This window comes from Ceratotherium simum, chromosome 8 (assembly GCF_057802395.1).
Source record: "Ceratotherium simum simum isolate JZ-2026a chromosome 8, ASM5780239v1, whole genome shotgun sequence".
NCBI classification, from domain to species: Eukaryota; Metazoa; Chordata; class Mammalia; order Perissodactyla; family Rhinocerotidae; genus Ceratotherium; species Ceratotherium simum.
This window is the reverse complement of record NC_141907.1, coordinates 61,789,693-61,898,710: the sequence shown is the minus strand read 5'-3', so window position 1 is coordinate 61,898,710 and position 109,018 is coordinate 61,789,693. Positions and strand designations below refer to the sequence as shown.

Sequence of the window (109,018 nt, the reverse complement as noted above, 5' to 3'; positions counted from 1 at the left end):
GTGCTTTCTTATTCACAGCCTCCACCTTTCCCTACTGCCTTATACCCAGGCTGCTTCACTCAGTTACTTTACCCACCAGGTCCCTGTTCGCATTGAGTAGTTAGGGCATGAAGATGAGATGGGAGAGAGAAATGGACATATAGGAAGAATGAGACCAGTCCCTGGATAATCTAATACATCCCGCCATAGCCAAAGTCAGGACTTGGACCTGAGCAGTTTAATGGCAGGCCTCTCCTTAGCCTAATGCATCACACTGCCTTAGTCTGATATTTCTATATCACTGCTGTCTTTCTCTGAAGCCTCTTCCACCCCTGGGCTCCTGTCATCTATAATGGCTCATTACACCAAATCCACTCCTTGCTGCACTCATCCTTACAGGCACAAAGCATTTTTAAGAGATTCCAGCTTGATCCCTATTCTTTTCTTGTGAGTCCTAGAAACTTCTTGTTTGCTGTGTGTGCATGTGTGTGTTTCAAGGGTTTAATCCAGCTCTGCTGTGAAGATCTAGATGAAAGGACACAAAAAATGAGTTTCCAAAAAGTTGCTCTTTGTGATTAATAAATCCTTCTTAAATAGCTAAGTGTTAAGGGTGTTGAAATTACATATAACCTTGAGATTTGATGACCCATTCAGCATGACCTACTAGCAAGTAACTCTCCATAGTATTAAATATCTTTACAAAGTTTATTTTCTACACATTTACAACTAATGCAAACATCCAAGCACTTCATAAAATCGAATCTGATAACCAATATTTTTGCTTAAGCACAGTCATATGACTCAAAATGGGGACTGTGCGGCAGCTAGCTCAAGCCTCATGGAATGTTAGAGCTGGCAGATACCCTGAAAGAGTCCACCTTCCTCACTTTTCAATGAGGAAACTGAGTTCTGAGAGGTGAACAAGGTAACCAGGCTAGAGGGAGGGCTTCCTACTGCCCCACATGGTCTCTCAGAGCTCTTACACTGACCTCTCTGCATTTTCTTAATTTCACAAAAAATTTTTGCTTGACCTAGAAAATAAAACTGAAAACATTTTTTTTCTAAACATTTACTGTTTTCACAGTCACTAGTACATGATACATGACTATTTCCCTCTTTAAAAATTGCAAAAGAGTATTGGACATCTATCCAAAAGAAATGAAAACTTACATTCACACAAAAACCTGTACACAAATATTCACAGCAGCTTTATACATAACAGCCCAAAACTAGAAAGAACCTGAATGTCTTTCAACAGATGAATGGATAGACAAATTGTGGTCATCCATACATGGAATACCACTAAGCTATAAAAAAATGAACAAACTATTGATACACACAACATCTTGGATGGATCTCAATTGTTTCATGCTGAGTGAAAAACAGCCAATCTCAAAAGGTTGTATACTGTATTATTCTCTTTATCTAACATTCTCGAAAGAACAAAATTATGGAAGTAGAGAACAAATTAGTAGTTGCCAAGCAGAGGTGAGGAAAGGAGTGACAATTTAGGGATAGCAAAAAGCGGTTACTTTGCAGTGATGAAACACTTATGTATCTTGATGTATACATGTGACAAAATTTTACAGAACTTCATACTGTGAAAATTAATAAAGGGAAACCTCATTTAAAATGGAGTTGGGAAGCCCTGTAGGGAGAGCTGTCATGCACACACCATTGGCTGCAGCTTACTTTACAATTTGGGGAAGGAATGCACCTAGGCACTTTACTACTCCAGCAGGAGGAAGAAAGATTTTCTCCTTGCCCAGCAACAGCCCAGCCAACGAGAAGCCATCTCCACCCCAAACTCTTACTTTCCTCCAATGAATTTTTGTTCAAAACAGCCCCTCCCAACCCCCCCTTCTTCTCTATAAAAGCAAGCTCCCCTCCCTTAGTCTCTGGATTTGCCTGTGGTCCGCCATAGCTTGCATTTAACAAATTGCAATTCCTCTGTCTACTCTCGAATAAACTCATTTTGCTGGTAGGATAACTGGCTATTTTATTTTAAAGTTGACAACACACACACCCATACACACACACCCTCAAATGCAAGTAAGAACTGGTGAAATCCAAGTAACGTCTATAGTCTAATTAATATATTATGCCAATGTTGATTTCCTGCTTTGGTAATATGTTATAGTTACGTAAGATATAGCATTAGAAGTAGCTAGGGGAAGAGTACATGGGACCTCTGCACTATTTTTGCAACTTCTTGGGAATCTATAATTATTTTAAAACAAAAGGTTTGAAAATGGAGGGGGAAAAGATTCTCAAAGAGTTCACAACTGCTAACATGTATACAGTGCATATATATGCCAGTAACTGCTTTACATGTGCTATGTTGGTTAATCCTCACAACGATCCTATAAAGCTGATTCTTTTTTTTTCTTGTCCCCGTTTGACAGTTAAGAAAACTGAACCCAGAAGGAGCAACTAACTTGCCCAAGGTCCTAGGCAAACAAGAGGAGAATGGTCGTTCAACTCCAGCCTGTCTGATTCTAGACTCCGGAGTCGTAACCACCACATCGTGCTGCCTCCAAGAGAGCCGAATTCCATTCTCATAAATAGCTCAAGGAATCAGCAAAGGCAAAAAGCCTCAGGTTCCTGCCCCGTGGCAGTGACACCAACGTTCAAAATGCAGCAGACTGCCCAGTACCGGAGGCACTCACTCAAACACGGGCTCAGCCTGGCCACAGTCACCAGCTGGGTGGCCAAACGCTCCAGGTGCAGCAGACCCCTCCCACTGGATGCAGGGATCCAGTTGGCTAACACGGAAACGGATGGGTCGAGGCTAACCCAGACTCCACAGAGGACTCTGTGGCCATCAGTTTCCCATCTGGAATAGGTATATCAATCTACATCCCCTAGGGGGTTGTGAGGATAACAGAAAAAAAGTGTCCTTCGCGATGAGGAGCCTCAGCGTTGGTTCTTTTACATGATAATCATTTATATGCCGCGGACCTTGAGGAGGAAAGGTAGGTGGGCCCTCCAGCCAGGCCCTGCGTGGCCGTCAGCCACCCCCACGCCCGCAGGCCCAGCGAGCACCGGGTCCAGGCGCCCCCACGCGGCACCCGCGGGATGCGCCCTCGCCCCGGCGCTACGCGCTTACCAGGGCCTGCGGTTCATGCCCACCGGCGCCCGGTCCAGTGCCGCTGGTCGCACGAGCCGCCTGTGGTCAGCCATGGCGCCCCCGGCTCCCCAGCCCCACCTTGGGTGGTGTGTGTTCCCGGCCGCTGGGGTCGCTAGGAGACCGCGTAGCTGTGAGCTGCCTAGACTTGCCCCGGGCGCGGAGCAGCCCAGGCGCCCCCCGCGCAGCCCGGCTTTTCCCGGGGAACACGCAGCCCGGGGAGCCCCTGCGCCGCCCAACCCGGCCGCGCCCTAGCCTTCTCCGACCCCCGGGGCGGTGGACCGTGGCCGCGGAAGCGCGAAGGATCAGGTTCTTGGTTTAATTACGTTTCAATCTGTTGGGAAGGCGTGTTCATCTTGCCGCTGAAATTTACAGTAGGCTGGACCACGGTTTTTTTGCTCACCACTATTTCAAAAAACGTTGAAGGAAGGAAACGAAGAAGGCAGCTGGAGAGAGAGCAAGACAGGGGCGGAAAGGGAGGGAAAGGAATAGACTGATTTCTAATGGTGAGAAGGCCTTTTAGCAGGGAGTGTTTTCCTGGAGGTCTTGGAACTCCCTGGGCCACGCCGCCTCTGTAAATCGAGGGCTGCTCGTGATATCTATCTAGTCACCCGCTGATGTCCAGAGTCCCTTCTAGCTCTTCTGTTATTTGATTCTTTTGCCTCCGCTCACTTCAGCAGTGAAATGACCATCGGGTTGGCCCTGGTATGCAGATGCCCACGTAAATATGGATTGCATGAGGATGTGTTTTGGTTTTGCTAAGTTCTCTTGCTACTTCTGAGTGTTCCTGATTGAAATATTAAGCATTGCTTCCGGAGGAAACAGCAGCCAAGCATTCTCCTGTCCCAAAATTACTGCAAGTAGGTACATTGTGTCCGTTACGGTGGAATAATTTTCGTAGTCATTTAAAGATGAGCCTTCTCATCTTCAAACTCTCTGGGAATAAATTAGCTTCACCTTTGGAAATCTATTAAATATCCGGAAAGCATTAAAGGTGCCCTGACTGGTACTGGTTCCAGCATCTTCACTTGCTGTGTGTGTTAGCCACCTTTCCTGCGCACTGTGGAGAGCCCTGGAGTCCCACTGCCTGAGATGAGTCCTGGCTCTGCCACTTCATAATTATGCACCACTGGGCACAGTTACTTAAACTTTTTTTTAGTTTCATTGATTTCTTAGTCTGAAAATGGGGGAAATAATAATATCTGCCTATAGGGTTACTGGGGCATTCGATGAGATAATGAATATAAAGCACTTAACACAGTGCTGGCAGTTCAGAATCCCTCAATTACTGCTGAGAATTATTATTATCTCAGTATGAGTGATAGCTATGAAGTGTGATAGTAATATTTGCTCTGCCTACTTCACAGACTTGTTATAGGAGTCAGTTAATGGAGAAAGCTATGAATGTAATCATTGTAAGGAGGCTCAGTTGTTTTTATTATCTTTTATCTTATTATCTATATCTGACAATATCTTTGATATTTGTTTGGTTGCAAATTCAAGCTTTTATTACTTTGATAAAATATGATTTTTCCGTAAGACAGAGGGTAAGGATCCTGTACATCTTGGTTCTAGTACTGTGCCTGGCACACCACACAATAGGTACTCATTCAACAAATAGTGTCTCTTATGGCCATGCTGGGCACTGGGGATGCAATGGAGAATAAAACTGACTTGGTCCTTGTCATCCTGGTACTTAGTTTCTAGTGTTTACTGTATGAATTAATAAGAAACCACCAAGTTTCATGACTTTTGCATCCTGACAAGTTGATATTGCTCCATGTAGTAATTTTGACTCTATATCTGGTAGGAGATAACTAACATTCTTGTTGTTTCACCACATTTCATACCTTAATTATAGTCATTACTCAGGGAATCTCGCATTCATTCTCTCTCTCTTTCTCTTTTGCAACACAAAGGTAAAATGTGTTACATACAGTAATCTACTGAGTAGCTGTTATTTGAGAGTGAGGATGATGCTGTTACCGGTGTTTGTTCTCACCCTATTGCCTGGTAGTGTGACCATTTCATTTCAAAATAGAATTACTCAAATATACCCATAACAGGGTTGCGAAACACTATTACTGCATCTTTCCCACTCAAGGACTAATTACTGTCTCTGTAGCATTTTACTACATAGTCAGCAAAACTTAGTTCATGGTACTTTCCAGAAAAAAAAGCATTTGAACAACAAAAACAACAGAATTTTAAGATGAGAAATTATAAAGTGGTGTTGGATTGGTAGAAACCCTTGGCATCTGGACAAAGTGTTACAATCATCCCTGCAGGAGTACATTAAAGCTAGAGAACCATACCCTCAGCCCAGTCCTCACAGAATTTCTACAGATAAATTCACAATGGACGTGAGCTCACCAACAAAAATAATGAAATCCATGAGGAAACAAGGCACAATGACTAAGAAACAGCAGAAACAACAAAGAACAGAATCAGATCTTCAGAGACTTTATGTGTTGGAATGTTAAGATACAGAATATAAATAAATATGATTAGTTATGTATAAGTATATATATGTTTATGTACATAAAATAAGCATGTTTAATGTGTTTAGGAAATAATAGGGGGACTTGGAAATATGAGCAAAGTACAAGAAACTATTTTTTAAAGATAGATTTGAAAAAGAACAAAATAGAACTTATAGAAATGAAAACTATAATCATTGCAGTTTAAAACTCTGTGGATTGGTTAAACAATAGATTAGACCAACTCAAGAGAGACTTAGTAAACTAGAGATAGCTTTGAATAAATGCCCAGAGTACAGCACATAGAGGTAAAGAAAATAGGGAAGAGAAGAGATATGACGATATGGGGGAAAGACTGAGCAAGTCTAGTATACATTTTTTTTTTTAAGTAAAGAAAAGGGTGGAATTTAATTTTTATTTACAGGACCCTGCAAGATATGAAATTCCACATAGAAATAAGAAATCCTTTGAGAGGAGAAGCTTCATACAGTATGTATAGTTTGGAACTCTCCAAGAGGAGTTTCATTGTAAAAAGTGCTACAATAACAAACCACATTTAAAGAGTTCTTAGTAGAGAAACAGTAAGACAAGTTTATATCAAACATAGTATACAAGAAACAACTTTATGCCTCAGCTGTACAATCTACAAGTTCAAGGTCCCAGTAATGCCATCCTGAACTTGGAGTGTATAACCTTCAGAGGTCATTTTTGGCACTACATTTTGATCTTTCTCTTCCTCTACAGAGAAATATTTCTCAATCAGCTTAATGAAGCTTTGTACACAGACTCATTTTCATGGTTTTGTAGGGCCTCAGTTTTGTCCACGCCTCCAAATTCTTCAATCATTATACTAAGTTTCTCAGTTTCACTTAGTTTCTCAGCAGCTTGAAAGATATTTGAAATGGCATCCAGAATAACCAGAATAATTTTGGTTATCGTTCACAGTTAAGAGTTTCATCAATGGTTCTATTATGCCACAATTAACAAAGTATACAGTCTGTTCAACTGTTCCACCACTTATATAGCTGATCACAGCCCGTACAGCTTTCTTTTTTGTCTTAAAGTCTGCCTTAAAGAAAACGCCAAAGAGAAATAGGACTAATCCGTGATTCACAACTTGCTGTATCTGGTCCTGGCGGCCAGCTGTGATGTTCGACATTGTCCACATAGGTTCCCTTCAAATATTAGTTTCAGGGTTTGTTAGCAGGCTGGGAAGGACAGCAAGTGCTCCCACATCTATTACAACCCGAATCTGTTCATCTGTCCCAGTGACAATATTTCCTGTGGCTCTTAGTGCAGGAGTCACAATTGGCAATTCAGTAGCTCCTAGAAGCTTCATAAATTGGGGCACAACTCCTGTTTTCATGATCATTTCAATCCATTCATTTGGACCATCAATAAGGTAGGAAATGGCCCAGGAGGTATCTGCTAATACTTTTGGATCGTTGTGATGCAGGAGACCAACTAAAGTAGGAAGAATTTGCTCAATCACATCTAACGGGGGTGCAGGATTCTTGCTGTGTCAAAGTTGTGAAAATGTCTAGGTAAGATTACGTAAGTAACCATATGCTAAAGATGACATCTCAGGAACTGTAGCAAGAGCCAACAGCGGGTCAACTGCACCACGTTTGATAACCAAGTCTCAGAAAACAGAACCATCACCTGCAAACCTAGAGTCCATGCAGCTCGTTCACTGATGTGAGCATGGGGAGATGCCAACAGAGAAATGAATGTGGGGGTAGCACCTCCATCTACCTCAGCCTTGGTCTGTTATGATGTCCTGGAAGCAACGTTAGTGAGGGCCCAAGCAGATTGAAACTGAATGGGACTACAGTCAGTTCTGCCCAAGAAGGAAACAAATTTTGGAATCAAACCAGTCCAGATTATGTCATCTATGAGGGGTTGTTTTTCGCTGGGAAGCAGTTTCCTAGCAGCTTGAATAGCTTGGAGCTGGCTTTCCAAATTGTTACTATTTATGCCTTTGACAATGTCATCAACAGACCAATTTATATTGCCCTGGTTATTGTTGTTTTCTTGCAGTGGAGAAGTAGTGTCATCAGGAAATAAGTTTATATTTCTCTTTTTTAACATCTGATCATCCTTCTTAGCTTTCCTCAGCTCCACATTATCTTCTATTTGGTACTGCTTCATTTCTGTACTATCTTTCTCCTTGTTCTTGAATCTGTTAAGACAGGCAGCTGGTGAATTAGTGTTCTCGTTGTGGGCATGGTTATGAGACAAAGGGAGAAAGCTACACAGCTGGCTCACACTTCCACAGGAGGCGGTGCTGGCTCACAGGCTGCAGGTCAGCTGCCCTCGAAACATCCACCACAGCCCAGCTCAAAGATGGTGTCCTGACATGCTTCTCATCGGATTTCCATAAGAAGATGGTAGAGAGAATGGGAGAGAGGCAATATTTTAAAAGATAATGGCTGAGAATTTTCCAGACTTGATTAAAGATACAAATCATCAATTTCAGGAGGAACAATGGACCCCAAGTAAGATAAATAAGAATAAAATCTCACTTAGCATTTCACCATGAATACAAAAAATGAATAGCTGACGTTAAAAGTAGCCAGATAGAAAAGGTAGATTACTTAAAAAGAAAAAAAATAGACTAAAAGTTAACTTCTAAAGCAATGATAGAAGGCAAAGACAGTAAAATAATCAAGGTTTGAGTGCAAACAACTGTCAATTTAAAACTGTATACTTAGCAAAACTATCTTTCAATAATATGGCTCAAAAACATTTTCAGACAAACAAAAACTGGCAGAATTTATCATCAACAGACCATAACTAAAGAAAATTCTAAAGCTTGCACTTCACATAAAAGGTAAATAATCCCAAAATGAACATTAAGAAGTGAGATGGAATGTTGAACAAAAAAATATATAAATATGTAGGCATTCTTTTAAAAAATTGGTTGTATAAAATAATAATAAAGTCTAATTAGTGAAGATCAACAAAAAGAATTTATCTGAAATACTGAATTATTTTGTTTGAGAAGAGGATAAATATATTAATTAAATAAATATAAAGAAAGATGTACCAGGCAGATAGTAACCAACAGAAATCTTTTGGTTAAGATATTAACCAACCAAAGAAAAAATAGATAAATTGGACTTCATAAATATTACAAACTATTGTGTATCAAAGGACACTATTAATATGTAACAATATTAATATCAGACAGAGTAGACTTTAAGGCAAAAAAGATCATTAGAGATATATAAAGATTATTAAAAGTATCATTACGCAAAATGATAAAAGATTCAATTCACACACACATACATACACACTAGATAGAGATATACAATTCTAAACTTAATAATGTAGGTTAAAATATAAAAAGGAAAATTGATAGACCTACAAAGAGAGATTGATTAATACACTATCCTAATGGGAACATTTTAGTACAACTCTCAGTCGTAAATCAAACAGACCAAAAAAATCTGTGAGAACAAAGGATTTAAGGCTAATGGATATATGTGGAACTTTGCATCTCACAATAACAGAAAACACATTCTTCTCAAGAACATCTGAAATGTTATATTTGCAAGTTCATAAACAAGTTTTAATACATCTCTGAGTTGGTATCATTTAACCCATATTCTCTGATCATAATGCAATTGAGTTAAATACCAATAATATAATCATATTTAAAAGCATTTATTTGAAAATAAAACACAAATAATTCATGGATCACGGAAGATATCAGAATGAAAATTAAAAAATAAATGTAAAAATATCAAAAAGTGTGGGATACAGCTACAATGATACTTCAAATGAAATAACCTTAAATTATTAAACTAAAAAATAAGAAAGGTTAAGACCTAAATAAATGGAAAAACATCTTGTGTTCACGGATTAGAAGACTTAATATTAAGATGATAATACTACTCAAAGTGATGTATTGAGTCAACGTAATTCTTATCAAAATCCCAGTGGTGCTTTTTGCAGAAATGGAAAAACTCATCTTAAAATTCATATGGAATTTTGGGTTAAGGGACCCAGAATAGCCAAAACAATCTTGAAAAAGGAGAACAAAGTTGGAGGACTCACATTTCCTTATTTTGAAATTTACTACAAAGCTACAATGATCAAAACCATCTATATAGACCAATGGAATAGAATTGAGAGCCCAGAAATAAACCCTAACACCTGTGGTCAATCAGTTTTTGACAAGGGTGCCAGGACCATTCAATGAGGAAAGAATAGTCTCTTCAATAAATGTTGCAGAGAAGACTGGATAGCCAAATGCAAAAGAATGAAGTTGGACTCTTACCTTATACCATGTACAAAAATCAACTCAAAAATGGAGTAAAGACTAAAATTTAAGAACTAAAACTATAAAACTCTCAGAAGAAAACATAGGGGCAAATCTGTATAACCTTGAATTTGGCAATGGTTTCTTAAATATGGTGCTAAAAGCAGAGGCAACAAAAGAAAAAATAGATAAACTGGACTTCATAAAAATTATTACAGACTATTGTGCGTCAAAGGACACTATCAAGAGATGAAAAGACAACTTGCAGAATGGGAGAAAATATTTGCAAATCATATATCTGATAAGAGTATAATATCCAGAACATATTAAGAAAAAAAATCCTACCACTCAACAACAAAAAGACAAAAAACCCAATTAAAAAATAGGGAAATGACTTGAATAGACATTTCTCCAAAGAAGATATACAGATGGCCAGTAGGCACATTAAAAGATGCTCAACATCATTAGTCATTAGTGAAATACAAATCAAAAGCACAATGAGATACTACTTCACACCAGCTAGGATGGCTAGAATAATGATAAATAAATAAATACAGAAAATAACAGAGGTCAGCAGTGATGTGGAGAATTGGAACCCCTGTGCATTGTTGTGGGAATGTAAAATGGTGCAGCTGCTGGGGAGGTTGGGCAGTCCTCAAAAAGCTAAACAGACTTACCATGTGACCCAGCAACTCCACTCTTAGGTATATGCCCAAAAGAATTGGAAACAGAGACTCAGATATTTGTACACCAATGTTCATAGCAGCATTATTCACAATAACCAAAATGTGGAAGCAACCCAATGTCCATCAACAGATAGATGGATAAACAAAATGTGATATACACATACAATGGAATATTATTCGTCCATAAAAGGAATGAAATTCTGATTCATGCTGCAACATGGATGATCCTTGAAAATATTATGTTAAGTGAAATAAGCGAAATGCAAAAGGACAAATATCGTATGACTCCATTTATACGAAATATTTAGAATTGGCAAATTCATTGAGACAGAAAGTAAGTTGGAGGTTACTAGGGATTTGACGAGGAGGAGGAATAGGGGGTTATTGCTTAACGGGTACAGAGTTTCCATTTGGGGTGATGAAAAATTTTGGAAATAGATAGTGGTGATGGTTGCATAACATTGTGAATGTAATTAATGCCACTGAATTGTACACTTAAAAATGGTTAAAATGGCAACTTTTATCTTATATGTATTTCATCACAATTTTTTTAAGTTGTATAAAAAAAGGAACAAGAAAAGTTGAAAATTACTGAGCTAAGTATCCAACTTAACAAATTGGAAAGTAGTCAAACCCCAAAGGAAGGATATTTTTCATGTTGAGGAAACGAAGCTAGACTCAAAAGCGTATATATTCTGCTTTCATTTACACAAAGTTTTAAAACAGGGAAAATTAATTTATAGTGAGAGATGTCAGAATTGTGGTTACTTGGGGGTAAATGATGGAAAGGAGGCATGAGGGAGCCAGCTGGATGGCTGGAGATGTTCTATATCTTGATCTGAGTGGTGGATACACGGGTGCACATATGTAAAAATTCAATAAGCTGTACACTTCAGACTTGTGCACTTTACTGTGTACATTATACACTAATAGAAAAGTAGAAAACATATGGAACATATTCCATCAGGAAAATAATCCTGGAGAATTCGCTCCCCCATCATCACACATAGAAACGAGGGTCCTGGGGAGTCACAGGATACCCAAAAGTCAGCAGACGTTCCCCTATCCTTTTGTGATACTCCTCCAGGGGAAGGATATTTAAAATATTTAACAACCAGTAAGACATGCGCAAGAACCAATCAGGAAAATGACTAGCCAAATTGCAGCAGGAAGGTCCTGGAGCCCCCTGACCATGCCAGGTGTATCCCTTTAATGGCTGATTTCGGAGGGGGGAAGTAGTTTCAAGGAAGTAGCTGGGGCAGGCAGGGCACAGCAGTCACTCGGGATTGCTCAGAGCAGAGGCTATTTACCAAGCAACACCATGTTTTGACAACAATTATGGTCTTAAACTGTGCTTGCTGGCTGAATATCAACTCTGTCCCTCACCCATAGCATCTCCCTAGAGATTTCCCTCCACAATGCCACAAGTGACTTCTTGAAAACTTCCATCAGTGTAGTCTCCCTAGAGATTTCCCTCCAAAATGCCACAGTGGCTTCTTAAAAACTTCCATGAGTGTAGTCTGCAAGCCAAAATAATAACTTAATAATGAAGGGTGAGGCGTGACACCAATAATCAACAGGAACATTTGTCACTAGGTAAGTAGCATTGAGCATAATGCCAGCTAGGGTCTTACAAATAAAACTGATGAAGTTGCTGCTCCAAGAGGTTATAGTCCAATGGATGGATGGGTCCCTGAGATCCAGCAGGCTGTTAGATCTGAGGAGATGCCTGAGGCATCTGCAATAGGCTCGACATATTCAAAGGAAGATGGGGGAGATCGCTCTATTGCTACTTTTTGGAGAATGGTAGACCATAAAGAGTGGGGGGCTGGCCCGGTGGCGCAAGCGGTTAAGTGTGCGCTCCGCTGTGGCGGCCCAGGGTTCCCCGGTTTGGATCCCGGGCATGCACCGATGCACCTCTTGTCAAGCCATGCTGTGGCGGCGTCTCATATAAAGTAGAGGAAGATGGGCATTGATGTTAGCCCAGGGCCAGTCTTCGTCAGCAAAAAGAGGAGGATTGGCAGATGTTAGCTCAGGGCAGATCTTCCTCACAAAAAAAAAAAAAAAAAAGAGTGGATGGGATGTGGAGATATGCTGCTGGTAGGAGTGTAGCTGGTGCAGTTACTATGCAGAGAAATCCAGCAGGACTTGATCGAAACAAGTATCCGGTATGTCTACAACTGTCTGCCCTCTGATTTCTTCCTCACCTGTCCCTGCTTTGCTCCAGCACCTGCAAGCTGCGTTTGGGGGTGGGTTCAGGTAGCAGAAGGCACTGATAGGAGACTGGGGGTGGGGGAGGGGGAAAGTCAGGGTATCTCTCTCTCCCTCTCTCTCCAAGAGGGTGTCTATATTTCTCCCTTCTCTTTCAGTCCCACCAGGCAGTCCCGATACAATTTCAGCTTCCATCAGGCTCCCGCTCCTGTTACAAGTGATTCCCGCAGTAATTGCTATTGCTAATCTCTCAGTTACCTGATATGCCGTTTGGCTCTCAGCTCTTCCATCAGCTCTATAACCTACTCTCTGCATTAAAATCCCTCAGTTTTACACACTTAGAGTGGCTTTTGTTTTACTGGTAGGACCCTGACTGATACAAGTTACTTATGACCCAGCATTTCCACGGCCGGGTATAGGAATCCAGGGGAATTCTCACCCATAAGGGAAGATGTATGAGGATGTTTGTGGCAGCATTATTAGTAATATTGGTAAGTTGAGGGCAATGTGCATGTCTCTTTCTGTGATGTTCATGGATAAAAATGGATGGCTAACTAGGCATCAGTTAAAAGCAACAGTATAGATATGTACTCAGCAACATGGTGAGACTTTTTAAAATGTAGTGCTGAGTGAAGAAAGAAACAGAATGAGATTTTTGCTACAATATGATTTATATAAATTAAAAATGCATGCATACCAAACAAAAATATACATTTTATAAGAACCCATACACGGAGAAGGATATACTTCAAACACTTAGGAATGATTGCCTATGAAAAGGGCAGAGGAATAGAAGTGGAAAATGGGTATGAAAAGGAATGCATGAATGAATGAAGAAAAGAGAGCCTTGCATAGCCAATTGGCTCTCTCTTCTTTAATTCATGGCACATGAATTAAATCCATGGAGTGCCATGAATTGAAGAATAAAATTAACCAATGTGCTGTATCTGAAGTTGAAAAAGAAAATTGCCTGAAAAATAGTTACTAGGTGGCACTGAAACATAATTTGAGAGCACATTGTGGATTGTGGAATGCTGACACAACACCTGCCCCGTTAGTTTGCAGTAATAAGAACAAAAACATGGGACAGATGGTGAGGCAAGGAGCCAGAGCTAGCAGCAAGTACTGGATAAAGCAGGGATGTTGTGGAAATTCCGCTGCAATTTTTTGTGAGTCTAGTTTAAAGAAGATTCTGGGTCTCAGGATTTTCTTGTCAGTTGCCCTCAGACATGAGCAGAGATTGTAATTTGGAGTCTCACAACTGAATAAGTGAGACCAAAAAATCCCGCTTCATGCTTTCAAGGGTCAACTATAGTCTCAAAGGATGAGCTGCTTTCTCAGGTGCGAGTCAGATTATGGTCAATATATCACTAAAAAATTAGAAACAAGAAACATTTTGGAGTGTGTTAGGGAGAACTTGAATTCTCACCAGTGTAATTAAATTAAAATATGACAGAAATAGAAAAGAAGCACTTAACTGTGGCAGCAGGTTTTACTTTCCCTTACTTTAACTTTTAGATTTGGTATGATTTTCTTGGTCCAAAATCATTCAAGTTCTGGAAGATTCTTTGTGTAAGAGGTTGCAAGAATACTTTGAAAAATGATCATATGTAGAGCCCCAATATAATCAATATCAATTAAAAACCATATTGTATCTGTTATCCATTAAGCTTCAAGTGAGCATTGCTCTTCTCATTTTACAAATGGAGACATTAAAGTGTGTTTTGTTCATTAATTCTGGTGTTACTCCAAACATAATTAACTCCCTCTCAGGAATTAACATATTTGATGGTGTTTATTTGGGCTTTTTCACAACTGAATGTAGTGATGTTAAAGAAACATTTGTTGGAGAGGATGTGGAGAAAAGGGAACCCTCATACACTGCTGGTGGGAATGCAAACTAGTGCAGCCACTATGGAAAACAGTATGGAGATTTCTCAAAAAAATTAAAAATAGAAATACCATATGATCAAGCTATTCCACTACTGGGTATTTATCCAAAGAACATGAAATCAATCATTCAAAGAGATCTGTGCATCCCTGTGTTCATCGCAGCATTATTCACAATAGCCAAGGTGTGGAAGCAACCCAAGTGTCCATCAACAGATGAATGGATAAAGAGGATGTGGTATATATATACCATGGAATACTCCCCAGCCATACAAAATTGTGCCATTTGCGACAACATGGATGGGCCTTGATGGCATTACGCTAAGCAAAATAAGTCAGACAGAGAAAGACAAATATGGTATGATTTCACTCATATGTGGAAGATAAACAAACACATAGATAAGGAGAACAGGTTAGTGCTTACCACAGGGGTAGGGAGAGGGCAAAAGGGGTAAAGGGGTACCTAGGTATGATGACAGATAAAAACTGGACTGTTCGTGGTGAACACAATGTAGTCTATACAGAAACGGAAATAGAGTGATGTACAGCTGAAATTTACACAATGTTGAAAGCCAATATGACCTCAATAAAATAATTTTTTCAAAAAAAGAAAGAAACATTTGTTAAGTTGACCTGAATCTTTGTTTCCATAGATTGTGAAGCCAAATAAGCAATTCAAATAAAACAATAATGCTTTATTGACTTATTAGGCTCATGTCTAATGACATGAGGAGATTAAGATAATCACTCAAGCTCATGCAAACAATTAGTAGGGGAACCACGTGCTAACCCAGAGCTCTACACTTGAGTCATCCAGAAAAATGTTGACTCATAAACCAAGCTGAAGAGGCAATGTAATACAGTGGCCAAGACCAACCTGAGTTTGAATCACAGCCCCGCCACTTAATGATGCTGAGCAAGTCACCTGCAGTCTCTACACCTCCTCGGTTTCTTCTTTAGTAAAATAGACCTAATAATAGTCTGTTATAAGGCTGTTAGGGGGATACGGTATGGAGATAATCTAAAGTTGTTCTCTGCAATAGAAATATAATGCAAGCCCCAAATGTGAGCCATATACATAACTTTAAAATTTTTAGTAGTCATATTTTAAAAAGTAAAAAGAAACAGATAAAATTAATTTTAATAATATATTGTATTTAACCCAATATATCAAAAGTATTATGGTCTTAACACGTAATCAACATAAAAATATTAATGAGATTTTTACGTTCTTCTTTTTCATACTAAGTCTGAAATGTAAACATATTTCAGTTTGGCCTCGCCACCTTTCTTTTTTTTTTTTCTTTTTTTAATTTTTTGTTTATTGCAGTAACATTGGTTTATAACATTGTAAAACTTTCAGGTGTACATCATTGTACTTCCATTTCTGCATGGACTACATCATGTTCACCACCAAAATACTAATTACAACCCATCACCACACACATGTACCGAATTATCCCTTTCACCCTCCTCCCTCCCCCCTTCCCCTCTGATAACCACCAATCCAATCTCTGTCCCTATGTGTTTGTTTATTGTTGTTATTATCTACTACTTAATGAAGGAAATCATACGGTATTTGACCTTCTCCCTCTGACTTATTTCACTTTGCATTGTACCCTCAATGTCCATCCATGATGTCACAAATGGCTGGATTTCGTCGTTTCTTATGGCTGAGTAGTATTCCATTGTGTATATATACCACAGCTTCTTTATCCATTCGTCCCTTGATGGGCACTTAGGTTGCTTCCAAGTCTTGGCTATTGTGAATAACGCTGCAATGAACACAGGGGTGCATGTACCTTTGCAAATTGGTGTTTTCAGGTTCTTTGGATAAATACCCAACAGTGGAATAGCTGGATCATATGGTAGTTCTATCGTTGATTTTTTGAGGAATCTCCATACTGTTTTCCATAGCGGCTGCACCAGTTTGCACTCCCACCAGCAGTGTATGAGAGTTCCCTTCTCTCCACATCCTCTCCAACACATGTTGTTTCCTGTCTTGTTAATTATAGCCATTCTGACGGGCGTGAGGTGATATCTCATTGTAGTTTTGATTTGCATTTCCCTGATAGTTAGTGATTTTGAACATCTTTTCATGTGTCTGTTGGCCATCTGTATATCTTCTTTGGAGAAATGTCTGTTCAGGTCTTTTGCCCATTTTTTAATTGGGTTGGTAGTTTTTTTGTTGTTGAGATGCATGAGTTCTTTATATATTTTGGAGATTAAGCCCTTATCGGATGTATGGTTTGCAAATATCTTCTCCCAATTGTTAGGTTGTCTTTTCGTTTTGTTGATGGTTTCCTTTGCTGTGCAGAAGCTTTTTAGTTTGATGTAGTCCCATTTGTTTATTTTTTCTATTGTTTCTCTTGCCCAGTCAGATGTGGTGTTTGAAAAGATGTTGCTAAGACCGATGTCGAAGAGTGTACTGCCTATGTTTTCTTCTAGAAGTTTCACAGTTTCAGGTCTTACATTCAAGTCTTTAATCCATTTGGAGTTAATTTTTGTGTATGGTGTAAGGTAAGGATCTACTTTCATTTTTTTGCATATGGCTATCCAGTTTTCCCAACACCATCTGTTGAAGAGACTTTCTTTTCCCCATTGTATGTTCTTGGCTCCTTTGTCAAAGATTAGCTGTCCATAGATGTGTGGGTTTATTTCTGGGCTTTCGATTCTATTCCATTGATCTGTGTGTCTGCTTTTGTGCCAGTACCATGCTGTTTTGGTTACTATAGCTTTGTAGTATATTTTGAAATCAGGGAGTGTGATACCTCCAGCTTTGTTCTTTCTTCTCAGGATTCCTTTAGCTATTCGGGGTCTTTTGTTGTTCCATATAAATTTTAGGATTCTTTGTTCTATTTCTGTGAAAAATGTTGTTGGAACTTTGATAGGGATTGCATTGAATCTATATATGGCTTTAGGAAGTATGGACATCTTAACTATGTTAATTCTTCCAATCCAAGAGCACGGAATATCTTTCCATTTCTTTGTGTCTTCTTCAATTTCTTTCAGAAATGTTTTATAGTTTTCAGTGTACAGATCTTTCACCTCTTTGGTTAAGTTTATTCCTAGGTATTTTATTCTTTTTGTTGCAATTGTAAATGGGATGGTATTCTTAATTTCTCTTTCTGCTACTTCGTTGTTAGTGTACAGAAATGCAACTGATTTTTGTATGTTGATTTTGTATCCCACAACTTTACCATATTCGTTTATTACTTCTAAAAGTTTTCTGGTGGATTCTTTAGGGTTTTCTATATATAAAATCATGTCATCTGCAAATAGTGATAGTTTCACTTCTTCCTTTCCAATTTGGATCCCTTTTATTTCTTTCTCTTGCCTGATTGCTCTGGCTAGGACTTCCAATACTATGTTAAATAGGAGTGGTGACAGTGGGCATCCTTGTCTGGTTCCTGTTCTTAGAGGGATAGCTTTCAGTTTTTCACCATTGAGGATGATATTAGCTGTGGGTTTCTCATATATGGTCTTTATTATGTTGAGGTACTTTCCTTCTATACCCATTTTATTCAGAGTTTTTATCATAAATGGATGCTGGATCTTGTCAAATGCTTTCTCTGCATCTATTGAGATGATCATGTGATTTTTGTTCTTCGTTTTATTAATGTGGTGTATTACGTTGATTGATTTGCGAATGTTAAACCATCCCTGCATACCTGGAATAAATCCCACTTGATCATGGTGTATAATCTTTTTAACGTATTGTTGTATGCGATTTGCTAGTATTTTGTTGAGGATTTTCATCGATGTTCATCAGTGATATTGGCCTGTAATTTTCTTTTTTGTGTTGTCCTTGTCTGGTTTTGGTATCAGGGTAATGTCAGCTTAGTAGAATGAGTTAGGAGCTTCCCCCTCCTCAATTTTTGGAAGAGTTTGAGAAGGATAGGTATTAAGTCTTCTTTGAATGTTTGGTAGAATTCACCAGGGAAGCCGTCTGGTCCTGGACTTTTATTTTTGGGGAGGTTTGTGATTACTGTTTCAATCTCCTTACTGGTGATTGGTCTATTCAAATTCTCTACTTCTTCTTGATCCAGTTTTGGAAGGTTGTATGATTCTAAGAATTTATCCATTTCTTCCAGATTGTCGAATTGGTTGGCATATAGCTTTTCATAGTATTCTCTTATAATCTTTTGTATTTCTGAGGTGTCTGTTGTAACCTCTCCTCTTTCATTTCTGATTTTACTTATTTGTGCCTTCTCTCTTTTTTTCTTGGTGAGTCTAGCTAAAGGTTTGTCTATTTTGTTGATCTTTTCAAAGAACCAGCTCTTGGTTTTATTAATTTTTTCTATTGTTTTTTTCGTCTCTATTTCATTAATTTCTGCTCTGATTTTTATTATTTCCCTTCTTCTACTGATTTTGGGCTTTGTTTGTTCCGCTTTTTCTAGTTCCTTTAGGTGCATTGTTAGATTGTTTATTTGAGATTTTTCTTGTTTGTTGAGATAGGCCTGTATTGCTATAAACTTCCCTCTTAGAACCGATTTGCTGTATCCCATAAATTCTGGCATGTCATATTTTCATTTTCATTTGTCTCCAGGTATTTTTTGATTTCTTCTTTGATTTCTTCGTTAACCCAGTCGTTGTTCAGTAGCATTTTGTTTAATCTCCATGTATTTGTGGCTTTTCTGATTTTCTTCCTGTAGTTGATTTCTAGTTTCATACCGTTGTGGTCAGAAAAGATGCTTGGTATTATTTCAATCTTCTTAAATTTATGGAGACTTGTTTTGTGGCCTAATATGTGATCAATCCTGGAGAATGTTCCATGTGCATTTGAAAAGAACGTGTATTCTTCGGTTTTTGGATGGAATGCTCTGTATATATCTACTAGGTCCATCTATTCTAGTGTGTCATTTAAGGCCAATGTCTCCTTATTGATCTTCTGTTTGGATGATCTATCCATTGGTGTAAGTGGAGTGTTAAAGTCCCCTACTATTATTGTGTTACTGTCTATTTCTGTTTTTATGTCTGTTAATAATTGCTTTATATATTTAGGTGCACCTACATTGGTTGCGTAGATATTTACAAGTGTTATATCCTCTTGTTGGATTGTTCCCTTGATCATTATGTAATGCCCTTCTTTGTCTCTTTTTACAGTTTTTGTTTTAAAGTCTATTTTGTCTGATATGAGTACCGCTACCCCAGCTTTCTTTTCATTGCCATTTGCGTGGAGTATCTTTTTCCATCCCTTCACTTTCAGTTTGTGAGTGTCTTTAGGTCTGAAGTGTGTCTCTTGTATGGAGCATATATATGGGTCTTGTTTTTTTATCCAGTCAGCCACCCTATGCCTTTTAATTGGAGCATTTAGTCCATTGACGTTTAAAGTAGCTATTGATAAGTATGTACTTACTGCCATTTTTTAACTTTTTTTTTTCTCAGTGTTTTAGTAGTCCTTCTCTGTTCCTTACTTCTTCTATACAGAATTGATGGTCACTTTAGTTTCACCTCTGTCTGAAAGCTGTACTCTTTAACTCCCCTCCTCCCTCCTTTTATGTTTTTGATATCATATCTAACCTCTTTTTTGTGCATTTGTATCCATTACGTTCTAATCATGGAAATAGATGATTTTTCCTATTTGTGGTCTTCTCTTTTCCCCTTAAATCAGTCCCTTTAACATTTCTTGTAACACTGGTTTCTTGGTGACAAACTCCTTTAATTTTTGCTTATCTGGGAAAATTTTGATCTCTCCTTCCATTTTGAATGATAACCTTGCTGGGTAGAGTATTCTTGGCTGTAAGTTTTTTCCTTTTAGCACTTTAAATATATCGTGCCATTCTCTTCTAGCCTGTAAGGTTTCTGCTGAGAAGTCAGCTGATAACCTTATGGGGTTTCCTTTGTGTGTAACTTGACATTCTCTTGCGGCTTTTAGGATTCTCTCTTTATCTTTAATTCTGGACATTTTGATTATGATGTGTCTTGGTGTGGGCCTCTTTAGGTTTATCTTGTTTGGGGCTCTCTGTGCCTCCTGTACCTGGATGTCTGTTTCCTTCCTTAGGTTAGGGAAGTTTTCATCTATTATTTCTTGAAATAGATTCTCTGCCCCCTTGTCTCGCTCTTCTCCTTCCGGGACACCTATAACATGGATGTTAGTGCGCTTGATGTTGTCCCAGAGGTCCCTTAGACTGTCCTCACTCTTTTTAATTCTTTTCTCTTTTACCTGTTCACCTTGGGTAATTTCTTCTAGTCTTTCTTCCAGCTCACAGATCCGTTCTTCTGTATCCTCTACTCTGCTTTTGAGTCCCTCTAATGAATTTTTCATTTCCAGTATTGTATTCTTCATTTCTGATTGGTTCTCTTTTATATCTTCCATTTCTTTGTTGACATTCTCACTGAGTTCATCTATTCTTCTCCCCAGATCAGTGAGCATCCTTAACACTCTTAGTTTGAACTCTCTGTCGGGTAGGTTGCTCATTTCTGTTTCACTTAGTTCCTTTTCTGGGGTTTTGTCCTGTTCCCTTACTTGGAATGTATTCTTTTGCCTCCTCATTTTGCCTCTTTCCCTGTGCTTGTGTCTACGTATTAGGTAGGTCAGCTACGTCTCCTGCTCTTGGATAGGTGACCTTATGTAAGTGATGCCTTAGGAGGCTTCCAGTGTGCTTCCCTCAGTTCTCAATGTTCCAGGGGTGGCCCCTATGTGGGCTACGTGTGTCCTTCTCTTGTGGCCTGTTAGCTCTCCCTATAGGCGCCCAGGGAGGCTGAGTTATGCTCCTGGCCAGCTGTTGTAATGCTCAGCTGCTTGTAGTTGTTGTGGGCCCTTCAGTCTCTTTATCAGGTGTGGGGAGCCCCAGCACAGTTGGCTGTAAGTTCTAATACCACACTTGTGTTGCAGTATTTCTTTTAAGTGAGTAGACCCCCACCGTGGCAGGTTGTTAGGCTCAGGGCCTTACAATTGCTGTAAACCTCTAGCCTATTAGGTCTCTTGTCAGCTCTCTGAGGATTGCAGCTGGGTGGGGCTGGCCTCAGGCACAGGAGCACCCAATTGTTTCAGGCTTTGGAAGGTGGGGCAAACCCCCTATGTGGGTCTTTGAGAAGCACAAGTCTTCTGCAGCTGACAAGCCCTGTTGCCCACAGGTCCACACACACAGTCAACACAGTCCTGTCCCGTGTGAGCACCCCGACCTCCCCAAGCGGACCCAGTCTCTCCACGGCGGGAGCCCCACACACTCCGCCACCACCCCACACTCTCCACCCGCTCCTTGTGCACACCCTGCCCCGCTCAAGTCAGCTCATTTGCCAGGCTGCAGAGAATCCAGTCACCAATCTATGCAGGACCACACGTTGCCTGAGGGCTTGTTGTTGGGTGGGGCCAGTCTCTAGGGTGGGCTGCCTGCCCTGGCTGAGCTGGATTAAATCGGTGCTCTAGCGGGTGGAGCAGACCCTGGGCTAGCAGGTCTCAGGGAGAACTCCAATGGCGTCTGTGTCAGCACGCTCACACCAGGCCACAACAATGGCCGCCGCCAATGTCCCAATCCCTGGAGAGGTCTCACCCCTCACCGAGGTGCACTCAGGGCCTATTAGGTGAGTCTCTTGTCACCGAAGCACTGTGCACCTTTCTTTCTGGTGATTTTAGGATGCTTTCTGGAACGGGTGAGTTTGTGCGCGGGCCCTTTAAGAGCCAGTTTTAGTTTCTTTGTGAACCGGGTTTTCTGGGGGTGCTACCCAATGCTTTAGTAGCAGGCAAAGTCAGATATTATGCCACTGGTGTCGATTGTGCTGGGTCCACAAAATGCCCACAGCGGGGGTGCTCCCGGCTCAGTGCCCCGCGCCTCCAGGGAGGGTGCGTACCTGTGAGCTGCTCCCGGCGGCCGTGAAGCTGGCGGCTTGTGAGGGCCTCGCCACCTTTCAAGTGCTCATTAGCCACGTGTGGCTGGTGGCTACCATACTGGACAAGACTAACACAAAGGAAGTACTCAAGGAATATTGGCTCAAAAACATTCCTGGGGTTTATCCATAGGTTGGTTGAATTCCTTACTCTGTTATAAGCATAGAAAATATTTGCTAGCAGCACAGGGTTGGAATCACATACAGGTCACATACTTTCTCCATTTCAGTTGTTCTTGTGCTGTTTACTCCAGGGAATAAGGTGCTGCCCTTTTTTCCTTCTGACATGAGTGGAGGGTTATTAGCCCTAGAGCTGTTCAGATGAGGGACTTTCCCTGAGAACCAAGATGAAGAGTGTAGCCTCCATAAAGCATTTCACAGGATTTTTGTCCCAGTGAACAAATTGCATTAGGCTGAATAGATATTTAATGTGCTCTTATTACCACTGGAGTATACCTGGAGTGAAAATTTTATTATGAAATGTTATCTCTTTGACTTGACATGAGTAAGCACCCTTGTTCTCTCCTTCCCATCACATCCCTCCCTGATTCCTTGGGAACATGGCCCTAAATAGGTGCAATAGATTCATCTGAATTGCCTCTTTTTTTTTTTTTAATAATTTTATTTATTCATTTTTCCCCCTCAAAGCCCCAGTAGATAGTTGTATGTCATAGCTGCACATCCTTCTAGTTGCTGTATGTGGGACGCGGCCTTAGCATGGCCGGAGAAGCGGTGTGTCGGTGCGCGCCTAGGATCCGAACCTGGGCTGCCAGCAGCGCAGCACGCGCACTTAACCGCTAAGCCACGGAGCCGGCCCTGAGTTGCCTCTTTTAATTCTGCTGCTTGTGGCCTCATAGTTGCCTTTACCTGCCGAATTCTTGATGATCAGTGGGCTGAGCTAGGAACCCTGCCTTCTGCAGGTGGCCATGCAGATAAGTGCGAGATGAGGAGCCAGCCCCCCCAGGGCCCTGGCAAGATCCTTCAGCCAACTGTCCAACTGTCTTGGAAGGACTGCTCTCAGATTTGTAGAGTGGTAGAAACAGGTTTCCTGAGCTAGAGCAAAATCTGACGGGAAATTGCAGGTAAAGAAAACTCTGTCCCTAGTCCCTGAAGGCTGAGCCAGGCTTGGAAACACAGCCTAACTGAAGGTGACCTGGAGACATTCAGCCTGACCTGGGTCAACCCTGATACAGAAGAATATTTAGAGTCTTGGCAAGCACTGACCTAATAATGCTATAACCTTCCTTAAAACCTTCCACAGCTCCCCAATAGATACAGAATAAGTTCTGACTCCCCCAGCTGGCATTCAAAGCCTCCCAAATCTGACCTGCTCACATATTTCCCTTATTTCCCACTCCTTCTCCTCTCCAATTATATTATTCTACTTTCTATTCTTTCCTTCCATACTCTTTCTTTCTTAATTTTGTTCGTGTTGTACCCTTTGCCTAAAAATCCCTTACTAGTGGGTCTCCACCACTACCTTTGAAGTCCCAGCTCTAATCCCACATCTTCCCAGAGGTGGAATCTTTTCTTCCCCCTTTTACCTTCAATAGAGCTCCCTTCATGGTCTTCCTTCTATTAAGTGTCAAGCATTTAGCATTTTTAATGGACATTATAGATGCCTCTTCAGTAATCATTCTAGCCCTTCTTCATTGTGTAGCAGTCACTCATTTGGGCAGAATGACTGCACCCAGCTCTCATGATTAGTATAAACCACCATAATCACATTCCACCCATGACTGGTTCGGGTATGGACAGTAACCCAGCCCAAGTCAATCAGTGTATGGCATTCCCTAGGGATCTGGTGCAGATTGGTCCAGTGTCCAATGCAAGTTCAATGGCTGGGGGAAAAGAAGACTTTTCTCATGCTCTCAATGATATTTATCATTATAGTTTACAATTAATTTTTTTATTCACCAAAAATATTTGAGCTGGTTAACGTTACCACTGAATTTGAGCCATTGAAAAGCAAGAAATCATCTACCATCCTTCCTAGCTCCTAGCATGGTAGCTTACAAGGAGCTCTATAAATGCTGGTTGAATTTATGTTCAGTCTCTGTGGACTTGGAGGACACACATCAAGCTCATCCACAGGCCCAGACTCCTGAGTTTGCCCTTAGAATTGTTGTACTTTACTTTCTATGATACTGACAATATATGGAACAGATGGACATCTAAAGGACTGAAATTGACCCTGAGTCATACAGGTCAATTTTTTGCTGTTCTTTGCTGTTCTTCGTACCAAGTCCAGCCAACTTTTACCTAAATGTGGACTCCAGCAGGGTGCGGCAGTTTCTAACCTACGTTTATCACACATCACCTTTGATCATCTCATTACATAAAATAAATATAACTTGAAAAGTTCCAACTTGGTCAAGGTCATAAGACATCTCAATCACTACAGAAACATAGGAACTTAGATCATTGTGCTTACACTGGAGTGAATCATTTAATGTCTGTTTGTTTTCATCATTTTCCTTTAAAATTCTTGTGATAACTATAAAGTGACTTAAACCTGAATAGCCAGCCTGACAGGTTTCTGTTGGTTGGGGACATTAATTAAAATGTTCTTTAGTCTCTCCAAATCACTTCATATATGTACAAAATTCAGACTGATTATTCCTCTTTGTTTTGGTGTCAGAGCTTATAGAAGAGTGCTGAGAGCAGGAACACTGGCACCAGACTGCCTAGATCTGAATCCTGGCTCTACTGTTTACCAGCTCTCTACTAGTAATAGTCTACTACCCATAACTAACCTCAGGAAAGTCATCCAACCTCTCTATGCCTTAGTGTCCTCCTCTGTAAAAATGAGAATTATAACAGCACTTACCTCATTGAGTTTTGTGAGGAGTAAATGAGTTATAACATGGAAGAGGCTCAGAACAGTGCCTAGCACGTACTTAAGTTCCCAGCGAATATTAGGGCTATAACTCAGAGGATTTCTGAAATGGGGAATCTGGAATTAGTCAAGAATTTCAGTGATCTGTGCATCTGGAGATTCCCAGGCCAGCTTTGCAAAACAGCAAGACATGGTAATAAGGTGGTAATATGAAGATGAAAATCAGGAAAACCACTTTCTTTTCTCTCAACAGGTTGACAATCTCTCTTGAGCCCTTAACTGGGAATCCGTACCTGTGCCTAGTTACCAGCCTCATGACCTCGGGCAAGTTATTTTATCTCTCTGAGATTCCCCCTGTTTTTTTCAAATGTAAAATGGGGATATAATCCCTACCTCACAGGATTGCTGTAAAGGAAGGAAAATACAGAGTGTGCCTCCCACTGTCCCTGGCACACGACAGAGGCTTCCCTCTTCCTAATGCCCACCTTGATTTTATCAAGGATAGACAGCTTGAAATTACGTTTTTTTTGGTGAGGAAGATTGGCCCTGAGCTAACATCTGTGCCCATCTTCCTCTATTTCGTATGTGGGACGCCACCACAGCATGACTTGACAAGCGGTGCATAGGCCTGTGCCTGGAATCCGAACCCGCAAACTCCAGGCTGCTGAAGTGGAGCGTGCAAACTTAACCACTACACCACCAGACCAGCCCCTTGAAATTATGTTTTAAGAACTATTTCCCTAAAATGAAATTTATTTTAATTTAATTTGACTATTTAAATCAGCCACAAGACAACTTTAAAGTAAGACTAAAATAGTCCCCAAAATGAAATAATGATGGGGCATGATTTTAAACTATTCATTTAAACAAATTCCAGGGGGCGCCCCGTGGCTTAGTGGTTAAGTGCGCGTGCTCCACTGCTGGCAGCCCGGATTCGGATCCTGGGTGCGCACCGACGAACCGCTTCTCCGGCCATGCTGAGGCCGCGTCCCACATACAGCAACTAGAAGGATGTGCAACTATGACATACAGCTATCTACTGGGGCTTTGGGGGAAAAAAATAAATAATAAAATAAAATTAAAAAAATAAAAAATAAAAATAAACGAATTCCAGTAGACCATTGTATATAAATGAAAACTACACATACATACACAGAATGATTTTAACTATTGTTTAATCAACTTTATAATTTAGCATTTTAAAAGAAAGTTCCTAAGTTATTTCATTGTGTAGATACTTGGCACTTCTATGTGTCAACTTTTTAGAGTGGTACAAAAACAATTTGTCTTATCTGAGTGAGGCTTCTTGCCTTTTGTAAAGTTCAACATGAGAACACCAGCAAGTTTTGTCCCTCCTTGTAAACCTAATTCTGTCCTATACAGAATACTTAAGAACGGTAATAACATTTATTGAATACTTACATAGTGCCTGACACTTACATAGTGCCAGGCACTTTATATGCTTCATCTCATTTAATCCTTAAAACATCTTCATGAGGTAAGTACTATTTATAATTCCCACTTTACAGATGAAGAAACTGAGACACAGAGAGGTTAAGTAATTTGCCTAAGGTCACACAGCTACTAAATGATGGAAGCAGGATTCAAACACAAATGGGCCTGAGAGTCCACTAGTAATGTTGAACTCTATCTGAGCCCTGTGCTCCCTCTGACCCTTATGTGTTCCAGCTAGACTCAAAGGACCATCCTGCCTATCGGAGATAAGACATGTCTTCACAGTTCCTCAAGACTTTCTTCTTTACCTGCCTCTACAAAACCCCAGAACCTCTTTCTTTGAGATGTTCATTCCTCCTTAATGAGCATCTTTGCCATTGCAATAGCCTGAATAAAATCATCTCCTTAATTGTCCAGTGAGTTTTGTCTTCACCCCCACAAACTTACCCACCAAGGACAAGGTCCCCAACACCTGAGAAAATAAAATCGAATTCCAAGAACCCTAAACTGTTGTCAGGTGATGTCTTTTTTGGTAGAGTGGCCCCCACAGATTTCATCCATCCTCTCGTAGTCGTTTCTGAAATTTTTACCAACAGGGAGAGAAGGCAGATCCCTGAGAATATGTGAGGTAAGGTCAGTTCACAGAAAAGTAAGACTGCTAAAGCTGACAGCTGCGGCTAAAAGAGAGAGCTAAAACAGATTTGAGGTTTTGAAAACAGAACTCCTTTCCCCAAATCAATCAACCCCCCACCCTCCCAACCCCCTTCCCTCTCTCTCTATTTCAAATCTCACCAAATGCAAAGATTTCAATAGAAAGCTTTGGCAAAACTCCCAGTCAGCATTTACGAGTATGTGCTGCGGACCACTGAACTACTTTCTAGGATACAGAAACAAGGAAACCCCGTGTCTTGCTCTCATAGAGCTCATACAGATACAGAGCTCAGATCTAGTTGTATTCCACCCTAAGGCTCTCTGTACAGGATTGCTTCTTGAAAGCACATTGGATAAGGACAGCTGTATATGGAATACTCTAGAACAACGAATAATACACGGACAGAGATGACCGTGACAAAAAATTTCATCCCACCTTAACTAGAACCCCTAAATTCTTCCCACCTTAGTCAAAGGTTTGAAATTCAACTTTCAACAAATATTAAGAATCTACTACGTTCCGGGAACTCTTCCAGGCACTGCAGAAATAATCTCATGATCGAATCTTGCTATGCCTCGGTTTCTCCATTTTTATGGTGTCAAGAGTAAGGGATACATATTACACAAAAAAGAGTTCTATATCCTCTTCTGCATGACACTTGCTTTCAATTTCTAAGAGAGAACTCTTGAGGACATACAGTGAAGATCTCCATCTTGTTTCTATAAGTCCACCATATCTGTATTGTTGGTATCCAAGATTTTACTTTTTTTCCCTTAAGATCTAGAGAATAACTTTTTTTCTAATATTACCATAAATGGTAAACAAAGCAAATTATTTTCACAGAGTCCTTGGGATAATTTTTTTTTTTTTTTTTTTACATCTATTGCCAATCCTGCTCTTTTTGCTGAGGAAGATTGGCCCTGGGCTAACATCTGTGCCCATCTTCCTCTACTTTATATGTGGATAGCCTCCCACAGCATGGCTTGATAAGCGGTGCGTAGGATCCAAACCCGTGAATCTTGGGCTGCTGAATCGGAGTGCACAAACTTAACTACTATGCCACCAGGCTGGCCCCAGCCTTGGGGCCATTTTAATAAAACTTTTAGTTAAAATAAATTTGGGAAATGTCTAGAAGAAGGGAGCAAAAATTGGTAAGATCATTAATTGGAGTACTTAGGTCATCAAGAATAATTATCTAGGTTTCTGCTGTTGTCTCTCCTTTATTACAAAAATTATGGCTCATTTACAGGACACATGGCATTTCTTAGCAAGGGTTTTAGCTTCACTCAGCGTTTTTATAGTTGTGATAGTTGTCATCATGCTTTAAAGTCTTACTTAAATTAATGAGTTATTTTTCTCAGAAGCTATGCTGCTTCTTCTTAAGAGGCAATTATTGGTAGAAGACAGCTGAGATGGCCAGGAAGTGCAGACCCCTCTGGCAAGCACACCTCAGGCATGCAGGTCCGCAGGTTCTCTCCATCTCTGCCCCGCCCAGACCGACCTGTTTGTACCATCTGCTTTCTCCCAGCTCACCTGCTGTTCCTTCCCTTGGATTCTACTGCTGCCTCTAAGGCTACTTTGTCAAACTAGCCTCCGGGCAGGGCGGGTAGCTTCACAGTGTACTGGGGGAGGAGTGATGTTCATTGTAAGGGTAAATACAAATGGAGAAAAAATGAATTTTCCCTGGTGCAATAATGAAAGAGACTCCTCCCCTGCTTTTCTTAGAACATTGACTTTAGAAAACTCTCCGCCTCTTTGAGATGTATGTAAATCTTTTTCAAAGCTAAATAAGTCTCTTACCACCTTTAAAACCCAGGAATGTCTTTCTCAAGGACCTGGGAGCCATCTCTTTGATATATCATCATCAAGAAGGATAGCATCCCTCTACCCCAGTTTCTGTGGGGAAATAGGAGCAGGTCCCTGGCTCCAAGTTGTAAAACTACCTCCTGTCCTAGAGATACAAGAAGTTTTACTTTTCCTTTAGATAAAGGCACTTGCTAAGATGGCCACCCAATTAGCAAGCGAATTTAGGATGAACGATATGTGACAAACGGTGCTGTCAGGTCCTCTTACTTGAGGACTAGTTATGGTTCATCTTGGGAGCATGTATGGAATAGGTTGTTTCTGCCTGGATATATAAGAGGGTGAGATTTTTTCTGTCTTTGCCATCTCTTAAGCAGATTTTCTGTGCTGCACATCACCTTCTGGTTCAATGCTTATTCAATAATAAAACTGTTTTCTTTCTCTTCTCCTTTTGTGGAGAGGCTTCCTGGGTCAGCAGGAGATTTTGTTTTTAGTTACATTCTCCCAACATCAACAGAACCTGGAAGACAGGGCATGACTGAGTTATACACCTCTCAGGGACAGGGCCAGTTGTTCAAAGATCAGGCCTGAATGTTCTAGGAAATACTAATCATCAGCTGTGAGAGAGACCCTGGGAATGGGCAGTGGACCAGGGACACAGTTCTGCTTGTGGGGCCCGGGGTGGGAGTGGAGAGTGCAAATACCAGTTCTGAGGTCCATTGGAAGAAGGTTCTAAAAAAGCACGACCATGACCCAGCCCTGAAGGATTCTGGTCTGGCCTGCTGTCCTCCTCACACTTTAATATGCACATGGATTATTGGTGGTTCTGGTTCAAATGCAAATTTTGGTTCACTTGGTCCAGATTGGGGCCTGAGATTCTCTGTTTCTAACAAGCTCTTCCAGGTGGTCCTGATGCTGCCTGTGCTGAGATCACACTTTGAGTAGAAAGAGATTAGAGGAAGAGAGTGAGTCTTTCAACATTAGCAAGAAAAGGATGGGTTTATGCTGTAGACCCCCTGGAGGATCTGGTGATTGCACAGGTTTTGAGAGGCCCCTCCAGGACACACCCAGATTAGAGGGCAGGGGGAAAGGAAAAACTATGGAGATGGTCAGAGAGACGATCCCCAGAGGTCCACAAGGTGGATGCTGTTTGGAAGGACTGGGGACTGAATTTAAAAAGTAATATTTTGTACCATCTAATGTTAAAATTTTATTTCAAGTAAAGGATGGGGCCTGCACAGCCTGCTGAAGTTCTATGTAGAACTCTGGCCTTATATTTGCCTGGGACGCTCATTCTTTTTTTTTTAAACTACTTTATTGAGGTACGATTGATGTACAAATACCTGTACATCTTTAATATATACAACTTGATCAGTTTGGAGATAAGTATACACACACGATTACCATGATCTGTGCCATAAACATATCCATTCTCTCCAAAAGTTTCCTCCTACCTTCATTATTTTGTATGTGTGTGATGAGAACACTTAACATAAGATCTACCCCCTTAGCAAATGTTTAAGAATACAATACAGCATTGTTAACTATAGGCTCTGTGCTGTACAGTAGATCTCTAGGACTTATTCATCTTGCATAACTGAAACTTTGTACCCTTTGGCTTATACCTCCCTGTTTCCACTTCCCCACAGCTCCTGGCAACCACCATTCTACTCTCTGCTTCTGAGTTTGACAATTTTAGATTCCTCGTATAAGTGGTATCAAGTAGTATTTGTCCTTTTGTGAGTGGCTTATTTTACTTAGCGTATGCTCTCTAGGTCCATTCATGTTGTCTCAGATGTCATGATTTCCTTTTTTTTAAGGCTGAATAATCTTATACCCATTGTGTATATAGGTACCACATTTTCGTTATCTATTCAGCCATTGATGATTATTTAGAATACATGTCATGGCTATTGTGAGTAATGCTGCAATGAACACAGGAGTGCAGATCTCTTCAAGATCTTGACTTCAATTCTTTTGGATAAATACCCAGAAGTGGAAATCCTGGATCATATGGTAGTTCCATTTTTAGTTTTTTGGAGAAACTCTGTACTGTCTTCCATAGTGGCTACACCAATTTACATTCTCACCAACAGTGCATAAGGGTTCCCTTTTCTCCATTTCCTCACCAACATTTGTCATTTTTTGTTTTTTGATAATAGCCGAGGACCCTCATTCTTAAACGCACAAGTTCTTTTTTAGGTTTGATGAATAAAGGAAAAGCAATAGGATATATTAGAGTATATGAGGTTTAAAACTAATTTGGCCTGAACTTGTTTTTCCAGAAAGGCCTGATGTGGCCTGTTGAGCATGCATTGTACATCTGCTTTAAACATTTACAATGTCCTGTAGCCAAGAATGACGCCCTTAAAGATAGAGATGTTGCCACTCCATATCAGCATTTCTTTAAGGATAAGCATATCTTCCCAGAAACTACAGATTAATTACCAACATGCTGACCACCACCTTGCTGTGCTGACCTTGTGACCATGGCCTGTTGTGCTAGCAAAGCATCTCGTGACAGCGGTAAAAGAGATAGTCCTGTCATATGTGATGTATGCTCTTTGTTCCAAGATGGTAGATAACTACTCTGCACACCCCACTTCATCAGAGAGCTTCCTTCCTCGATGGAAAAGTTCTCTCGGGCTATAGTCCTCAAACGGGCTCATAATAAACTCACCCCAATTTTGATTTATAGATTGATTATGGATTATTTGCGTTGACAGGTTTCACACAAATATATTAGTATGCCAGGTAGATCCCTTCAGGGTTGTCATCTATTGTTAAAAAATTTTGAGACTAGGGGCTGCCCCAGTGGTGTAGTGGTTAAGTTTGCATGCTCTGCTTCAGTGGCCTGGGGTTTGTGGGTTCAGATCCTGGGCACGGACCTACACACTGCTCATCAAGCCATGCTGTGGCAGTGTCCCGCATACAAAATAGAGGAAGATGGGCACAGATGTTAGTTCAGGGACAACCTTCTCACAAAAGAAAAAAAAAGTTTGGGAGTAATTCCACAATGTTACCCAGCTTAGGTTAAGGAATAGGCTTTACTTGTGAAAATGAAAACTCATAACACCAAGGTCAAGGCTGCTGGATAGTGTGTGGGTTCTGTTCTAGAGGAGAAAGCTTCTCCCCAGCCCCCAAACCCCGGCATAGTGGATCTCCCTTCCCGTAGGACAAGTGTGAGAAAGTGGCCTTGTTTGTAAGGGAATAAACAGATTGCTTGGTGCCAGGCAGTCTGGATTTGGGATGTTGACTTTTTTTCCCCTGGGAAAGATTCCCTCTGAGCAAACATCTATTGCCAATCTTCCTCTCTTTCCCATTTTTTTTCTCCCCAAAACCCCAGTACGTAGTTGTATTTTCTAGTTGTAAGTCCTTCTAGTTCTTCCATGTGAGCCACCGTCACAGCATGGCTACTGACAGACGAGTGGTGTGGTTCTGTGCCCAGGAACTGAACCCAGGCCACCAAAGCAGGGTGCACCAAACTTTAACTGCTAGGCCATCAGGGCTGGCTCAGGACGCTGACTCTTTATAGGAGTTGATTAGGAATGCCAGCTGCCCTGCACCTGGGAACTCTGGGGCCTGTGGGATATACAGCCCCCCCTAGGGAAGCAAGGAAGGCTGAGAGGAAGCTGCCAGTCCTATGGGAAGCTGAATGTGGGTGCTGTCTCTGCTGAGAGGATGAGGGAGCCCCTGGGGTCCCAGATGACCCCTGGTGAACACCCAGAGCCATTCTTGGACAATCCTGCTTCTTATATAACAGAGAATGTACCTATGACTGGTTATCCCTTTTATTTTCTCCCTGGGGAAAAAGGTACTAGAACTTTCTAGAATTCTCTTACCATCACTGAATTTTCAAAAGATCATATTCTAAGAGTGAATATCACTCAAATCAGAAACAGTATATGAGAAATAAAAAAATCTTTGCAAGTATTTGATTTCTACACATCCCCTTCTTATAATCTTCCATCTTCTTATAAAATTCCTCTGTAATTTATATTTTTTATTGAAGTAAAAATTACATAACACAAAACTAAGCATTTTAAAGTGCACGATTCAGTGGCATTAGTATAATCACATTGTCGTACAACCACCATCTCTATCTAGTTCCAAAACTTTTCATCACCCCAAAAGAAAACCCCATACCCATTAAGCAGTTACTCTTTATTCTCTCCTACTCCCATTCCTGGCAACCAACAATCTGTTTTCTGTCTCTAAGGATTTACTTATTCTGGATATTTCACATAAATGGAGTCATACAATATGTGACTTTTTGTGTCTGTCTTCTTTCACTTACCACACTATTTATAAGATTCATCCACGCCATAGCATGTATCAGTACTTCACTCCTTTCTATGGCTGAATGATATTCCATTGCACGTATCTACCACATTGTGTTTATCTATTCATTGGCTGAAGGACATTTGGGTTGTTTCCAGCTTGGGCTACTGTGAATAGTATTGCTATGAACATTTGTGCACAAATATTTGTTTGAGTACCTGTTTTCAATTCTTTTGGGTATGTACCTAGAAGCGGAATTTCTAGAACTTATGGTAAGTCTATGTTTAACTTTTTGCAGAACCACGATGGTATCTTTGTCTCCTCTGTTTTAATTAGAAATGCAAGAAAACAGTGCTGCTCAAGATAGCTGGTGATGCAGTTAAAGCAATCACCAGTCACGAATATTCTGAAACATTCTTCAGTTGAGGCTAAAAACAGATAGTGTTTGTTGGTTATCAGAGAACTGGAAATGTTTCTAAACCAGCAGCTGTAAAGTTAACAGAATAACAATCATCAGTGAAGTTGGATCCATACAGGAGGCTTCTGGGTAATAGTCTCAAAGAGGTTCAGGGGATGCGGCCAGTGTGGTGGGCACTAGGTTAGAGTTCTTACCCTTTCCATAGTCTAATACCTTAATCGCCGCCCCCCCAACCCTTACAGCGGTCCCCCAACTCCCATCACCAGCCAAATACTTCCTCCCCACCACTCAGGGCTGCCATGGACTGCCCTGACCCTCAGGCAGTCTCCTCTTCACTCCCCATTGCCCCTTTCTCCCCCTCAGAGATAAATACTGAGTAAATGTGACTAACTCATTTGAAACAACTTTACCCCTGGAATAAATCATTAAAGAATAACTGTAAACTCTTGCATTGTTTATTTAGCTCTGATTTCATAACCTGCAGGAATCAGATAGCCCTGATATTTCAATATGCTGGCTTTGTCACACTGATTTAAATGGCTGTCTAAACACACAGCCCAAGCTTCATTTGCTTCTAGAAAATACCATCAAATCACCTCAAGTGAGAACAGATTAGAATACTTTTCACTTCAGAGCATACATTAGAAATTGTATTTTTAGCCACCTTGAGGCTGAAGGGAAGCTGAAACTCGTTCCTGCTTGCCATTCTCGTCCAACATCAAGTCCAGGCAGGCAGAAGGTATTCTCTCTCTCACACAATGAATGCCAACCCCACTGCCCCTCCTGGTTGCCATGTCACTGAGAATGTTGGTACTGCCACAGCTTTCCCATCAATTTTTACTGCTTTTCCTTTGCTCTCAGAAAACACAAGGCTACACATCCCAAGCAGTGGTTACCTGGCTAAGAGCCCAGCTTAAGTGTCTGAGGGACTTGGGTTTCAGTACTAGCTTTGCTTCTTACTGGCCATGTGACTTTGAACTGCTTTGTCAACCTCTCTGTGCCTCAGTTTCCTCATACTATAGAGTATCTACTTCACATGGCATTGTGAGGGTTAAATGAAGTAATGCAAGTCCAATGTCTAGCACCATGCTTGGCACATGTGCAAGCAGCAGATAACATTGTTGCCCACTGTTTCTTTTCTCCTCTGCCTCCCTGCAACGCCTATATTCTACCAGTTAGAAGAGATTATGCTGTGGCTTCAGGGGAAGGAAGGGAACAAGGCAAATAGGTTGTCTCTTCCTAGTTGTTGGGTTTCAAAAGCTCTGCATCTTTAGAGGAACAAAAATTTGAAGAAGGGGATTCTTATTTTCCCACAACCCCAAGCGGAAGAAAACCAAAACCAAATTCAAACAAACTAGGAAAGATTCCCCTCGCTTAGAGTACAAAGATGATAACGGGGAAGCCATAGGGTTTCTTGGTTGGAGGAGGCAGCAGACAGGGCCATGGACAGCTTCACAGGTTCCCTCCGCTCTGGCATGCTGTGAGTGAGATATCATGCAGTCCATGGAAAAGAAGCTCTAACCCTGGGAGCTGTAACTTGTCTCATAAAGAAGTCCTGTAAATGTCAGAAGTTTGGGGTGATGGATAAGGAAAGATGAGAAGAGTACAGAAATTCTTTCTTAAGGATCCTGCATTGCTCGGGGATAAGGGTGCTCCACAAATATTGAGAAATAACTAATATCAAATCACTAGGGTGTGACGGTACATTTTACAGATCACCTTCAAATAATAGTAAGAAAGCCAAGAGTTTTAGAAACCTTTTATAGCTGGGCCTATCACAAAGTAAGCAAGGCCTAGGGCTACTCTATTCTTTTTAGGCTCTTGGAATACTAAAATAATTATAAATAGCAAAACATGGTGTTTTAGTTATCCATCATGGTGTAAGAAACCACCCCAAAGCTTAGTAGGTTAATACACAGCCAGGCATCTGCTCTCAATCCCGCAATTTGGGCAGGGCTCACAGGGACAGCTCATCATCTCTGTTCTATGTGGCATACGGCTGTCCTCGCCTGGGAGGTTGGATGGGCTGTGGCATCCTGATGGCCTCTCATCCCCCAGTGGTCTAATCCGAGCTTCTAATATGGCAGCTGGATCCCAAGAAGGTAAAGGAAGGAGCTGCCAGGCCCCTTAAGACCTAGACCTAGAACTAGCCACTATCGGTTCCATCACATTCTATTGGTCGAGGCAGGGCACAAGGCCAGCCCAGGTTTAAGGGGAGAGGAATAAACTCCACCTTGGATTTCAGGAGCCAGGAACCTACAAAGAAAGGAAGAGTTGTTGACAGTGACATTTGGAGATTATCTCCCATAAAGGGTTGTAAAAATTGTGGTGTATTTTAAATGTTTACATTTAACACATTAACACTTTTAACAAAAAAGTACACACCGACTATATGATTAACTTCCTTTGAGGATAATATCAATATTCTAAATCTAGGGTGGGGCCCAAAGAGCCCTTCTTGCTTCCCCCTGACTTAGAGGCTGTGGCCCTGGAGCCAGTCTTAGAGCCTGTGAAGGAAGTTCTTCTCTTTCTGAGTCCTGAATGATTGTGTAATTTGCAACAGGCACCAACAGTCATTCATTCCTAAGTGCACTTGTTCTTCTCAAGTTCTTGTTCTTCTGATTTTAGGTATAGAGAGGTGACTGGGAAAATTCCTGATTGTCTCCCTGCCAGGGCGTCAGTCTCCCGATCTAACCAGTAGCAGCTCCTACACTGGTTGACCCTCTTGAGCGGGACAGGGGGTTATCCTTCTGTGTACCTACCATGTAGCAGCCACGCCCTGTGTGTAGAGGTGGAGTTTCACCTATAGGTGAGTTGGTTCTACGGCACACAAACAGACTTAATAATGCCAATTAGCAGTGGAGGTGACAAGTCCTATAGATTGGAAATGAGGAGGAGGTCCCACGGGGCTTTGGGAAGCTTGTATGAGAATTCTGGGGCTTTGGGACAACAGGGGCAAAGTCCCTGTCAGTAGCTGCCATGGGATGGAGAAGAAGATGGAACTGAGCAGAAAGACAACCAGGCCAGGTGCTCCAAAGTTGTGTCAGCTCTTTATGATATGACCGAAATTACTGTGGGAGCCCAGACCGCTATTTTGGGAACATGAGGTCTTTTTTTTCTTTTAAAGCTGTTTATGTTTTCTGTAATTAGGTCCCTTTTGTTTTCTCTTTGTGTTTAGTACATTTTTAAAATGCTAGTCTGGTCAGCTGTGCTAAGAGGAACCAAGAAAGAGGTTTTTGTCCAGTCGGACCAGAGTTTTAAAGGAGAATCAGCTTACCAACCGCCTGACATAGTGGAAACAACAGAGTGGTCTTGCCCAAGTGAGAGCCTCAAAGGGAAGGTAAACTGAGGGCAACTGACTTGGAAACCCTTGTTCATAAACTCCCCACACCGAGATGAGTTTAGCAAGTCTGAATCCATCTCTCCATCTCCATAGTCTGTTACTCCCCTAGTGGCCCAGACAAGAGGCAAAAATGGACCTCAGTGAACAAGAAGGAAGAGAGCACTGGGATCGGTGGCCCAGGGCTGGAGTGGGCAGGTAACTATGGAGTTAGAGTTCTCTCAAGAACAGAGCCAGGGCCAGCCCCAGTGGCCTAGTGGTTAAGTTCAGAGTGCTCTGCTTTGGCACCTGGGTTCAGTTCCCAGGCATTGACCTACACCACTCGCCTGTCGGTGGCCATGCTGTGGCGGTGGCCCACATACAAAAAGAGGAAGAGTGGCAACAGATGTTAGCTCAGGGAGAATCTTCCTCAGCAAAAAAAAAAAAAAAAGAAAAAAAAAAAGAAATGGAGCCAGCAAACAGAAAATCTAGTCTCAGATTTTCTGGTCTCAGATTAAAAACAGATGGGGGGAAGGGAGACCAATTTGAGCATGGACCACTGGGTGTCAGCCAGGCAGGTTGCCAAATCTTTTTTTTAGTTAACAAAGGAGAGGACACACACAAACTGCAGAGGACCCTAACCAATGCCTAGGACGGGGACAAGAGAGTAAGTGGGCTAGTGCGGCCCCTTAAGCAAATTGGGACACAGGGCAGAGCTAAGGTAGCCAGCTGGAATCTAAGGCAGAGATGAAGGCAGAGCGGACCATGACCACGGCAGGACTCGGGGTAGGGGAAGGCTGCCGGTTGTGGGCACGTAAGGACCGGGGACCACCCAGGTACCGTGGCCACGAGGCTTGGAGGAGTTGCATCATTCCAGATCCTACCCAGGCCTGGTTTCTGGGGCTGCTGCCCAAAGACTTGCGGTAGCTGCAGCTGGGTAGAGCTGGGAGTGGGCAGCCACTATCACTGCTGATGTCCCAGGCTCAGTCCTGCCCTCACCATTTGCTCCAGTTAGCTAAAGCTGAGTAACACACTATACCAAAACTGGGTGGCTTAGGGACGACAGGAATCCTTTATGCTGCATTTCAGGCCGGGGAAGGCAGGGACCACTCTGCTGCATAGGTCTGGGCCCATGACTCAAATGGCTGGGGACAGCAGGGCGTCGGCAGGGCATCTCTCTTCCTGCAGGCTCAGGACATCACCCTGCCGTCTCTCCCATGTTCTCTCCAGCATGCAGGTCTCAGGGTAGCTGGACTTGGTGAAGCCTCAGGCCTCCAAGAGCAACAACTGGAGGTCCAGCAGAAGTTGCAAGGCGTTTATGATCTTGTTTCAGAAGTTCCAGTGTATGGTGATTTCCACCATATTCTATTGGTTTAACAAATCACTAAATCCATCAGCCCAAATTCAAAGAGAAAAGTTATAGACCCCACCTCTCAGTAGAAGAAGTGTCAAAGAATTTGCCACAATTTTTTTTTAACTTTTAATTTTTGAAATTTTTTTTGTGTGAGGAAGATCGGCCCTGAGCCAACATCTGCCAATCCTCCTCTTTCTGCTGAGGAAGAGTGGCCCTGGGCTAACATCCGTGCCCATCCTCCTCCAGTCTATATGGGACACTGCCACAGCATGGCCCGACAAGCGGTGCACTGTTGCACGCCCGGGATCCGAACCGGTGAACCCCAGGCCACAGCAGTGGAGCACGCGCACCCAACCGCTTGCGCCACCCGGCCGGCCCGCCACCATTTTTTTTTAACTGATGTTTTAATAGTTTATAACATTGTGAAATTTTGGGTTGTACATTTTTGTTTGTCCATCACCATATACATGTCTCCCTTCACCCCTTGTGCCCACCCCCCACCCCCACTGCCCCTGGTAACCACAATACAGTTTTCTCTGTCCATGTGTTGGTTTATATTCCACATATGAGTGAGACCATATGATGTTTGTCTTTCTCTTTCTAGCTTATTTCACTTAACATAATACCCTCCAGGTCCATCCATGTTGTTGCAAATGGGATGATTTTGTCTTTTTTATGGCTGAGTAGTATTCCATTGTATATGTATACCACATCTTCTTGATCCAATCATCAGTTGAGGGACACTTGGGTTGCTTCCACTTCTTGGCTATAGTGAATAATGCTGCAATGAACATAGGGGTGCATAAGCCTCTTTGGATTGTTGATTTCCGGTTTGTTGGATAGATTCCCAGTAGTGGGATAGCTGGATCATAGGGTATTTCTATTTTTAATTTTTTGAGGAATCTCCATTCTGTTTTCCATAGAGTCTGTACCAGTTTGCATTCCCACCAGCTGTGTATGAGGGTTCCCGTTTCTGCACATCCTCTCCAACATTTGTTGTTTTTTGTCTTGGTGATTATAGCCATTCTAACGGGCATGAGGTGATATCTTAGTGTTGTTTTGATTTGCATTTCCCTGATGATTAGTGATGTTGAACATCTTTTCATGTGCCTATTGGCCATCTGTATATCTTCTTTGGAGAAGTGTCTGTTCATTTCCTCTGCCCATTTTTTGACTGGGTTGTTTGTTTTTTTGGTTGTTCAGTTGTGTGAGTTCTTTATATATTATGGAGATTAACCCCTTGTCAGATATATGTTTTACAAATATTTTCTCCCGGCTGGTGGGTTGTCTATTCATTTTGATTCTGGTTTCATTTGTCTTGTAGAAGCTCTTTAATCTGATAAAGTCCCACTTGCTTATTTTTTCTTTAGTTTCCCTAGACTGGGTAGGCATAGCATCAGAAAAGATTCCTTTATGACCAATGTCAAACTGTGTGTTGCCTATATTTTTTTCTATGAGTTTTATAGTTTCAGGTCTCACCTTCAGGTCTTTGATCCATTTTGAGTCAATTTTTGTGAATGGCGATAGCAGATGGTCCACTTTCATTCTTTTGCATGTAGCTGTCCAGTTTTCCCAACACCATTTATTGAAGAGACTTTCCTTCCTCCATTGTATGTTCTTAGCTCCTTTGTTGAAAATTAGCTGTCCGTATATGTGTGGTTTTATTTCTGGGCTTTCAATTCTGTTCCATTGATCTGTGTGTCTGTTTTTGTACCAGTACCATGCTGTTTTGATTACTACTGCTTTGTAGTATGTTTTGAAGTCAGAGATTGTGATGCCTCCAGTTTTGTTGTTTTTTTTTAGGATTGCTTAAGCTATTCGCAGTCTTTTGTTGCCCCATATAAATTTTAGTATTCTTTTTTCTATTTCCGTGAAGAATGTCCTTGGGATTCTGATTGGGATTGCATTGAATCTGTAGATTGCTTTAGGTAATATAGACATTTTAACTAGGTTTATTCTTCCAATCCATGGGACGTCTTTCCATTTCTTTATGTCATCATCAATTTCTTTCAATAATGTCTTGTAGTTTTCATTGTATAGGTCTTTCATCTCCTTGGTAAGATTTGTTCCTAGATATTTTATTCTTTTCGATGCAATTGTAAATGGTATTATCTTTTTGAGCTCTTTTTCTGTTAGTTCGTTATTAGCATACAGAAATGCAACTGATTTTGTACCCTGCGACTTTGCTGTAGTTGTTCATTATTTCTAATAGTTTTCCAATGGATTCTTTAGGGTTTTCTACATATAAAATCATGTCATCTGCAAATAGTGAGAGTTTCACTTCTTCGTTGCCTATTTGGATTCCTTTTATTCCTTTTTCTTGCCTAATTGCTCTGGCCAAAACCTCCAGTACTATGTTGAATAAGAGTGGTGAGAGTGGGCAGACTTGTCTTGTTCCTGTTCTCGGAGGAGTGGCTTTCAGTCTTTCCCTGTTGAGTATGATGTTGGCTGTGGGTTTGTCACAAATAAGCTTTATTATGTTGAGGTATTTTCCTTCTATACCCATTTTGTTGAGAGTTTTTATCATAAATGGATGTTATATCTTGTCAAATGCCTTCTCTGCATCTGTTGAGATGACCATGTGGTTTTTATTCTTTGTTTTGTTGATGTGGTGTATCACGTTGATTGATTTGTGGATGTTGAACCATCCCTGCGTCCCTGGTATAAATCCCACTTGATCATGGTGTATGATCTTTTTAATGTATTGCTGTACTCGCTTTGCCAATATTTTGTTGAGGATTTTTGCATCTATGTTCGTCAGCAATATTTGCCTGTAATTTTCCTTCTTTGTATTGTCTTTGTCTGGCTTTGGTATCAGGGTGATGTTGGCCTCATAGAATGAGTTAGGAAGTGTTCCATCTTCCTCTATTTTTTGGAATAGTTTGAGAAGGATGGCTATTAAATCTTCTTTGAATGTTTGGTAAAATTCACTGGAGAAGCCATCTGGTCCTGGACTTTTATTTTTTGGGAGGTTTTTGATTACTATTTCAATCTCTTTACTTGTGATTGGTCTATTCAGATTCTCCATTCCTTCTTGGTTCAGTTTTGCGAGGTTGTATGAGTTTAAGAATTTATCCATTTCTTCTAGATTGTCCAATTTGTTGGCATATAATTTCTCATAGTATTCTCTTATAATCCTTTGTATTTCCGTGGTATCCATTGTAATTTCTCCTCTTTCATTTCTAATTTTATTTATTTGAGCGTTTTCTCTTTTTTTCTTAGTAAGCCTGGCTAAGGGTTTGTTAATTTTGTTTATCTTCTCAAAGAACCAACTCTTTGTTTCATTAATCCTTTCTACTGTTTTTTTGGTCTCAATTTCACTTATTTCTGCTCTGATTTTTATTATTTCTCTCCTTCTGCTGACTTTGGGCTTTGTTTGTTCTTCCTTTTCTAGTTCTGTTAGGTGTAATTTAAGGTTGCTTATTTGGGCTTTTCCTTGTTTGTTAAGGTGGGCTTGTATTGCTATGAATTTCCCTCTCAGGACCGCTTTTGCTGCATCCCATATGATTTGGTATGGCATATTTTCATTTTGTTTGTTTCCAGATATTTTTTGATTTCTCCTTTAGTTTCATCAATGATCCATTGGTTGTTCAGTAGCATGTTGTTTAATCTCCACAACTTTGTGGCTTTCTCAGTTTTTTTCTCCTAGTTGATTTCCGGTTTCATAGCACTATGGTCTGAAAAGATGCTTGTTATGATTTCAATCTTCTTAAATTTATTGAGGCTTGCTTTGCTTCCCAACATATGGTCTATCCTTGAGAATGTTCCATGCGCGCTTGAGAAGAATGTGTAGTCAGCTATTTTTGGATGGAGTGCTCTGTATATGTCTACTAGGTCCATCTCGTCCAGTTTTTCATTTAAGTCGACTGTTTCTTTATTGACTTTTTGTCTGGATAATCTATCCATTGGTGTAAGTGGGGTATTAAGATCCCCTACTATTATTGTGTTGTTGTTAATATCTCCTTTTAGGTTTGTTAATAGTTGCTTTATGTACTTTGGTGCTCCTATGTTGGGTGCATATATATTTATAATTGATATGTCTTCTTGGTAGAGTGTCCCTTTTATCATTATATATTTCTCTTCTTTGTCTCTCTTAACCTCTTTTATGTTGAAGTCTACTTTGTCTGATATGAGTATGGCAACACCTGCTTTCTTTTGTTTGCCATTAGCTTGGAGTATTTTATTCTATCCTTTCACTCTGAGCCTGCGCTTGTCTTTAGAGCTGAGATGTGTTTCCTGGAGGCAGCATATTGTTGGGTCCTGCTTTTTAATCCATGCTGCCACTCTGTATCTTTTGATTGGAGAGTTCAATCCATTTACATTTGGGGTAATTATTGATATATGAGGGCTTGATGTTGCTGTTTTGTCACTTATTTTACAGTTCTTTTGCATTTCCTTTGTTTCTTGTCCCATTTGTTTCAGACTGCCAATTCAGTTTGGTTGTTCTGTCTTATGACTCTTCCAGTTTTCTCTTTGTTTATCATATGTGGTTTTGTTTTGATTATTTGTTTAGTGGTTACCTTGAGGTTTGTATAAAAAATCTTGTGTTTGAGATAGTCCATTATCTGATGGCCTTTTATTTCCTTAAACTAAGGCAAATCAATCTCTTTCCTCTTCCCCTTCTAAGTCATTCTTGTTACAACTTATTCTATCTTGTGTTGTGGGTGTGTTTACAGTGATGAGGTTATATTTATTTTTGATGATTTCCTTCCTTTGATCTTTGATTTTGGTATTTAAGTGGTTGCTAACCTATTCTGGTAAAGATCTACTATTTTTCTGATCTTGTCTACCTATTATTCTCCTTGCTCCAAGCTTTGTATTCCCTTTCTCTTCTTTTTTTCAGGCCTGAGGGCCTTCTTGAGTATTTCCTGTAGTAGGGGTCTCATGGCCATGAACTCTCTTAGCTTTTGTTTATCTGGGAAAATTACTATTTCTCCATCATATTTGAAGGATATTTTTGCTGGATAGAGTATTCTTGGCTGAAAGTTTTTGTCTTTCAGTATTTTGAATATATCATTCCAGTCTCTTCTAGCCTGTAAAGTTTCTGTTGAGAAATCCGCTGAGAGCCTGATGGGACTTCCTTTGTACATTATTTTTTGTTTTTGTCTAGCTGCCCTTAATATTGTTTCTTCGTCATTGACTTTAGCCAGCCTTACCACTATATGCCGTGGAGTGGGTCTTTGCCTGTTGACGTATTTAGGCAACCTATTGGCTTCACTTACTGGTATTTCCTGCTCCCTCCCCAGATTTGGGAAGTTCTCAGCTATTATTTCCTTGAATAGGCTCTCTGTTCCTTTTTCCTTCTCTTCTCCCTCAGGAATACCTATAATTCTTATGTTATATTTCCTAATAGAGTCAGATATTTCTCGGAGACTTTCTTCATTTCTTTTTAGTCTTAGTTCTCTCTCCTCCTCCATCTGGAGCATATCTGTATTCCTATCCTCTATAATGCTAATTCTTTCCTCCATAATGTCAGCTCTGTTCTTTAAAGATTCCACTCCTTTATCTCCTCCATTGTGTTCTTCATCTCCATCAGTACTGACTGGTTTTTCTTTATGATTTCAATCTCTTTTGTGAGGAAACTCCTTATCTCATTGAATTGTTTCTCTGTGTCATCTTGTATTTCATTGAGTTTTTTTATGATAGCTATTTTGAAATCTCTGTCATTTAGGTTATGGATTTCTGTGCCTTCAGGGTTGGTTTCTGGGTGCTTGTCATTTTCCTTCTGGTCTGGTGATTTCATGTACCTTTGCATCGTGGTTCCTGTATTCGCTTTGTTTTTCCTCATCCTGGAAGTATCTGGTTGCAGTTTTCACCTGCCGCCACCGTGTGGTGGTTAAAAGCTGTGTAATCTGAGCCCCCTGTGCTCTGCCCCGGCTGCTCGCTGGGATCAGTTGGGCTGCTCTGCCTGGTCTGGTCGGCTGAGCTGCAGTGTTGGGCATGTGGGGTGGGGGGTGGGGAGCTCTGTCTTTTGCCCACTGGGTCCCTGGCGTGGGGGGTTTCTCGCTCGCCCCTCCATTATCTGCTCTCCTGGAGTGCTCAGATGTTGATGGCACCCCTGCAGCAGTTCTGAGTCCTCTGTGTGGGAGTTTCCCACTGGCTGAGAGAGCCTGAAGAGCTACGGTTTCCCTGCAGAGGGCTGCCCCTCCCTCTCTGGGAGCCGCGGGGACCCGGATTGCTGATCTGATGGGGAGGGAGAGGAGTTCTCCTTACCTCTCCCCACTTCCTCCAGGGGCCCCAGCACGTCCACTCTCAGATGTGTGGCAGTGTGGATCTTTCCGATCTTCCTTTTTGCTGTCTAGGAGTCCATTGTTGGTCTGTGACTGTCCCTTTTGTTGTATCTTATCGGGGGAAGAGTTTACGGGAAAGCTCATTCCGCCATGATGCTGATGTCACTCTGCCACCATTTTTAATACATCACAGCATCTCACCAAGTCCTTACCAAAGTCTCCCAGCTGAACTCCCTGTCCCCAGATTCTCACTGATGGCAGCTGGGAGGCAGCAATGCACAGGGTAGAAAAAGTGAGGGCTTTAGAGGTCATCAGGCCTGCATTCTGGTCCAGGCGGGATCCACTATCAGCAACTGGGTGAACTTGTTAGGTTACTTACCTCTCGGATTCATGGTTTCCTTGTGTATAACATGGCAATACTACTACTATAGTGGCCAAGAAAATGAACTTCTCAGATCTTCTAGTGCAGAGCATAACTGACCAATGGCCCTGTCCCAGCTGCTGGAGCTCTGAAATCTATCCTCTGATATTCATCCCCAGCTTGGTGCAGAAGCCAGGTCCTAGGGCTGCTCCTGGTCCATGACTAAGCATAAGAGGCCTATTCCAAGGAGATGCTGGACTCCTGAGACAGGCCAATTTGGCTCAAGGACCTCCTACAGCCTTGCTGAACTTTCTTAGTGCTGCATCCTTCCACCTAACCTTTCTTGCTTGACTCTCTCCTTCACAGAGATCATACCTGCATCCCAGGTCCAGCTCCCTGTCCATATTCCCTCATAAATTTCTTGCACAGTGCTCCTGTCTGGCACTGCTTTGGGGAGACTGGGACAGCCATCTACTCACAAGGCTGTTGTGGGTATTAAATAAGTGGGTACGTGTAAGCACCTAGCCAAGGCCTAGCATATAGTTGACACTCATTCGACTAATATTTATTGAGTCCCTGCTCTATGCCAGCTCTAGCCTGGGTGCCTGGGACATAACAGTGAGCAAAGCGGATGGGAACAACGTCAGGGTCACCTGCTTGAAGCTTCTCGCTGACTCCCACTGCTGAGGGATAAAGTCTCAACTCTTCCAGGGGATACAAAGAGCCCTTCCAAGTCTGACCCCAAGGGGCCTCAACACCTCCTAACCCACACTCTGCACCCCTGAACCTACAGTCAAAAGGAACTCCCTTCTTCCCTCTTACAATCTTGCTCTTTCACCCCAAGTGTCTTACCACACCTTTTTCTTCTTCTCGAAATGCCTCCTCCCTGCCTTGTACACACCCCCAAAATGACAAACTTACACATCCTCCAAGACCCAGGTCAATTATGGGGTCCTAGGTCACCCGGGCAGAATCTGCTGGTTGGCACAGATCTCAGCCCGCACCTCGTGAAAGCACTTATTTACACTGCGCTGTAATTGCTGTCACAGTGTCCCTGCCAACTTGTGAGCCCGTCTAGAGCAGCGGCAATGTCGTGTTCATCCTGACTCCCCAGCTCGGCACTTGGTAGGCCCGCAGTACGTTTCTGCGGGGTGAGTAAGTGAATGAGCCAAGGAGGACGGGCGATTTTCCGGGGTAACGGGGGAGCCTGCGGCGAGGGGGCGGGGGCGCGGCTGGGCCTGGCCCGGCTCAGGGAGCCGAAGCACTGGGGGACCGCCGGGAGCGGCCGCGGCTCGCGCGGACCGAATCGCGACCGCCGCTCCGGGGCACATGACTGCGGAGCCGGCCCCCGCCCCGCCCGCTCCCCCGCGCAGCTGCTGGCTGCTGCCTCCCGGGGCTGCGGCGAGCCCGGCCGGCGGGCGTCACGGCCCTGCGCGCTCCCTCTCTCCCTCCCGAGCTGCGCCAGGCGGGCGCCGCGGCTGCCCCGGCAGGGAAACCGAAACCAAAGCGGCTCGTTCCACTCCTCAGCCGGCCAGCCGGGCGCCCCGCGGGCCCCGCTCGTCCAGCCGCCGAGCCGGCAGCCGCGCGCACCGCCCGGGCCGCGCCGCGGACGCCAGGAGCTGGGCGCGGGCGCCGGAGGATCCCGGCTCTTCCGGCCGGCGCTGCGGCGGCGGCCCCGCCCTCTCGCCTGTTGGGTCGCCGGCCCGGCCCGTGAACGGCGCGCAGAATGGGCAGGTGCTGCTTCTACACGGTGGGGACGCTGTCCCTGCTCCTGCTGGTGTCCAGCGTCACGCTGCTGGTGTCCCGGGTCTTCCAGAAGGCCGTGGACCAGAAGATCGAGAAGGTGAGGCGGGGCGTGTGTGTGTGTGTGTGTGTGTGTGTGTGTGTGTGTGTCTTCGAGAAGGTGAGGCGGGGCGGTGTGTGTGTGTGTGTGTGTGTGTGTGTGTGTGTGTGTCTTTCCTCGCGCGCGCCCGCGCGTGCCGGGGGCGCTTGCAGCCCACCCTCCCCCTGCTGAACCTTGTGCGGGGAAGGTCTGCTCCCGGCGAACTCTCCCCACCAGAGCCCTCCTTTCTTCCTTGTCTTCTTGGGGTTGGTCGGGAAGGGTTAAAGAAGGATGGAGAGCAATGGAAATGACTGTCCTCTTTATAATAACAAATAAGACTGTGGATCTAGACTTTTTAAAAAGGCTTTCACTTATATTTTATCATTTGCATCTCCCCCCTCCCAGGCCCAATCTCTGTTGGGCCCAAACTCGTTTCCCTCCCACTTCATGAAGAAACAAAACTAAGTGAAAGACACCACAGAGGAGGCAGGTTTGTTGGCTGCTTGCTGAGGCCTTTGGAGTGGTGTGGGGCTCGGGGTGAGAAGTGGGTGTGTGATCTATTGTGTGCTTGCCTTCCTGGGCCGGGCAGGGCAAGGCAAGGCGGTTGGTAGCTCTCTTAGGCCTTGGGGCTGGGTGACATTTCAATCCGTCAAAGTCTGTGCTTACCCGGCCCCACCCCCTAACCCCCCACTTAGCAGCTTGGTATCTTGTACCAACAGTCTGGTTGCTTTGTCTCACTACCGATTCTTGCTCTTCTCAAACAGCCATTCGCTTCAGGCGAAGATACATTTAGATTCTTAAAAGACTCTGAATCTGTCTCTTCCCCCAGATGGGTGAGTTAGAGAGCTGGTCATTTCAGAGACTTCTCCATTGTTGACTTCACCAGTGGTCGTTTCTTCTGCCCTTTCACCCACACCCACCAATCCGTGTGGAAAGAGGAACAAAAGAGAGTTACTGGGATCACTTTTTCCTTTAAAAAAGAAAATCACTGGAGCAGCCTTCCGTTAGCACCCGTAACCGCGTGCTTAGTTTCTCCCCCTGGCTTGCGCTTGCTGTTGGCCGGGTAAACAAGCCCCGGCCTGGTCCAGCTGGATCACTGCACTTCCGGTTAGTAAAGTTGTCTCGTTCCCGGTCGCAGCACATATCCCTTTAATAGAGGTTTCCAAAAGCCATCAATTACGTGAAATCTGGCAGCTAAAGGCAACTTAAAACAAAACAAAACAAAAAATAGTCATGGCAAAGCATAATATAATTTTTTAAAAGTTCACATTGCCAAGGGAAGATGAAGCCGACTGCCGGAGCCTCTCAAAGACTGTTGTTTTCCCTGAGCACTCATGTTTAAGGAAAAGACTAAACTGAACCTTCTCCACTCCTGTCTACCTGCAAATCCATGGCGAGATTGTTTAAGGATGTAAACTCTTGACTAGAGTTCAGCAATCCAATTATGCTCCATATGTGACTTTTCTTGTGTGGCTTTGAAAGACTGTTTCAGGAGAGCGCTGTGAGATGAGTGATCTTTCCAGTTGCCTCAGCTCTCACCAGCCCTCAGATGCCCTGTGAGCCTCCATTTCAAGGGGGGCAGGGGGGTGGCTGTAGGGCAGCTTGGCTGGGGCTTGAGTTTGCGTTGATATTTAGTGATTGGCTTCCATGTGGTTTTCTCCAGGAGAAATGGACTCTGACTAATAAATTATAGTACAGGGGAGGTGGACTTTCAGAATTGCCCAGTCCCATTAAGGAACACTGCACCATGTGGTGTATGAAACTCAATGACAGGGCTAGTTTCAGTGGACAGGTGGGAGTATTGTGAGTCAACCAGAGGTCACACATGCCATCATTATCATTCAGATCTCCTGGATCACCTGTAGGGAGGTAGCCTGGGATAGTGGGACAGAGTGAGGACTTTGCAGGTCAACACTCCTGGGCGTGAGTCCTGGCCCCACCATGTACTAGCTGGGTGACCTTGGGCCAGGCACTTCACCTTTCTTGATTCTCAGTTTCTCCATCTATAAATGGGGATAATAACGACTCATGGAAATAGAGAGGTTATAAGAATTATTAGGGAAAATGGGTGTAATTTTCATGGGATATAGTTAGTGTTTTGTAAATGATAACAGTTTTATTTTTGTTAGAAGCCACATAAGCAAAGAAAAAATACATAAGATTTAAAGTCAGACACACTATGTTCAAATTCTAGCTTTGCCATTTACAAGCTTTTTGACTCCAGGCAAGCTACTTAACTTCTCTGAGCCTCAGTGTTATTACTTGGAAAAGAGAGGATGTTAGCTATCTTGGGCACAGCACTGCATTTACCATGAAGCTCACAACGCTGAAGTTTTGGGCTCTTCACTTGCACAGGCCCTTCCAAGACCCTGTACCTAATTCTGTATCCAAAATTTTCTTTTTCTTAGGAAGGGCTTCCTTGCATTGTGTAAGCTTCACACAAAACCGGGATCTGCCTCTGTGTGTGTTACTGTGAGACTGAGTGAGGTGGTCTGTGTAAAGCCCTCAGCACAATCTCAGGCCTGGAACAGGAGATCAATTTTGGCCACCATCCTTATTTCCATTAGTATTATCATGGAACAATTCACTCATACCTTGACTTTAATATAGTTGTAATATAATCCACTCTGATACTCCCAGTTCTTAGTTTTCTCATTTGAAGATTGTTCATGCCCTGGCTTGTCTCCATTAAAAAGAGAAGAAAGAAAAGGGATGACATTCACGTGAGTAGCTTTGGCTAGTTCTGAGAAGCTTAGTAACATAATTCCTATCAGAAGAATTTGCCTCAGGTGATAATTGTCCTTGAGCCCTGCAGTGAACAGAGGTGACTGAAGGGAGATTTTAATTCTGTCCAGTGAATGGCGTAGAAGGAACCAAGACAATTTGGTTCCATTCTTGGCTTCACTGGTTAGTGCCTTGTTTGGGGCACTATGATTCACTATGGGTCCTGTGATTGTTTCTGCTTCAATTTTCTCGATTTCAAAAGAAGCCCAGTAATGCCTCCCCCTTGTCTGTCCATACCCTTTTCCTGAGGGATATTCTGAGCATTAACCAGGCCTTCTCTGTCAAGTGTTTGGACCTCCCTGAAGACAGAGCTTTGCAGAAACCCAGCACTCTCTTTTCCTCCAGAGAGCCTGGAAGGGCAGGATTGTATGTTACATTTCATTTGGTAACCCCGCTAGTTGTCCTGGTACCAAGCACAGTGCCTGTGCATGGAGGTACATGATAAATGCCTGTGGCCTCACTTTGTTTGTTTTAGTTGAAAGAACAGTGTCCTGAGAATCAGCAGAGCTTGGTTAAAATTCCCTTTTCTGTCACTAACAAATACTTGGATTAAGTTGAACAAGCCAGGTGGCAAATTATTGAACCCCTTGAAACCTTAGTTTCCTCATTCTGAAAACGGGGGTCGTAAGAATCCCTACCTTAGGGTTGTTGCAAGAGTGAAATAAAATGATTGATGTAAAGCATCTGGCACAGTCCTTTCCACAATGCCTGAATGTGGACGTTTGTTATTGTTTCTGGCTATTCTTTTCTCAGCTAGAAATTGAAGCTTATACAATAGATAAGTTTCCTTCCAGCTCCTGGTTTCTGAGATTCTATGAGACAGGCATGTGACCTTTGCTTGAGAGCAAATGTGCAGCTCAGGATATTAAATTTGCACTTAGACTTGAACATCTCCCAGAAATGGGGACGCAGAGCGGGCCAAGGTCAGGGCTGGCTAGTTAGGAGATGGGCTGGCAAGGGAACCAGTGAGAGGGAAGGAGACTGTTCACATTCTTCCTTTTCAAGGCCAAGGAAGGCCGATAGCATTAGGTCTCAGGAGTGGGAAGAGCAGGGCAAATAGACTTGCCCTTTGCCGGAACCTAAGGCTCTGGGCAAGCGAGTACCAGCTGGCCAAGTTTGGAGCTGTTCTATGGATGCCTCAAGAAATAAAATCTAGTCAGTGACAATTTAACCAAATCACAGTGATTGGTGAATATGTGGGGGTCTTCTTCTTTAAAGTCAAATTGATAAAACATCTTCATTGTTGTTTATGTAAAGACAGTCAACTCTATATAATCTTAAAGGGCTCCTTGCATATCTACCTCATTTCCTGAGTTGCTTCTTTTCGGAGTTATGAAGACATAAAGTCTTAGAATAAGAAAAAAAACCTTAGGCATCACTTAGTCTGTTATTTTACAGTCAGAGAAACTGAGACTATCTCAGTTTTAAAATGGATGATGGTGGGTATGAAATCGCCTTTATATTTCTATGACACGAGAAACATAGTGACTTATGAAGGCAAATGGAGAGGTAGGGGTAGGGTTAGCCGTGCAAGCTGGGTCTCCTAATTCATGGGTTTCCCATCCTGAGGGTACCCATACGTCCCATTGCCTGTGACAGTCCTGGTTTATTTATACCTGTTGTCCTGGCATAATTGCTAGCACCCTCTTTTCTTTTCAAAGATTGCTGGTTTGGAAAATAAATTCTGTCCTCACATACCGTGCTGTCCTGCACTTCTTGGCATTAAACAGGAACAATGCTCTCTAAGGAGCTGAGGCCCACTCAAGCTAGCTCAGGAAAGAGGATTTTTTTCTTTTTGTAAAGCTGGAAGAGGAAGCTTATAGAAATCTGAGGGCAAGAACCACAGCACAGTGAGGCCGCGTGAGAGTACAGTAGAAACTGGGAAGTCAGCAGGACCCAGGCACTCTCTGTCTCCTGCTCCCTCCTCTGCTTTCCCTGCCAGCCAGCTTTCTCTCTTTACTCCTTGGGCTCAGGCTGTTGACTCATCTGGGGCTTCCTCAGCCCCAACCCAGTGTGACCCTCCAGCTGCTGAGCCTCCCAGGAACATGCTTCATCTCTTAGTCTCTCCTTTCCAAATTTGTCCCAGAGCAATGTCATTGGCTCGGCACAAGCAGAAATTGTAGATCTATAAACAGAGGCAGTATCCTTGCAAGATTTTCTAACTCCTAAGCAAAAGTATCCAACTCCTCCCTGGCTTTTAGAAATGTGATCTTGTAATACCAAAATCATATTATGTTTCTTTCAACATCTTATTCATGGTGACCATGAGTGCATTCATTTGTTTTTCTTCTCTCCTGGACTCTCATTTTACCCCTCCAAAATTCATGCAACTGGGCTACTACTGTCCCCTTTCTTGTGATAAACAAAATAAGGCACCTTTATATCCCTAAAGGATTGCATGAACTGGTCTTCCTGGCCTTCCCAGCCTCATAGCACAACAGAATCTCTATGCTCGAGTCCTGTCATCTCCTGTCAGTGCATTTTTCTCATTTTGCTTCCTCCTACCAGGGTCTTTGCATGTGTTGCTCCATCTCCCTGGAATGCTTTTTCTGTTTTCTTCCTCTGGTTACTTCCTACCCCTCCTCCAGATCCAGCCATATCACCCCTTCCTCAGGGAAGTCACCCCCAACTTCTCTCTGGATAATCGTTTTCTACATGTGCATAGTAATGTGTATCACTCCTTCCTGTCACTTACAGCACTTGAAAATTTATAGTCATTTGTATGATTGTTTGATTAAAATCTATCTCTTTCTCCTGTCCATAAGCTGCAAGAGGAGAGGGACCCTGTTTCACTTTTCAAAATCATGTTATGTTTCTTTCAACATCTTACTAATTCATGGTGACCATGAGTGCATTCATTATTAATGGCTAAGACAAGGGAGTAAACCAGTAGTTCTCAGTGTCATCCCTAGACTCCAGGAACTGCATCCAAATCACTTCTGAAGATTTAAAAAATACAGACCCCACCAGCCCTGCTGAATCAAACTCCCTTGGAAGGGCCCCCAGATTAAAGAGCTAACCATGAAGTCCGTTACTGCTGATTTGGATGGTGAGTATGTTACCCGTGTCTTTACTCCTTGAGATGGCAATTCTTGTTTTTTTTTAAAAAACTTTGTATTTTATTCTTTATTTTTGTTTATTTTTCTGATAAGAAAAGATATACATGCCATTATAAAAAGTCAAATACAACAAAAATTAATAAAAGATAACCACTGTTAACATATTGTTGATTATTCCACATTTTTGTTTATGCATATATAGTAACATGTGAACTTTACAAAAATGGGGTGGTTCTGTTCTTACTGTTTATTTTTAATTTCAGTTTTACTGAGGTATAATTGACATATAAAAGAGATGATAATTCTAGTTGAGGATATTACTACTAATAATTACTATTATTCTGCAAGTTTACATTAAAGGAAAGATTTTGGGGGAAGAAGGGGAAGATTCTTGCCTGTGAGAACCATTTTTGCTTTCTTGTTTAATAAAGTGCAAGATTTCATTCTGTCAGGCCACAGCAAAGGGGCCATCTGTTCTGCCAGACATTTGCTTGTTTCCCAGGGAAGAATCAGCAGGTGGGATTATAAGGTTATTAATGAAAACATAGGATGTTGGCCAAGTTACTAGGCATTTATGACCTATATCATCAAGATATACACTATATATACACGATATACTAATGAAGGGACCATTTTTAATCAAAGCTGGTAACTAGTCAGAATCAACTGAGGAAAACAAAGGCTGCTTTTGGTGTTTGCTCTCTATATCTAAAAGCATTTTTAGGCATATATGGCAGTCATTCATTTATTTAGTAAATATTTACCAAGTGTGGCCCATTTGTGAGGCAGTGTGCTAAGAGCTATGGATGCGATAGAGACACTGTCCCTATTCTCACAGAATTTATAAGCTAATTCAAACTTTCTGGCCTCAGGCCCTTTTACACTCTTAAAAATTATTGAGAACCCCGAAGAACTTCTGTTTCTGTGGGTCATATCTATTGATATTTACAATATTAAAAATTAAAACTGATAAATTCTTAAAACACTAGGCTACACAAGCACATATTCTATCAGCTGTCAGAGCAATGACATCATTACAGGTCGTGTAGCCTCTAGAAAACTCCACTCTACACTCATGAAGGGAAGAGAGTGAAAAAGGCAAATGATGTCTTAGTATTATTATGAAAATAGTTTTGACCTTGTGGACCCCCTGAGAGGGTCTTGGGAACCCCCAGGGGTCCTCAGACCACACTTTGAGAACTGCTGATCAAGTTTTCATTTAATTAATTATGTTGATTTTTAGAAGAATTTAAAGAATAATATAATATCCATGTTATATTTCTGTGAGACCAATTTGGAAATCATATTATTAACGTTTTCAAACCCCCAGGATTTTGTTTAGTGTGTTATACATTTATGTGTCCTCTTAGTTTCCCTGTGAGTCCAGGGGGGAAGATAACAGTTGGCCATCAGTGATGAGTTCAGTGAGTCTCTTGTCTTTCCCTGTGTGCTGATCAAACTAGACAAGAAAATTAGCATCTGCATAATGGAATTACTGGATAATTCCCCTCTAGCCTCATTCCTGCCAGGGATTTTCAATCCATATGACATAATTTAGTATTTAAAGCTAGCCTGAAAGCTCTCTTTGAAGGTAGGGGTCCTGCCTTGTGTAGCTTTCCATCTTCTTGCCATATCGCCAAATGCAGTGTCATATAAAATAGATGGTCAGTAAATGTTGCTTGGATGAATGGAAAGATGAATAGACGAAACCGTACATCTTTGGGAATGATTTTGTTTGCATGTTGTTGTTCTTGTTTAGCTTCACATTTTTGTTCTGCTCTCTAGACCATTGGTCACATGTTTGCCTCACTAATAGTTTGTACCTTTAAAATCTGGAAACTTCACCCAGTTATCCAGATTTCCAGCTTCACTTGAAGCACGTGGATGCTCTGCAGGGCTGTCCACACCCCAGTGCTGTGTGGCAGCAGGCTGAGCAGACTAGAGGCTGCCCTCCAGGTGTGACGTCCCTCCCTGCTCCCACCGTCCTTCACACTCCTGTTGGCCCCCTGACCCCAAGGCCCAGTGAAGGTGCCCTTTGTCATCATGCTTGCTCTGTTGTCTTTCTTAGAGTAGAGAAATATCTGTTTGTATCTGGCCCTCTTTACCAAAAGAAGGAAAATGAAAGACAGTCTGAAAGGGTCACGTATTTAACAAAAGGGGGAGAGGGCACGCTTCTATGTAGAAGCGGATATTATTGCTAGGGTTTCACATACAAGCAAATGTACAGACTGGTGCCTGCTCTACTCATTTACCTTACCCACGCCACCCCTTCAGCATCTGAGTTTTATGTTCTTTCGAGAGAAAGGGAGCAGAATGCCATTGTTACAGTAATGTAATCACTCTGGCAAGTCCCATTTTAAGGATATTTGCTTTTAACACTGTATACTTCTATTAATCCAGAGCAATGGAAGGAAGAGGAGACATAGATATAAAGAGGCGATGAAAACATCACTTATTTCATCTTTGAGAGATATAATCACAACCAAACAGGTTGTCAAGTAATAAGACCTGCCATACAAGTTACACACAGAACCAGGCAGTGTTTTGATGGCTACTCTTCTTATTTATTCACATCTCAAAATCCTCTTTCTCATCCATGCCTTCAACCACCCCTCCCCCCACATGCACATATGTTTCCCCGATTTTCACCTGGTCCTTAGGATTAAGGTTCCATTTGGTGGCTGCTTTTTCTCCCTTTAGGCCGGCAGTGCTCAACCTTGGTTTTACATTTGTAATTACCTGGAAGCTTTTAAAAGCTATTCTAGCGGGTGTTTTGTGGCAGGAGCTTTTTCGGGATAGCTGTTCCACCACACTGTCCTGTATGTAATTTACAGACAGAGCAGCAGCTTACACATGAACTAACATTTGAACCTCAACTGTCAGATCTCATTAGCTGAAATGATTACAGTTGCAATGAAAGCCAAATGAGTTCACAGTAGTGACATTACAAAGAAAGAATGCCAGTACATTTGTTCCTGAGTTAAAAAAAGGTCAGAGAATAAGGGTCGAATGTTAATGGCAGCTTATTTCTTTTACCTGAATAGAGAATTAAAAAAGGTAAGTAGCGCAAATTACTTATGTTACTACAAGAGTCTGGATTGGCTTTGCCTAGGTTCAGGGAGAAATTTTAAAAAACAAAGCAAAGCAACTGGTGTTTGATATTTGGTGAGTTTTATTAATCTGGAGTCCAATGAGAATCAGCCACACACTGTTAGGCCTACTTCTCAAAGCTGGTGGGCTTTATCTCTGGGTGAATTTAGACTGTGTAGATGGCAACATGGATGCTGAAGTGTGTTTAATTATTAAGTAGCACGCTGTTGAACTAAAAGAACAACCAGCAGTGCTCTTGAGTCCTGAAAGTTTCCTTAAAAGTATTGCTTATTCCCATCAAAGCCTAATGCAATCCCCTGAGTACTTATTTTTGTCATTTGGAAGTGGCTTAAGCCGGCACAGCTGGTTCAACAACTCTCCTAGTGTTGCCTTCCCGAAAGATCTCTGTCAGGCTGACTTGGATGTATTGTGTCTTATGGCTGTATCAAGTCATGACAGGTCTCACAGAAGCAGCTGATCCAGCCTGTACCTGGGGAACAGAGGGCAATTGAGTGTTGCTGGTGCATAAAGTGCCTACCGGGGAATGACAGATGATGACAGGTGACAGGCTGTGTCAGATCTTGGCAGGACTTAGTACAGCAGGTCAAGGACCTTGGACTTTGTCCTGTGACCCTTGGGGAGAGTGGCTGCTCCGATAGGCACTTTTGGTAGAACACTCTGGAGGCTGAGGTTGATAATGGATTTGAAAGGAACAAGGCTGGAGAGAAGGAGACCAGTTAGGGGACTACCTACAGTATTGCTGCGCTCTAAGCCGGTGATAAAATGGGCACAGGAATAGAAATGGAGAAGAGGACTTAGTGACTGATTAGGGGAGAAAATCATGAGTCCATTTTTGGTCATGTTGACTTTGAGCAGCCTATGAGATGTCCAGGTGGGGATTTTAGGATGGATCCATTCAACTGAAATGATTCAAACAATTCAGGCACAAGCCCTTCTTCAGGCTGAATTGCTGGGCCTGGCAACACACCTAATTGTTCACTAATTATTACATGCATGTCAGTTTGGGGTCCTTCGCTAAATTTTTCTTGAGAACAAGGCCTATGTTGGGTATGTAGAAAGCTCTTAATATATACATATTGGTTAATAAACTGAAAAATAAGTTTTTCAATCCAAATGATTAATTTGGCTGTTCACACTGCAGATTCACCATATAACTCGATCATCTTTCCAATATTTCTTTTGGTGGCAGTGCCACAGAATTATGCCTGAAAAAATTCATCGTGTTCTGCTTGACTAAAATTAATAAGCAATATCCAAAGTCATGTTGTAAAACTGATTTAGGACCTCACATTGATTTTTAATGTAGCATAACTAGAAAGCTCTGCTGATTACAGGGTTTGTCTGCTGGCTGTCACCACCACAGCAGAATCCTCAGTGAGGAGGATCAGTTGTTTGCAAGCCACGGCTTTCCATGGCTTTATGTTTAGACTGAGCAAAGGACTCCTTGTGACTAGGGAAACTGGCTCGTTGTATTGGGGGGAGTGAATGACTTCCTGTGCCAGACGTTCTCTGGGCTTGAAGTTAAGGCTATTACTTGTTAGTTTCTGAGTCCTTCCTTTGCAAAGCAAGCTCCTGGGAGTGTACGATTGAATGCCCTGAGGATCTGGGCCAGAAATTAGAAGTTTAAGGTCACAACGGAGCCCTCTTCTAGACCATCTTGTAGCAGGAGGTTGAGGTGCTTTCTCTGAACACATTAGCGTAACTAGGGCAGAGCAGCCACCCGGAAAGACAAGGGCTCTCTCCCTTTCTCAGTTCCTCACATGTCAGTTCCAGGCCAGGACTTCACCTTGATCTCACACCATGACCTCACATGGCAACCCTAGTTTCCTGCCCTCCAGAGGTAAGGGCTGACTCCCTAGGAAGGTCTTAGAGCCCAGGTACGGTTTCTCCACAGTTTGACAGTCTCTCTGGAGTAGGGCTGCCAGATAAAATATAGGATGCTTAGTTAAAGTTGAATTTCAGAGAAACAGCAAATAATACTTCAGTGAGTATGTCTCATGCAGTATCTCGATTCATTACTTCAGCTCTCTCTGAGACACTTTTTCTTGAATTGTTTGAATGTAAGTTGCAGACATTACAACTCCTTGCCCGTGAATCCTTCAGCATGTATCTCCTAAAAATTAAAGCATTTTTGACATAGCCCATGCAATATTGGGACATACTTGGACATCCAGTGTTTTTATTAGCTAAATCTGGCAGCTCTACCCTGGGGGTGCGGTGGGGTGGCAGCTGCTGGAGTGGCCACGCATGGACTTTGCCAACCCACAGACCTGGACTTGGGAGGATTGGACTTGACTTACTGGCTCTGTGAGCTGGGGAAAGCCAGTGCCACCATTTCCGTATCTGCAAGATGGGAAACCTTACCTTGCAGAGTCAGTGTAAGGCTCAGAGATCGTGGACATAAAGCCTTAGCACGGCCGTGCCTGACTCCTGGAGACTTACAATAGATAGCAGCTGGCCATGGTAGTAACAGTATTGTCCTCTGAGCTGAACATCAGGGGAAGGAGATAAAAATAAAGAAGCAACTGTTGTAGAAATGGCAGCTGTGTTTATGAACTTCCCTCTGTTCTCTCATTCCCCTTCTCCTTCCCTACTTAGTGTGTACACACACACACACACACACACACACACACACAACACACAACGTGCGGCCTACTCTGGGATTTACATTGGGTTCCTACGTCCAGCCATGTGGGGTGGAGGCAAAGAAACACATTAAAGGTGCAGGAAAAGCCAGCACTCTTGAGAGCAAGGTTGAAAGGAATAAAAGGTGGTGTGAGAGTTGTGTGGGTGTTGGCTCAGCTAAGAGTGGCCAGGGAGAGGAGGGCAATGGGGGCGGAGGCAGGCTGTGAGGAGAGCCCCAGGTTGTAACAGAATCTGCTATCAGTGTGACTCTGGCAAGCTGTCAAGGATCGGTTTTATTATTAGGTTTTACTGTTAGGTTTTTCATTTGCTTTGTTTAGTTAAGGACTCGAGTCTACTAAATGTTTATTTCTATCCTGAAACGTCCTAAGTGAACTTGAAATTTGGAGGAATGAGTTCAAGTCAGACTGTTGCAAGAACAGCCAGTTTTACCCTGCCTTCTGGGAAGGATTTTGTTCTCCTTCTTACCGGAAACTCTTCCACTTGCCTTTGGACTTTTGATTGCCTAAGGGCTGGATACACACCAGGCAAGAGAACCTCGGGCAGTTCACCATCTGTTCATTCACACTGGCTCTTTTGCGAATCATAATTCTGAGGTGTTTTTCTTTACTTGAATAAATGAGTGAGATTGCAAGTCCTTTCTCATTCAGAAGTTCTCCACACACGGAGATGCTTGTCAGGAAAAGTTAGCTGGGAATACAGAGTGCTCAACAGCCCTCCTGACAATGATGGGAAGAGAGAGCCTGTACAGCCCGGGGTGGGGGATGGGCTGGGAGCTTTTGTGAGAGAGCTGACTACAGCTGAGGAGGCATCAGCCTCGCCTTGGTTTCGCAAGGACAGAAGAAAAGCCTAGATGAGGTTGGTTCTCTTTGTATCCACTCCTTCTCCTTGCCCTTAGGGTGGGTTAATAACATTTTATAGAATCTGAGTTTCTAAAAAACTTATAAGGGAACAATTATATTTTTCTGCTTACAGAAGTAATTTATTTCTGTTGTAAAAAATCCAAACAACGCAGAAAAACATGACAGAATGGAAGACCCCTCATAATCCTGTCCTGCAGAGATAAGTGCTATTAGACATTTAGCATGGATGCTTAAGAGATTTTGAGGGTAACTAAAAGACTGAAATTTTTAAATTATCTCTATTTCACCCTCCTAATGTTTTCATTTTTGCATTTTATCTGCACATGTACATATTTTACATTGTCTGCCCTTTCCATTTAACATAGATCATGAGCATGTTTCTTGTTTCTATGTAGTTTTTATAATTTTAATGGTTGCTGTCTACTCTAACCTGTGAATTATCATAATTTACTATCATTCTTTTCCTGTTCAACATTTTGGTTATTTCCAATTTTCTGCTAATTCCTGATGTTTCAGTTTAAACTGAATTATATCTGGGCTGGAGGAGAGAATCATGACTAAAGACTTCTGTTGTTTTTCTCTTTTGTTTAGCATTTGCTGGGTTGTCTGTATTTGAGCAGACTCACAGGAGTGACACAATTCCCTTTTTTCTTCTGGCTAAGCCCTGGAACCCTCTCAACCCCAACCTGAAGATGGTAATAATCAAGATCACAGTCACCATTTATTGCGCATTTTGAGTATGGCCTGAGATAAGCACTCTGCTGAAACTTCATTTAATCCTTACTATAATCCTAGCCAAGCCCTACTTCCCACCTGTGCCGGCAGAACCTTCTAAAACACCTGTTGCCTGTGTCAGTTCAAAATAGGCAACATAGCACAAAGGTCAGAAGTCTCCTGATAAGGAGAGACTATTTGAAAGGATTATTGCAAAAAGGAAAGGACTGTTGCAATAGAGGGAGGGGACTTGCGTTCTGGAGAGCCTGTGGCAGTGTGATCTGCAGGAGCCTCAAGGGTCAGAGGTTTTCCTTTATAGGGAGGAGTAAACAAGGCTGGGAAGCAGAGAAACTTAGCCAGAGTTTGGCTAACAAGCATTTTTTTTCCCAACTTTATTGAGGTATGATTGACAAATGAAAATTGTATATATTTAAGGTGCACAACATGATGTTTTGGTAAATGTATATACATTGTGAAATGATGACCACAATCAAGCTAATTAACGTATTCATCACCTCCCATAGCTACCTTTGTGTGTGTGTCTTTGTGTGTGTGTGTGGTGAGAACACGAGATCTACTCTCTTAGCAACTGTCAAATATACAATACAGTATTATTAACTATAGTCACCATGCTGTACATTAACCAGCATGTTGTGCCATTGATCAGTGGGAACAAGTGGTTCAGCTAACCAATTATGAGGCAAAAAATGGAAATCTAGAGGGTCTGTGTCTGGCCTTGTCTTAGGTAAACGGGGGGGGGGGGGTGGGTGGGGGGGGGCATCTGTGAATCTTATCTAAGTCATATGGGGAAGGGTGTTTCTTTGCAGTAAGCCATTCCTGGAGCACGGAAAGGGAGATTCCTGAACTATTGCTGTTTTCCGTGCTCCGATAAAATTCAGCATTGCCAGGAGCACAGCTTTGGAGTGAGTCCTGGGGTGGGAGGCTGGCTCCACCCACTACTAGCAAATTCTCCTAACATCTCCTGAAGTATAAAATGGGGAAGGTGATTTTCACCTGGTAGACTATTAGGGGGATTAGGGATGAGATAAGGTGGCAACCTGTAGTGTCTGGCTCTTGATAATCTGCATCTCAAAAACCTTCCATGGCTCCCCATTGTATATGTCTAGACTCCTATGACCCCAACCTCTTTCTCTAAAAGAATCTCCCTACTCCGCATAAAACCAGTCACACCTAATACTGTCCCACCTGTGTGTCTTTTATTGTCTCATTCTCCACATCTGCTATCTTTCTGATTAAGCAGAGGACTCTAGGAGAGATGGACACAGCGCAGGGAGGAAGAGCTCACTCTGTCCAGGCAGACAGGATAAGTGAATCAACCCTGGCTGTCCAAAAGGCGTCCACCCCCATGACCTTCCTCTGCTTGCCAAATTTTTATTCACTATTCCCAGCTTACTTTAAGCACCACCTTTCTCCATCTCAGTTCATAGAATCCATTGTCTGAACACTGTAGAGACCATTGTCTGGTGTACTCATTGGCCATTTATCACATGCTACTTTATATCGTTGATTATCTTGCATGTGTGTATCAATATTCCCCTGAATAGAGGATAAGCTCCTGGAACACAAAAACCGTATCTATGTTGCTGGGTATCTCCTAGCACATACTACACAGTGCTTTGATGATTTGCATGCATAGTTCTATACTTTGCAAGAAAACCATGGGTATAGCACTACTTTAAATAGTTGTTACGAATAGAGGTCATGGAGGGACACAGATTTTTCTTTCTACCCACAAAAGGAACTGGCTGCACTTAGCTCTTTAGGGTGCTGGATTTCTAAGATACACAAACTGATAGGTGCTAGATCTATGATTAGTACCTGTGATTCTAATGCAGCTATTGCTTTCTCCATATCTGAATGTGACTAAAATGGCCAATGAACAACCACTTCCTCTGGGTACACATTAAAGGCCCTCCTTGGATTTGGAGCTGTCAAGCTCCTGTTACAAGGCCTGGCACCGTGGCTTTGCATTGACCGTTCATGCCTTTCTTCTGCTCATCTCTGATTGCCTCATATTCAGTTCTTCTCTGCACTGTCTTATAAGCAGAGTCGATGGAAGCTAATGTAAAAGTGTTCTAGTACTATATTTTGTTGATTGAACAGATATTTCTCCAAGAACTGCATTGTCCTAGACACTGTGGGGAAGATTAAAGGGAAAAAAAACCCTACTCTTTTTTTGTGGGTCACCACCTTCTGTTTTGATAAGCCTACGGTTAACTTAATACATCACCATATTGAGTAGCTGCACTTTCATTTTTGGTTGCAAATATCACTTGCTTCAAGTTGATTCCTGTTAACTTCAATTTTTAGAAGACGTTTTCTGTCCTGACCACTTTTTTCCCTAAGAAATTCCTATGTAATGTGTTATGAGGTTCAAAGGAAAGGATGATCATCCAGTTGAAGGGGGCTACTCAAGGAATTCATGGAGGAGGGAAAGTTATTGCCCTGCCCTTTTCTGGAAATTTATAGACAAGAAGAAGTTCTTATTTCAATGAAATCAGACAACTTTTAAAATATCTATGAGCCTTCAAAATCCTCTGAAGACAAATTATTATTTATGTTAGACTTCTCATAGTTAACATATTAGTTTTAGGTAGGTTAAATTTATGTTACTGAGCTGTTTCTAGGTCTAGATGTGTACTTTATGGTGGAGAAACTCTACCATATACTTGTATAACTAAAATATGTAGTGTATTGATACCCATTTTATTAAAGTGTTGTATGCAAAGGTATGGTGGGAGAGTGGAGAAAAGCCACACTGGGTCCCAGACCCAGCTGTGACATTAAGTAGTTGTGTGACCTTGAGCACAGTCCCTTACCCTTCCAGGGCCTAGAGGTCCTTTCCAGTTCTGGTGCACTCTCGCTCTCTGGGCCTGACTCTCTCTCCCTTGCTCCTCCTCGGAAAGCCAAGACTTTTGTTTAGAAGATAAGATAAAAGACCACAAAGCTCTTAAAAAACCACCTAAAATGACTGATTAGACTGTTCGGTGACTGGGGCAGGGAAGATCAAAGTGTGTGGGGCCAGGTGGGGAGGGCTTCACCAACGAGAGCAGCGTCTGAGCCGGACCCGGAAGGTTGGAGGAAAGGGGTTTCATGGTTTGTCTTAAAGTTTTTCTGTCTCACCAATCTGATCTCAACTCAGTAAATCAGTACTGATAGTCAAGGCCAAGAATATTTCAATAATGTGTCATTTGGATAGAAATCTGGTGATTAGATGTTCTGAACTGATGCCAAACCACAAGTCATCCCCAATTCTATGACACGGCCAACTCATGGATGTGAATTTGCTTCCAGCCCTCCAGATGACGAGCTTTGCTTTGACAAACTTAGGTCTTCTGCGTTCATTTATTCCAGAGCCACTTTGTTTTTCCCTGCAGAGATTGTTGGAATATTTTCTATTTAATGGTAGAACAATATCATTAAGCTCCTTTGCAACATTGCTTCTGTTAAATTAGAGGCTGGACTACTAAAATTTGTGTGTTTTAGCGTGTGGTTTCTAACATTTTTTGAAGCTGGTCCCTTTGTTTATTGTCACCCAAAGCCTCACTGCCAGAGAAGAAACAGGTGACATCAGAGGATGCTTCTTTTGCCATCTGGTTCTTATGGTTTCACTAGTGGCCTTACATTGTCTCTATCAATTTTTCTCTTTCCATTTTCTTTTTAAAAATTTTCTCAATGTGAATTTTTTATTCATTATAAAAAATTTGGAAAATACAGAATCTCATCAAAGAGAAAATAACAATGATCCAAATTTCCAACACACAGAGTTAATCACTGTGCACATTTTGGTTTGTTTATTCTCAGTGTGTGCTTTTATCTTTCATGTGTACTTCAACAATTTTTACTGTAAAAATGCAGTGTTTTTCCATTAACAAATTAAGGACCATTAGGACTGCTAGATATGAGGTTTGTGTCTGTTAACCTTGGGTGCTGTGTTAATCAGGCTTCTATTGCAATGCTGGATAACAAACAAACCCAAATCTCAGTAGCTTGTAACAGTAACATTTGTTGCACACTCAGCTGTGCAGGTTGGCTGCAGTTTGAGCTTGGCTGGCTCAGCTGAACTAGGCTGGACTCCAGGCTTCACGTGTGGTCCACACATCATCATTTTAGGGCCTTGGCTGAAGGGTCAACAGCTACCTGGGGCATGCTGTTCTCTTGGCAGAGGGTGGCTGGTGGAAACTTGCCATGCCTTTTAAGGCCTTAGTTCAAAATTGGGGCATTGCCATTTCACCTACATTCTGTTACTCAAATCAAGTCACTTGGCCAAGCCTGAAATCAGTAGGGTGGGAAGAATACTCTTCCCATAGGGGGGCCATGGTGTATTAGTTTGCTAGGGATTCTGTAACAAATCCCACAGACTGGGTGACTTGAACAACAGTTCTCATAGTTCTGGAGGCTAGAAGTCTGAGATCAAGGTGTCAGCAAGGTTGATTTCTTCTGAGGCCTCTCTCCTTAGCTGGTAGATGGCTGTCTTCTTCCTGTGTCTTCACATGATCTCTCCCTTGTGTCCTGATCTCCTCTTCTTATAAGGACATCAGTCATATTCGATTATAGCCCACCCTAATGACCTCATTTAACCTTAAATTTCTCTTTAAAGACCCTATCTCCAAATACAGTCACATTCTGAGGTAGTGGAGGTTAGGACTTCAATATACGAATTTTGAGGGGACACAATTTAGTCCAGAACACATGATAAGGGTGGGAAACGAAGGACTGTAGACAGAGAATACCCTAAGCACTTAACTTCAGTGAGGCTCAGCTTTCTTATCTTGAAAACAGGGGGATAGACATCTCTATGTTATGGGCTTGTTGGGGATTGAATGAGAAAATGCATATACCACCCCTGGTGTGGAGGTGGTATGGGTGGTGTGGTTCTACCGCAAATGAAAGGACCAAAGCTTGCCTTCTTGGGCCTGTCTCCCTATTCTTCTCTCATGTGGGCCAGCTGGAAGTCCATGGTGCTTCTCAGAATGGCCTGACTGCCATAGCTGCTGTTCTTTCAGTGGAATCTTTGTAACAAAGCCAATAGGGCCTTTTGGGTTCTCAATCTGTGGCCTTGGTTTTGGTAACATCATGTTTCCACCCATGAGCCATGGTTCCAGCATCCTTCCTTTACCACAAATATTTACTGAAGACCTTTTACGGTTTAATAGGGCTGTGGGCTTCATATAGGCATAAGGCATGGTCCTGCTCTCAAGAGACTGCAGTTGAGTGCCTGTGAAAAAAATAAGCGAGCTAGAAGGTCAGAGTAAGGAGTGTTCCTCTCTCTGCCTCTGTGTTCAAAGCCAACTGCCTTACACTTTGTAAATCTCCTTTTGGTTTTCTCTCCTAGAATATTGTGTTAATGAATGGTTCCGAGACATTTGACTCTTGGAAGAAGCCCCCTCTGCCCGTGTACTGCCAGTTCTATTTCTTCAATGTCACCAATCCAGAGGAGATCCTCAGAGGGGAGACCCCTTGGCTGGAAGAAGTGGGGCCATACACCTACAGGTGAGTCCTGACCACCTCCCTGCCGTGCCCAACAGAAATCTGGAGTGACTCCACTGTGGCCTGAGTCCTTGTCTTCTCCCAGGAGCATCCCCTGCGTGCTGCGTGGGGAGCACAGGTTTCTGTCACACCTGTCTGAAATGCTGCTGATGTTTGGCACACGCGTGTGATACCTCAACAGAGAATGGCTTTGTGGATTGGGGCTGAGTGTTAGCCTGGTATGTTTAGAAATGCAGCTGCTTCCTCCTGAGTTGGCAGAATGTGGTTGTTGAGCCATGAGGAGTTCCTCCCACCCCCAGCCCTTTTGAGGTCTCCCCTTGATTTTTTTTTTTTTTGAGGAAGATTGGCCCTGTGCTAATATCTGTTGCCATTCTTTCTCTTTTTCTTTTTTTCTCCCCAAAGCCCCAGTACATAATTGTACATCCTAGTTGTATGTCTTTCTAGCTCTTCTATGTGGGACCCCGCCTCACTATGGCTTGATGAGTGGTGAGTAGGTCCGTGCCCAGGATCCAAAACAGCAAACCCCAGGCCGCCAAAGCTGAGCACACAAACTCAACCACTATGCCACCGGGCCACCCCTTGATATTTTTGGTGACTTTTAGGGCCTTCCCTTCTTTCCCTCCCTTGCATATGTAGTTTTAGACCAGTTCCTAGAATTCTTTGTTGGTCTGCAAACAGGCCTTTCTGTCTCTTATTCACTCCTTTCCCCACCTCTCCTGGCTATGAGAGATGACCAAGTGGCAAGGTGGGTTAGAGTCTTTGGTAGTGACCACCAGTCCCAAGCACTGGGAAGTTAGGAGAATTGCTTTAATCCGTTTTTTTTTGGTGTGTGTGAGGAGATCAGCCCTGTGCTAACATCTGCCAATCTTCCTCTTTTTTTTTGCTGAAGAAGACTGGCCCGGGGCTAAGATCCGTGCCCATCTTCCTCCACTTTATATGGGATGCTGCCACAGCATGGCCTGCCAAGTGGTGCATGGGTGCGCGCCCGGGATCCAAATCGGCGAACCCCGGGCCGCCACAGCGGAGCGCATACACTTAACCACTTGCGCCACCGGGCTGGCTCCGCTTTAATCCTTTTTTAAAAGATTAGTAGAAGGAGGCAGTTGGAGATCTTATGGTCAGAGCGTTTTCCCTATTGCAACATTCCCCCACCCCCTATGACAGTAGTCCTTTCTCCTGCCCCCACCCCCACTCACAATAATCTGTCATCTGAAGTTTGTCCTTCTCAAGTTTAAAAAAAATAAAGGAAGCAGAGAGCAAGATCTTTGTTCTTCAGAACTGCTGAATGGTAAAAATGCCTCACAATTCTGTCGTAATCGATTGCTCAAGAAATTGTTGCTGACTGATTCATTTATTATGAGTCAGTACTATTCTCCGTGCTGGAATTCAGAGATAAAAATCCTGGTCCCTGCCTCAGGTGCTCATGGTCTGGCTCTGGAGTCAGAATTGCCTGTTTTGAATCTGCCTCCACCACTTACTAGTTCTTTGTGCCGTGGTTTCCTTACCTGTAAAGTGGGGATGAAAATAGGACCTCCACCACAGGATTGTGATGAGGATTAAATGGGTCAATGAGTCAGTATTTATAAAGTGCTTGTACTAGTGCCTCGTACATGATTAGTGCTGTTTGCTATTGTTATTAGTCTTTCTTTCTTTCTTTCTTTCTTTTTTTTTTGGTGAGGAAGATTGGCCCAGAGCTAACATCTGTGCCAATCTTCCTCTATTTTGTTTGTGGGACGCCACCACAGCATGGCTTGATGAGTGGTGGAGGTCCACGTTTGGGATCCAAACCCACGAACCCCAAGCCACCAAAGCAGAGCGTGGGAACTTAACCACTCTGTGACCGGGTCAGCCCCTGTTATTAGTCTTAGTAGATTGTCTTAGTCTGTGCAAATCAATATCCAGAATTGTAAAGATGAGTTCTGTTGTTATATAAAGGAATTTTTTAAAAAACACTTGGGTCTTCATTTTAAAAAACATTTTTATATGTGTTTTATGCCTAAAGAAACTGTGTACTGGGTAGAGCAGGTCTGCATTTGAGGCTGTCCTGCTTGGGGACAATTACAAGTTGAACTAGAATTAGGATCTGAGTGCCCTGTTTGGTTTGTTTGTTTTGCAATTTTAACCAATTTTTTATTGTGATTAAAAAAAAAAAACCACACAATGTGAAATGTACCATCTTAACCATTTTTAAGTATACAGGTCAGTAGTGTTAATTATATTCACATTGTTGTAAACAGATCTCCAGAACTTTTTCATCTTGCAGATCTGAAACTGTATACCCATTAAATAATTCCTCTTTTCCCCTTCCCCTCAGCCCCTGGTAACCACCATACTACTTTGTTTCTATGAATGTGAATGCTGTAGATACCTCATATAAGTGGAATCATAGAATATTTGTCTTTTTGCTGTGTTTGTTTTTCAACTAAATTCCTTCGGGTGAGAAGGAGAAACTTGCCTCCATGCAGGAATGAACTCACTTGAGAACTAAAGAAAAACCCTAACGAACAATTTTCCCACTGGGTCTCCTGGGCCTGTTCCTGTGGTCGTGGGTTCTGATCATAACACAAAGACACCCAGTATTCCATTAAAACATCTTCTGGGCCATTGTGTCTGCTGGCTTACTGTGCTGTCGTAGATGTGGTCGTGGGAAAAAATAAGTCCTAGAAGTAGAACAGGGTCTGACTGTTACTCCCTCCATGTTCCCATTTTAGAGGGGCCTTAGCTTACTCTTGAGGAAAGCCCAGGAACATCTTACCAGGGGTTCTTAACCTAGGAATTCAAGGTGGTCCATGATTTGGGTGCAGAAAAATTACATTTATTTCACTAACCATTCACTAAAATTTAGCATTTCTTTTGAGTGTAAATGTAGGCAACAAACCACCGCAGTGTTAGCAGTACCCGTGGCTTCACCACTAATGGAAGCACAGATATCATTGTGTCTCATGGTAGCTGTTGCTGGAAATATCGTTCATGTTCATAAATCCTTCAAAATTACAGTAATTGTTAGGCCTGCTGCTACATCTTATTTAAAGTGTCAAAAAGAAGCACACATATTGTCATATCAACAGATTTTTTAAATGATGCCTGTATTCCAATGATTGATTTCCTTTGTAATCCTGGGTGTTTTATTTTCCGAGTTTAAAAACATTTATCTGAGAGAGAGTCCATAGGCTTTACCAGATTGCCATGGGGGCCCATGGCACAGGGAATGTTAGGTACCCCTGAGAGCAGATGCAGTAGGTTAGAAGGCAAGTTGATCACTCATTGACTGGTTTCATTTTTGCCTCTGTGAGTTTTCCTGCCTCTAGTTTTTCTCCTTGCCCTGGTCTCTCTTCCACCCACTCCAGAGTGATTTTCTAAAGGGCACTTCTGACATTTCCTTCCCCTCCCTTCTCAGAGTCCCTGTGGGTCTCCCTGTGTGATGGTCAAGACCTGAGCAATCTGGCTCCTTCTCTATGTCTAACCTCTTTATTTTATTATTTTATTTTTATTTTTATTTAATTTTTTGGCACTCTCAACCTAGAATTTTGTACTCTAACCAGAGCTAATTTTATCCTCTAACCAGATCTATCCAATAGAAATTTAATATGAGCCACATGTATAATTTAAAATTTTCTCGTAGTCACATAAAAAAGTAAAAAGAAACAGGAGAAATTAATTGTAATATTTTATTTACCCCAATACTATCCAAAATAGTATCATTTCAACATGTAATCAATATTCAGAATTGATACACTTTACATTTTTTCTCACACTGTTTTTGAAATCCTATGTGTATCCCGCGTGTATTTTACATTTATAGCACATCCACATCTAATTTAGACGGCACATTTCGAGTATGTAATAGCCGCATGTGGTTACTGTATTGGACAGCACAGCACAGTTCTAACTGTACTCCAATTATTTGTAAGTCCCCAAACACACTTACAATGTGTTGCCTCAGTCAAGAACGAACTCCTCACCACCACCTCTCGAAGCTCTAATGCTGCCTCCTCCTGAGACGTTCCTTGACTTTGTATGCGCTCTGCCTGGTATGTGTGGCTATTACCACAGTGACTAAACGCATTTGAACAATTGGTTTACATATCTACCTTTCTTCCCAATGGACTAGAAGCTGCATGAGGGGCAGGAACCAAGTCCTTTCATCTGGGATTTGTAGAAAAACATGGCTTTTTAGGGAGACTTATAGCCCCTCTACTGGGCCTTCTGCATTTAGTGGATCTGATTTCTGTCACTTGTGACTTAATTATGCTATTGTTTAGCTATATGAGAAAGACAGAACATTCCAGTGGCTCCTGCTCCAGTGTTTGATAGTCTCATGGGTTCCCGCCCAACTGAGTCAGCTGATTGTGTGCAAAGGGACCCGGGAAAGGAAGGGGGGTGCGTGCTGGCGTCTCACTGGCTGGTGTGGGTTGGTCTGGTGGTGGGTGTCTCTGAGAAGGGGGCAGGCCACTCTGGGCTGTGGAGGGCCTGATTAAATTGACACAGTTTACAGTGGCACGTTTCCCAAAATTTTCACATATTAATGAGATCAGAATATTAATGTTTTCAGAAAAAGATGATGGCAATTCCAAATGTAGATAAAATCCAGTCAGTCTGGCGTAAGGAATGTAGTGCGTTATTTACATTTTTATCAAGCTGTGGACTGAGCAGCCCCGGAACATGTCTGTTGACACAAAGCTAATTTGCTTCGTGATCCTTTTGCTTAGCAACATATTTGTCATACACATAAATTGTGTATCCAATTTATCATATTCCACGGCTTCCTCAATGTTTTGAGATTTATTTTATTTTGTCGGGTTTCTTTTTCTATTTTGCCGACTATTTAACATTTCAAGAATTTTTAAAAAATCAATTTGTCTAAGGGTTCTTTCAACTAACTTTCATATTTCTAAGACATATTTGCTGAATTTACAATATCCCATCATATATCTCCTGTTTGAGTTTCTTAGTTTTGCTATTTGGATGTTCATTCCTTTTTTAGGGTCATGTTACTGCTTTGATAGTAAGGAAAAAGACATGAGGGATAAATACCTCATAAGTGTTTTTTTTATTATTCACTGAGCGCTAAGTAATACTAGATTATGAAATAATCAACATATACAATATCATATATAGCATTACCTTAAAAGTGTAAACTAGATTTTATATTATAAAAATAATATATATAAGTAGTAAAGATAAACTTGAAAATCCAGTAAAGTAAAATAAGAAAAACTATAACTGTCCATGCACTGTCTCATACATAACCAGTGCTAATATTTTAGTGGATATCTGCTCAGCCATTTTTCCATGGGTGACTTTTACTTTTACATGGTTATCATACTACATATATGTATGATATGCACGTACATGTACGTAACATGCATATTCTCTTCACTTAATATTATGTCATAGGTGTTTTCCCATTTTATGTCTTGGTCTTTATACAAATACATTTTAGTGATGATAATATTCCAGAGATAGAATATATTGCTGCACTTAACCATTCCCTTCTTCTTGACCGTGTAGACCAGTTCTCATTTCATCCTTTGATTACCACGTGTATTGAATATTCTCCCCATGTTTACCAACCAATTGTGTTTCCACACTCTTAGTTCTTGTCCTTTGCCTGTCTTGGATCTGGTGTGTTCATGCCACTCTGTAAACTTTCTATATAATAATGATGTTAACTCTCTGTCACATTTGTGGCAATGATTTTTCTATTGTTTGCCTTTTCAATATTTAAAATTTATATGGAGTCAAATCGGTTCTTTCATGAACTTTTCTATCATTTCTGAGCTTAAAACGTCCTGCTCCCTTCAAAGTTTGATATTCAAGTTTCTTTTCTTGTAGTTCTTTTTTTTCACATTTAATTTCTTAAGGACCTGATTGTCTCCTTGCACATTAGCAAAGGTAGGAACTTTGTTTAAACTTTCAAATTCTGTCCTGTTAGCCCTTTGGTTCTTTTTGTTGTTGTTGCTGCTGTTGTTGTTTTGTGAGGAAGATCAGCCCTGAGCTAACATCCATGCCAATCCTCTTCTTTTTCCTGAGGAAGACTGGCCCTGGGCTAACATCTGTGCCCATCTTCCTGCACTTTATATGGGATGCCACCACAGCATGGCCTGACAAGCAGTGCATTAATGCATGCCCAGGATCCGAACCCGGGCCGCCAGCAGTGGAGCGCGCACACTTAACCGCTATGACATGGGGCCGGCCCCATGCCCTTTGGTTTTTACTCATCTCTGAGCCAAGCTGTATAAATTTTTTCTTCTAATATCAAAGAAATGATAGAAAATTTAGAAATGCCGTGGTTATTGTTTCCCTGATTATAAGAGAATGCTTATCTCTTTTTCTAAACCTGACTCACTCTTCTCTGATATCACCTTTTTTCTCAAGATAGGAACAGAAGTGTCTTTAGATAAATTAGTTTTTAAAAAATTCTTAAACTGCTCAAAAGTAAGAAAAATAGAAAAAGATCCCCTCCACCTTCTTATCCTTTGCAAAAGGCAGTGACCAGGTACTTGTGAGTTTTAAAAGCAGGTGGTGGTACTGCGTGACTTGCCTGCGTGAGCCAGTTGGGTCAGGGCAATGCTTCAATGACAGGGGACCATTTCCATATTCAGGAGTGAAGTTGTTTCTTGCACACCCCCAACAAACATGGGCCTGGTCCCCCACCCCCAACACACACACACACACACACACACACACACACACACACACTGCTTTTTCTGAGCATCCTGCTTTACGCTCCTGGTTTTCCATCTTTCACTTAGCTGATGAGGCAGTGGTAACAGAAAGTTAAATACGGGAGCTGCTCAGCACCCTGCCTTCGCCCGCTTCCCGTGCTCTGCCCTTTCTTCCTGGTCATCTCATCCACTCTGTGACCTCACTTCTCCATGGACATGTCTGTTCAGCCCAGCCTCATCTTGGGCTGCAGGCTACTCTTTCTAAACCACCTCTGCAGTGTGTCATCCTCCTCCACCACCAATTTTCTCACCCTCCACTTCGGAAACATGTCCTGTGCTTTCATGCTGTGCTCTCTGCCCTGGCGCTCCCTCTGCCTCCGTCTGGAAGCCCCTCCACCCTACCACTCCAGAGAAGCCTCCTCCTTCCAGGACCAACCCAGATGGGCTCCTGCACAATGCCTTCCTCAGGACTCCCATTCCAGTCACCAGCCCTCCCTCCTCTGGGTGATGGGCTAGCATCTGGAGGTCAGCTTCTGAGCCCTTTCCACATGGGAGGTGGCCATTTATTTATTTGTGTGTGTGTGTGTGTGTGTGTGTGTATGTGTGTGAGGAAGACCAGCCCTGAGCTAACATCTGCCAATCCTCCTCTTTTTGCTGAGGAAGACTGACCCTGGGCTAACATCCGTGCCCATCTTCCCCCACTTTACATGGGACGCCACCACAGCATGGCTCGACCAGCAGGTGCGCACCCGGCATCTGAACCTGCGAACCCCAGGCCGCCCCAGCGGAGCACGCGCACTCAACCGCTTGCGCCACCGGGCCGGCCCCTGGAGGTGGCCATTTAAATGGCAGTCTCTCATGCTCTACCATGTTCTTTGAGGACAGGAACCAGGAGAGATGTTATCTCTCCATCTCAAGAACTTAGCACAAGTTCCCTTGTACCATGGTATTAGTAGCTAAAGCTTCCTAAGCGCTTAGAATGTGCCAGGTAGTATTCTAACTGGATTAAAAGCTTATGTGGATTTAATTCTAACAACAACCGTACAAGGAAGGTGGGTTATTATCTCTATTTTACAGATGAGGAAAATGAGGCCCAGAAGCAACAAGTAACTTCTCCTTAGTCACGGAGCTAGTAACTGATGAAGCCAGAATTGAAGGTAAAGCCTGGTGGTCAGATCTCCACTCACACTCCACCCAAAATGCTGTTACTTCTTCAGTTTCTCCACAAAGAGCATTAGGTGAATGCAAGCGGAAATGACTGGAAGATAAAGATTATGTGATAGTATTGTAGGTATCTAATTTATCGAGCATCTCCCAGGAATTAGATATTGCACAGATGTTAATTTTCCAACTAATTAAAATTATTCCTTTTGGTTTCCTTATCTCAGGCTACTGTTTGCCTTCTGTGATGGTGAGATTTTCTTTAAACATTTTGGAGTTTAAAAATTCTTTTTTGTTTTAAAAAGTAAGAACTTTTTTTTAAAAAAAACAAAAATGATTTTAAATGAAATATGTCTAAAATCAATCATGTATTTTCCTGCCTGATTAAATAGTTCATGGAGCATCATTCAACCTTTTCATAATGACTAGGGCCATCACTGTGATTAACAAATAGTCAGCTGTGGTCTGAGCCTGTGATGTCCTGGAGCCTTCAATCAGTAGGATTTATTAGCATCTGCTAAGTACCAGGGACAATTTAGGGCACTTTCAAGTATGGTTCCTTGATTAATTGTCTAGGCTTAAGATTTGCCCTACCTTTTTTTTTTTTTTTTTTCATTTCTGGAAGCTTCTTTGGTCTTCGAGATACTGTAAAGCAGTAACTGATCACTTCTTGCTCTGTCTGCTGTTCACCAGGAGACCGCCCTGCTTCTAGTTGACTGTTGTTGATCAGCTGTGGGTACTCAGACTTGTTGGTGTTGTTATTAAAACCCCTCTCCTTGCATGATGTCCTCCCTGGGGTGGCTACAATGACAGGAGTGCTTCGAAGGGGAAACATTTTGGATTTCCTCTGATTATCGCATGTGGTTTTGAGAGGGAGGCTCCTCGCCGTCCCTCCTCTTGGCCTCTGCAGAGCGAGAGGCCACTTCTGACAGCCCAGTGGCACTGCCGTAACCTTCAGTTAGACGGCTTGACAAAGACCCCATGTCAGTCATGCCTGAGGGTGGCGGTGGCTGAGGGAAGTCATGTGGTTAGCTGTGAGTGACCTGACGTGGTCCCTTGGTGCCTGCCAAAGGAATGAAATATGTTCGTGGTCTGGAAACCCTTGGCTTTGGCCTTTTGAAGTTTATTGAGAAACCAAGACAAGTTACAGGGCTTACAGTGATTGGAGCCCCCGTGCTCCATTTCCCTTTAAAACATCAGGGTCATACAGAGTCAGAACATTTTAAAAGTCATCTCCAGAGTCAGTAAACATAAATAAACATAAAATGAAGCAGGCTCTAGGCTTGGAATTATTCAGGTCTCTAAGTTCGTGACCCAGGGCTCAGTGAAAAAACAAAAAAAGCCTTAGCGAGGTCATCGCTTTTCGTCATTAGTCAGAAAACTTGGCAAAGTTGATCCCTGGGATTCTGGACCTACGTTGAATCCCAGCTCTTGGCTCCCTGGCCCCCTGGGGTCCCTTTTTCTACCTCTAGTTCCTTAGCGATCAGCTAGGCCAGTGTGGGGTCCTGGGCCCAGATTATAAACAGGTACACAAGAGGAGTCTGCCTCCCCTCACCCTCCCCGCGCTCTGGGACTAGCCTGGAGGGAGGAATGTCGCTCTCTGCAGGCACCAGCCGTGGCTGAGGCAGGGATTTGCCTGTGAAGTTTCCTCTCCTCCTCCAGCTTCTAACAGATCACTTTGCATTAACTTATGTGTAGAGTCAAGGAAAACCTTGGACGTGAAGTCAGGTGACCAGGATTCTAAACCTGGTTCTGACACTTCCTGGGTAGTCCTGGGCTGGTTACTTTATCTGAATCTCCGTTTTCTCATCTGTAAGAAGACTGCGTTATGATTTCTGTATGAGGGGTTTTGGGTTGCAAGCAAGAGAAACTACCTCTGGCTAATTTAAGGAAAAAGAGAATGTATTTGCAGGCTAGTAAGTGGGTTACAGATTCCAGGGAGGGGATCGGAAGAAGGGGACAGAGTCCAGCGCTGCTTTCAAGACCCAAGTCACAGAAGCGCGTGGATCCTGGTGTCGTGTGCGCCCCCGGGAGGAAGCCGCTTTCCACCGTGTTTTCCACCTTGTGGCTCTGTGCACAGGATTCTGAGGCCGCGGGAAAGGGAATGACCGAGTTCTGGTCCCACACCGTTGCCCAGTGCAGGAGAGGAGAGGAAATCAGGGCTCTCACTGTAAGACAGGAGAATGGGCGTCTAACAACCAAAAGTCCACCGCAAACGCCCCCTAACTGCAAACTGCCTTTCAACATGGCAGCCTCTATCAGGTTTTGTACATGTTCCTCGTGACCTGGAAGGGCGTGTAATTTTTTTCTCTCATAATTATTTAGATTTGGCATTCCTTACGGGCACTCTTTAGTTTCATTCTACAGACGTTTATTAAGCTCTTATTAGGAAAGACTGTCTGCTACAGAGGAAAGAGTACAACACAAGAATGAGAAGACTTGGGTCAAGTTCTGACTGTCCTCCTGCCCCGTGACCCCGAATGTAAAAGTGTGGTGGAAAGACTCGCTCTGTGTGTGCGCAGGCTTGTTGTAAGGACCAAGTGAAATCAAATGAAATAGTGCAATTGAAACCTTTGAGGAGCTATGCAAGTGTCAGATACTTATATTGTTGTGCATAGCTTTGTGCTTAGTGCTAGAGAAGAGCAAAGACGCATCTATTTTTATGCATCTATTAGTATACTTTTATTAGTCGCTTGTCTGTTTTTATTTTAAAATCTAGAAAGGATTTAAGAGGTTTATAAGTTTCTTTAGCTTGCTTGCCATCTGCCTGAGGCTTCGAGATAATTCCTTCACAATCTAAATGATGTCGCTAAGCAGTTTATAACTGAGCACCAAAGACATGGTACGGACAGCAAGCTCTATGGGGATTCAGGGGTGGGAAAACCCGTGTGCAGCTCTGGTCAGGAAAGGCCTCTGGACGAGGTGGTGGGTAGTCTAGATGCCTAGTGCCGCCCTACCTGTGTCAGAATTATAAACTCTTAGGTTAGCTCTGTCCAGTAGAAATATAATGTGAATCACATGTGTAATTTAAGATTTTTCTAGTAGCCACGTTAAAAAAAAGTGAAAGAAACAGGTGCAATTAATGTGAATAATATATTTTTATTTTACCCATTATATCTAAAATGGTATCATTTCAATATGTAATAAATATAAAAAAGTTAAGGAGATATTTTATATATATGTATTTTTTGTAGTGTTTTTGAAATCTGGTGTCTATTTTAACCCTTACAACTCCTCTCAATTCCAATTAGCCACAGTTCAAGGGCTCAGTAGACACATGTGACTAGTGGCTACCGGGTCAGACAGCACAGCCCTAGAGGGAACAGGAAGAAGGAAAGATAAGCAGAGAGAGAAGGAATAGACACTGGAATTTAATGAACATCTGCTAGAGACCAGGCAGGGCCAGGACTAGCCTTAGGTGGTTGATGAACAAAATATCAGATCCTATTTTATTTAAAATTTTGGTGTTTTGTTTGTCCTGATGTTTTTTACATCAATTTTGATTTTAAAAATTGCATTAAAATATTATTTGTCTTGATTACTGAGTATTTTGGCACCTCTTACATTTTTTGCCCAGGGCAAGTGCTTCACCCTAGTCCCAGCCCTGGCACCAGGCACTTTCTACAAGTTTTCCTAATACGTCGTTTGAGGACACTAACCTGAACCAAACTGAACTATGTGTTGAAAAGAGGAGTGAACTCCTCTAATTTACTAAGCCTTGGACATTTCTTTTTTTTTTTTTTTTTTCTGTTGAAGTATAATTGACATACACTATCCTATTGGTTTCAGGTGTACATAATAGTGATTCAATATTTATGTACATTATGAAATGATCACCACGATAAGTCTAGTAATCCTCTGTCACCATACAAAGTTATTATAGTATTATTGACTATATTCCCTATGCTGTGCATAGTCTTCCATATCTTGGCTATTGTAAATAATGCTGCAGAGAATAGGGGTGCATATATCTCTTCGAATTAGTGTTTTGTTTTCTTTGGATAAATACTCAGAAGTAGAATTGCTGGGTCTTATGGTAGTTATATTTTTAATTTTTTGAGGAACCTCCATACTGTTTTCCATAGTGGGTGCACCAATTTATATTCCCACCAACAGTGCACAAGTGTTCCCTTGTCTCCACATCCTCACCAACACTTATTATTGTCTTTTTGATGATAGCCATTCTGACAGGTGTAAGGTGGTATTTCATTGTGGTTTTGATTTGCATTTCCCTGATGATTAGTCACATTGAGCATCTTTTCCCGTGCCTGTTGGCCATCTGTATGCCTTCTTTGGAAAAATGTCTATTCAAGTCCTTTGCCCATTTTCTAATTAGATTGTTTGTTTTTTTGACATTAAGTTGTATAAGTTATATATATATATTTTAGATATTAACTCCTTATTGGATACATGATTTGCAAATATCTTTTCCCATTTAGTGTGTTGCCTTTTTGTTTTGTTGATGATTTCTTTTGCTGTGCAAAACCTTTTTAGTGCGATATAATCCCATTTGTTTATTTTTGCTTTGTTGCTCTTATCTGAGGAGACTAGTCCAAAAAATATTGCTAAGACTGATGTCAAAGAGCTGACTGCCTATGTTTTCTTCTAGGAGTTTTATGGTTTTAGTTCTTACATTCGTCTTTAATCCATTTGAATTTATTTTTGTATTTGGTGTAAAAGAGTGGTCCAATTCCATTCTTTTGCATGTAGCTGTCCAGTTTTACCAGCACCATTTGTTGAAGAGACTGTCTTTTCCCCAATGTATATTCTTGCCTCCTTTGTCATAGAACAATTGACCATATGTGTGTGGGTTTATTTCTGGGCTCTTGATTCTACTCCATTGATCTCTGTGTCTGTTTTTATGCTAATTCCATGCTGTTTTGATTACTATAGCTTTGTAGTATAGTTTGAAATCAGGGAGCCTGATACCTCCAGCTTTGTTTTTCTTTCTCAAGATTGCTTTAGCTATTATTTTGTGGTTCCATACAAATTTTAGGATTCTTGGTTGTAGTTCTGTGAAAAACGCCATTGGTATTTTGATGGGGATTGCCCTGTATCTGTAGATTGCTTTGGATAGTATGGACATTTTAATTATATTAATTCTTCTGATCCATGAGCATGGTATATCTTTCCATTTATTTGTGTCATCTTCAATTTCTTTCATCAATATCTTATGGTTTTCAGAGTACAGTTCTTTCACCTCCTTGGTTAAATTTATTCCTAGGTATTTTATTCTTTTTGATGCAATTGTAAATAGGATAGTTTTCTTAATTTCTCTTTTGATAGCTTGTTATTAGTGTATAGAAACACAATCTATTTCTATGTGTTAATTTTGTATCCTGCAACTTTACTGGATTCATTTATTAGTTCTAATAGTTTTTCAGTGGAGTGTTAAGGGTTTTCTGTATATAGTATCATGTCATCTGCAAATAAAGACAGTTTTACTTCTTCCTTTCCAATTTGGATGCCTTTTCTTTTTCTTGCCTAATTGCTGTGTCTAGGACTGCCAATACTATGTTGAATAAAAGTGGTGAGAGTGGGCATCCTTGTCTTGTTCCTGATCTTAAAAGGAAAAGCTTTCAGTTTTCACCATTGAGTATGATGTTAGCTGTAGGTTTGTCATATATGACCTTTATTATGTTGAGGTACATTACCTCTACACCCACGTTGTTGAGGATTTTTATCATAAATGGATGTTGAATTTTGTCAAATGCTTTTTCTGCATCTATTGAGATGATCATATGATTTTTATCCTTTGTTTTGTTAATGTGGTGTATCACCTTGATTCATTTGTGGGTATCAAACCATCCTTGCATCCCTGGCATAAATCCCATTTGATCGTGGTGTATGATCTTTTTAATGAATTGTTGAATTTGGTTTGCTAATATTTTGTTGGGGATTTTTGTATCTATGTTCATCAGGGGTATTGGCCTATAATCTTCTTTTTTTGTGGTGTCTTTGTCTGGTTTTGGTATCAGCTGGCCTCATAAAATGAGTTTGGAAGTGTTCCTTCCTCTTCAATTTTTTGGAATAAATTGAGAACGATAGGTATTAACTCTTCTTTGAATGTTGGGTAAAATTCACCTGTGAAGCCATCTGGTCCTAGACTTTTGTTTTTTGGTAGTTTTTAAATTACTGATTCAATTTCATTACTTATAATTGTTCTATTCAGATTTTCTATTTTCTTGATGATTCACTCTTGGAAGGTTGTCTATTACTAGGAATTTGTCCATTTTTTCTAGGTTTTCCAATTAGTTGGTGTATAATTGTTCATAGTAGTCTCTTGTGATCCTTTCTATTTCTGTGGTGTCAGTTGTAATATTTCTTTCATTTCTGATTTTATTTATTTGAGCTCTCTTTTTTTCTTGAAGAGTCTGACTAAAGATTTATCGATTTTGTTTATCTTTTAAAAAAACTAGCTTTTAGTTTCATTGATCTTTTCTATTGTTTTTTAAGTCTCTATTTCATTTATTTCTGCTCTGATCTTTATTGTTTCCTTCCTTCTACTAACTTTGGGCTTTGTTTGTTCTTTTTGTAGTTCCTTTATGTGTAAAGTTAGATAGTTTGAGATTTTTCTTGTTTCCTATGGTAGGCGTCTATCGCTATGAACTTCCTTCTTACAAGTGCTTTTGCTGTATCTCATAGATTTTAGAAAGTTGTGTTTCCATTTTCATTTGTCTCAAGGAATTTTTTGACTTCCTCTTTGATTTCTTTGTTGACTCGTTGGTTGTTTAGTAGCATGTTGTTTAGTCTCCATGTGTTTCTGTTTTTTCCAGTTTTCTTCTTGTAATTGAGTTCTAGTTTCATACTGTTGTAGTTGGAAAAGATGCTTGACATGATTTCATTCTTCTTAAGTTTATTGAGACTTATTTTGTGGCCTAACATGTAATCTCTCCTGGAGAATGCTCCATGTGCATTTGAATAGAGTGTGTATTCTGCAGTTTTTGGACTGGGCATTCATTTTGTTAAATGAATTTTTAACTGAATTCAAGTTATAAATAAAAAGAGATTGGTAAACAAATTGAAATTCAAACTGAATCTATGAATTGAAAATATTTTGGGACCAAACCATACCAATCATTGACTTTGATTCCCTGGCAAGTTGACCCTTAACCATTGCACTTCCCAGATTATGGGGGGAAACAATGAAAACAATAGTTTTTTTGAGAATACTCTATCCTAGGCCTCATTTCCTTCCCACATTATACCTTGAATCTCCAGTTTTTAAGGGGTCAGTATCTGCAGCCTCTCCATATAATGCTTATGTTGGAAATGTTATATTGAAAAGAACTCTGATGCTGAAAGAAAGGAAAAGTATTGTTTATTAAAGTGGTGCCTATTTTCAAACAAAATCCTTTCTTTCTTTTAGGGAACTCAGAGACAAAGCAGATATTCAATTTGGAGATAATGGAACAATATCTGCTGTTAGCAACAAGGCCTATGTTTTTGAACGAAACCAATCTGTTGGAGACCCTAAAACTGACTTAATTAGAACATTAAATATTCCTATATTGGTAAGTATCATTAGTATGGATTTTAAAAGAAAAGAAAAAGCTAAGTTAAGGCTATTATGGTTTTATATTTAGGAGCTATTAAATTATATTAAAAATATACATAGATAAAAAGAAAAATACATTTTTTTCCTTCTCTTCTTTAAAGTTCATCTTAGACTTCTTCTGAGGTCTTTCAAACAAGGTCTTTTCAAATGGTGACAAAAGGCAAATTTTAGTGTGTTTTTTTTTTTTTACAATTTCTTGCTATGTGTTCAGGATCAGCACTTGTGCAAGTAAACTTGTCCCTAGGATTTGGGGGGGGGTGTAGCTAATAATTTAAAAAATATTTACTTGCCCCTTGTTTTGGTTCAGAAACTCTAGCAATAGAATTTGCATACCATTTCTTACTTTAGATTTCTATCTTGGATTTTTAAGTTCTTAAAATATGTATTGACTGTTTTCCCCCTTTCCAAACAGCAGAGGCTGGGCTGTTGATTACAGCCTCGAGTGATTTCATCAGGCTCTGTTTATAATGGCAATTTCGTTAAATCATATCACACAGGAAACTTGCCGATTCACCTACACTAGCCCCCTCTGAGGCTCCCACTCTAACTCCTAGGTGACCACTACGTGTGCAGCTGGACACTGGTGGTGGACCCGGGACCTAGAAAGTATTAGATCTCAGATCTGGCCCTGCCCTGCTGCGTAGCGGTGTAGCATTTATAATGAGGCCCAGCCTCTGGCCGTGATCAGGAAGAAGGTAGCGCCACCTTGTGGCCAAAGATGCCAACGTATTTGCAAGCGTTTCTCCCCTTCCTCCTGCAGTATGGGGATAACTTAGAGCTCCAACTGGGGATGCTAAGCTCACGCTGACAAAATGTCATACTGAGAAAGGACAATAACTGAAGAGTCTTATTCTTGCACACGCAGCCAGAAAGGAGCTCGCTGGCTGACTTTTCAGCTATTTCATCTCAATGTTTACATTTAAGTTTCCAGCCTGCTCTGCTGAAGGGGCAGTGGAAGAGATTGGGGTGGGGCTGCTGCTATCTGAATTTGCCTGTGCTTCTCAGACCGCCATGGAATTGGCCCAGCTCCACATAATCCGGGAGCTTATAGACGCCCTGTTGAAGGCCTACCGGCAGAAGCTCTTTGTGACGCACACTGTTGACGAACTGCTCTGGGGCTACAAAGATGAGATCTTGTCCCTCATCCACATTTTCAAACCTGAGATCTCTCCCTATTTTGGCCTGTTCTATGGGGTAAGTTGAATTTTCTTTTCAGAGCCTCTTTATTCAGCTGGGGGTGGGGGCACCCCAAGCCACATTTCATCTTCACTTTGGGTTTCTTCCAGAAGACCAAAATTGCGTAGAAGTCTAGATGTCTTGTAGAGTACATGAAAAACAAGTAAGTGTTTTAGTAGGAAATAAAAACTTCTCCCACAATTTCAACATGCTAGCAGCACTGACTTTGAATGAAACATACACAGAGTTTGGCTGTGCTGTTAGTCAGATGCGATCTTTCAAACTACCATAAATATCAGTGATCAGTGCCAGGTCTGATTTTGATGGCTTGAGGACTAAACCCATGCATCAGCCTGACAGAGACAAATAAAAAACTGAATAGAGATAGAATAGTCTGTTAGAGGGGGGAGCTACTTGTTAGATTTTCAGACATGTCATTTGTGAAAGAGGCTGGATAATTTGAAACTCTATGTGTCCTTCATCTGTGATTCCTTATGCTTATAATAGAATTTTGTGTCATTCCTTGTAGATTTTTTGTACTTTGGTTTGAAACCAAAAATATCAGCATTCAAGTAATTATTATTCAAAACATATGTTATTGCTGCCTGAGTTTCCAAAGAATTAAAATTGAAAGCAATAAAAATATCTATATTAACCCCCTACTCTCCCCCTCCCAAAAAAAACTTGAGTGAAATAGATAGTTGGGAGGTTGGTAAATGACAAACTTAAACTCAAGAAAAAAGTGTTAGATGAGTGATGGGAGCTGGGATTGCCATGAGTTTCCTCATCTTTAAGTTTGTGGTTATTATCCGGCTCTAACTACTCAAGAATCTCACCTTCATCATGTAATCCCTTACCAATTCAGTTCCTCTGTGGCAAATGGTGATAACACTGCCCCTGTGCCTTCAAGGGTATACAAAACTTATAAATTGTCCAAACAAAATAGGAAACAAGTTTTTAATATTATCTATGCGAGGGGTGGCAGTCCTGGGAGTAGGATCCCGCCAACCCTAAATCCTTGACTCTGGGTGAGCAGACCCAACAGGTGTTCCCTAGAAGGTCCCGTCTCATAGGATCCCAGCTTCCACAGGACCAGAGGAAGCACTGATTTCTTGTTAAGCTGAGACTAGACCTCCTTTCTAGAAATAATTTCAGGAGAACTCCTACAGAGAGATACAAAAGTTTCCTTAAGGGCTTTTGGTCCCAGTGGCTTCTGTCCATCTGCCAAGTAGATCCTGTTCTAAATACCTCAGTATTTTTCAGATAATTTTCCTTGTATAGCTTGCTTTTTTGTTTTTACATCATTGACTTCATTGGACTTACAACTATTATCCTTATATATCTTTTTAAAATGTAACCCACATTTATAGACTGATGAAGAAATTGGCATCTCTGCTTTCCTGTGGCAAGGATGTGCTGTTTTATTATTATTTTTTCTTTCTCTGTCCTTGCGCTTTGCTTCTCTTTGCAAGCACCCCTGGACCTCCAGAAGGCCTCACTGGTGAAAAGCCCTGGACCATTGCTCGGTCAGATTCGTACCTTGAGAGGATTTCCCACATCCGGGAAACGAGCATGAGACTTAGACTCGGAGGGCTGAGATTTGCATTCTGACCTTTTCAGTTTATAACTGTGGGACTTTTCTGAACCTCACTGTCATCGTTTGTAACTAGAGACTAAAAGCGCTCACACTTCAAAGGCTGTTTTGAAAGGCTGAGTGAGAATTCCATAAAAGTGCTCTGCAGACTACGAATTACAATACGCATTTCAGGAACCAGGATTCTTTCTCCCCTCCATGACTGGCTCAGAAAATGACCCTGAATTAATAGGAAGGACTGGTATATGTTTCCATTTTGGAGCCAGATAAACTCTCTGTAGTGTTGTTGGTAAAAAGGCACTGTTCTTTGTTGTTTTTCTTCCGCTCTCGCCAAATACCAACTCTTTAGCCAGTGGCGCAAAAGTTCACGCTTGAGCTATTGTTCATTCAAAGACCCTGGTAGGATGTGGGGTGCTCACCTTCACTGGCTTCACTGCGCACCCGCTGTTCTGCACCCGCCCGAGCCCGGCCTCAAATCTCTTCTTAATCCTAGTGGCGTTCAGCCAGCATTCCCCTGTGATACACTAGGCCTGTACGCCTGTTGCACCTGCTCCACTATGCAGTGTGATGCAGAAAGAAAACCTTAGTTAATGCCGTTGGACACTTTTCCTTCAAGGACTTCAGTGATGAAACAACCAACCAGGTAATGGGGAAGGACAGAGTATGAGAACGAATAGGATGAGGTGAATGTACACAGTATTGGCACAGTTCCTCAGAACTCCTGAGGAAAAGGGACCTGGCTACATATCAGTTGCTCTTATTTGCGTTTTGCAAGGCCAATCAGTATATCTATACCCATTGATTTTAGGGTACCTCTGTTCTCCTTGGCATGAGAGAGTTCAAGCACCTCCTAGTGTGGGCTCTTGGATGTATTAAATTATAGTTGTTGGAAAGTATCTTTGAGAAGTCAGCCAGTCCTGGGAGGATGGATTATGCTTGTGTTATGCTAGTGTTGTGAAGATTGTAGTCTTATTCTCAGGTATCCGTATGAAAGAACATTTCTCACCGCCCGGAGTAATGTATTCCTTGTATCCAACCCACATCCCTACCACAGTGACACAAAACCTGTTTATTCCTGCTTGTCCTCAAATAACAGAAGTTCTAGTGAGAGTCAGGAAAGCATTCACATTCATATTACCTGACTCTTCTGCAGATAACAGCTGGGGAGAACCCTTTTTGAGATACTCTGAAACATTTAAATGCTAACCACTTAGCTTAGCCCACATCTGAGTTAAGCTGAGAACTTCAAGAAGCAATATACACACATTTTTAAAATTGATGGTTCAGCATTTTTTTATATGGGGAGTTTGAATTTGCTCCTAAATTGTTGTAACGTTCGCATTGCCACTTTTAGAGAGGAGTCCTTTCTCATATCTTAAGGTCACCTAAGATTTCATATGTGGAACACGACACAACCATTTAGTGTGTGGACCGTGTTGATATAGTGACATAGTTGGTGAAATAATATTAAGTGACAAAAAGCAGAACCCAAAGTAGGCAAAAAACATGAAAAGAGAATTCACAAAGGTTATGAATATTTTTTAAGGTAAATAGCTGAATGACATGAGAAAAAGAGTTCAACTTCAGTGAATACAGAAATGCAAAAAAAAGATAAACCATTTTTTTGTTTAACAGAAGTTAGCAAAGTTGAACAAAAGTGATTTGAGGAATGTAAATTGATTTATCTTGCTATTTCCACCACTTTCCAGCTGGGTGACCTTGAGCAACTTGATAATATGTATCAAAAGGCTTAATAATGTTCTTCTTTTATCTAGTAATTTTACTGCTAGTGGTCTGTTTAGAAAAAAGTACTGAAAAGGTTTTTAGGCATAAAGATACTCATACAATGTTATTTATAGTAGGAAAAAAATTCAAAACTAAATATCTAATGATAAGAGAATGGTTAAGTAAATTATTTCCATATAATATTATGGAGTCATTAAATTCTATAAAGAACTTTTGGTAACATGGGAAATATTTTATACACTTAAGTAAAAAAAGTATATATGTATATTCATATATAATATATATTGTATATATGAATATATATACACAATTGTGTATATGAATAAAAATTGTGTACATGTATTATATATGTAATGTATACAACATATATAATAATATATAATATATACATATAATATATAATAATGTATAATATATACGTGACAGATATATAATATATCTTAGTTTGATAAACAAGTTTTGTGTAGGAAAAAGACTGAAAAGAAACAGACCACAATATTAATAGTAGTTCCCACTGGTTGGGAGGATGATGAATAATTGATATTTTTTTATACGTCATTCTGTACATTCTAATGAGAATTTATTACTTTTATAATTAGAAGAAAAACCTACTTTAAAAAGAAAGCAGAACACAAGTATGAGGCATCAACTTATTACCTGAAAATGTATCTGTGTTAATACCCAAAAATATATTTGTGACAAATCACATTGATCCAGAGATCAATGGAATGGAAATAGAACCGTCTTATATTATTTTATTATTCTTAGTATATCTGTAAGGTGCCTGTCACGTAATAAGCCTTGAATAATAAACATTTAAGAGAATGAAAACAATGTAATCGTAGTATTAGAATGTCTGTACCACGAGGGCAGCAGTTTTGTCTGTTTTGTTCACTAGTGCATCTCTAGCACCTAGAATAACGCTTGACACGCTGGGCGCTCAGTGAGTGCTTGTGGATAAATGAGTAGGTGCTGGAGCCCAGTGCCAAGAGCATCAGCCTGTGGCCTGTGTGGTCACAGCCTGGGCTCCATCCAAGCTCCACCATTTACTGGATGAGTGATTTGGGAAGTTATTTAACTTCCTAGATTTCTCATCTATACAATGAGGGTAAAATAAAATAGTCTGTGTCTGTGTTAGTTTTCCATTGCTGCTGTAACAAATATCCACAAATTTAGTGACTTAAAAAAACACAAATTTATTATCTTCTAGATGTTCTAGATGTCAGTAGTCCTAAACTCAAGATGTCGTCAGGGCTGTGTTCCTTCTGGCGGCTCTAGGGGAAAATCCATTTCCTTGACTTTTGCAGCTTGTAGAGGCAGCCTTCAGTTTTTGGCTGTGGCCCCTTCCACCATCTTCAAAGCAAATAGTGAGACGTCTTCAATCTGTCTCTCCCTCTGACCTCTGCTTCTGTCTTCACACCTACTGCTCTGCCTCTGACCCGCCTGCCTCCCTCTTTGTAAGGACCCTTGTTATCACATTGCGCCCACCCAGATAACCCAGGATAGTCTTCCCGTCTCAAGATCCTTAACATAATATCTGCAAAGTCCCTTTTGCCTTGTAAGGTAACATCTTCACGGGTTCTGGGAATTAGGATGTGGACATCTTTGTGGGGGCTGTTATTCTGTCTACTACAGTATTTTATGTGATGCTTGTAAGGATTTCATGAGATAATTCATGCAAAAATTTTAGATCAGTGCCAGGCATGTTATAAATACTCAATAATTGTTAGCTTCTCTTACTTTACTATTATGGAGGAACCCATGCTATTTCCCAGAAATCAAAACTCCATCCACAGATAAGAATTTGTAAGAATGTATAGTATAGACGTCTGTCTGTGCCCTTAAGAAGCATAACTTGGAGAGAATATACAACTGAAGAAACCTTAACTGAAAATGGGGCTGTATTCATACCACTTTCTTCTAGTGCAGCTATTCATGTATAATTGAGTCCTGGCCCTGGACTTAGGCTTTCTAATTTTTTGTTATTGAGATACAATTCATTTCCCACAAAACTCATCATTTTAAAGTGTACAATTTAGTGGTTTTTAGTATATTCACAAGGTTGTGCAACCACCACCACTATCTAATTCTAGAACATTTTCATCATCCCCCCCAAAAAAGCCACATACCCATTAGCAGTCACTTCCATTCCCCTCTCCCACCAGCTCCTGGCAACCGCTAATCTAGTTTCTGTCTCTATGGATTTGCCTGAGAATCCATAGAATTTTTTTTGTATAATTCAAAGATTGGTATCTTTTTTTGTTTTGTAAAGGAAAATAAGGTTGTGTTTTTTGTTTGAAACAAAATATAAGCAAACCCCCTCCCTGCCCAGCCTCTGTCCTGCCCCCATGGGGTGCTGGGACCCCTGGTCCTGGGTGTCAGAGGCCAGGCTGTCCTGGCCTGAGAGGAGAGGAGCCGAGCACTCTCTGTGTGGGAGCTTCCTCAGAGCCAGAGAGGAAGGGCATTTGGGAAGGGAGTTTGGCTTTGTTAGGCAAAAAATAAAATAAAAAAACTCAACATAGATGCCCATTACACAAATGGGGGCTAAGAGGCACCACCTCTGAGGTGGAACCATCTCTGGCAGTTGGACCTTCATACACAAGTTGCACATTCATATGTTATGGACATTCATATAAATGGAATCATACAACATATGACCTTTGTGTCTGGCTTCTTTTATTTATAATAACGTTTACAAGGTTCATCCATGTCGTAGCATATATCAGCACTTCATTCCTTTTTATGGCAGAGAAATATTCCATTGTATGGATACCACACTTTGTTTATCTGTTCATCAGTTGATGTGGATTGTTTCTACTTTTGGCTATTTTGAATAATGCTGCAATGCTATAAACATTCGTATACAAGTTTTTGTATGAACACTGGATATAGATCTTGGAGTGGAATTCTTCTGGATATATACATAAGAGTGGAATTTTGGGGTCATATGGTAATTTTATATTTAACTTTTTGAGAAATTGCCTAATCGTTTTTTTCTACAGCAGCTACAACATTTTACATTGCCACCCACAACGTATGAAGGCTTCACTTTCTCCACATCCTCACCAACACTTGTTATTTTCCTTTTTTATTTATCACCATCCTAGTGGGTATGAAGTAATAGCTCATTGTGGTTTTGATTTGCGTTTCCCTAATGACTAATGATGTTGAGCATCTTTTCATGTACTTATTGGCCATTTGAATATTTTCTTTGGAGAAATGTCTCTTTAAATCCTTTGTCCATTATTTAATTGGGCTCATACTTTTTAAAACCATAAAGTAATAATATGGTTGATATAATATTTAGCAAAACAGTCACTCTATTCCCTAGTTCCAGTTCAGTCTCATGTAGCAATTAGGCCCAACTAGGACAGTTTCATGAAGATTAAATTTGTTAGTTACTGCCTCAGTTAGGGTTCTCAAGAGAAGCAGAATCAGTAGGAGATCTATATCTCTATCTGTCTATCTATCGAGAGACTTATGTTAAGGAATTGGCTTATGCAATTGTGGGGGCTGGCAAGTGGCAAGTTTGAAAACCATAGGACAGGCTAGCAGGCTGGAAACTCAGGCAGATTTCTATGTTGCAGTCTTGAGAATTCCTTTTCTCCAGGAAACCTCAGATTTTGTTTTTAAAGCCTTCAACTGATTGGATGAGTCCACCCACATTGATGGTAATCTCTTAAAGTCAACTGACTGTGACTGTTAATGCCATCTCTGAAATGCAGCAACATCTAGACTAGTGTTTGAGCAAACAGCTGGGCACCGGAGCCTAGCCAAGTTGACACACAAAATTAACCATCACGGTTACCTTATATGATCATATTCACTTATTTTCAGAAAAATGGGACTAACGATGGAAACTATGTCTTTCTAACTGGAGAAGACAATTACCTTAACTTTTCAAAGATTGTGGAATGGAATGGAAAAACGTAAGTCCAATGATTTATCAGTGTAATTATTTTTTAAATTTTCATTTAAAGTGAATGTCCACTTATATATTATTTCAAAAAAATTTTAGCACTGTCATTTTTTGGATGAAAAATCTATAAATATGTAAAATATATTTATAATTATTATTTTATAAATCAGGATGAGGGTAATGCACTTTACAAATTAAATATTAATGGTTTGTACATTTATCATGGTGAGGCGAGAATTACGAGTCAGTGAGAGTTTCCCTCCTCTGCTTAGTGATTGAGTGATGTGTAGCTGCAGCACAAATACTTTTCAAACCACTACATACATGTTTTTTGGGGGAAGGAAGAAGTTCTCTTTTTAATTTAATTTAGTGGTTGTGGATTGTTCATGTATTTTTCTTTAAAGGTGAAATACATTTGAGTTCAGTATTACAACATTTCAAAATTTCTTTTAATATTTATAACTTATAAACAAACTACTTCCAAAAAGGGGCTGAGGCAGCTTGCAATAAAGCTATATATGAAACAAGATATTTTTTTTAAGTCAGAGAAATTAGAAACCTTTGAGAGGAAAGGAGGCTAATTATTCAGGGACTGAGGTAAGAGGAGTTCTGTTCTTGAACGTTAAATTTACTTCTAAGCTTCCCAGAAATACAGGCGAAAAAACTGGTGTGGAATATAGGGGAACTCTATACTATCTTCGCAACTTTTCTGTAAATCTCAAACTATTTTTAAATAAAAAGTTTATTTAAATTTTAAAAAGCACATATTTCTGTGTACATAAACATATTTGCATGCATGTGCTTGCACGCATGGATGCACGCGCGCACACGCATACACACACCAATATATAAGATTCCTGAAAGAATATGTAAGCAACTGGCAACAGTGTTGCCTCTGGAGGAGGGTGCTGTGCTGGAAGGGAAATTTACTTGTAAACAGAATATAGCTGGTTTTTGTTTTAAAACCAATCTGTTATTTTCTTTCCAGTCTTTTAATAGGAGAGTTTAATCCTTTTATATACATATTATAATTACTAGTACATTTATGGTATAATGATATTTAATATATTTGGAATTTTTTTTTCTAGTTTATGTCTATTCTATCCTTAGGTTTTTATGATTCATATTTAATAATATTTTCCCGACGGAACCTAAGGCTATTTATTGTCTCTCTTCTCCTTCCAAACAGGACAATAACTTTACCCATTGCTTAACACACACGCATCTTCCGTGTTATTCTTGTCTACAACTTGTTTCACCTTCTTAGGAAGCCAAATATAAGTAAAAAGTTCGTTATTTTTATAGTAAATATTTAAGTGTACAGACATATTTTATTAATTTTTTGTCCCCTTTTCACATCTTCTCTCAAGTTTAGTTTTCTTCTTGTTGAAGATTATCCATTCGTACAATGTTCTTAACCAGAGGCAGTTTTGCGCCCCCAGGGAACATTGGCGATGTCTGTACACATTTTTGTGTGTGTGTGTGAGGAATATTAGCCCTGAGCTAACATCCATCCTAATCCTCCTCTTTTTGCTGAGGAAGACTGGCTCTGAGCTAACATCCATTGCCAATCCTCCTCCTTTTTTTCCCCAAAGCCCCAGTAGATAGTTGTATGTCATAGTTACACATCCTTCTAGTTGCTGTATGTGGGACACCACCTCAGCATGGCCGGACAACCAGTGTGTTGGTGTGCGCCCAGGATCCGAACCTGGGCCGCCAGTAGCGGAGTGCGCGTACCCACCCAACCGCTAAGCCACGGGGCCGGCCCTGGACACGCTTTTGTTTGTCACAACTGGGGGATGCAGCTGGCATCTACTGGTTAGAGACCTGGGATGCTGCTAAACATCCTATTGTGCACAGGACGGTCCCCCACAAAGAATGATCAGGCTCAAAATGTCAAGAGGTTGAGAAACCCCGCATTTGTGGTTCTTTAAGGATCTGTGGGTGGTAACTTTCTTAGACTTTGCATATTTTAAAATGTCTGTATTTCACTCTCAGTTTTGAATAGTTTTAGTTGGGTGTAGAATTCTAGATCGACAGTTCAAAATTATGAGGCTATTACTCCTTTGACCTTTGATATCTGTCTTTTTTCCTTGGCCTTTTGCAGTTTCCCTACAGCATGTCCAGATTTGAGTTTATTTTTATTTATCCTGTTTGGCCCTTGTGGCATGCTTTCAATCCAACGCCTTGTATCTTTCTTAAATTTTAGAGAACTTTCAGCAATTATCTCTTAACTTATTGCTTCTCTGTTATTTGCTCTATTCTCACCGCTCCCCCCCCCAAAAAAAAACTATTAAACATTTATTGGAGCCTCTCAATCTATACTCTGTAACTTAATTTTTTAATTTAAAATTTTTCTGAGCATATATTTGAATAAATTCTTAGAACTATCTTCCAGTTAACCAATTCTCTCTCCAGTTATGTACTGTCTAGAGTTTTATATATATTGAGTTTTTCTTTCAGAAACTATTTTTATTCTTCAGGTTCAATTTTTCCTGTTTTGGATCTCACTACTCTTGTTTCATTTTTTCTTTTTTAGTAATTTACCATTCATTTCTGAGGATGTTATTCTTTCTTTTATCTCTTTGAGGATACTAAACAACATATTTAAAGTATTAGCCAAATTGTTCAATTATTTGAATTCCTTCTAAAGTGAATTCATCTTCTCCTTGTTGATTTTGTTGCCTCTTAGCATAAATTTCTTTCATTTTTTTAAAAAAAAGATTGATTTGCAGAATTATTTTAGTTGGGAAGTCAGTCTGTTATCAATGCGTGTGTGTGTGTGTGTCTGTCTATCCGTCCTCTTCCCTCTCCCTGTGTGGCACTTTTGCAGTTGGCTCCATGTAGCCCACTCCAGAGCGCCCCCGTCCGGAACCAGTGTATGCGATGGGGCTCCTACCCCCAGCTCTGTAGGCTGATCACAGGTCCAGCCAGAGTCAGCAGCAGCTGGAGTCAGCTTCTGGTTGTGAGGTGTGTCTGGGGCTTCCTGCGTCCCCGGCGCTCAGCTTTGTACCTGTTGAACTCCACCTGGCAGGTGGAAGGTGCTGTCTTTGACCTCTCTTGATGAGCGGGGAATCCCTGCCCCCTAGACCCTGATTTCAATCCCTTGGTGACCTCTTTGAATCCTTATTACCCTCAGGACTAAACTTCTGGTTCTTTCTCCTTGCTTCCAGATCTGCAGCCCTGTGGGCCAGTAGCTTTAGCCCCACTCACCCGTTTGCATTTATCATCTTTTTATTGTCTAGAGAGATGTTTGTGTTTGGGTATAGTGTGGACCTTCTAAATTTCTCTTTTTGTGTTTCATCAGCCACTGCTCTGTGTTTGTACTTGGAAGAGGCCCTCAATTCATGAACTTAGAGGGCCATCTTGAGCAGAGGTTAGGGGTATTGCTATTTATTATCTACTACTATTTATTACTTATCCTTTCCTTTCTTTTGAATTTTGTGCCATTATTCAAAAAATTAATTTTAAAAAAACCGCTATCTCCACTGTGCTTTTAGCAAGTATGAAGTTGATTCAATATTAAGCTTTCTTGTGGCCCAAGAGAAGTCCTCCATTAATTTTGGAACAGAGAGCTGTTCCAAGGGGAGACAGCATTAATGCCCTGTCATGAATATTAAAGAGCTGAGCATATGTGTCCAGAGCTCATCTGTCAGTGGGCTGCCCCTGTACAAGGCTGTTGTTAATGCTAAATTGGATCACTGCTTTAAGTAAGTAGATGTTTCTCAACCTCTGTGTAGGATACTCTTTTTTGGAGGAAGGAAAGAGGGATTTTTGGCTATCACCTCTATCAAAATTGATTTGGGGATCAGGGGTCTACTTTTCCCCCCTCTTGATTCAAACCTAACCAATATCACTCTTGTGTCTGCGTATGAATAAGATTCTGTGGGTAGCCAGCTCTCAGTTAAGTCTTAAAAAGTCCTGACCATTTGAAAAAACCTAAAATCAAATTTGATCATCTTGACTCTTTCTTGTGCTTGTCAATTACAGGTCACTTGACTGGTGGACAACAGACAAATGCAATATGATTAATGGAACTGATGGAGATTCTTTTCACCCGTTAATAACTAGAGACGAAGTCCTTTATGTCTTCCCATCCGATTTTTGCAGGTAAGAACTTTAAAAGAGTTCTCTGACTGCAAGACCACCAGAAGTGTGAAGACTATGTGTTGCTGCATTTATTAGGTGTGGATATTTATGCTTAATCAGTGATAAATGCTGATGGCGTATTGAGAAACAATGTAGTGTGGTGGTTCACAGCACGGACCACAGAGCCTGACTGCATTGGTCTGAATATTGGCTCTACCACTCACAGCTGTGTGACCTTGGGAAAGTTATTTAACCACTCTGTGCCTCACTTTCCTCATTTGTAAAATAAGGATAGAAATAGTTATCTACCTTGGGAGTTGTTACGAGGACAAATGAGTTACTATTAGTAAAATACTTAGCCCAGGGCCTGTCACACAGTAAATAATATTAAGTGTTGGCTCTCAGTTCTTATGATATGCTCTGTGGAGCATGAAATTTGACCTGTCTTTTTCCAGTCAACAGGTAATCCCCACATAGAAGATAAGTCAATCATACTGCTGTCCATCTTTCAGAGTTTATGGGTATTTTCTTAGCTATAACCTTCCCGTTGATCATATTTACTCTCACTTGCCCTGTGATCTCTTCCTCTTTCCTGCTGCTCCTTCTTTACAAAGGAGCGTGATTGAGTCTGCTCTATGGGAAGAAGGCGTCCTCTCTCCACCCTGATTCCCATCTCGCATCATCCACTCCTCTGTCTCCCGCCATTCCTCCTCAAACTGCTTGAATGAGCGGCTGACTCATGCAGCAGCCATTTCCTCTCCACTCGCCCTGCAAGGCTTTCTATGCAACTTCTCAAAGTCAGACGTGACCTAGTCGCATTTGACACTGTTGATTCAGTATTCTCAAGAACTGCTGGTCTTCTGGTGTTTCATATCTCACGTAATTGCACCACATACCCAGTAAGCCCTGTCAGAAACATTCGTGGCTGTAAATTTCACTTCTCTCTTGCACGTAATCAGTAAGCAAGTGCCATCGATTCTTGCTCGGAAGTAGCTCTTGCATTCATCCCCACCTCTCCACCCCCGCCATCTGTGCCAGTCTAGACCCTTTCCATCTGCACACAGAATATCACAGTCACCTTCCAGCTGGCTGCTCTCTTCCATAAATATTTGTGGAAGGATTGAAGGAAGAGAAAGTACATTTGACTGCAATGAACGGAACAAGGGAACCTAGAAGGGCAGTAGGAGGTTTTAAAAAAGATTTGGCACAGAGGAAACACATTCTTATCTGGTACAACCACTTTGAAGAGCCGTTTGGCAATGCTTAGTAAGCCAACGATGTGCAAAGCCCATAATTCTGCACTTTTCTCCTGGTAGTCTGGGCCTGAAGAACTCTGTATATAAATGCAAGGAGACATGTATTGCAGTGCTCATTGCAACATTGTTTGTAGTAATGAAAAACTGGAAGCAATCTAAGTGCTTATAAAAAAGAGACTATAAATAAATTATGGTATATTCATATGATGGAATATCATATGGGATTTAAAATATAAGAACCAGAGCTATGTACATTCATGTAATACATCTTAAAAATATAGTGCTGAATGAGGAAGAAAATTACAGAAAGAATATAGTATACTGTTTTTATAACATTTAAAAATAGCAAACACTGCCATATATTGTTTATGAATGTGCACATCTGTAACAGTATAAAGACCTGAATGGAAATGATGAACCCCATGCTCAGGAGAGTGGTTACCCCTGGGCACCCAGAGAAGGACTAGAATCAGGAGTGTTATACAGAGAGCTTCAGTTGTATCCATAATATATTTTCTATTTATCTGAATGGTATTTGTTATAAAAGGTATTTATTATAATATTATCTCTATTTTTCTGTTTGTCTAAAATATTTCATTAAAAAAAAATGCTGTAGAGGTGGGATGTGCAGTGAAAGGCAACGCCCGTTGTTTCTTACAACCCTGTAAGAGATGTGTCCCACTTCTGGTTCAGAGATGAAAAAGTGGGGGCCCAAAGGCAATTCCCCTCGGCCTTCACATGCAGGGCTGAGGGATGAATTAAGACAACGTTATGTGAAAGGGCTTTGTCGGTTACTCAGGGGCCGTGCAAATACCAGGGTGGTTCGTGTTATACGGGACCCCTGTTTGAAACTCCCTAATGACTGAAGGCAGAATTATTCCAACTTCGTTGAAATAAACGACTGGGGCAAAATATGGAAACTACTTTTATTTGGGGGAAATGGGTATCAAAGTATATAGTCTAATCAAGTATCTGTCTAACTTGGCACTTTTCCAGGCCCTAAGAATCCTCCAGGCCAAGCCCGTCACCGCCTCTTCTGCTCTTGCTTTGCCTCTCCTTCCCCTGTGCTTCCCTTTCTTTGCTGCTGCTTCGTCCACACTGGCATGTCCATGCTGGTCTAGATGGTTCTTTTATTTCTCTCAATGTGAGCCTCCATTCTAAAGGTCATCTTCTTAATTTTCTACCACACATTATATTTTTTTTCTTTGGCCTTTTTTGGATATTATCATAGTTGCTGCATCTTAAACATCATCTTTCGTTCCAATTCATCTTCTACTTTATGACACATTGAGTGGGTTGAGCTCCTTGCAAGCTTTCTTTCTCATCTTCATTTTCCACTGACTGTGTAAGCTTTCCGCCACGTTGTACCTGAGAACGGGTGCTAACTTACTGATTTGGGGCAGATTGCACTGACTGGAACCCACCTTGACTTTTTCTTTTTCCTTCCTAACAGGTCAGTGTATATAACTTTCAGTGACTTTGAGAGTGTCCGGGGACTGCCTGCCCTTCGGTATAAGGTGCCTGCAGAAATATTAGCCAATACCTCAGACAACGCCGGCTTCTGCATACCTAAAGGGAACTGCCTGGGCTCAGGAGTCTTGAATGTCAGCATCTGCAAGAATGGTAAGAACTCAGAGGGGGCCTGCGGTTGAGTGTGCAGAGGCCAGGATTGGTGTTCTTCCGCAAAGAATGTCGTCAGCCCAATAGAAAGAGTGATTCTGACCTTTTAAGAATAATGTTTTGTAAGATGGCTATAGAATGGCAAAAAATGATTGGCTTTTCTGTAATGCCTTTTCTCGCTAGAATGCCATGTTGTGTTTTCTCTGGGCAGTAGTGTAGACGTCTTAACAGTAATAATAGTTCATGTTTATTGAGCATTTACACCAGTCACTGGTCAGCGAGGCGTTTTTCTCAGTGGTTTCCATATTTATATGTAGTTATTATGTGTAAAGTGTTAACTGATTTCATGTTCAAAGCAATGCTAAAAGAGAAAGAGAACTCGGTAATAAGGAAGTACCTATCTTGGTAAAGATTCTCAGTGATTTCCAAGCAGAGTTAGTTTTACACCCTGACTGCAATTCCCAGTGTTTCTTAATGTCTGAGACACTCTGCTCCTTTCTAGGAACGAGGCAGAATTATTGATAGTACAGCTGACAGTGCATTTTCTTCATCTTGAGGACTAGTTTTAACAATTATGTGTTGCATAATTATTCACAGTAGTCTTGCTAGATAGACATCCAATGACCTCTTTTTTTTGTGAGGAAGATTGGCCCTGATGTTAGCTCATCTATTTTGTATATGGGATGCTGCCACAGCATGGCTTGATGAGTGGTGTGTAGGTCCGCGCCTGGGATCCGAACCCGCGAACCCTAGGCTGCCAAAGCGGAGCGTGTGAACTTAACCACTACACCACCGGGCCAGCCCAGTGGCTTCTTTTTATAATTGTGGAAACTAGGGCGCAGAGAAGGAACTGATTTTTATCAGATCCTTATCCCTGCTGGGACTTAGGGTCTTCCCCTATTCGTACCATGATTCCTCCTAGGCTCCGATTCCTCTTTGAAGTTTCTCTTGAGAAACTTGGTAACTTCTTTCTCCTGAATGAAGTTGTCCTTTTCTCCTGAATCAAGTAATGTGCTAACTTTTGCCCCCTTGTCTAATTAGCTTGAAAATCTCCTTTTGGGATAAGGCTGAAGGTCAGTGGTATACCTCCCTATCTTTGTCTGATGGGGCAGTGGCTCCCAAACCTGGTCTTGCATCAGAATTATCTGGAGAATCATTAAAAATATCTGTTCCAGGGCCACATACTATGGCCCCAAAATCTGTTTGTGTTTTTGTTTTGTTTTTTTTGCAGGGGAAGATTTGCCCTACGCTAACATCTGTGCCAATCTTCCTCCTTTTTTCTTCCTCTCCAAAGCCCCAATAGATAGTATGGTATAGTTGTAAGTTCTTCTATGTGAGCTGCTGCCACAGCATGGCTACTGACAGACGAGTGGTGTGGTTCCGCGACTGGGAAACGAACCTGGGCCACTGAAGCAGAACGTGCTGAACTTTAACTGCTAGGCCATCAGGGCTGCCTCTCAAAATCTATATTTTTAACATGAGCTCCAGGTGATTCTCATGAAGATGGTGCCTACGTATTTGGGCACCCCTGTGCCAGGGAACACAGCACCCGTTACCTAAAGATAAGACCAAAGGTGAATGGAAACAGCTTCCTGCTTCTGACCTCTGCTGCTGTCTTCCTGGGTGAATGGTCCTGAAACAGTGCCCTGCACGCGCAGCCTGTGTGCTTCTGGCTCAAGGCACAAATGTAGACATATTTTTCTTGCTGTTTTATTAACATTCTGCTTCCTCAAGAAGTTGATGTCAGAATCAGTAGAAAGATTCTACTTTGCACCAGTCAAACCTCTTGCTACAAATCTTTTCCTCTTGCCTCTTATGTATTCCTAAGTGTGGATGGAAACGTTAAACTCTCCAGGATTATCCTCAAGTGTTCTGAATTCCCCAGGGGCACATTTTGGATAGTGAGGTGAGGGAGTATTCTGGAGTGAGGCAGATCTGAGTTTGAGTCCTGTTCTATTTGTTAGCAAATTGGCCAACCTGATGAAGGAGGGTTTTGGACATCAGTTTTCTCATTTGTAAGATGGGCTGTTTATTACTTCCTTGGAAGGTTGTGTGAAGGTTAGAGATAGTATATGTGAAATACTCAGGACAGTGTCTGGCCCTTATTAAGTCCTCAACAGATCTGTAAAAATACATTTTAAAGGTCACTGTAGGTCACGAAGAAGGAAATTATGTCTTGTGAAACCCGTTAGCAATAAAAAGCAAAACTCTGTATATGTGACAAATGATGTGTATCTTGAGCCGTGGACTGGTGGATATGTCAGCAGATTTAAATTGCTTGCCAAATAGATGTTAGCTCAGAGCCAGTCTTCCTCAGCAAAAAGAGGAGGATTAGCATGGATGTTAGCTCAAGGCTGATCTTCCTCACAAAAAAAATAAATAAATAAATAAAAATAAAAATAAATTGCTTGCCAATAAGCTAATTTCTCCAAAAATATTTTTCCCTGGCAGCAAGTATTGGATCCCTCTCTCCTCTTCAATAGCAAAATCTAGAATAGATTTCCTTTAATAACTTGCTTCCCTATTTGTTTCTTAAAATGAGTAGGAAAGAAAAAACCAGAGTCTTCCTGTGGGCAGCCCTTGATCTAATCAGAGGCTGGGCACATGGCATGACCAGGCAGAGTCTTAAAAAATTCTGCATCAACATATGCAGAAGGACAAAGCCTGTCTTAGGTAAAATAAAAACAGAAGGACAGAAAAGCAAGGGGAAAGAAGCCCGTTTACTGGTAGAGAATTGTAGTTGAAGCAAGTGCTTTGCAATGAGACACCCCTCATTCTGTCAGGATTCCGCCTTCATTGCCTGCTAGCTGCATGTCCCTGGGTACATTTTGTAACTTCTCTGAACCTCACTTTCCTCAAATGCAAAATGAAGATAATGGTTCTAACTTCATAGGGCTGCTTGGAACGTTAATTAAAATAATGTGTATAAAGCATTTATATTTTATACATTCAGTAAATATTTGCTGAAGAATAAATAATTTAGCCAGGACTTCAGTATATTGTGGAATAAAATGATGTGAAAGTAAATGAGATCTCAGAAAATGAAGTATAAGGCCCAAACTAGGAGGTGTAGAATGGAATTTTGGCCTGCCCCTCTCCGCCACCCAAGTTTACTTATGCATAGCTTTTTCCCCCTCTTAGCAAACAGGTTTGCGGTCATGAACTTTATATTCATCTTAGACTTTTAAGATCCACACCACCATTTCTGTTTTGCTTAAAACGCAGGTGCACCTATTATTATGTCTTTCCCACACTTCTACCAAGCAGATGAGAAGTTTGTTTCTGCCATAGAAGGCATGCATCCAAATAAGGAATATCATGAGACGTTTGTGGACATCAATCCTGTGAGTACACATGTCCTCCTGGTAAAAGAGCGTGTGTTTTATTCTGTCTGTCTATACAGTGTTCACCAGTTTAGTCCTGAGCACTCTTAAGAAATATACCATCTTCCTTTCATATACATTCAAGTGGAGGAAACCCAGCTCAGTGGAATGTGGTGCATGGTCTCATAGCCCTTTAGTTAGAAGGCCAAATTCTGTGGCCAAATATGCAGAAATATCGCAAATCTGCTTTAACAAAAAAGCAACAGTGGAAGTTCCATCATTGGAAACAACTGAGATTGGACCCATGTAACCTGGTCAATCTTCTGTCGCCAGAAGAAGATCGGACCTGAACACATACATGTTTCTCCCATCGGGGCACAGATCAGCAAGGTGGAAGACATTCCTCTGCTTACTCACTGCCAGGCATATTTTGCTTGAAATTTAAATATATATATTAGCTTCAGTCACTTTTGGCAAACCTCTTTCTACTGGTACTTTTGAGAGTTTCTTATATTATGTAAAAGGCATCAGACGTACATATACTTTAATCCTGTATTCATAGAGTAGAAAACTAAAACCCTGTTAACACGATGTGAATATCATTTCACAGTGTGAGAGCTTCTCACTATAGGAACTGAACTAAAGGTCAGATATCTTCATTCTTGGCCTTTTGAATACATGGCACGATAAAAGAAAAGCAAAAACATCCTTTTAGTGCAGCAGTTTATGGGGACTTCATTTTTAGCCACATTCGTTGCATTTGTATCTGAGAAATTGGTGGTCTTATCTTTTTATGAATGAGATCTGGTGTGGTTTTCTCCCTTTTCTCTCTTAGCCATCAGTCAGTTCCTTTTCATCAGTCAGACTGTTAGCAGGTGCTTGTCCCCAGGGGCTGGGCGCAGCCCCATAACCTTAGTGCAGAGTGCAGAGGTGGAGCCGTCAGGGGACGGTGACCGCTGCAGCTGTCCCTTGTGGCCCTGTCAGGTGGGCCCCGACTGTACTTGGGCACCATGCTCTGCCTGTGACCACAGTCCTCATTGCTCTCCGGACATCCACCAGAGGGTATCTGCTGGGTCTCCCTCCTCCCAGGGTCCTCTAGGGCTTTGTTATTCAAAGTGGCAGCATTCTGGGGGCTTGTTAGAAATGCCCAATCTCAGGCCCCACCCTGGACCTACTGAGTCAGGATCTCCATTTTAACAGGGTCCCCAGGAATTCACACGCATATTAAAGTTTGAGAAACATTGCTCCACCAGGCACCTGCTGCAACACAATGCACAGTTCTCCTGGGTCAGTTTGCCCTTGTCCCACTCTGTCAGACATGGCGGTGGCCACTCTGTTTATCAGAACCACACGGAAATAGTGCTCTATTGAAAAAAATTGTGTTTGTGGTTTTAGTAAATCCTAATGTTGTCTTTCCACTTCTCTGATTTGCAGTTGACTGGAGTTATCCTAAGAGCAGCCAAGAGGTTCCAAATCAACGTTTATGTCAGAAAATTAGACGACTTTATGTAAGTTTTGCTTCTTTCTACAGAGGCGGAGGGTAGTTGTGCTACATTGACTTTCTGGTACGGTTGATATCGGGAGGAATACAGCCTGCTTCTAAGTTTGCTCACCCTGCCCTTCAGGGATGAGGCAAGATCAGCATTTTCATAGGCTGCCTTGGTCTTGGAATTTACTTATTTTATTTAACCAAACATTTATAGATGCTTTCCATGGATCAGGCATTGTTCTAAGTAGTTTACATCCATTAACTCATTTATTCCTCACAATAACCCTGTATTATCCCCATTTTGCAGATGAGGAAACCCAGGCACAGAGAGGTTAAATAACTTGCTAGGACTCACACAGCTAATAAGGCTACAGAGTCTGCTCTTACCCACTGCACTAAGCAGTTCCCTCGCTGTGACTCTGTTGCCTCCCTTCCTTTCTTTCCCGCTGCTCCCACCCGGGGCCAGCCACAGGCTCTCACGTGGACAGTTAAAATAGTCTGAGTCTAGCCTTCCCTCCCCACTCTCCATCTAAAAACCACTACTTAATTAGGATTCCTAAGTAGAATCTCCCGCTCAGACTTTTCAATGGGAATTCTTTGGATATGAGAAACTGCTTGTGATTTAATGTTGAATGAAAAAACAGGATGTAAAACTATACATGGTATCATTGTATCTATATCTATCTGTCTATCTATTCTTTCTTTCTGTCTATAGTTTATCTAACTGTCGACACAAGTAACCAGTAATCAATCTATAGATTAAAAATGGGGTGAGTTTATCGTGTGAGCCAGCTGGAGGATGATAGCCCAGAAGCATTCTCTCCACCAGGGAAGAAAGCACTGTGGAGAAGCGAGGTCTACAGCATGGCTTTATACCTTTTTATTTTCTTTTACTACAGTCACAAGATGTTTTGCTATGTGCACAGCAGGTCAATCTGACCCTAGTTTCTGGGAAGGAATTCTGATTTTTAAAGAAATGCTGGGGGCCGGCCTGTGGCTTAGCGGTTAAGTGCACGCGCTCCACTACTAGCAGCTGGGGGTTTGGATCCAGGGCGCGCACCGACACACCGCTTGTCCAGCCATGCTGAGGCAGCATCCCACATACAGCAGCTAGAAGGATGTGCAACTATGACATACAACTATCTACTGGGGCTTTGGGGAGAAATAGGGGAAAAGAAGGAGGAGGATTGGCAATCAATGTTAGCTCAGGGCTGGTCTTCCTCAGCAAAAAGAGGAGGATTGGCATGGATATTAGCTTAGGGCTGATCGTCCTCACAAAAAAAAAAAAAAAAGAAATGCTGATATGGGGGAGGCATTCATCCCTGTCTTTAAAGGCAGCGTTCTTTGCTTTGGGATACTGTTTAATGTTTAAAGTAGACGTACAATGCATACGTGACAGGCCAGGTCAGGCCATTCTGGAAAAACAAGTTCAGGCTGAATCACTTTTAAACCAAAATGGCTTCCTCATATACATCAATATTTTAACTTTCCTTATTAATTTTATTGCTTCTCACTTATTCCATCATAAGTATCTATCTATCTATCTATCTATCTATCTATAAAACTTGGTTGATTCCCCCATCAGATTTGCCAGATTTAACCCCACATGTCATGGATCTTTCTAGGAAGCACATGTGGTTTGTAAGAATGCATTTTGTCACCTGTGTGTGTATTTTGGAGGCAGTATTTAGTAGTTAAGATCTAGAGCCTTAGAATCAAAATGGAATTACAGTCCTGGCTCCACCACTTATTCATGGTGGTCGTGGGCAAATTACTCTTGAGCCATAACCTCCTCATTTTAAACCTGGGACAGTAATACCTACTGCATGAGGTAGAGAGCTGGTGGGCACAGAGCTGGTACATGGTAAACACTCAATAAGTGGTTGCTCCGGGCTCCTGTGAAGACAAGACTTGGTCGCCTGATTACAAAATATTCTGAAGAATGGCAGCATTGTTCTGCTGGCTGTAGCTTTCCCTCTGATAACTCTTGGGAGAAGAGTAGTCATTTTGATGAATTTGTTCTCAGGATCTTGTGTTTTGATAAAAACACTTTACATAAATGTGCAACACTTGGAATTGCTAGACTGACAAATTGGAATCTAACTTCTGGTTGATATGTGTTTGCAAAGATAACTAAGAAGTCTGCATAAATTCCAGGTAATTTAATGAAATAAGCATGCTGGAATTATCATATAAACTTTTCAGAGCAGTGTGCCATTATCATGAGGATGTCTATAAAATAATCTCATCTTTTGTCTTTGTAGTGAAACGGGAAACATTAGAACCTTGGTTTTCCCAGTGATGTACATCAATGAGGTAAGTCCTGGGACGGAGTCACAGGTGCGTTTTACCTGTGGAAGGTTGGGAAACTTCCATCATGATGTCCGCTGTTATAGCTATGTGTAATTTAAGATGTGAACCAGAGGGAAAGGTGATTTTTAAAAACCTGTTTGTCCTCAGAAAATTTCTGTTTATATGTTTACACGAAGTGGCCTGTGTCTGAGATTTGAAAATGGCAGAAAGAAATTGCCCTTCTCAAGAACATTATTTGGGTGAAACTCCTTTCTGGGAAGCTGATTATGTGAGAAACAAAATGTAAAGGTAAATGAAACCACGTCAGACACAGTTGAAACAGAATAAATAGCCATATAATAAATAGACTCAGATAGATGTCCAGTTCAACATTTCTATGGGTCTCCTCCATCTTTGAATCTCTGGCTGTTTGTGAAATGTGATTGGTGTACCATTCATTAGTTGAGGAGGAGGAAAAGAGAGCAAAATTAAAATGATTTGCAACATTACATGAAAATTTTGTGTAAGGTGGTTAAAGAAATGATTAAATAGCAGGTGATATATGCCCATTGATTTCAGTGATACTTGGTTGCCTTATCCATCATAGTACTGAGTTTTTTTCTACTTTCTGGTAAACAGATATATATTGTGAATTATAGGAAACAGATCCTGTCTTAGTTCAAACAACAGGAGTTTCCCTGAAAAAAATATTTCTTTCACAGTGTACCTACAGAAATTTTATCCCTAAATGTTATGTATAAATTGAAGTTTTGTAAATAAAAGCATATTCTGAAAGCTCAGAAAACACCTGCTCTTTAAGAAACTTGTGATAAATTCTTTTGCAAATTACGTATCACATTTACTGTATGTAGTTACATCTCCTCAATTTCCCTCCCTTTTCCGCCTAGTTCTAAGGCGAAAATTGCAGCCTTTTTCCCTCTCAATAAATTCTCCATTGGCTGGCTTCTGTTGTTAACAGCTGCATTTTTTAAAGTTTTTATTATTTTTCTCTCTTCCTTAAAAATACTTGTTCTTTGTAGAAAATCTAGTAACAAAGATTAGCAAGAAAGGGGAAAATTAAAATTACTTTTCACAAAACCTCAGCCAGGACAACATATTGCTTTTAACTTGCTTTATTTTACTCAATAATGTGTTGTAAAATTTTTTCTGATAACAACTTTGTAAAAAATAATTAAATATTTTACACTTTGTAAAACTAACCTGTGCTCTTTGTAGAACTCTTGGGAAATTAAAAAAAATACTTAATAAGTGAATCACTATATGGATATCAAATCATTATATTGTACACCTAAAACTAATATAATGTTATATGTCAATTATACTTCAATTTAAAAAATTTTTTTAACTGTTTAAAAAGTGAGTGACTGACAGGTCTGTCCCTCAGAGATAGGTGCAGTTGACATCTGCTTATGTTGCCTCTTAGTATTTTTCTGGTTTTGATATTACCTAGTTGGGGCCAAACTGTAGATACAGTTTTATATCTTTTTTTTTCATTTGGCATTATATTGGTAGCCACATTTATAAACTTTTGAAGGGTTTGTGATTACAATTCTAAGACAAGACTTTTATTGTTTCATAGGAAAAATTCAGCCAATATTTACCAATTTATAGGACCTATTTGCAATTGCTCCTGGGTCGTCACTGTTATTGTTTGTGGAGAGGGGCATGAGAGCAGAGCTTTTTGCAAATAAGGAAGGGCCCTGTTCTGCTAGCTTGTCTTCATAGTCGTGGCATATTTGAAGTCCCCTCCATCCCAACTTTTACTTTGCTTTTTGTTAAAGACTAGATTTAGTCCAGGGAACGATGGAGCAAAACCTATGCCTCATAGAAGAACGTGACTTTACTCTAGAAAAATAAGACATTAGACCTGGAAGCAACCGTGGAGACTGCTCTCCCACCTCCTTTCTCCAGAGGCAGAAACTCTGACCCTGATGGGCCTTGGCCAGTTACTGGAAGAACCAGCCCTAGAACCGCATTCTCTGCCTCAGTCCAATGCACGTTGAGCCTCAGTTAAGCCCAAAGTCCCATCTGTTGCTCAGAATTTTTATGGAATTAAGCTTTCCAGATACCTTACCTATGGCAGTTTAAGGTAATAATACCTTTGCCTTGCATACAGAAAGTGTTATTCTAGAACATTTCCTTAGTTGTCAACACCCTCTGGAATTCTGGTTAACCTCAAGACTTCCCTCAACACTTTCTGTTAAGACCTTGGTCCTGATTAGTACAGATCTAACCAAGAGAGAAATTATACTTTTCCACATACCATTGTTGGAATGTTCTATTCATTCATTCATTTACTCTACTGACATTAATTGAGCACCTACTGTGTGTGGGGTGCTTTACCCAGTGTTGAAATAAAAGCCTTGCCGTCGGGGACCTCGCAGTCGTGAGGAGACCAACAGGCAGACAGACAGTTAGAATGCAGAGTGTAAAGACAGTGATGGAGGATTTTAGAGAGTGAGATGCAAGTGCGTAAAGGGGCCTTGAACCAGGCCTGAGGTGGCCAGAGAAAACTTCTGGAATGAAGTTATGCTGAGCTGGATTTTGAAGGATGAGTTGGAGTTGTCTGATACAAAACAAAAGGTGATACTATCTCAATGTTTCTGAATATTTCCCCTCCTTTTTCCAACCTATTTTGAGAGTAAAACATCTTCAGAGGAAAAGGGAAGATGTGTATGAATAAATGCCTCCTCTGCTTGCTCTAATTTATGAATGGATTTTCAGTGTGTCTGGTCTTCTAACAGGACGACATATCCAAATTATGTTTAATGATTTGAGAGAAAGATATAGCAAAAACTTTACACCCCAGATATTTAGGAATCAAGGGAATACTACTTTCTTGCTCCCCCCTAGAGTGTTCTCATTGATCAAGAGACTGCGAATCGGCTGAAGTCGGTGATTAACACTGCTTTGATCATCACCAACATCCCCTACATTGTCATGGCGCTGGGCGTGTTCTTTGGTTTGGTCTTTACCTGGCTTGCATGCAAAGGACAAGGATCTTTGGATGAGGTGAGCAGTGGCTGGAGGACTCCTCCCTTACTAGATAGCGTTGCCTGAGGAATTCAGCTGTGCCTCATTGAAGGGCTGTCAGCTGGATCATTAGGGCGGGTTCTGAGGTTTTATGCTGGGCATGGTGATTCCATGATTACTGCTGGACCAAATGAGAAGCAAGAGAAGCGTGTCAAAGAAGGAGGGGTGATAGAATGGGACTGTCCAGTATTGGGGGCTCTCTTGGTGGGAATGGAATCCCTGGGAGTAAGCTTTACATCTTTGAAAATAACCTGAAAGAAGAAGAAGAATATATAACAGCTAAGCACCTCGGCTTTGGTGTCAGACTGCCTACGTTCAAATCCCAGTTCTGCCACTTTAATAGCTGTGTGACCCTAGAAACTGTGCCTCGGTTTCTTCACCTGTAAGATGGGATAATAATAGAGCTTCCCTTAGGAGTTTTTCATGAGGATTGGATGATGATGTACACATAAAGCACTTAGCCCCATGTTGGCATTTAGTAAGAGCTCAGTAAACATTAGTTATATAATACAACTGCTCTAAGATTAGAGAGCAAGGCAGCCAGAGACCTGCTTGGAAAGAATCCCTGATGTATCAGGTGATACCTACCATTGAGTCATCATTACATAATAAATGATTAGTGCAGGGGAGTAGTTAATTTCCTGGAGGGATGGGAACAACCCCAAATGGATGGGATAAACAGGGTCAGGTTGGCTTCCCTAAGTGACCAGCAGGCCAACCCAGGTGTCTAAATACCTTCAATGAGCCTTTTCTGTAGAAGCCTTCTTAAATTCTCAGAAGTTTCTATTGTGCAAAAAGGCTTTTTTTCCTCCTAGCTGCCTCAACTAAGTGTCTGAGGCAGACGTGAAGTAGGAAATGAAACAGGTGGAAACCATCTGAATAAGATGAGCTCAGAGTTCCCTGCCTTCCATGTTCTTCCATTATGTCTCTTAACCCAGGCCCGTCACGTTAGGTGTGAGGCCACTATTTTGCCATTTCTCTCTGTGGATCTTACTTCCAGTCTGACATTGTGCAGTCACTGAGATTTTCATGAGCACAGAAGGTAGCCCACGTCAATGTTATTACTGCTCCTACAATTAACTATGTTCACATATTCAACAAGCAAGCAATTATTGAGCACCCACCACCTCCGAGACATTGTTCTCTGCTAGGTTTCAAACCAGGAAGGACGCAAATTCAATAGAGTGTGATGAGGGTTATAGTCCGGGTCAAGGGTACTGCTCCTATTCTGGGGGGAGAAGGAGGGTGATCAGAGCAGGCTGCCTCAAGAAGGTTAGGGCGAATGTTAAAGAAAGAGCAAGAAGGAGCAGGCCAAGAGAAGAGAAAGGTGAGGGGGATGACTGCCTTCCTATCAGCATCTCCTTCCACCGCCCTCAGCTTTTCACATCTGGGGAGAAGTTTCTGATGTGACACTAACTTCACTGTCCTCTCTCTTCTGAGTCACAGGGAACTGCAGATGAAAGAGCACCCCTCATACGAACCTAACGTGGCCTGAGCTTGGTGAAGGAACCGCGAGAGCTGGCCTGGCCTGGACCACGACGTGGGGAACTGTCCGCGTCCTCACTGGCTCACTGCCTGTTGTAGAGAAGAGGGCAGAAGACCCAGAGCTGGCAAGTGATGAGAGCATTCCGGCCGGAGGTTAAATTACAACAGGCTGACATGGTTGGCCATTAGGCTTTATAAAATCCTGTGGTCCCTGACCACTTGTTTTGTTTTTCATGTGTCTAGCAAGTATTTAATAAACTCTTGTATAGTAATTTTTGTTGTTGGGTGCTGGTAGCTCCAGAATTTTGTGACCACTTCCATGGTTATAATGTCTCTGCATCACTTGTTAATGCTACTTGGTCTAACCTTATTCAGTATGCCTCATGCACCAAACTTTGTGCTTAAAATATATATATACCATTTTATGTTCTATTCCTCCATTCATTTCATCCTCAACACAGAAGTAAATGAGAGTTCGGAACCCAGGGTAAAACGGTAGCCTCAGTGAGTACATTATTCAAATGCGCCTAATTTCCTAAAAGTTACATATTGCATTTCATGCTAATCTCCAGTTCATAATTCCTCCAGGAAAATAATTCGGTCTTCTGACTACTTTCCTATGGGTAGGAATCAATTGGGGACGGGCTTGGGTGGGGTGAGGTATGCGGTGGGTGGTGCCCATGAGTTGATAGTTGAAAAAACCTGAGGATTTTTTACTTGTGCTTTTGTGAATCAGGAGAATGCATACACGGTGTTGGTGAGGACAAGTACAGATATTTCCTGTAGAGTAGAACTGAATGCTGGTTATGACATTTGTGGGTAGTTTGTTATTTTTTTTAGTGAAAATGATCTTGATGTGGAAAGGTGTTTCTGGGAGAATGTAATCAGTAACTGATTTT

The 109,018-nt window shown here is 41.4% G+C and overlaps 1 protein-coding gene and 1 pseudogene across 4 annotated transcripts; one reads left to right on the top strand and one right to left on the bottom strand.

Moving 5' to 3' along the window:
• Positions 1-2,805: 2,805 nt before the first annotated feature.
• SCARB2 (scavenger receptor class B member 2) lies at positions 2,806-108,544 on the top strand. 4 transcript variants are annotated; one of them, XM_087434442.1, is made up of 12 exons: positions 2,806-2,954; positions 65,535-65,692; positions 80,888-81,032; positions 82,082-82,270; positions 89,430-89,521; positions 93,502-93,621; positions 96,310-96,479; positions 99,702-99,820; positions 101,234-101,307; positions 103,553-103,604; positions 106,455-106,613; positions 108,075-108,544. In XM_087434442.1, exons 2-12 carry the CDS (start codon positions 65,547-65,549, stop codon positions 108,117-108,119), a joined length of 1,311 nt encoding a protein of 436 aa, XP_087290568.1. In that variant the 5' UTR covers positions 2,806-2,954; positions 65,535-65,546; the 3' UTR covers positions 108,120-108,544. The 4 variants fall into 4 exon arrangements, with proteins under 4 accessions (XP_087290568.1, XP_087290569.1, XP_087290567.1 ...); XM_087434441.1 differs by lacking the exon at positions 2,806-2,954 and adding an exon at positions 46,606-47,025; XM_004430852.3 differs by lacking the exon at positions 2,806-2,954 and adding an exon at positions 46,607-47,025 and having other exon boundaries at positions 108,081-108,544.
• Positions 6,230-45,586, bottom strand: LOC101399741 (importin subunit alpha-1 pseudogene; annotated as a pseudogene).
• Positions 108,545-109,018: the final 474 nt, after the last annotated feature.

What these genes read in the sequence shown, in the direction of transcription:
- SCARB2 (XM_087434441.1), top strand. Translation starts at nt 46,909, where the DNA reads ATGGGCAGGTGCTGCTTCTACACGGTGGGGACGCTGTCCCTGCTCCTG. An exon ending in ATTTTGGCCTGTTCTATGGG is followed by an intron (nt 82,271 to 89,429) that starts GTAAGTTGAATT and finishes ACTTATTTTCAG; the next exon opens with AAAAATGGGACTAACGATGG. An exon ending in TGTCAGCATCTGCAAGAATG is followed by an intron (nt 96,480 to 99,701) that starts GTAAGAACTCAG and finishes CTTAAAACGCAG; the next exon opens with GTGCACCTATTATTATGTCT.